The sequence below is a fragment of the Oryctolagus cuniculus genome, chromosome 1 (assembly GCF_964237555.1).
Source record: "Oryctolagus cuniculus chromosome 1, mOryCun1.1, whole genome shotgun sequence".
In the NCBI taxonomy this organism is placed as follows: Eukaryota; Metazoa; Chordata; class Mammalia; order Lagomorpha; family Leporidae; genus Oryctolagus; species Oryctolagus cuniculus.
The window spans coordinates 144,917,389-145,061,567 of NC_091432.1; the positions used below are offsets into that span (position 1 = coordinate 144,917,389).

The 144,179-nt window shown below is 45.2% G+C and overlaps 3 protein-coding genes and 3 non-coding genes across 12 annotated transcripts; 1 reads left to right on the top strand and 5 right to left on the bottom strand.

Annotated features, from left to right (window-relative positions):
* The first annotated feature begins 7,126 nt into the window (after positions 1-7,126).
* On the top strand, positions 7,127-16,141 carry LOC100358058 (NUT family member 2G-like). The gene is made up of 7 exons (XM_017347478.3): positions 7,127-7,277; positions 9,591-10,311; positions 12,107-12,235; positions 13,170-13,309; positions 13,741-14,033; positions 14,295-14,411; positions 14,937-16,141. Exons 2-7 carry the CDS (start codon positions 9,614-9,616, stop codon positions 15,666-15,668), a joined length of 2,109 nt encoding a protein of 702 aa, XP_017202967.2. The 5' UTR covers positions 7,127-7,277; positions 9,591-9,613; the 3' UTR covers positions 15,669-16,141.
* A 236-nt stretch (positions 16,142-16,377) lies between these two features.
* Positions 16,378-62,222, bottom strand: LOC100357796 (putative serine protease 47). 6 transcript variants are annotated; one of them, XR_007924670.2, is made up of 7 exons: positions 59,490-62,222; positions 58,490-58,652; positions 56,371-56,648; positions 53,956-54,119; positions 23,795-23,916; positions 21,719-21,818; positions 16,378-16,644 (listed from the first exon to the last, which is right to left on the bottom strand). XR_007924670.2 is itself a non-coding variant. In XM_070049952.1 (5 exons), exons 1-5 carry the CDS (start codon positions 59,830-59,832, stop codon positions 23,839-23,841), a joined length of 1,026 nt encoding a protein of 341 aa, XP_069906053.1. In that variant the 5' UTR covers positions 59,833-62,222; the 3' UTR covers positions 22,838-23,838. The 6 variants fall into 6 exon arrangements, 2 of the variants coding, with proteins under 2 accessions (XP_069906053.1, XP_002708341.2); XR_007924669.2 differs by having other exon boundaries at positions 16,378-17,302; XR_007924665.2 differs by having other exon boundaries at positions 16,378-18,084.
* Positions 62,223-128,994: 66,772 nt separating this feature from the next.
* Positions 128,995-143,721, bottom strand: LOC138843958 (uncharacterized). 2 transcript variants are annotated; one of them, XM_070049963.1, is made up of 3 exons: positions 142,692-143,721; positions 142,255-142,384; positions 128,995-132,401 (listed from the first exon to the last, which is right to left on the bottom strand). In XM_070049963.1, the coding sequence occupies exons 1-3, from the start codon at positions 142,899-142,901 to the stop codon at positions 132,385-132,387; spliced, it is 357 nt and encodes a 118-aa protein (XP_069906064.1). In that variant the 5' UTR covers positions 142,902-143,721; the 3' UTR covers positions 128,995-132,384. The 2 variants fall into 2 exon arrangements, 1 of the variants encoding a protein (XP_069906064.1); XR_011379210.1 differs by lacking the exon at positions 142,255-142,384 and having other exon boundaries at positions 142,692-142,830.
* MIRLET7D (microRNA let-7d) lies at positions 129,604-129,679 on the bottom strand. The gene has a single exon (NR_162446.1). It is a non-coding gene; the product is annotated as a microRNA let-7d (primary transcript).
* MIRLET7F-1 (microRNA let-7f-1) lies at positions 131,873-131,950 on the bottom strand. Its single transcript, NR_162447.1, has one exon. It is a non-coding gene; the product is annotated as a microRNA let-7f-1 (primary transcript).
* Positions 132,238-132,310, bottom strand: MIRLET7A-1 (microRNA let-7a-1). The gene has a single exon (NR_162441.1). It is a non-coding gene; the product is annotated as a microRNA let-7a-1 (primary transcript).
* Positions 143,722-144,179: the final 458 nt, after the last annotated feature.

A 144,179-nucleotide genomic window follows, 5' to 3' on the forward strand; every position in this document is an offset into this window, starting at 1 on the left:
ATTTCCTTTACTAGCATGACTTTCTGCTCATGTCCCCTGCAGTGTAGAATGACAGCCACTTCCAGATTTTCCAGTACTGCCTGATAAAGCATCTCTTTCCCATATTTAGTAGGAGAATTCCTTGCAGTCAGTAGGCCTCTTTATTTCCAAATTGCTGCATGTGCACATAACACAAGGAATCCATGTAAATATTAACTCTTTGGCCTTTTATTAATTTTAAGGCTCTACTCAATGCAGTAAGTTCGGCCTTTTGACATAAAGTATTAGATGGCAATGCCTGAACTTCTATCACCCTTGTAAGATCTACTATGATTCCTCAGTGCTAACAATGACAAAAAATAACCATGATAAACAAATTCACAGACTGCTGCACAGCCAACACAAATATGAAAAAGCAAAGTTGTAGAGTGCATGGGACTCTCAAAATGAGATTCTGAGTAACAAGAAGGAGCACCCTAGTCAGCACTGTTAGCAAATGGGCATCCCTGACAGGAGACTGGCCAGCATTTTTCTGCTACCTTCCCTGTCTCTTATATGTTCAAGCCCAGGTACTCTTGGGCAGTCATAGGGACAACAGTGCTTTCAAGTGACCACCATCTCAGGTGAGGTGGTTACCCTGGAAGTTGGGCCAGAAGTTATTAAGTATGCCATTGATTCCACTGATTACAGTAAAGATCATGTCCACCTAACTACTTGAATTTATCTAAACCCCAAGGGTGAAAATATTTCTAGAAAAAATAACAAAACAAGGCACTTGTAGTCCTAAAAAGAATGTACAGGTAAGGCCTCCCAAATCTCCACTAGCTAAAGGAAATGCAGAGGTGGGCTACCTGCCCGTAGAACAAGGGCAGTTGGATTTCAGTTAGACCTAGAGCCTGCAGGTGAATTTAATTACCTCCTAATGTTTGCAGATACATTCACTGGGTGAGTAAAACCTTCCCTGTCAAATTGAAAAGGGTTTAGGGTTGTTTACTAGGAAAAATGACCTTTTCTGCCTGGGACGGTACAAGAATATGGTTCATGTTTTATTTCAAAGATCGTGACTCCAGTGTCCCAAGCTTTAAGGGTAAATTAAAAGTTACATGCTGCCAAGGCACTTCACTTGTTGAAGACTGAAACAGTAGACCCTAAAGGCAGGCTCAGACAGACATTTCATGGAAACTCGGGCAACTGCCTACTGCCCTTACCCATCACCTTAAGTCAAGCTGGAGCAGCTCCAGAAGGAAAACCAGACTTTAACCCACTTGAGTGTGTGTGTGGGAAATGCTTTCCCTGACTGAGTAGCTCTTTGACCTCTCCAGAAACAAACTAACAGAGCAATCAAACTTACCATGCCAGGAGAGCAGGTAGTAACTTCTCAAATTGATGTAGATACGGCTACAGCTAGCAAGAAGTTTCAGAGGTTCTGAGGCCCCAACTAGCTGGCTGTATCATTTAAACTCCCACATCCTTTCCACGCAGAGACAAACTGAGGCATCCATGAAACCACAACTCAGAACTGGCACTGGGCAAAATTAACCGCCATGGGAAAAAGCTGCCTCCCCACAAGGATATTTAGCTTGCTCTAATTTCAGTATAATAAAGTTACTATGGATGATGCTCATACTCCCATCATGAACCTGACTCCATGAGATTTCCCAGTTTTCTGGAAACAGATCAGGATATGGCCAGTACTCAATCCCTGCCCCAAACTGCGTCCCTGTGAACTGTCAAACAGCCCTGTTGCAGACACCATGCATTAACTTTCTTCATTGTGTAAAAAGATGGCCCAAACCTGAGTGCAGTACAGGCTTGAGCACACCTGAACCCTTCTTGAGTGTGCACTTTTACTTTTCATGTAAAGAAACAATGCGTTTTTTTCTGCTGACCTTCACCTGTGTCTCATCATGAATCTTCCTTTTATTGGAGACAAACACCTGGACCCAGCTACCCCACAAACTGATCTGTGAATATGAACCTACCCTCACCTACCAAGGAGGTGCTCCACCCACATGAACCAGGAAACTGGGTCTACAAAGACGTGAGACATTAGGCTCCCTAGTGAGCAGCAAAATGACAAATAGACAAGACCCCATCCAGTATGCTAAACATTCATTCTTCTCTTAAATATGAAGGTTAGGGGCCGGCGCTCTGCATATTGGGTAAAGCTGTTGCTTGCAGTGCCAGAATCCCATATGGGCGCCAGTTTCAGTCCTGGCTGCTCCTCTTCCGATCCAGCTCTCTGCTATGGCCTGGGAAATCAGCGGAAGATGGCCCAAGTCCTTAGACCCCTGCACCCACTTGGGAGACCTGGAAGAAGCTCCTGGGTCTGGATCGGCACAGCTCCAGCCGTTGCAACAAACTGGGGAGTGAACCAGCGGATGGAAGACCTCTGTCTCTCTGCCACTCCTCTCTCTGTGTAACTCTTTTAAGTAAATAAATAAATCTTTAAAAAAAATATGAGTGTTAATGCTTAGGTTCACCACACCCAAGTGAAGAAGCTGCAGAGCCTACCCTTACCAATCAACAGATATCCTCACGACTCTGTGTGGTATCTAAGCTCTTACACATTCATAGGCCACTTCCAAATGCCTTCTCATGTTACTAAGGGTCTGTGAACTGCTCCTGCTGACTTAATCGTGTAGCATTAAAGTGTGTCCCTCAACGGGAAGATGCTCCCATCCCAGGCATCTGGAGAGAGTAACAGGAAAAATGGCCTTTCTCTCCTAGTCCTCAAGAATGAGTGCGAGGTCTCAGGTTTTGTAACCAGAGAGTAGGATTTCTTCAAGAGGGAGCCACAGGAACAGGAGCAGAGACTCTGAAGGAGTTCATCCCTCACTGGCTGTTTTTCAGAGCACTCTGAGGAAGGTTCATCTTGCAACACTGTACTCACGGGAGGCCAGAACTCCACTAAGGAGGAAAGCTGCACGTCAGGTTCTGGAATACAATGTACTAGGGTGTATGCTGCTGAAAGAGGAAGTGCCTCCAGCTCCTCATGTTGTACATGTGGGATGTTTATTGTAAGGCAGCCCGCTGTTTCCTTGTCACATACACACACACACACACACACACACACACCAATAAAGCTATGCTTTGATAAGCTGCTAACCTAAAAGTATACTTTGTGTCCAAATGCAGCTCTGTGTGTGTCTGTGTGTGCACCCATGTCATGCAGTCTGTGTTTCATAATATTCCTCCTGGGGATATAACAAAGTCTCGATTGGTGATGTCTACTTGATTTAAATATCCCAGTATACCAACTACAAGCTAGCAACCTAATGCCAGTGAACACAGAGGTGGCAAGAGACAGGAAGGAAGCTTCTCTGACCCACCTCAAGCACACCTACATTCCATCATAGAAACCTGTGTCTCTCCCAGCTGTATCACTGTAGGTGTGCTGGCCACCTTCATACTGTCAGCTCCCACACCTCTTTCCTGAGGGATCTGAGCTCAAATCCCTCTGAGCTCAAGCTGCCTGAACAGGAAAGGATGAAAGGACCAGACAACTAACTCTTCATTCTTGATCCCCTGCTGCTCTCCACCAGCGATGGGCAGGAGCAGGTAGATAACTGCGGTAGCTTTCTCATTCTGTGGTTGGGATAACTCTGAGGCCCACCTCCTGCACTGGCTACCAGAGTTTCCCAGCTGAAATCAACCCTAATTACTTAAAGAGGAAATCTGCTCACTCTCACATTTGGGATTCTTTTGCAATCCCTGCCTCATTCCCCCATTCCTCTACTGTTCTTTTGCTTCCAAAACAAGCTTACATTCATTTGTCACCAGGTCTTTTCCTAGGGGAATTCAAACTAAGGCCACAAAGGAAGAGCATGGACAGTTCTACAGAACACTGGTGGACAAAGCTGGAGCCAAAAACTCAATCCAAGTCTCCAACACGGGTGGCATGGAACCGACCACTTGAATCATCACTCCTGTCTCTCAGAGTATGCATTTACAGGAAACTGGATTCAGAAGCCACAGGCAAGTACATCTACTTGATAAAGCTAACTACAGTACTTCCTAAGTAGTCCTTGAAAAGCATTAATTTGCTCTAATAAAACAATCTGTTTTTTGCTTGAACAAAAAACACCCTAATTAAAGACAATATCACACCCGTTCCCTGAATTCGTATGGGACCAGAACACTCGCAAACACAACACACTTTCAGATACAACCACCCCACTATTCTCACACGGCCAAATAAACAAGAAAATCTACAGCTCTAATACACACACTGACCCCCAAACAATGCACACACCCTTATCGGTGTGCAGTAAGTGGCACTGATCTAACAGGTGAGCGGCACAGAAGTCACAAACCATACAATGTACAACCTCCTTTATTGTAAATTTCATGCACACAAGATGTTTGCCGAAACCCTGCATGCAGGCCAGGCAACCGTGATTTGACACCGGACTGGGCACTACAGTTACTATTCAACTGAGGCAGGCTGCTCACATCACTGCCACCTCTCCGTACTGAACCTGAGTGCTCCACTTCTCCTCAGCTGCACCTCGTCCACAGGTCACACAGGACGCACCTGAGGACGGCACGCACTGTCAGCAGCCCGAGCTACCAGCTGGACTGCATCAGGGTTTTCCGTCCCGAGGACGCTTCCCCAGCCTCAGCCTTGCTCAGAGTGCCAGCGACACCGCCGGGACACACGGAGGGTCGCCTGCGGTACTAAAGCCCCCTCACGTCAGGTTCAGGCATCGCCAGACACGGGAGCGCCCTGCCAGGACCAGGCCCAAATTCCGCAGTTTAAACGCTCGCTCGCTCCGCAGCCACCGGGACACGCGGGCCGCTGGGCCGCACAGACCAAGGGTGAGCCCACCGCAGAGCGGGAACAACCGCTCGGCAAGACTGGGGCTGGGGTCCATTACCTTCTAAGTAACGGACTCTCGGGCGCCGCCATGGCCGCGATACCGTGGGCATGCGCTCTCCTCGCGCCTGCGCATCACCTGGGTTGGACGCCCGCAACGGATGCTGGGAGACGTTGGAGGGCCACTGGAGCACGCGGGGAAGCCGGCGCGCCCAGAGGGCGTGCGCATGCGTGCCGAGTGCGCGCCAAAGCTAGGAGTGCAGGGAGACAATATGTGGTCTAGGAAGATTTTTGAGGTTCTTCCGCTGACCAGGCTAATCCTCCTGGAATCTTTGTGGCCGTTTCTCTGTTAACTAGCGCGTCTGAAACGACCCCTGATGGTTTGGAAGAGGGCAGACGTCCACCCAGGCACGCGCACCCAGGGAAGGGCTCTTCCCAGGGCTGCACCCTAGAGCGGGGTCCCCTGCACTGGGGTCAGCGCTTGCAGCCTCTGCGGACTGCAGGACTCTGAGGCTTGTCCGCGCCTCCCACAAACGCTGCCTCCTTTCTTCCCAGTCCGCCTGGGTTCCATGGAAGAACAGTCTGGCCAAGAATTTTAGACCTGAAAACACTGAGGGACTCGGGCTCCTGGCTCCGTTCTTAGTTATTCCTAAGGCATTTACTGTACTTGGGGAATTTATATAATTCAGGGAATTTTAAATAAACAGTTATTCACAAATGCCTTCGCTGAAAATTTCTGACCTCCCTAAGACGTGACAATTTGAACCGCATAAAGTAAAAGATACCATGTAGTATATGGGTAATTTTACAACAAAGACACACACATTCCTTAAGTTCCTGAGTACAAAACGTGGCCTCATCAACCCTCCCTCCAATATGAAGTTATTGTTTGAACACCATGTAAGGTGCCCCTGATAAAAATACAAGTCTTTGAAGGTCTCTTAAATTTGTTCACTTTTAAAGTCACACCCTTAGGTCACTTTTTTTTTTTTTTTTTTTTTTTTTTTGCCAGTCACCATTATCTTCCTTGAATTACTCCCTTATAATCTACTGAACATCTTGGTAGACCTGTTTCCAGTGCTTGCATAAAGAATAAAGACACTTGAATATATGGGTGGTTCATGCTACAGAGGACTGAGGCACCTACCCCTGGCTTATTCTCCAGCTGACTTCAATTCCAGGGCTAGGCCAAGTGGGAGCTGGGAGCTGGGGGCTTGGAATTTGCAATTCTTTCCAGGTCTCACCCGTTGACTGCTGACCCCAACAACTTTAGCCATCACCTGTGTTCGCCCAGAGCACACATCAGAATTCTGGAAGAAGAGCTAGTTATGAAACCCAATTATTCCAATAAATAAAGAGGACCTTTTAAATGCTAGACTTAATGCCATCCCCCAGAGTCCTTAGAATACTTCTTCAAGATACCTCGCTTACAAACGAAAAAAAAGTAACCACACAAGTAATACAGATATGCATTCTGCACACCTGTAAAATTAACTGTTTATCGGAAACTAAATGAAAACAAAACCAAAACTCCTGTTGTATAGTTTTAGACAAAAATGTACACATCACAAAAATTTCCTGTGGAAGGGAAATAGTGACCAGGATACTTTCTTGGGAGGAAGCCCCATCCCTAAATATCCATTCAACTTTTGAAATACAAAAACTTTTTGCACGTTACAATACTCAATGAAAAGCATTAAAAGGAGAAACAGCATACATTTCACAACAAACACTGTCAGTACCATATAACATTGGGGAGGGGATTCTGAGTTCATCTGTAAGCTTCAATATCAGTCCTTGATGGACAGAGGCGTTCCAACAAAGGGGATCAGAAGTCAGACTTTCCTAGGAAATGCATTTTCAGCAGTGGACAGGACTTGGGGATGCAGACTGCCTGCTTCAGGATGAAGTGCACACACTGCAACTATCTCTGATCCGCTGGTACCTTGTTTTCAGACACTTGGTCCCCTCTTCTCCCTGAGCAAGCCTGTGCTGACCACATCTTGTGTTCTGAAACTGGATGAGAAAGTGCCTCCCTGAGTGTAGCTAAGAGCCTACCTTCCTCCACAGGTGGGAAGCAGGGTGGCCTAGGAACCAAGAGCAGGTATATCGATAAGGAACAGATGTTAAGGAGGAACCAAGTACAGTCGGTGTGCTGGAAATCAGAGACTACTTTAACACTGCCTGAGGAGCTCACATCAGCTGTTTTGCCGCAGTTCAAAATCAAGAGAACTTGAGATGCTGCCCCACTGCAAGAGCCTCAGAATGTCTCCCCACCCCCACCCAGGCTGCTCTCCTGCCACCCCTCCCCCACCAGAGAAGCCTGAGCCCCACATTCCATTCCTGTTACCTTTAAACTTGCCCCAGCTGCTGCAGTTGGACCCTGAGCGGCCAGCTCACTGCTGGGACCTGAACTTGCTTCTCTCATTGAGGAGGCTGTGCTGAGTGTCCAAGCCTGTGGGGAGGGCTTCAGGAGGAGGTAAGTCTGTAGGGGTGGGGCTGTTCAACCAGATTCCCTGCCACTACTCACATACTTGGGAACTCACATGTGACACGTCCCCTGGGGACAGCTGACTGGACTGAAGTACAGGAAACACAGAGCCCTGGATGTCCACAAGGACATCGTACCTGGGGAGGCTGTGGAAGCCCGTGTTGAACGGACGCTGCTGACTGGGGAGACTGCTGGCCACGTACAGGTGGATCAAGATGCCCCACGGGAAGTGTACTGATGAGTAGAAGAGACGGGAGCAAATGGATTCAATCTCTGTAAACCAGGACAGGGACACAGGTCACTTCAGTCTGAGGGGTGTAGTACAAGGATGGGCAGGGATGAGGTGAAGGCAGAGAGAGGGTTCAGGGCACAGCTGAGCCTACCCTTTCAGTCACAGGGAGCCTGCCCTTGAAAGGGCTCAGAGGGTTTAGACAGGGGTATCCTAGGTATTAGGATGCTGTGATGAAATGGCCTTAGCCATGAAACTGATCAGTTTGGCTCCTTCCCTTTTACCCACTCTTCCTTGAGTGAGGCTGGAAATTACCCCAACCTACACCGCCCAGATCCTCCCAGCTCTCTGCTTCCTGCCCACTAGTGGTTTCTCTCACTCCAGGAAAGTTGTTTTTTTCTGAATTCTGCAAGGACAGGAATGGCAATCAACATCAGCCAACAGAAGGCTGGGGTTCCCCAAAGTGGTCTGCATTGTTCCTCCTGTAGTGGAAACACAAGTCTTTCACCCACATCATCCTACATCTCATGGTGGGCCCCTGCCCAGGACTTTCCATAAAGATGAAGGCAGTGCACGGACTCCAGTCTGTACTTCACAGACAGGGTCAGCTGGGCAGAGTGGCTGGACTTCCACAGGAAGTTTCTGTGAATGCTGTTTTCCACCTTTATTTTCACAAAGCTGATTTATTTGAGTAGCAGAGTGACAGAGGAGGGGAGACAGTGGGGACTTGACAAGCAATGGAAGAGGGAGAGAGGGAGAAAAAAGAGAGGGAGAGAGGAGAAGGGAGGGAGGGAGAGCAGAGAGAGAAACAGAGAGGGAGAGGGGGTGGAAGCGAGGGAAATATCGACATCTTCCATCCACTGTTGACTCCCCCAGTGCCTGAAATAATCAGAGCTGGGCAAGGTCAAAGCCAGGAACCCAGAACACTGCCAGAGTCTCCAACAAGGGCCAAGAATTCATATGCTATGTCTTCATCTTCTGCCTCCCTTCTCACATTAGCAAGAAGTGGGATCAGAAGTACAGTTTGCCAGGATGAGAACAAGCTCCAATATGGGATGTGGACATGCCAAGTTGCAGCTTAACTCACTGTGCCAAAACACCACACCTGTTTTCATATTAAAGGAAGGAGAGTAGCAGATAGGAAGGTTATGTTCAATGTAAGGACACGGGTCCTGATCCTTAGACACATGTGCACGGTGCCTGTTGTCATTTACTGGGCTCGGTGTGGTTCCTGGTCAGGGATGTGTCCCAGTACATATTGTCCCCCCAACTCCCTGACTCAAGCCTACTCCTCAAGCCTTCGCTTTCCATCACTGAGAGCAAAAGGAACAATCCCAGAGAGTCACCATTCCCTCAACCAATTCTGATCTGACCCTTTAGAAACTACGAAATCCTGGACACCTCCCAGACACCCCTACCAGTCACCACCCTGCGGACTTTCTAACCCTATGCAGCCATCACTGACTGTGTAAGGACACCATCTCAAGGGACCAACATCCTCCTAGCAGTCCTGTTCCTAGGGAACACAGCTTCTAGCGTGGCCAGAGGGACCACCAGGCCCTGCAACCAGGGGCGGCTAATATCTGCTCCCTGTGGTTTCGGCAGGGCCCTCTTAAGAGGATGATGTTACACTCAGAGGTCACAAGGTTATCCTCATGAATCACAAGGCCATGGTAGGGAGAGATTTCTTCCCAGACCTTTGACCTTCTTGTGCTAGGGTTTAAGGAAAGGGTTCCACTAAGAAGTGTCAGTTAAAGAAGCCTAAGGTGGGGTCTGGGCACGGTGTTGTGAATCAGCTGGCTTTACCTAGGCCAGGTGGGCACGTGGCACCACAGCTGTATAAGTCCCCTGGCCTGCTGAGGAGTACTGAGGGGCCCAGTGCTGCTAGGGAGGCAATGCTGATCCAGGTGTGGGAGACACTATAGAACTGGGAGTCACCCTGGGTGACTCTAGGGGCAATGAAAGCTCAGTGTTCCATCCTGGCAGAGACGGGTACTTGAGAACTGGTATTCGAGAAGGGTATTGAGAATCGGTTCCCCATTTCCATTCACCCCTCTCCTTTGTCTCCACAGCATCTCCAGGGCTGGGAACAGCCATGATCCCGCACCCAGGCACCTCCATGTCTCTCTTTACACTGCTGCCCTTTCCCCAACCTACCCACGGCCCCGCACCCCAGCCACCCTGGGGGCAGCCCCCTCCACTCCTTCTGAATGCCGCATTCCCTCCAGGCAGCCGCCTCGTGCTGCCTGCTGCCATCCCCAGGATGCCCGTGGTGGCAGGAGATGGTGGCTCTGGCCCAACTGGGGCTGGGAATGTCCACATCATATTCCAGTTGAGGACAGGAGGGCAGCCAGTGGAGCCCCCCCACTCCCAGACCTTGGTCTACAACCAAACCCGTATGAGCCTGAATGCCCCAGGGGGCCTCTGTGGGCCAGGGCAGAACTCTGCTCCCATAGCAGTGCCCGGGTCTTCCCTGCAGGCAACAGTGCCTGCACCTCCCATGGTGGGAACCCAGGCCAGTCAGGGGGGCTGGCCTCCGGGCCTCCCTCCTCCAGCTCCACCACCAGCTGCCCAGCTGGCCCCGATGGTCTTCCCAGCAAACAATGGGCCACCATCACAAGGGGCAGACAGGGAGCGCATCCTGCCTACTCCCAAGGCCCAAGCCTCAACAGACGACCCCTGCAACTCTACCAGCGTCTATGAGAACTTCCGGCGCTGGCAGCACTTCAAGGCCCTGGCCCAGAGGCTCCTGCCCCAGAGCCCTGACACAGAAGCTCTGTCTTGCTTCCTCATGTGAGTACCCATGCCCAGGGCCTGGGGCAGTGCATTGGGAGGATCACGGGGTGGGCAACGCAGGCTAAAAGGGCTCCCACAGGAAGACCCTGAAGGCAATCAAGAGACCACATGCAGTTCCGTTGTCAGCCATGATACCTCATGCTGCCTGTGACACGATTCCAGGGCCTTTCCCCACTGGATCTTAGCTATCCTGTGATAACATTTATATTTCCACCATTTCCAGGGTAACCATACAGGACACTCAAAGTCAGAGCGGGTCCTGGGATCACAAGAGCCTCCACTGAGGTTTGAGTCTGAGTCCACACAGCAATCCCTGTCCACCACCGGCATCGTACACAGAGGGTCACAGACCTCAGGGACTTGACGTGAGGGGCGATGAGGAGGGAAGTCTTACACACAGCCCAACCCTCACTCTTCCCGGGACTTCCAGGAAGACAGCAGGTGGTGGGAACCCACCCAGGGCCACGCTGGGGCCCCGGCACGAGGCTCTGTCTCGGGCCAGCACTGACATCGCAGCCCAGAGCCCTCACAGGGGAGGAGACGCTCGCACTCGTTCCCAGGGAGCTGAAGGTCACGGCAGCTGAACCTGCTGAGCTTGGCACAGGCAGGCACACGCTCTGTCTCAGGAAACGACTGTGGTCATGCCGTCATGAGGAAAAGGCAATGAGGTCAAGAACACCACGGTCCAGGCTGTGACCGGACTCTGAGCCCCTAAGGCAAGAACGCAGGCCGCTGTCCGGGGGCTGGGGACCAAACCAGAAGGAGCCTTCCCCACAGTGGCACACTCCCCTTTCTTGACCACTCGGGCCCGGCTCCTCCTGTCTACCACCATCACGACAGACACAGCCACCTTCCACTGAGCAGGGCACTGAGTCCATGTCGCGCCCACCTCTGACCTCCCAGCTGCCTCGTCACTCAGCCTGCAGCTGGAAGCAGTCTCCACGCCTTGGTGTTGGCGTCTCCATCTCCCTGCAGCTCTGGACACTCAGCATTGCCCAGGAGGCACATCACCACCAACTCAGTCCCCATGCACTGAGCCCTGGTCCCCTAATCAGGGCACAGCCTGCATGGCTCCCTTCCTTCTCCCCACTCCCAGGAGCTCTGAGGTCCCAACTCCAGTGCGGCCTCTGGCCAGCAACTATACAGCAGGTTACAGGCTCAGCCCTGGGGGAGGAGCCCGCACCAGAGCCCTGGCACCCAGGTCAGATCATTCTGTGCGCTTCTCCCTTTGGGCTGCACTGCACAAGGCCACACACTGGACAGCTCCAGCCACAGATGTCCATGTGTCACGTCTGGAGGCTGGAAGACTGAGCACAGGACATGGCTGGATTCAGGTTCCAGGGAGGCTGCTCCTCCTCCTGAGACAGGCCCTTCCCACTGTCTCATCTGAGTCTCAGAGCTATGGCGTGTCTCGCTGCTCCTCCAGGACACCAGTACTATCACGGGAGCTGCAGCCTTAGGACCTCTCCTAACCCTAACTGCACCAGACACCACCTCAGACCCCATCACACTGAGGATTAGGCCCTGTACACATGTGTTTAGGGGACACAAGCATCCAATTCATGCTGCACAGTGATACTGACGCCGCACTAGGGAGACAGAGAGGCCAGCACAGCCCTGGGAGTGGGTGTCCCCCAGATGAGAGGTGGCCAGGAGGCTGGAGAGCCCACACTGGAGGAGGACACGACAGGGACAGAGGGACAGGGAGACCACAGCACCGTAGTCAGAGCCCTGAGCTCAGGCGGCAGGGTGGGCTCGTGCGTTTTCACTGACTCCGGGGAATTAATTCCAGCCCCGTGCTGCGGACCCTGGCCCAGCGGAGGCCCACCATGCCGCTGGAGGAGGGCCTGCGGTTTGCCATGCGCGAATGGCAGCACAAGAGCAACTTCGACCGCATGATCTTCTACGAGATGGCAGAAAAGTGAGTTGGGAGTCCAGGTCCCGGTGCTGTGTGGTGGAGGAGGCTGGGGAGGGAGGCTGGGCCTGAGGGGCTGGACGTGTGAGCACATGTACGCCGTTCCTTGGATCAGGCCCTCCGTGGGCCCTGCTCTCCCAGGATACTGCCCCACCACCTGGATGTAGGGGTCCATGCGCTCTCCTCCCCGGGAGTCCTCCCCATCTGTGTCTGAGCTACCGAGGCTCTGACGTTCAAGGTTGAGGTGGAGCAGCCAGCGCAGCCCTTGTGCTGTCCTCCCACCACAAGGACTCTGCACAGGGAACGACCTCCATCGGAGCGTCTGCCTCACACCCTGGAGAGGGGGCTGTGGACAGATGTGTTGTCACGGTGAAACGCCATCCCAGAATGTGCTGCAGCCCAGAGTGTGTCCTCAGGGATCTGGTGTCTCAGACGCAGGGCCCTGTCTGCATTTCTGCCGGTTCATGCAGTATGGTAAGTTTAAACACACAGCACTCAGAGGCCATGCCCACCTCTCAGCCAGGCCTCCCATCCTCCTGCCTGCCCCTGGACCCGAATCCCTGCTCCCCCTACAAGGATCACAGTCTCGGGCTCAGGATCTCTGATTCTGAACTAGGACCCAAGAGCTTGTGATAAATGTCCTTCTGTGCAGCCTCTGGAGTCAGCCCTACTTGGGGCTCTGTGTGGGGCCAGACCAGGCATGGAAGTGGTGAGATCTGCTGTGCCTTTGTTAACTGGGCCTGTAGGGATCAGAGACACACGTCACCTGCCCATGCAGGGCAGGACAGAGCACTGTTCCCAGCATGTTTTGCCCCTGTGGGACTGACCAGACTTGGGCCTCGCTGACCCCAAGGGACACGTGCATGTGTCTGTCACCAGCTGCCGCCAGATCATTGTCGGTGTGGGCCCCTCACGTTTGGCCTGTGTCCCCCACGCTCAGGTTCATGGAGTTTGAGGAAGAGGAGGAGATGCAGATGCAGAAGCTGGAGTGGATGAAGGGGAAACCTTGCCAGCCCCCACCGGTCTCACCACCACTGCTTCCTCAAGGGCCCCCAGCCCCTGTGGCTGTCCAGCAGCCAGGTACAGTCTCCCCTGTCCCAACACAGTCCATGTCAGAGGCCAATGCAACCCCAGGATCTGTTGTCCCCTCGTCTGGGCCTTTCCTTCAAGAGCAACATGTGTTCCTTTGTGCAGAATGTCCCACGGACAGCCCAGGGGCCCACTTGCTTTGGGCCATCGCCTGGGGATTTTTCGTGCCACAGTCATAGTGCCCCTCATCCCTTAGCTTCCCAAGGAGCCAGCAAACTCTGGCCTGGATGGGGTCTGGAGATAAGAACACAGAGTGTTGGTGACTCAGGTGTTCCACCTCTCAGCCCCATCTCCTCTCTCGGTGCTGTTGTCAGGGTCTCCCGGCCCAGTGTGAACACTCATATCCCCCAATAACTGTCAACCCCACTGCGGCTGACATGACACTGGGGCCCCTGTACTTACACCATGTTCCCCATCCACAGGGTGTGCCCCCAGGAAGGCCAGCTCCAAGGCCCTGCCTGCCTGTCCAGTGCCACCCAGACACCAGGGGCCTCAGGACAGGACACCCAAGGAGATCCCGCCAGAGGCCGTGAAGGAGTACATGGAAATCATGGACACGTTGCTGGGGCCAACACCCTTGTCCTTGGAGCCTCCCGATGGCCACCCAGAAGAGGACACAGATGAAGGCTTCCTGGAGAATGAGGGTTCATACCCAGACCCGGAAATGCTGTCCTACATTGACCATCTATGCTCCCAAGTGGATTTTGTCACCAAGGTGGGCTGGGATGCAGCACTGGGATGCAAGATCCAAATATTGACCCTGCCAGGCCCTTAAGCCAAATTCAAGTTCTTCACCACTGCCTTTGTGTTCCTGAGGGAGTGAGGGAGTGAGTGAGTGAAGCTGACTGCCCACTGATTTACAACCCCAGAGTGTGAACAGTGATGGGGTCGTCCTTGCTCTCTGGTTCTGTTCAAGTTCCCATCATCTCAGATGCTTCATGCAAGGATGCTCATGGACATCTTCCATCTTTTCTAGGCGGAGGCCATCATTCACCCCAGATTCCTGGAAGAACTGCTTTCCCCAGATCCACAGCTGGACCTCACGGCCCTGTCCAAGGAGCTGGAGAAGGAGGAAGGGCTGACTGCTGGCCAGGTAAAGGACAGAAGGTGGTCAGCTGGTAGAGCAGGGACAGCAGGTAGACATGGCAGGGAGGGGCACCAGGAAACCAGGGGTGGGGGACAGCAGGTAGACAGGGCAGGGGGGTGCCAGGAAACCAGGGGTAGGGGGCATCATATAGACAGGGCAGGGAGGGGACCCAGGGAACCAGGGTTCGGGGGACAGCAGGTAGAGGCACCTAGGTAGATGCTGGTAGAAGGGGGGACCCCAGCATGGCAGACCCAGATCACTTTGTCTCCCCCTACTCTGCTGGGGAAGAATGACTTCTTGAGCTGCTTCGGGTGGGGTGCAGGTGCACACATGTGTTAAGGAGACAGAAGAGCCAGTTCCAGGTTAGGGTACAGGGCTAGAATGAGGCCCACGTGGGTGGAGGCAGAACCCCTCACACTAATGGAACCAGCCCAGAGATCAGGCCTTTCTGCCTCCTCCCGAGTACCTGCTGTGCACTCCCTGGCCTCCCTCACACCTGGCACAGCCACTAAGGGCCTGTTTCCTCTGCAGGTGATGGCGAAGCACTGCTCCTTGAAAGAGGATGGGGCCATGGGGGCCACCCCCAGTCATGGTGTGCCCCTACTGAACCCCAGCAATTCTGAATCTGGACCCCAACAAAGTGCAGAGAGTGACAACCAGGGCCCCCGCCTTGGGGCCAGAGCTGAGTGCTTCTCCCGGTCGATGTCTTCTCAAGACCTGCAGAGACATGCTGTCCCAGACACCCCTCTGTGCAGGCCTGAGGTTAATGCTGTCTTTAGTGGACATCGGGAGTGTCCCTCACTGGGGGCCACCGAAGATGCCAGGAGTTTCAGGGGAGGACCCTCTGTTGGGGGCCCGCACACACCACTGGACATCTCCAGTGAGAACGAGGAGGAACTTCCCAGTCTCTCCTTCCTCCTGGCCTCCCAGCACCACCTGCTGCCCTTGGGCTTTGCAGGGAGCGAGGCCTCTGCTGAAGACCTGCCCTGCCTTGGAGCTGGGAATCCTTGCAGAGCACCAAAACCCCTGTCTACCCACAGAAGGGACCCTAGGGGACCCCTCCCACATGCTGCAAAGTCCAGGAAGCAAGCTCTCCAGGGAGGCCAGGGCCCTGCAAAAAAGAAGCCCTGCCCAGTGCCTCAGCTCAGGGCTTCTGCAGGGCAGGCCCAGGCTCTGGGCTCTGTGGGAAACTCCCAGGCTCAGAAGAGGAAACGTGACCACTTGGTCACCAGGAGGAGGAAGAAGCATCATTCAGCCCACTAGGTGGCACCAGGGCTCTGGGGGCAGCTCCTCCAGGTGCAGCCTGAAGCACATGGACCCTAACTCTGCCCTGCACCCAAAGTGCTGACCCTGCTGTTCCTCACCACAAGAGGGCGACTCTAGGACACCCGGGTGGAGGGACTGGGGCGAGAGTACGGAATCATCCCTTTGGGACTTAGTTTGTGTAAATAAAAGAAGTTACATTGGAATAGTCTCTGCTCTGCTGCCCTCTGTCCTGGCGTCAGCGGGGTGAGGGCGGTGAGGCAAGACAGATGGGGATGCCTGCTCATGGCTGCACAGGGCCTGACCGACGTCTCCCTCCAGGTTCACATGCTTCTACCCAGGCTGCTAGTGCCCCGCACCATCACCGCCCACACGAGCCCTCATTTGCTCTGGGTCCTCCTGAGCCCCGCTGTCCTTTGTGTCCTATAAATGTCTTCCTGGGAGCTGCTTCTGAGCCTTCAGACGAGGGCCCCAGGAGCAGAGTTCGAGAACTGAGCCTGGAGAGGGCACCCTCCCCAGGGGGCTCCTTTCTGCTCCCCTGAAGCAGGCTCCTGGCAGGCCTGGTCCCTCCTCAGTGTGGGTCTGGGGAGGTGGAAAGCGCTGGCTTTGGGATAAGAGGCTGTGGCACCTGGGGAAATGTCATATTACTTAAAATACACCAATGATGAAGACTGACTAAAATTAACCATTTGCACTGCTTTACAGAAAATTTCCAAATGAAACCTGTGTTTATTCACACGTGTGTCTGAGTAAGGGTAATCCCCACTAAGACAGATTGGTACAGTTGCCTTGATTCACTCACTGCAGGGCTCCAACAGCTCTGCCTCCATTGTGTTTTCTCTTTTCAATCATTTGTCAGCACCGCACAATTGTTCCAGGATGCTTGAGATCCAAACAAGTAAACTAACCGTTCAATGCGTCAGCACCATTCTGTTGGTGATCAAGGGTGATTTCTGGTGATTATCTGGAGCCAATACTGGAAAAACAGAAAATCAAGGCAAGTGTAGTTGACCAATTTGAGACAAAAGTGTGACTCTGCAGATATCAACTCAGTTTTCACATGTATTTTAATTAGGTAAGTCACTGTGTAACTGGAAAGTGGCCATGCCATGCTAATTTTCGTCCAGTGCTGACTCAGCAGTGTCCAGCGCACAAGACTTCATGGTCTCTCTGCAACCCTGTAACATCTCCAGTAGGTGCACCATGATGATGTTCCCTGTATGGTGCTGCTGCAAGTTTTTCCTTCTAATTTGAAGACATGTAAGGATCCAATTTTCTCCATTAAAGGGCTCATACCTCTTTCATTAAAGCTGAAAGTAGTAGGCTTGAAATTATATTGCAAATTAACTGGCACTGAATCTCAATTCAAAATAGTTCCAGGATGTAAGTGACAATGAGGTGAACTGTTGGTTCCTATATAGCCCAGGGGGCCTCCTGCGTGCTGTCTCAAGAGGGAAGGCTGGGAAGCTGCATGGAAGGGCAAGCGGTGCTTCTGCTCCTGCAGACAGGCCACGACTTTATGCTGAGCGCAGGGTCTGGGGAACTCTGTCTCAGCCTGAGGTGCCGGCACATTCTAGGAGTGTGTTTCCACATTTTCTGTCTTCTATGTTTTATATTGCTCTGGTTCACTTAGCCTGATGAAAGGGATAACAGAAGTATCAGGGGTGGGCTGACATGTCTCCATGAGGAGGTATCCATAAGAGTCCTGAGGCTGACATCCCTCAGGTCCTGTCTTGGCAACTTTGCTGGGTCTAACCAGCCTAGGACCTATCAGGTTCTTGACAAGGAATCCACATACTCAGTTCAACCTTAAAAATTAGGGTCTCTGAGGGGTTCAGAAATGGTGATAAAGATGAGATGTTTCCTATCCTCAGCTGTTTAAGAGCCCTTGGTGAAGACAGTGGGAGGCAGCCAAGAGCCATCATCAAGTTCTATATGGCCATGCTAGGTATGGTTGGTCTGCCCAGCCATGAGCCTCCTGTAGAGTGACCTCAGAGCCAGCCCCGCTCCATCCTGATTCTCCTGCACTGAAGCATGAGGGTGTGGCCAGGCTGACTATCAGTGATCAGCGCTCTTCATGTGCTGTCTTGCATCTCAAATGCATAGGATCACAAGTCAGGTATAAATGCTGGCTCTGGGCTCATTGCACCCTGAGAAGCCTGGGTGCTTTCCCTAGCATCTTGAATCATCTTCTCAACCATCTACACAGAGGACACAAGACCTTGTCTCCTCAGAATCTCCTGTTTCTTTCTAGGAGGTAATGATGGCAGGTGCCATGGGGTCCTGTGGTCCCATAGCCAGTGTTGCACTTGACTTGCTCCATGCAGGTAGACAAGGAGGTGAGCTTTGGAGACAGGATCTCTGGGTCAGACACCAGTTTGTTCAGTTTTCCATCTTGCCCCTCTGAAGCAGATCCCTGATGATCACAGGAGAACAATGCACTTCACCCTGCTCAGCTAAACTCTTAGGAAAATATTTGTAAAGTTCCTCCCCGCATCAAAACCAAAAATGAGTCTTTCAGGAATCCCAGAAGGGCAGAGGCATGGGGGAAAGGACCATACAAGTACAGCAAACTAACTTTATAAAGCAACATAATTCAAAGGCATGGGGTTTTTAGTACACACAAAAATTAACCTGCAGTGGATCACAGATTTAAATGTGAAACTGTGAAACTTTCAGGCAGTAACATTGGTGGAAATAACTGAATTTTAGTGCTTGGTGAAGATTTTCAGGTATGATAACAAAATCTATATTTATAAAAGATATAATCAATAATTGGTATTGCTCAAAATTCAAATACTGTCCTTTGTGGAAGACCCTACTGAAAGGACAAAAATGACGAATAGGCTTGGAGAAACTATTTGCAAGCCATAAACCTGACACGTCTTGTATCTAGAATAAAGAACTTTCAAAATTCAACAGCAAAAATAAAAACAGTTCAACTAGAAAACAGGCAGGAAACATTGAGAAATGTTTTATAATGTTTTGCACCAACATGAATGCAACTGGAAACCATTATATTTAGTGAAATAAGCAAGTCTCAAAAAGACAAATACCATCTGTTCCCCTTGATCTGTGGTAACTAATAGAGTACCTAAAAGGTAATCTATAGGCCAGCGCCGCGGCTCACTAGGCTAATCCTCTACCTTGCGGCACCGGCACACCGGGTTCTAGTCCCGGTCGGGGCACCGGATTCTGTCCCGGTTGCCCCTCTTCCAGGCCAGCTCTCTGCTGTGGCCAAGGAGTGCAGTAGAGGATGGCCCAAGTCCTTGGGCCCTGCACCCCATGGGAGACCAGGATAAGTACCTGGCTCCTGCCATCGATCAGCGCGGTGTGCCGGCTGCAGCGCGCCAGCCGCGGTGGCCACTGGAGAGTGAACCAACGGCAAAGGAAGACCTTTCTCTCTGTCTCTCTCTCACTATCCACTCTGCCTGTCAAAAAAAAAAAAAAAGGTAATCTACAGGAATGAAATTGACACTTCATGCTGTGATGACTTTGAACAGCCCTTGTCTTCACTGTTCAGGAACAATGCTTTTTGTTTGTTAGTTTTTTCTTTTTTATATTTTTCTTTTGTTGAACTCTTTACTTAGTGTAAGATTAATCTTGAGTATAAAGTTAACTGAAAATAGATCTTTGTAAAAAATAAGAATGGAAATGGGAGAGGGAGAAGGAAGAAGGGTGGGAATATGAGTGGGAGGGAGGTAGGGTGGGAAGAATCACTATGTTCCTAAATATGTATATATGAAATGCATAAAGTTTGTATTCTTTGAATAAAATGTAAAAAAAGTTTACTTTTGTATAACATTTTTTGAATTCCAAGTATACAATAAATGCTTATTATGAGAAAAATACAAGGATTTTAAAAGTTTTTGCCCCAAAGTTCACATCCTTTTCACATACAAAATAGAATCACAACATCCCAACAGTTGCAAAATCCATAACCCACTCCTAAGTCAACTCTAAATCTATAATTTCATGTAAATCTTTATACCAAGTATGGGTTAGAATACACATCCTTTGACCAACTTCTCTACCTGTGATCCCGTGGCACGAGATTTGTTATGTGTTTCCAAAATACAATGGTGGAACAAGTATAGGCTAGATGTTCCAATTCCAAAATGGATCCATCACAAAGAAGCAGAGTGACACATCACAAGCAACTCCACAATCCAGCAAGGCAAATTCTATCAGATTTCAGGTCTCAAGAACAATCGTCTCTGACGCAGTGCCCTGTGCTCATGGTCCAAGGTGTTGGAAGCCCTGCTTCCTGGGGTCACCAGCGTGGCAGCATTGTTTTGAGCAGTGGCTCCTGGTCCAAGGAAACTGAGAAGACACACTTCCCACTTTCCCCCCAAGAATGGTAGCCCTGTCGATCTCGGAAACAACTTTCTGAGTCACGTCTTCCCCTTTTCTGGAATAGGAACACATTTGCAGAAAGACTGCTGAACTGGACATTGCTATAGACTTCCTGAAATCGAACAGGCTGCTTTCATTTTGCTCCATATCTTTACGTTTCAGTTCCAGCTGGCAAAATTCCTGATGAAATGGTTAATTGGTACCAAGCCTCACACACTCAGTGCTCTCTCCAGAAAATACATGTTCATTTTTTCTGAGATGAGCAGATTGAGAATTTTCCAAATTTTAAAAGTTGGATGTCTTTTACTTTAATAATCCCTTCTAGTTCTTTCTCCCACTCATATTTTACTATAATCAGCAAAGAAATCAGGCCACACGTTCATCTCTGTGTGAGGAAATCACATCTGAATATTCCACGCTTAAGTCATCTAGAGAGTCCACATTCCACAAAACACTAGGACATAGCTCCCCAAACTGATATGGCAAGAATTCCACATCAGAGACCTAACCAGAATCCCTTGTAACATCTATATTTTACCAAGAGTGTCTCTGAAGTAATTTTGGCTTTGTCAACAGGTACCTCAAAATTATTCTAGCCTCTACATAATACCAATTCCAAACCACATCCACATTTGCAAACACAATCCCATTCTTAATATTAAAATTGTTATTAGTTTGCTGGGCCCAACCTACAAAACACAACGCAACTGGTCTATTAACCTGATAGAACTTCGCTTTCTCACAGTTCTGAAGCTTGGAAAGCCCAACAGAAGCTGTTGGCAAGTTTGGTTGCCAGAAGCCTGTCTCCCTGGCTTGCAGATGGCTCCAGTGTCTCTGTGTCCTCACATGGACTATTCTCTGTGCATGCAACTTCCTGGAACCTCTCCTTCTAAAAGGACACCAGTCGTGATGGATTAGGACCAGACCCTTATGACATCACTTTAACCTTAATTACCTTTTTACATATGCTATCTATGTATCTATGGGGTGGGCATTGTGGCTCAACAGGATAAGCTGCCATCTGCGAGGCTGGCATCCCATATGAGGGCCAGTTTGAGTCCTGGTGCACCACTTCCAATACAGCTTTTTGATAATTTGCCTGGGTAAGCAGCAGAAGATGGCACAAAAATTTGTGACTCTGAACCCAAGTGTGAGATTGGATGGATTTCTAGGCTTCAGACTTTGGCCTTGACCCACCCAGCCATTGCAGTCATTTGTTGAGTGAACCTGTTGATGGGACATATATATCTCATATGTCTGTCTCTCCTTGTCTAATTCTGCCTCTCAAATAAATAAATCTTTTATAAAAATAGGTTAAGTGACCTATTCACATAAACAGTCACACTGGGGATTAGTGCTGTAACCTGTGTATCGGGGTAGGGAGGACACAGTTCCAGTCCATAATACTTTACTCTCTGGTCCCCTAAAAACCATGTGCAGTCATCAACTCCTCTGTATGGGCTGTTCTCCTGTCCACTCCTTTCCTTTCCCCTTAAGTGTGAACATAACAAAAGTCAATGATAAATTTTTCTACTTCTGCTAGAAATTGATATTTAAATTGATATTTAAAAGTTGTTTTCTTTCATTGGCATGAGATACCTGGTTTACGATTGGCTTTTTGCACACCAACCCTTGTAATCCTTGTACTTCATGGTCTTTTAATTTAATAAACTGCTCCCCTGCAAGCTATTTACCTGGTTCTGACCTCATACACTGATCGCTGAGTAGGACCCAAGGTCTTCAGCTTCATGGGATACGTGGGACTCCTCGGTGCACTTATTCTGGACGCTGGTTCTGTGTAAAGTGAGAATGATATTATTACCTTCCATGTCAGCCCTTCTCAAGTCCCCCAACATCTCTACTAAGAATCACAATCACACACTCACCTTCCCTGAACACCAACTGAAAGGCATTTACTTGTGCCCCTGTCCTTGCCTATTGAGGCCACATCATGTTATGTCTGCCGGTGCCAGTGATCCATGCCAAGGCATCAGGCCATTTAGCCACAACCTCCTCAATCCTCCAGGCATGGGCAAAGGGTCTGAAAGCATCTGTTGTTCTCTCCAGCTCAAGGCACTACCCTTTTAGCCATGGCCCCACATTTTCTCTAATCCCCAGGGCCGAACTTCCCCAAATTCCTACCACAAGACTGCCCTGACCCAGGCCCTGTGCTTTGACATCAGGTGTTCATTGCAGGGCCAGTCTCCCCAGGCCCTGGAGCCTTTACCAGCTTGGGGGAGACGTTCCCCAGAATAAAAGGAAAGGGATTTCTCTGTTGGAGAAGCAAAATCTTAGGAAGATGGACAAAAGAAAATGAGACGGGGGGTCTCCGGCCCCATCACCTCAGCTGAAGGACTCCAGCCTTCAGTACTCTCCAGGTCAGCTTTGGTGTAATGTTGAAGGGGCCACAGCAACACATTACCACAAGAGTCCTTCCATCAACTAGTTCTTCCATGACCCAAACTGAAAGCCACAAGCAAAGTTGTGTATGCATGTATGTGTATGCAAGGTTCATCTCATATCAGCAATTTAAGAAGTTTCCTCTGGGTGTGAATGTAGAAATAGTAACTCTAGCATATGTATTGACATTTTACCTCAAAATTTTTTCCTGTAAGAGGAAGTTTTCTGTGGCTATTCACTAAGAAGAGAACCAATAAATGACATGTGATTCTAAAAAAGTTGAAAAACTGAATTTTTAAAAGAATAACATCTCTGCTGGGTATCTCTGAAACCTTGTACTTTACCCAACAGTGGTGATACAAGAAGGATCCAAGAACCCTATTGATGGGATTAAAAGAAAATCATACAGGAAATGGATTTTCATATTTTAATAAAGATGAAGTACTTACCATATTCTACAACAAACTGAGCTAAACGCCACTGGAAAAGAAAAAGCACACTGTGGAAATGCATACACTTCAAGATTACTATGAACTCCAGGGTGTAACAAGACTATCAATACCTTCAGGAAGCGCAAGATCACTGTTCTCAAATGGAGCCGAGTGATAAATAAGGTAACAACACTGCCCTTTTGATTGGAGAAAACCTGGGATTCCAACACTCACAATCCTGGATTATAATGTCTCAGAACAATAAAAAATGACAAAATGCTACAAATATTCAAGATTTGGACAAGGAGGAAGGCACCTTCTTTTCTTGGTTGGAACATTGCAATATAGTAAGATGTGAGTCTCACGAACAACAATGTGCAAAGTTATAGACAAGTACTAAAAATTCCAAGGAGTTTTATCACTGGTTATATATTCATGCTAAAGTTCAAATGCAAAAATTAACATAAGGATTGCTATAAACACTGCTCAGGAAGAGCTCCAGGGAAACCGCCCCTTCCAACTAGGAAAACAATCCCTTAAAGCCTGTATAATTTAAACTGTGTGGTACTAGTAGACAAAAGGACAAATGGGTTGTAATATAGCAAAACTGAATTCAGATACATTAAAATAGAGTTCAAAAAGGGTGGTATGAAATCACTATGTCAGATTAATGAATCAGACACTAGACAGACATTTGAAAAATCATAAAATTCCATTTCTCACATTATACATGAAAATTGTATATGGATTCAGAGATTTAAAGATTAAAAAATAAAATTGGGTGCCAGTGCTGTGGCATGACACATAAAGCCACTGCCTGCAGTGTCGGCATCCCATATGGGTGCCAGTATGAGTCCCGGCTGCTCCACTTCTGATCCAGCTCTCTGCTATGGCCTGGGAAAGCAGTAGAAGATGGCCCAAGTCCTTGGGCCCCTGCACCTGTGTGGGAGACCCGGCGGAAGCTCCTGGCTCCTGGCTTTGGATCAGCGCAGCTCCAGCTGTTGCAGCCAGTTGATGGAAGATCTCTCTCTCTCCACTTCTCCTTCTCTCTGTGTGTAGCTCTTTAAAATAAACAAATACATCTTTAAAAAAATACAAAAATAAAATTGAATGTGCTAGAAGAAAACATAGATGAAATCATCCTAACATGATGTAGAGTAAGGCTTTCTAATTCTGACTTGAAATTCGGAGACAATGTAACATAAAAACATATAAAACTTCTGCATCCATCAGCAATCAAATACGAACAGTCAATAAATAAATAAATTTATTAGTATGCACACCAAGATGTTTCATTGAGAAATGCTGGATTCTCACATGAAGACATTTCAGAAACTTATGGGGAGAGAACAAAAATCCTACATAAAATGGGTAAGACTCAATCAGAATCTTCACCAAGAAAGGAAGATACCTCTTCTTACCCATAAGATCACCCCCAAAATAGCTAAGATATGGAATCAACCCAGATGTCCATCAACTGTTGACTGGATAAATTATGGTATATATACAGTATGGAGTATTACTCAGCTTTTAAAAAAAAATGAAATCCTGTCTTTTCCAATGAGATGGACACAACTGGAAACCATTACACTTTGTGAAATAAGCCAGTCCCAAGAAGACAGATATCATGTTTTCCCTGATTCAAGGTAACTAACAGAGTACCTGACATGTAATGTATTGAAGTGGAATAGACATTTTGAGATTTGATGGTTGGTTACAGCCCTTGTCTCTTCCATAGAGGAAAAGTGTGTTTTTTGTTCTTCATACTATTTGTTGAACGCTTTTCCTTAGGGTAGGGTTAACTATATGATCATTAAGTAAACTAAAAATAGATCTTTGTAAAAATTAAGAGTGGGAGTGTGAGGTGGGGGGAAGACGGATTGGAACATGGCCAGGAGGGAGGGTAGGGGGAAGTGTCACTATGTTCCTAAATCTGGATATATGAAATACATGAAACTTTGATAACTTAAATAAAATTTTAAAAAATTATAACTATGCTAAAAAAACTTGTTTTATATTAAAGTAAAAAAAGAAAACCATTGACAGTACTATTAGGAGACTAGAAAAACTGGATTTTCAATATATGCTTACTGAAAATGCAAGAGTATATAAAACCTATCAAATAAAGTTAGGATTATATGATAAAATTATTTTTATTAAAATCTCAGCAGAAAAAGTAACATCTAAGAATTTACCCAGAAGAGTCACTTGCCATTGTATAAGTGTACATATGCACAGATATTTTTCACAGCACTATTTGTAGTTGTAAAATACAGGAAACTGTTTGAAAATTCAAGCCAAATAATTAAATCCAACTGGTGGAAACACACAATAGATGGCAGAGAAGCTGAGAAGAAATGTTGAGAAATAAAAGAGCAATGGACTATTCTGGACTGACAGGAACAGTTAAGAAAAAAGAGCAAAGGGCAAAAAAAATACTTTGCTACCTTTTGTATAATAAAGAAAGGAAGACAATGAACACAGTGTCTTAGGCAGTGTCTGTTATGTGAGTGTATTAGAATCACAAACACATTCTAAGCTCTTATTAGGCTTGTGTACTGCAGCAGTATAGGTAAACCAATTCTGAAAAATATTTTGTATGCATCAACAGATTGAGCAAATCAGTGTATAGGTTTGCTGCTGTGATCCAACATTCTCCCTGTGAAAGGGGACCCTACAAATGTGGAATGGGCACACACAAAGAAATCCTGGGACCACTGTTGTGGCATAGCAGGTCAAACTGCCACCTGTGACATAAATATCCCATATGGGTGCCATATGGGATGCTCCACTTCTTGTCCAGCTCCCTGCTAACTGCCTGGGAAAATTGACAGAAAATGGCCCAAGTGTTTGGGCCCCTGCCACCCACGCTGGAGTCCCAGATGAAGTTCCTGGGTCCAGGCTCCACCTGGCCCAGTCCTGGCCATTGCAGAGATCTGAGGAGTAAACTAGCAGATGGAAGATGGATCTCCACTCCCCTCCCCTTCACTCTCTCTGTAGCTCTGACTTCAAAGTAAATGGAAAAAAATCTTCTAAAAAAGAAAGAAACTTGAGAAAATGCAAAGGAATGGGAAATAATGGAGTGAACTTCTGATTATTCACGTGTGTACATGTGTATTCGTGCATGTGTCTGTGTATTTGCACATATGTATTTTCTAGGTCAGCCCATTGAATAAACCAACAAACAGACTTCCATAGCAGTGAACATGAACATGAACATGAACACACACACACACGGCCCAGATCTACACTATTTTCCACTAATGAAACCTAGGACTTCTTGGAGAAATGTCTGCTTCTAGGACAAGGGTTTATGACTGTAAATTTTCTAACACAGTAGAAAGGAAAGAAGTGCTGAAAACCACAGCATGATGGCATACCCAACTAGGACACAGGAGCAGGGGCGAAAGAGGCTCGCAGGGGCGGGAGCTGTGGTATAGCAGGCAAAGCTGCCACCTGCAGTGCCAGCATCCTATATGGGTGCCAGTTCAAGTCTTGGCTGCTCCACTTCCAACCCAGCTCTCTGCTGTGGCCTGAGAAAGCAGTAGCAGATGACTCAAGTCCTTGGGCCCCTGTACCCACATGGGAGACCCAGAAGAAGCTCCTGGTTCCTGGCTTTGGATTGGTGTTGCTCCAGCCATTGCAGCCAACTGGGGAGCGAATCAGCAGATAGAAGACCTTTCTCTCTGCCTCTGCCTCTCCTTCTCTCTCTAACTATGACTTCCAAATAAATAAATAAATCTTTTTTTAAAAAAAAAAAGAAAGAAAGAGGCTCCCAATCACTGGCAAAATCTGGGCATTCTACAAGCCACACTAACTGACTGCACTGGGGAAAAAAGAAACTTTTGAGTCTCAAGCATTATTAAAAATACAAATATATTGCCATGAACATCTATCTTCAGGTACATTAAAATAAAACTGTCTTCATACTAAGGCCCTTGTTTCTAAACCAGCACCACAGGATTCACTGTTGCCTTGCACTCCTTTTCTTCTTTGTAGCCTGTTTCTTTCATAGTGCCTTTAGTGATTTTTCTTTTCCTTGTTACTCATTAAGAGAGACTGAAATGTTTAGCTTTATCAAATCTAATTCATCTACCATGTAATGCATCCATTGAAAGTAAATAATTCAATACTTTTTAGCTCATTTATGGAATTGTATAATCAATATAATAATTTTAGAACATTTTCCTCACCCCATAAGAAACTCTACGGGGCTGGCGCTGCAGCGTAGCAGGTAAAGCAACCGCCTGCAGTGTCAGTATCTCATATGGGCACTTGTTCGTGTCCCAGCTGCTCCTCTTCTGATCCAGCTCTCTGCTATAGCCTGGGAAAGCAGTAGAAGATGGCCCAAGTCCTTGGGCCCCTGCATCCGCATGGGAGACCCAGAGGAAGCTCCTGGCTCCTGGCTTCAGACTGGTGCATCTCTGGCCATTGCGGCCATCTGGAGAATGAACCAGCGGATGGAACACTTTCTCTCTCTCTCTCTCTCTCTCTCTCTGCCTCTGCCTCTGCCTCTGCCTCTGCCTCTGCCTCTCTGTACCTCTGACTTTCAAGTAAACATATAAAATCTTTTAAAAAAAATAAACTCTAGGTCTTTTGTAAGTCACCTTCCAATTCGCTCAAGCACCTCAATCTTTGGGAACTACTATCTACATCCGTCTATAGATTTGTTAACTGTGGACATTTCTTACAAATGAATCACACGAGTATTTTGAGTTTACAATGGTTATCTTCTAGACAAGTGATGCTGAAAGTGGAAATATTCCTATTAGATCCTTCTTGTTGTTTCTCACTCAACCTAGAACAATAGAAAATCTGCAGAGAAGATAAGGATGCGATCAGGTTTTCAGATGTACACCATCAGCTTGGCTTCAGATTTTTATCAATTTTGAATCTGTCAAGTTGTTACTGGCTCATTTGAAATAAAATCATGAAGTCATAGAGTAGTGTCTTCATAACAGCACTGAAGACTCTACTAACAATATGTTTCACAAAAGCCATAAAATAAAAAGTCAATGGATTAGGGACAGGATTAATAATTACAACTGCTCAAATATCCTCCATTTTGTCCAAACCAAGTCTTGAAAAAAATGGTTACTAACAAGAACAAGGAAGACACTATGACGCCCCCAAATGAACAAGACACCTCATTTCAAGATTATGATGATGATGAGATAGAATAAATGCAAGAAACGGATCTCAAAAAGTTGATAAGAACATTAAGAAGTTCTCAAAAACAAATTCTTGAACTACAGAAATCCTTACTGGACAGGATAGAAAATCTATCTCGCGAAAATGAAATATTAAGGAGGAATCAAAATGAAATGAAGCAACTAGTAGAACATGAAACTCTGATAGTGAAGAGAAATCATAGCAAAATGAAGAATTCAATAATAAATCAAATGACAAACATACTAGAGAGCCTTAAAAACAGAATGAGTGGGGTGGAGCCAAGATGGTGGAATAGTGAGGGCCCACACTGATAGTCTGGGAAAAGATAGTTTAATAAAAGTGGAGTTACTGTATTCTCAGGAAAAAATTGCAGAGGAAACTTCCGGATCTAGTGAATGTGACACAGAGGACCTACAGGGAGAGCAAGGTCGTCCACCATGTGGAAGCCGAGCCACAGAGTCTGCGCACCAGCGCTGGAAGGGGAGGTGAGACAAAAACCTCGGTAACCCAAGACATTGGTGGGGAAAGGCAGAAAGAGCCTAGAGGAAATGAGGCCTGAAGCCCTTCTGGGGAAAGTTCACCAGGCTGACTGGAGGAGAAAAAAAAACGAATAAATAAGTGGAACCGGCATGGACGCTAGCCTCTCTCTCCACTCACCTTACAAAGCTGAGCAAGACAAAGAGCAGGCGCCATTTTGGACATATATAAAGCAGCACCTGCCATCAGCCAAGCAGAAAAACCTGATTCTAGTGGCGAGAAATAACAGGAGGTTAGGACCTAGTGAAAGTGGGAGCTAACAAACTGAAACTGTGAAAATCTGAGGGGGGGGGGTGAGAGAACTCACCGAGTACACAAACTTGGTAACCTTGGGAACCCAATGAGAGACTGCAGAGAAATTTGAGACCACACTGAGGGCTGCATAAACTCTTTGTGTGGTCCCAGGGGTAGAGCAGATGAATACCCACAGGGGCCAGATTTCATACATCAACAGCCCTCAATCCCACTCAGCTGTGCAGAATTACTTCCCAACTGAGTCAAAGAGAGAGAGAGAGAGAGAGAGAGAGAGAGAGAGAGAGAGAGAGAGAACAATCTGGGTGAGTCAACTTTGGCACACCCTTAACCAGGAAGAACCAAACAGAGCTCTCTGGCCACACCCATCACAGCCTCTAAGGATCCATCAAAAGCAGACAGTCCACTTAATCTAGACTCATAGTATAATAAGAAAAAGCACCACAGCGAAGAAACCAAAGAATATCTCCACAATGCCAAACAACAAATGCAAAAACCGGGGTAACAAGAACAAGGAAGAAACTATGATGCCACCAAATGAAAAAGACACCCCAATTCAAGATTATGAAGATGATGAGATAGAAGAAATGCAAGAAGCAGATCTCAAAAAATTGATAAGAACATTAAGAAGTTCTCAAAAACAAATTCTTGAACTACAGAAATCCGTAATGGACAGGATAGAAAATCTCTCTCCCGAAAATGAAATATTAAGGAGAAATTAAAATGAAATGAAACAACTAGTAGCACATGAAACTGTGATAGTGATGAGAAATCATAATGAAATGAAGAATTCAATAAAACAAATGACAAACACATTAGAGAGCCTTAAAAACAGAATGGGTGAAGCAGAAGAGAGAATATCGGACTTGGAAGACAGAGAACAGAAAAGTATACCATCAAACCAAACAAAAGAAGAGGAAATTAGAAATCTAAAAAATATTGTTGGGAATCTACAGGATACTATTAAAAAAACCAACATTCGGGTTCTAGGAGTTCCTGAAGGCATGGAGAGAGAAAAAGGATTGGAAGGCCTTTTTAGTGAGATACTAGCAGACAATTTCCCAGGTTTGGAGAAGGACAGAGATATCCTAGTACAGGAAGCTCATAGAACCCCCAATAAACATGACCAAAAGAGATCCTCACCACGACACGTTGTAATTAAACTCACCACAGTGAAACAGAAAGAAAAGATCCTAAAATGTGCAAGAGAGAAATGTCAGATTACTCTCAGAGGATCTCCAATTAGACTCACAGCTGACTTCTCATCAGAAACACTATAGGCTAGGAGGGAATGGCGAGACATAGCCCGGGTACTAAGAAAGAAAAACTGCCAGCACAGAATATTATATCCTGCCAAGCTCTCATTTGTGAATGAAGGTGAAATAAAGACCTTTCATAGCAAACAGAAATTGAAAGAATTTGTTGCCACTCGTCCAGCCCTGCAAAAAATGCTTAAAGATGTGCTACACACAGAAACACAGCCATGAATACGAAAGAAGGTAAAGGGAGAAAACCTACCAGTAAAAGATCACAGGAAGCTCAAAGCATATACTAGAAAATATCTTTGGGAAAATGGTAGGGCAAAGTCACTACTTATCAATAGTCACATTGAACGTTAATGGACTTAACTCTCCAGTTAAAAGGCACAGACTGGCTGAATGGATTAAAGAACAAAACCCATCTATTTACCGCCTACAAGAAACACATCTTTCCAACAAAGATGCATGCAGACTGAAAGTGAAAGGTTGGAAAAAGATATTCCATGCCAACAGAAACCAAAAAAAAGGAGGTGTAGCCATATTAATATCAGACAAAATAAACTTTAACACAAAAACTGTTAAGAGAGACAAAGAGGGACACTATATAATGATTAAGGGTTCAATTCAACAGGAAGATGTAACTATTATAAATGTATATGCACCTAATTACAGGGCACAGGATAATTTAAAAGGTATGTTAAGGGACTTACAGGGAGATTTATATTCCAATACAATAGTACTGGGGAACTTCAATACTCCACTCTCAGAAATAGACAGATTATCCGGACAGAAGATCAACAAGGAAATAGCAGATTTAATCGACACTATTGCCCAAATGGATCTAACAGATATCTACAGAACTTTCAATCCTACAGCTAAAGATTTTACATTCTTCTCAGCAGTGCATGGAACTTTCTCTAGGATTGTCCACATACTAGGCCATAAAGCAAGTCTCCGCAAATTTAAAAGAATTAGAATCATACCATGTAGCTTCTCAGACCACAGCGGAATGAAGCTGGAAATTAGCAACTCAGGAATCCCTAGAGGGTATGCAAACACATGGAAACTGAACAACATGCTCCTGAATGAATACAGGGTCATAGAAGAAATCAAAAGAGAAATCAAAAACTTTCTGGAAGTAAATGAGGATAACAACACAACATATCAAAACTTATGGGATATGGCAAAAGCAGTGTTGAGAGGAAAGTTTATAGCAATAGGTGCCTACATCAAGAAATTGGAAAGGCACCAAATAAATGAGCTTTCAGCGCATCTCAAGGACCTAGAAAAACTGCAGCAAACCAGACCCAAATCTAGTAGGAGAAGAGAAATAATTAAAATTAGAGAAGAAATCAACAGGATTGAATCCAAAAAAATATTACAAAAGATCAGCCAAGCCAAGAGCTGGTTTTTTGAAAAAATAAACAAAATTGACACCCCATTGGCCCAACTAACTAAAAAAAAGAAAAGACCCAAATCAATAAAATCAGAGATGAAAAAGGAAATGTAACAACAGACACCACAGAAATAAAAAGAATCATCAGAAATTACTACAAGGACTTGTATGGCAGCAAACAGGGAAAACTATCAGAAATGGATAGATTCCTGGACACATGCAATCTACCTAAATTGAACCAGGAAGACATAGAAAACCTAAATAGACCCATAACTGAAACAGCAATTGAAACAGTAATAAAGGCCCTCCCAACAAAGAAAAGCCCAGGACCAGATGGTTTCACTACTGAATTCTACCAGACATTTAAAGAAGAACTAACTCCAATTCTTCTCAAATATTCAGAACAATCGAAAAAGATGGAATCCTCCCAAATTCTTTCTATGAAGCCAGCATCACCTTAATCCCTAAGCCAGAGAAAGATGCAGCACTGAAGGAAAATTACAGACCAATGTCCCTGATGAACATAGACGCAAAAAACCTCAATAAAATTATCTCCAATAGAATACAACACATCAGAAAAATCATCCACCAGACCAATGGGATTTATCCCTGGAATGCAGGGATCGTACAACATTCGCAAATCAATCAATGTGATACACCACATTAACAAACTGCAGAAGAAAAACCATATGTGTGGGGAGCAATCCGGACTAGACTAAGTTACTCGAATTAGGACTTATTCTATGCATCTGCTCTCCCACAATATGGCGCTGGGAGAGAAGTAAACAGCTTCCGCACAGCTGCCTCCAGTTCAACCAATTAACTGTAGGACTTGCTCCTGATTGGAGAGCAGCGTACTCAGCCGAGTTGGGATTGGCGGAGGAGGACTATAAAGGAGGAGAGAGACGGCATGCACCAGGAACATCTATGGGGAACATCTAAGGGAACCCGTGCAGCCCCCGAGAAGAGCCGGCCGGCAGTGTGCCGCTCCCCTGCGGAAGTGGGGAATGCGGCCAGGGGGAACTGCCCTTCCACGGAGGTGGAAGGGATAGTAGCCAACCCGGGAAGAACCAGCAGCAAACCCGGGGAGGGCCGAGCAGAGAAAAGAACAGCGCAGGGTCCCGTGTCGTTCCTCCACGAAGAGGGGGAGCGACATAATGGTGCCGTGACTCGGATATGAAGCCTAGGCAGGGTTTAGTGTCGTTCCCCCATGAAGACGGGGAGCGACATAATGGTGCCGTGACTCGGATAGGAAACCTGACTCGGATAGGAAACCTGACTCGGATTAGGAAACCTAGGACGGATAGAAAACTTAGGAGGGAAGAAACGGGAAGAACTAGGGAAAATATCGGAGAGAGAAACTAGCAAACAGCCTAGGGAAAATATCGGAGAGAGAAACTAGCAAACAGCCTAGGGAAAAGCCGGACGAAAAAGGAGCCGGAAGAAGCTATTGAAAGCCTAGGCATAGACTCGGATACGGACTACGGGGGGAAGCTGGGAGGAATCTCTAAGGTCGAAAGCGAAAGTGAAAGCTAGAACAAACAGACTCGGACGCGGACTGTGGGGAGAGGCCAGGAGAAATGAGGGAGGAGTATTGTTGGAAGAAAGCTTGGGGAAACATACCGGGTAGAGAAAAATGTTAGGGAAATTGAAGCCGCGGGGGGCAGGCCGAGGCGGAAACGAAAGCCACTTTGGGGTTCTCAAGTTAGCCCGGGAATAGGGGGCGAAAAGTTGAAACCAGAAGCTGAGACGCAAGCCAGATTGGGATCCGTCTGATTAGCCCGGGGAGCAAAGGACGGGAAGCCAAATCGTGGGGCGGAGACGTGAGCTGGGTTGAATTCGCCAGGCTAGCCCGGGGAACTTAGATTGAATCCTAGTGGCGGAGACGCAAGCTACGCTGTGTCACTCGCGGAAGCCGCCGCGTGCAGAGAGCACGGGGCGTGAATAGATAGGGAACGGGGCTGGCGTAGGCCGTGGTGCGGACGCGAAGGGCGTGGAGACCGCGGAGCGCGGAGCCAAGCCGCGCAAAGCCGGGAAGCCGCGCAGATGAGGCGCGGGCTGAAGCGGCTCAGAGCCGGCGAGGTGCGGAGAAGCAGCCTCGGGGCGGAGCCCGCTGGCGGGGCGAGGCGCCGGGAAGCGGCGCAGAGCCGGGAACCCGCCGGCGGGGCGAGGTGCCGGGAAGCCGCAGGGATAAGAGAAACAGAAGTTTTAGAAGTAAAGTGAGAGAAATAGGAATGCTGGCAGACAGAAGTAAAATGGGAGAAATAGAAATGCCCGGAGATAGAGAAATAGAGAAAAATAAGGCTTCCCCACAATGCAACAATTAGGAGGCTTGGATTCGGTCTGCCTGATTTAAGGCGGTAAGCGCCAGCAAAGCTCGACCAGAGTATGAGCTGCAGGTCACCGAAGATAGGCACAAACCAACACTAATAAGTCTCCCCCACAATACGGCAATGAGAAGGCTTGGATTCGGTTTGCCTGATAGGTTTTGTAAACACCTGCAGGCAGTTCTAGCAGAGCAGAGCATGCGCTGCAGGGCACCGAACACAGGCACGCATCAGCGCCTAAAAACCTCCTCACAATGGCGAAGAGAGGACCCGGATTCGGTTTTCCTGATTGATAGGACTTGTAAGAGCCTGTGGCAACGCTAGCAAGTAGAGCAGAGTGTATGCCGTGGGACACCGAAGACAGGCGCGTATCAACGCTAAAAAATAAAAAGAAAGGGGGATCTGTGGGGAGCAATCCGGACTAGACTAAGTTACTCGAATTAGGACTTATTCTATGCATCTGCTCTCCCACAATATGGCGCTGGGAGAGAAGTAAACAGCTTCCGCACAGCTGCCTCCAGTTCAACCAATTAACTGTAGGACTTGCTCCTGATTGGAGAGCAGCGTACTCAGCCGAGTTGGGATTGGCGGAGGAGGACTATAAAGGAGGAGAGAGACGGCATGCACCAGGAACATCTATGGGGAACATCTAAGGGAACCCGTGCAGCCCCCGAGAAGAGCCGGCCGGCAGTGTGCCGCTCCCCTGCGGAAGTGGGGAATGCGGCCAGGGGGAACTGCCCTTCCACGGAGGTGGAAGGGATAGTAGCCAACCCGGGAAGAACCAGCAGCAAACCCGGGGAGGGCCGAGCAGAGAAAAGAACAGCGCAGGGTCCCGTGTCGTTCCTCCACGAAGAGGGGGAGCGACATAATGGTGCCGTGACTCGGATATGAAGCCTAGGCAGGGTTTAGTGTCGTTCCCCCATGAAGACGGGGAGCGACAATATGATTATCTCAATAGATGCAGAGAAAGCATTCGATAAAATTCAACACCCTTTCATGATGAAAACTCTAAGAAAATTGGGTATAGAAGGAACATTCCTCAATATAATCAAAGCAATTTATGAAAAACCCACAGCCAGCATCCTATTGAATGGGGAAAAGTTGGAAGCATTTCCACTGAGATCTGGCACCAGACAGGGATGCCCACTTTCACCAATGCTATTCAACATAGTTCTGGAAGTGTTAACCAGAGCCATCAGACAAGAAAAAGAAATTACAGGGATACAATTGGGAAGGAAGAAGTCAAACTATCCCTCTTTGCAGATGATATGACTCTTTATTTAGGGGATCCAAAGAACTCTACTAAGAGACTATTGGAGCTCATAGAAGAGTTGGCAAAGTAGCAGGATATAAAATCAATGCACAAAAATCAACAGCCTTTGTATACACAAGCAATGCCATGACTGAGAAAGAACTACTAAGATCAATCCCATTCACCATAGCTACAAAAACAATCAAATACCTTGGAATAAACTTAACAAAGGACGTCAAAATCTCTACAATGAGAATTACAAATCTTAAAGAAACGGAAGAGGATACCAAAAAATGGAAAAATCTTCCATGCTCATGGATTGGAAGAATCAACATCATCAAAATGTCCATTCTCCCAAAAGCAATTCACAGATTCAATGCAATCCCAATCAAGATACCAAAGACATTCTTCTCAGATCTGGAAAAATTATGCTGAAATTCATGTGGAGACAAAAGAGACCTCGAATAGCTAAAGCAATCTTGTACAACAAAAACAAAGCCGGAGGCATCACAATACCAGATGTCAGGACATACTACAGGGCAGCTGTTATCAAAACAGCATAGTACTGGTACAGAAACAGATGGATAGACCAATGGAACAGAATAGAAACACCAGAAATCAATCCAAACATCTACAGCCAACTTATATTTGATCAAGGATCCAAAACCAATCCCTGGAGCAAGGACAGTCTATTCAATAAATGGTGCTGGGAAAATTGGATATCCACGTGCAGAAGCATGAAGCAAGACCCCTACCTTTCATCTTACACAAAAATCCACTCAACGTGGATTAAAGACCTAAATCTATGCCCCAACACCATCAAATTATTAGAGAACATTGGAGAAACCCTGCAAAATATTGGCACCGGCAAAGACTTCCTAGAAAAGACCCGGGAGGCACAGGCAGTCAAAGCCAAAATCAACTATTGGGATTGCATCAAATTGAGAAGTTTCTGTACTGCAAAAGAAACAGTCTGGAATGTGAAGAGGCAACTGACAGAATGGGAAAAAGTATTTGCAAACTATGCAACAGATAAAGTGTTGATAACCAGAATCTACAAAGAGATCAAGAAACTCCACAAAAACAAAACAAACAACCCACTTAAGAGATGGGCCAAAGACCTCAATAGACATTTTTCAAAAGAGGAAATCCAAATGGCCAACAGGCACATGAAAAAATGTTCAGGATCACTAGCAATCAGGGAAATGCAAATCAAAACCACACCAGTTAGAATGGCTCACATTCAGAAATCTACCAACAATAGATGCTGGAGAGGATGTGGGGGAAAAGGGACACTAACCCACTATTGGTGGGAATGCAAACTGGTCAAGCCACTATGGAAGTCAGTCTGGAGATTCCTCAGAAACCTGAATATAACCCTACCATACAACCCAGCCATCCCACTCCTTGCAATTTACCCAAAGGAAATTAAATTGGCAAACAAAAAAGCTGTCTGCACCTTAATGTTTATTGCAGCTAAATTCACAATAGCTAAGGCCTGGAATCAACCCAAATGCCCATCAACAGTAGACTGGATAAAGAAATTATGGGACATGTACTCTATAGAATACTATACAGCAGTCAAAAACAATGAAATCCAGTCATTGGCAACAAGATGGAGGAATCTGGAAAACATCATGCTGAGTGAACTAAGCCAGTCCCAAAGGGACAAATATCATATGGTCTCCCTGACTGGTTACAACTAACCAAGCACCAAAAAGGAAACCTGTTGAAGTGAAATGGACACTATGAGAAACAATGACTTGATTAGCCCTTGTCCTGATTGTCAAGGAACAACTTAATACTTTATCCCTTTTAGTATTTTTTTTTGTTCTAGTTAATACTATTGGTTGAACTCTGTAATTAACACACAATTAATCTTAGGTGTTTAAATTTAACTGAAAAGTAATCCCTGTTAAATATAAGAGTGGGAATAAGAGAGGGAGGAGATGTACAATTTGGGACATGCTCAATCAGACTTGCCCCAAATGGTAGAGTTAGAAATGTGCCAGGGGATTTCAATACAATCCCATCAAGGTTGCATGTACCAATGCCATCTCACTAGTCCAAGTGATCAGTTTCTGTTCACAATTGATCATAATGATAGGTCTAAGAGTCAAAGAGATCACATAAACAAGGCTAGTGTCTGCGAATACTAATGAATAGAATCAAAGAGGGAGAGATCAATCCAACATGGGAAGCGGGATACACAGCAGACTCATGGCAGATGTCCTAAACAGCACTCTAGCCTCAGGATCAGCCCTTAATGCATTCGGATCTGGCTGAAGAGCCCATGAGAGTATTTTAGGCATGGAAAGCCAAGACACGCTGGGGGAAAAAAAATTTAAATGAAAGATCTCTGCGAGTGAGATCCCAGTAGAAAGAACGGGCCATCAAAAAAGGAGGTATCTTTCTCTGAAGGGAGGAGAGAACTTCCACTTTGACTATGACCTTGTATAAATAAGATCAAAGTTGGTGAAGTCAAAAGCCCTCCATAGCCTTGGCAACTCATGACATGAGCCTGGGGTGATTACTGACGCCATAAATAAGAGTGTCAATTTGTTAAGTCAACAACAGGAGTCACTGTGCACTTACTCCTCATGTAGGATCTCTGTCCTTAATGTGTTGTTCAATGTGAAGTAATGCTGTAACTAGTACTGAAACAGTATTTTACACTTTGTGTTTCTGTGTGGGTGCAAACTGATGAAATCTTTACTTAATATATACTAAATTGATCTTCTATATATAAAGATAATTGAAAATGAATCTTGATGTGAATAGAATGGGAGAGGGAGCTGGAGATGGGAGGGTTGCAGGTGGGAGGGAAGTTAATGGGGAGAAAAAGCCATTGTAATCCATAAACTGTACTTTGGAAATTTATATTTACTAAATAAAAGTTAAAAAAAATAAAATTCTTTGATTGAAAAAAAAAAACCCTAAATAAAGACAATATCAAAACACTCATATCCCCTGAATTCCTGCAGTCACCAGGACACCCGCAAACACACCACGCTTCCAGATACCCCCCCCCTCACGTGGTCAAATAAGAAAAGTTACATCCTCAAACACACACTGACCTCCAACGCCCACGAATACACACACATCCGGTGGACATTAAACGGCACTGGAGTAACATGCGCAGCACGCAAGTTACCACCGCACGACGGACAACGGCCTTTACTAAAAACTGCACGCACGCATGTGATTCTCACACAGCGCCTTCGTGGAAAGATGTTCGCCGAAGTCCTGCATCTTCCGCCAACCTAGGCTGGCAAGGCGACCACGATTCACCAACCCTACCCTGGCAACGCAGGTTTCTCAAGTCCCGAGGAAGTCCGCCCAGCCTCTGCCTTGCTCAGAGCGCTAGCGACACCGACGGGACACTCCGAGGGTCCCCTGGGAATGAGGGCCCCCTCACGTCCCGTCAGGCATCGCGGAGCACGGGGAGCGCCCGGGGCCGCGCGGGCCCACGTCCACGGTGCAAACGCGCGCGCCCACGGAGGGCGCCGGGCCGCACAGGGCAGCGTCTCCGCGCAGACCGAGGGTGCGAGCGCCCCAGGGCCTAGGGGACGCGCGGTAACTGCTCGGGACCTGGTATCCTTGACCTCCTTGTGGGTAAGGGGCGCTCAACGCCGCCGAGAGCGCGAACCCACGCTCCCCTCGCGCCTGCGCATCCCCTGGGCCCCAACGCCGCAAGGGACGCTGGGAGACGTTAGAGGAGACCGCGTCCGCGCCGAAGCCGCCCCACCACCACCACCGCCAGGACATGCGCATGTGCGCGGGGTGTGCTAGGAAGTTGTGTGAGGGCCTACAGCCGACAGGACGAGTCCTCCTGGAATCGCCATGACCGTCCCTCCGTTAACTAGCGCGTCTGAAACGACCCCAGATGGTTTGGAAGAGGGCAGACGTCCACCCAGGCACGCGCACCCCAGGGAAGGGCTCTTCCCAGGGCTGCACCCTAGAGCGCGGTCCCCTGCACTGGGGTCAGCGCTTGCAGCCTCTCCAGACTGCAGGTCTCCCAGGCTTGTCCACGCCTCCCACAAACGCTGCCTCCTTTCTTCCCAGTCCGCCTGGGTTCCATGGAAGAACAGTCTGGCCAAGAATTTTAGACCTGAAACACTGAGGGACTCGGGCTCCTGGCTCCGTTCTTAGTTATTCCTAAGGCATTTAATGTACTTGGGAAATTTAATACACAGGTTTTTAAATATCAATTTGCAAATGTTTTCGTTAATAATTTGTTACTCCCATGTGTAAAACTTGACAATTTGAGCCGCTTAATGTCTATGTACCAGGTAGTATAGAAATTTTACAACAATCAGTTAAGTGTGTGAGTGAAAACAATGGCCTCATCAACCCTGCAATATTAAATTATTGCTTGAATCCCATATAAGTTTGCCCTGTGATGAAAATTTAAGTCTTTGAGAAGAGTCTCAAAGTCGTTTGTTTCTTTTAGGTACATGTCTAGCTGTTTTTTATTTCTAGTCCCACGATCTTCCTTCAATTGCTCTCATTTAGTCCACTGAACATCTTGGTAGAGCTGTTCCGAGTGCCTTGCAGACAGAATAAAAACACTGTTGCACATAAACCTGAGGTCTGAAGCTCCTTTCCGCTGGTTTGCTCCCCAGGTCACCTCAAAGACCAGGCATAGGCCAAGCCAAAGCTGAGGGTTGGGAGCTGGGAACCTGGAATTCATTTCCGGTCTCCCCAGTAGGTGGCATGAACCTAGCTACGAGCCATCATGTGCTGTCTCCAGGGTGCACGTTCGCAGAAAGCTGGGAGAAGAGCCAGTTATCACAGGCAGTTCCTCCAATTCAGAACGGGGACATGTTGCCCACTAGACCCAGTGCCTTCCCTAGAATATGTGGGATTTTTATGAGTGATAGAGCCTCTTGCCCTAAGTATCTAGCCTACAGGAGAGAGAAAGCAACCAGACGAGTGATACCTTCATTCTGAGCATCAGTAAAATTAATGGTTTACCTGAAACTGAAAGCATTTTCAAAAAAAATTGAATATAAACTTTAAGTTAATGATGTACACATCACAAGAAGTTCCTCTGGAAAGGAAAATGGTGGCTGTTTCATGGGAAGAAGCCTGTTTCTACATACTCCATTCAAGTTTTGAAATATACAAAATTTTTTCATGTTACAATATTAATGAAAAGCATTTAAAAAAGAAAAATTATACATTTAACAACAAACACTGTCAGCACCAAAAAAAGGGGTGGTGGGGATTTCTGGGTCAGTCTGTATGCTTTAATATCATTCTTTGATGCACTGTGGCTTTCCATCAAAGGGGATCAAAGGTCAGATTTTCCTCTGGAGAATGCAGATTTCAGCAGAGGACAGTATCTGGGGATATAGGACCTATTTGTGGATACAAGAAGTATTTGGGGATAATAAGGCTTCATTCAGCACCCACATGGGAGACCAGGAGAAGCACCTGGCTGCTGGCTTCGGATCAGCACAGTGCGCCGGCCGCAGTGGCCATTGGCGGGTGAACCAACGGTAAAGGAAGACCTTTCTGTCTCTCTCTCACTGTCCACTCTGCCTGTCAAAAAAAAAAAAAAAAAGACTTCATTCAGGATGAGTGCACATGCTGCAATCCATCACTGATCTGCTGATACTCTGACCACCTTATCTCCCTAAGCATGTTATGAATTTGTAATTCAATGAGAAAGTACAGCCAGCGTTCAATTTAGTTGAGAGCCTATTTCCACAGGTGGGAAGCAGGCTGGGCAAGGTTTATTGACACGGAATGGAAGTAAAGGCAGTGCCAAGTACAGTCTTAGTGCTAGAAATCAGAGAAACAATTTAACATTGCCTAAACGAGCTATGCTGCCACTGTACAATTTCAAGAGAACTTAAGATTGGCTATGGCCCACGAGCCAGAACCCTCATGGAATGTCCACCAAATCCCCTCTTCTGCTGCCCCTTCCTGACCAGAGAAGCCTGAGCCCCACATTCCACTCCTGCCATTGGACCCTGAGCCTCCAGCTCAGGGTCTGGGTCCTGAACTTGAGTTTCCTCGTTGTGGATGCTGCCAGCCAGCTGTGGCGAGTGCCCAACCTGCAGAGGTGGCATCAGAACAAGTAAGTCTGTAGGGGTGGGGGTCTGTAATAAGACTCCCTGCTCTTCCTCTGATCACCGGAAACTCACATTTGACATCTCCCCTAGGGAAACTGATTGGCCTGAAGTAGAGGGAAGACAGAGCCCTGCAGATCCACAGGACATCTTATCTGGGGCGGCTCTGGAAGCCCATGTTGCATGGACGCTGCTTAGAGGAAGGGTCCCTACAGGTGGAGCAAGATGCTCCGGGGAGAATGTACTGATCAGAAGAGACGGAGCACATGGGTTGGAACTTTCTAAATGGAGGAGACAGGTCACCTCACCCTGGGTTTGTGGAGAAGAGAGGACAGACAGGATTCTGGTGGAGGCAGAGAGAGGACCTAAGCTGGTCCTTACTCCAGCTGCATGGACCATCCCCTTGAAGTGGTTCAGAGGGTGTTGACCTGGGTGTCCTAGATATTAGGAAGCTGTGAGAACATGGGCTTAGCTGGGAAGCTGATTGGTGGGAGCGCTTCACTCTCACCCACTCTGCAGTGACATAGCCTCAGAAATGAGGCTGCGGATTCCCCCACTTCCATGGTCCAGAGCCTCCCAGCTCCTCCCTGCCCAGTGCTGGTTCCTTTCAGTGCAGGAGACGTCTGGATCCACCAGAGACAACGGCTGTCGGTTTATGTCAGCAAATATAGGGTTTGACTTCCAAAACTTGGATTGCACTGTTCTCCCTGTGGTGGAAACACAGTTCCTTCGTTCACATCATCCTCTTTACATCTCATAGTGGGAGCCTCTGCCCAGGATTTGCCATAAAGATGAAGGTGGCACAGATACTCACATCCTCACATCACAAGCAGGCACAGCTGGGCAGCGTGATTGGTTTTCCAGAGGAAATTTCAGTGATCGCTGTTTTTCCGACTTCCTTTATTTTTATAAAACATTTTATTTATTTGATTGGCAGAGTGACAGAGACGGAGAGACAGAACAAAGAGTGAGTTTGAGATAGAAAGAGAGATCTTCCATCCATGGGTTCATTCCCCAATTACTTGAGATAATCAGTGCTGGGGTAAATCAAAGCCACCATCAACTACTAGGGACCCATCATGGATGACAGGAATCCAAGTACTTAGGCTGCCTCCCAGGCACATTAGCAGGAAGATGGATCACGAGAACAGTGTAGCCAGTACTCAAACCAGCTGCAATATGGAGTGTAGCATCCAGAGTTACAGCTCAACTGGCTGTGCCTCAAAAATCACCCCTGTTTTCATAGTAAAGTAAGGAAGGAGAGTAGCAATTAGGAAGGTTATTTTTATACGTGAGGACACAGATCTTGATCCTTAGACACATGTGCCCTGTGCCTTGTTGTCATTAACTGGGCTCTGTGTGGTTCCTAGATAGGGATGTGTGCCAGGACACTTTGTCCCATGCTCCCTGGCTCACGCCTGCTGCTTCCTGGGCCTTCACTTGCCATCACTGACAACACAAAGAAGGATACCAGAGAGTTTACATTTCCTTCAACCAATTCTTTTTTTTTTAGATTTATTTTATTTATTTGAAAGACTGAGTTACAGAGAGAGGGAGAGAGGTAGATCCAGGGAGAGAGAGAGAGAGAGAGAGAGAGAGAGAGAGAGATGTATTCCATCCACTGGTTCACTCCTCCAAATGACCGCAATGGCCAGAGCTGAGTTGATCCGAAGCCAGGAGCCAGGAGCTTCTTCCAGGTCTCCCATGCAGGTTCAGGGGCCCAAGGACTTGGGCCATCTTCCACTGCTTTCCCAGGCCACAGCAGAGAGCTGGATCGGAAGTGGAGCAGCTGGGATTCAAACCCACACCCTTATGGGATGCCAGTGCTGCAGGCCGGGGCTTTAACCTGCTGCACCACAATACCGGCCCCTCAACCAATTCTGATCTGACCTATTAGCAATGTTGAAGGTCCTAGACACCTCCCCTGGCAGGTAACATTCCCTGGTCATTCTAACCCTAAGCAGGCATCAGTGACTTGCAAGGACAGGACTTCAGGATCCCAACATCTACTTACCAGTCTTGTTTCTGGGGAACATAGCTTCTGGAGTGGCCACAGAACCACAAGTCCCTGCAATCAAGGGTAGCCAGTATATGCTCCCCATGGTTTTAGCAGTGCCCTGAGAAGTCCTGCCCACTGAGTGGGATGAATTACAGCAATATCCTGAAGGCTTTCAGGACTATGGCTGAGGAGAGCTTTTTTTCCAGACCTTTGTTTTCTTCTGCTAGGGTTCTCTATGAAAAGTGTCAGTTAAAGAAGCCTGAGGTGTGGTCTGGATACAGTGTTGTGAACCTGCTGGTTTTATCTAGGCCAGTTGGGCATTTGGCCTGTTAGCTTTACAAGTCTGCTAGCCTCCTACTGAGTACTGAGGAGCACATGGCTCCAAGTCATCAGTCCTGATCAAGGACTAGGGAGATGCCTATGATGCTACCCAGGTGACTTCAGTGACACCCTGGGGAGACTCTAGAGGCAGTGAGAGCTGAGTGTTTCAATCTCTAGTTGAGAACTGGTGAACTTGGAGGATAGCCTCTGGTGAAGACTTCTCAACTAGAGGAACAGAGCCTGAAGTTCACACAGAGTCATTTGCAAACTGCCACACTGCCCCGTCCAAGTGCCCTCAGCTGTTGAGATGCTCCTGTCTTCCCCCAGTGACAACAGGGAACAAGAGCCCTCCCCCCTAACTGCAGGTTCCCCTACTCCATTCACTCCTTTCCTTTGTCTCCACAGCATCTCCAGGGCTGGGAACAGTTACGTATCAGTAGTCAGCCTGAATGTAAATGGCCTCAACTCTCCAGTGAAAGACACAGAATGGCTGAATGGATTGAAAAACAAAACCCCTCTATTTGCTGCCTATAAGAAACACATCTCACCAACAAAGATACATGCCAACTAAAAGTGAAAGGATTTAAAAAGATATTCGATGTTAACAGAAACTAAAAATGAGCTGGAGTAGCCATGCTAATAGGAGACAAAAGACTTTAACACAAAAACTGTTAAAAGAGACAAAGAAGGGCATTATGTAATGATTAAGGGTTCAATTCAACAGGAAGATGTAACTATTATAAATGTATATGCACCTAATTACAGGGCACCTGCCTATTTAAAATAAATGTTAAAGGATCTAAAGAAAGACATAGACTCCAATACAATAGTAATGGGGACTTCAATATCCCACTTTCAGCAATGGACGGATCTACCAGAAAGAAAATCAGCAAGGAAACAGCAGATTTAAATTACACTATAGACCAAAAGGACCTAACAGATATCTACAGAACTTTTCATCCTACAGTTGCAAAATACACATTCTTCTCAGCAGTGCAAGGGCTTTATCTAGGATTGACCACATACTAGGCCATACACCAAGTCACATCAAATTCAAAAATCAAAATCATACCTTGGATCTTCTCAGACCACAATGGAGTGAAGCTAGAAATCAGTAACTCAGGAATCTCTAGAACATATGAAAATACATGAAGACTGAACAACATGCTCCTGAATGAACAGTGGGTCACAGAAGAAATTGAAAGAGAAATCAAAAGATTTCTGGAAATAAATGAAGACAACAACACAACATATCAAAACATATGGGATACAGCAAAAGCAGTGTTAAGAGGAAAGTGTATAGCAATTAGTGCCTACATCAAGAAATTAGAAAAGCACCAAGTAAATGAGCTATCAATGCATCTCAAAGATCTAGAAAAACTACAGAAACTGCAGCAAACCAAACCCAAAACAAGCAGAAGAATAGAAATAATTAAATTTAGAGAAGAAATCAACAAAATCGAATAAAAAAAACAATACAAAAGATCAACAAAATGAAGAGCTGGTTTTTTGAAAAGATAAGCAGAATTGACACATCATTTGCCCAACTAACCAAAAAATTAATAATCTCAATAAAATTAGAGATGAAAAAGGAGAATGTAACAACAGAAACCACAGAAATAAAAAGAATTATCTGAAATTACTACAAAGAGCTGCATGCCAACAAACTTGGAAACCTAAAAGAAATGGTGAGATTCCTGGACACATACAACCTACTTAAATTGAGCCATAAAATACAGATAACCTAAACAGACCCATAACCAAGATGGAAACTGAATCAGTAATAAAGTCCATCACCACAAAGAAAAGCCCAGGACTGGATGGCTTCATTGCTGAATTCTACCAGACATTTAAAGAACTAACTCTAATTCTTCTCAAGTTATTCAAAACAATTGAAAGGGAAGGCATCCTCACAAATTCTTTTTATAAAGCCAGCATCATCTTAATTCCTAAACCTGAAAAAGATGAAACAAAGAAAGAGAATTACAGGCCAATTTCCCTTAAGAACATAGATGCAAAAATCCTCAACAAAATTCTATCCAACCAAATCCAACAACACATCAGAAAGATCATCCACCTGGACCAAGTGGGAATTATTTATACCTGGTATGCAAGGATGGTTCAATATTCACAAATCAATCAACACGATACATCACATTAACAAACTGCTCAACAAAAATCATATGATTATCTCAATAGATGGAAAGAAAGCATTTGATAAAATACAACACCCTGGCCAGCACTGCAGCTCAATAGGATAATCCTCCACCTGCGGCACCAGCACACTGGGTTCTAGTCCCAGTTGGTCATAGATTTAGATATTTAATCCATGTTGAGTGGATTTTTGTGTAAGGTTTAAGGTAGTGTTCTTGATTAATACTTATGCATGTGGAAATCTAGTTTTCCCAGCACCATTTGTTGAAGAGACTGCCCTTGCTACAGGGATTGGTTTAGCTTTGGTCAAATATAAGTTGGTTGTAGATCTCAGTAGCCTAGTGAGCCGTGGCACTGGCCGAAAATGAATCTTAAGAATGGGACTGGCAAGGGAAGAGGCAGGAGGAGGAGGGGTGGGAGTGTGGGTGGGAGGGTGCGTATGGTGGGAAGAATAACTATATTCCTAAAGTTCTATGAAATTTGTATTCCAGGGCCAGCACTGTGGCTTAGCAAGTAAAACTACAGCCTGCAGTGTCAACATCCCATATGGGCACCAGTTCGGGTTCTGGCTGCTACACTTCTGATCCAGCTCTGTGCTATGGCCTGGAAAGCAGTAGAAGATGGCTCAAGTCATTGGGCGCCTGAACCCATGTGGGAGACCTGGAAGAAAAGCTCCTGGCTCCTGACTCCTGGCTTCAGATTGGCACAGCTCCAGCCATTGCAACCAACTGGGGAGTGAACCAGCAGATGGAAGACCTCTCTCTCCTCTCTCCTCTCCCTCTCTTTCCCTCCCCCCCCCCCTGTCGCTCCCCCTCTTCGCGGAGGAACGACACTAGACCCTGCGCTGTTCTTTCGTCTGCTCGGCCCTTCCCGGGTTTGCTGCTGGTCCTTCCCGGGTTGGCTGCCAATCCTTCCACCTCCGTGGAAAGGGCGGCTCCCCCTGCCACTTTCCCCACTTCCGCGGGGGAGCGGCACACTGCCGGCCGGCTCTCTCGGGGGCTGCTCAGATGTTATCCGGATGTTCCCTTTAGATGTTCCTCGTGCATGTTGTCTCTTTCCTCCTTTATAGTCCTCTTCCACCAATCCCAACTTTGCTACCCACACGCCGAGTATGCTGCTCTCCTCCAATCAGGAGCAGGATCAGCTCCTGCAGTTTATTGGTTGAACTGGAGGCAGCTGCGTAGAAGCTGTTTCCTCCTCTCCCAGCACCATATTGTGGGAGAGCAGATGCATAGAATAAGTCTTAATTCGAGTAACTTAGTCTAGTCCGAGTTGCTCCCCACATCTCTCTCTCTCTCTCTCTCTCTCTCTCTCTCTCTCTCTCTCTCTCTCCTCTCTGTGTAACTCTTTCAATTAAAATAAAATAAAACTTTAAAAAATCTGTATTCCTTAAAAAATAAATTAAAAATATTTTAATAAAAAAGAAAGTGATGCCCACCTCCAGCCATGCATTGTGTGGATACCAGAGGCAGGAACTGTACTGCCTGTATCCAAGACAGGAGGAATTAAGTCCATGGGAGGATGATGATGAAAGACATTGACAGCATATCACACTTCTGCAGATATGGGCTCTGGTGAGAAAAGTTATGAGACTTGACTCAAGACCATACCTCTGAGCACTGCTGGCCTTCACCTCTGCTCTTTGCCTGGGCTCAAGGCCTCCTCCATTTGGTTCCAGCCCACATTCCAGCCCCCATGTCCATCTGCCAGTCCTTCAGTCCCAGGCCAGGTTCCTAGTCCTCATGACATGATCCTAGACCCCAGTTGTGCTTAATCACTTTGTGTCCCAGGTACTTCCCTCCCACCTGGCTCCACTGGAACCCAGCCCTCCCTTCACCAAACCTTAAAAGCGCTGCTTCTATGCTTTGAGGTAGCCTTTGACCCCCTGCACTATAGACCCTGAGTGCTACATCTCACTCCCGCTGAAGGACTAGGTGCTCCAGTGGCAGGCAGCATCTATGAATGCAAAGTTGTAGCTTTCTACACAATGGGGCCTCTTAGTGTCCCCCCACACTCCTGTCCTCCTCCTGGGAGCCCACACTTGAAAGTCTTCCTGTGAAGTCCAGTTTGCTGACCCAAGTGTTGAGGATCAGGAATGCTCAGAAGAAGGGCAAGGCAGCTATTTTATTTGACTTAATTTGATTTTGCCAAGCTTGGTTTGGGGGTGGGCAGAAAAGCCAAAGGGCAAGAAACGATTTAGAGAAACAGGTGGTTGCAAGCACAGACTGGTACATGGCATGAAAGAAGGTGCTGAATGCCCCCAGGTCACATCAAGGCTTTCTGGGAGGCCCTGAGGATAAATGACAGCAGAAGCCAGGTCTGTGCAGCCCTGAGGGCTGTGTAGGGTCCAGGTGAACCAGCTGCCCTCACAGGCAAGGAAGAGTAGGTGTAGGATGGAGTAGATGCTGGGTCTGGGGAAGATGTGAGCCGTTTGATCCCGTTAATCCAGTCGACGAAGTAGGAGACCCTGGTGAAGACGCTGGGGTAGACAGGGTGCCGGCAGTCCAGACCCCAGCTGGCCAGTCCCACCAGCACCCAGGTGTTGGGAAGGTGGCAAACAAGGGGGCCCCCAGAATCACCCTGTGGAAAGAGAAGGGAGGTATCACTGGGGACTGAGCAGATTGGAGAAACCATGTGACAAGATCTGGGGATCTGTGACTGTCCCTCCACTGCAGGGCTCAATTGCAGCCACATCAGACCAGACTCAAAGGTGGGACTTTGGATTCAAACACCAACAAGCTCCTGAGCTGACCTTGATGGTGGCTGATCCCACATTTGAATCTATCAGCGGTTTTCTCCACCCACACTCTGCATGCCCACCGAGGACACTGCCAGAGGTCTGGAGGGATTGTTGTATGTACAGAGCCCGAGAGGAGGTGAGTGTGTGAGCACAGTGGCCAGCAACCGCCTCTGTACAAGGCCTAGATACTATAAACATGAGCTCCCTCCACCCAGGTCCCTTTCCTTTCTTGCTCTCTGGGCCTGCAGTGCTCCCTCAGCCTCTTAGCTGTGGATCTTTAGAAAACCCCTATGCCCAGGCCAGGTGCAGACAACCCACATCAGTGTGAAGGATCTCTAGAAAGCTGCTGTGGGGCACTGGAGTCATGAAATTCTGCCTGGGCAGGGTCATCTCATCAGAAGCCCTATTTCCTGGGCCAAAAGTAGGGCCAAAGAAAAGGTTTGCCCTCAGGATGGACAGCAGGGCTATGGCCAGACCATCTGTCCTTCTTTCCATTGTGCAGGTTGAACATTGGATCCTGGTGACAGATGCTGTTCTTGGGAAACTCAGGTAGACAGGAAAAGCACCTGCCCCAGGGCACTTACACCAACCAAGGAGCAGAACTTTTATATCAATGGTCACAGAAAGTCTCCCCAGCCACAACAGGAAAAAGGAAGCAGAACTGGACTGTGCCAGACCCATGGAAAGAGGATGCAGTTGGCACAAACAAGAAGGGAAAGGGAGGGGTGCACCAAGAAGGAGGGGGCCACTGAAGACCAGAGGCTTCCTACAGGTCAGTCCGACACTAGGCATGGGAAACCCAGCTGGTAGGCACCAGGTAGGTGTCGCTCCCCGTCTTCGTGGAGGAACGACACAGGACCCTGCGCTGTTCTTTTGTCTGCTCGGCCCTCCCCGGGTTTGCTGCTGGTTCTTCCCGGGTTGGCTGCCATCCCTTCCACCTCCGTGGAAGGGCGGTTCCCCCTGGCCACTTTCCCCACTTCCGCAGGGGAGCGGCACACCGCCAGCCGGCTCTCTCGGGGGCTGCACAGGTGTTCCTTCAGATAGATGTTCCTGGTGCATGTTGTCTCTCTCCTCCTTTATAGTCCTCTTCCACCAATCCCAACTCTGCTACCCACACGCCGAGTACGCTGCTCTCCTCCAATCAGGAGTAAGTCCTACAGTTTATTGGTTGAACTGGAGGCAGCTGTGTAGAAGCTGCTTCTCCCTTCTCAGCGCCATATTGTGGGAGAGCAGATGCATAGAATAAGTCTTAATTCCAGTAACTTAGTCTAGTCCGAGTTGCTCCCCACAGGTAGGGATGAGACCAATCAGACACCGGCACAGAGGAAAAGGTTAAGAGGCCATTGACAGGGAGAGAAAAGGGACACTGTGGTCACTTGATGGCCACCGCACTGTCCTCTTCCCCATCCCTGGGATTTGTGAATACACCACCTCGTGTGGGAGAAGAGACTCTGCACGTGGGATGGGGCCAAGGATTTTGAAAGCAGACAATGACCCTGGAGTAGGATGATGGGACCCATTCAACCCCATCATTGTTATTTGGGAAACAGGAAGGCAGGGGCTCGGAGGCAGAAAAGATATGAGAGCAGAAGCAGAGGCTGGATGGACGTGCTTTGAGAACAGAGGAAGGGGCTGTGGGGCAGGGCACGCAGCTGCCCTGAGGAGCTGGACAAGGCGGGAAGCAGAATCCCCACGACAGCCTCACTAGGAACAAGGGTGCCCACACCTCGATTTTGAACTTTGGCCTCCAGACCTGTAAGTCACTCAGTGTCAGCTGCTTCAGCCTCCAGGTCTGTGGTGACTTGTTACTGCGTGTGGGGGAATTCACACTCAGAGTCCTGCAAGTGGGACTGAGTCTTGGCTGCCCCTGCTGCTTTCCTCGGTGGCTCCCCTACCCTGAGTGCCCTAGCCCTCCTCACACGGTGCCACCACCCAGCTGTGAGGGCAGCGGGAGGCCTGACTGCACAGTGGTCACGGTCTGCTGTCTACTCCAGTCCTCGGCAACTAATGCATAGGAACCACTTGGTCACAAACACCACACTGGATTCTGGGCCAGTGGCAGAAGCACTGAAGGGAAACTCCTCAAGGCCACTGAGGAGCTCCAAGAAGACAGAGGAAGTCCCAATTCTCAGGACCCCATGCAGAGGGAGATTTGTTTGCATTAATGTAGACATAGGAAACTGTGTGTGTGTGTGTGTGTGTGTGTGTGTATGTGTGTGTGTGTGTGAAAGAGAGAGAGAGCACAAGCAATGGGTCATCACCGTGATTCCCACTATGGGTACAGGGACAGGTCTGAGACAGGCACTAAGAACAAGTGCAGCTCAGACACGGGGAGATGGACAAGATCTGGAACTGGAGCGCCAACACTTGTTAAGCAATGTGCTTACTTTTCTGTAGGAACCTTAAGACGTGGAGGCTGGAAGCAAGCCCATTTCCAGGTGAGGAAACGTGGCTAAGGTCACAGTGCAGGCGGATGACCGATTACAGACTGCAGCCTGGCCTGTCCTGGCCCACAGTGTGAGCACTGAGTCACCCCACAGCACGTCTCTCCTCAGAGCTGTTTGGCACTCTGGGTAGGGCGGGTGCAATTTAGGGCAGAGCAGGGAGCCCTGGGGAGGAGGTGGGGACCAGGTCAGGCAGGGGAGGAATCCTGAGGGTTCTCAGAGACAGGCAGTGGTGACGGATGGGGTAAATAAAGAAGGAGGGAGGGCAGGGGTGTTTGCCTGGACTCTCAGGAGTCCAGCTCAGCGGTTTCCCTGGCCTAGGGAAGGAACAACAGGAGGGGAGGGTTGTGGGTGCATGACGGTGTGCCCATCAGGTGCACAGTCAAGGGCACTGGCCCTGAGACACCACGACATGGCCTTTTCAGGAGAAGGCAGGTGCAGGGCCACGCTGGAGAGGAGGTCCAGGCCCTAGCACTGCACTCAGCAGGCCCCTTGCTCTACCTGTGGGTGAAGCAGACTCTCAGGAGGTGGGCCAGGTGAGACAGCCTGAAAGAAGCAATGAGGGGGCACTGTGGTGTAGCAGGTAAAGCCATCACCTGCAGCGCTGGCATCCAGTATGGGCACTGGTTCAAGTCCCAGCTGCTCCACTTCCTATCCAGTTCTCTAATATGGCCTGGGAAAGCAGCAGAAGATGGCCCAAATTCTTGGGCCCCTGCACCTGCGTGGGAGACCTGGAAGAGGCTCCTGGCTCCTGGTTTCAGATTGGCACAGCTCTGGCCATTGCAGCCAATTGGGAAGTGAACCAGCGGATGGAAGACCTCTCTTTGTGTGTGTGTGTGTGTGTGTGTGTGTGTGTGTAACTCTTTCAAGTAAAATAAATAAATCTTTTTAAAAAAGAAGAAGAAGAAGAAGAAGCAATGAGGGGTGTAGGGACATGGAATCAACAGACCTGGAACCTCCTCCCACCAGGAGGGGCAGGGAGCTGAGGGCTCCCCTTCCAGCTCATCCCCTTCACTGAACAAAAATGAGAACTGAATTGCCAATGAGCCATTCCCACTGCCAGGGTGACTCAGTGCTCAGAACGGGGCAAGAAACCCCAGCCTCTAGGTTTCAATCTGTCATTCTGCTAACATGATGATCTTAGCTAAGTGTATTCAGTTTCAAAACCCTGTCAAAATTAGGTGCTATGAACTAGGTGATTTGGAAATAAGAGAAACTGCTTCTCATGGCTCTGGAAGCTGGAAGTGAAAACATTGAGGTGTTGTCAATGTCGTGCTGCCTCTGAAGGCTACTGGAGGACCTCCCCCACCTCTTCCTGCTTCTCTTGATCTTTGATGTTTCCTGGCTTCTAGCTGCATCACTCCAACCTCTGCCCATGTCTCCATGTGTGCCTCTATGGATGCTCTTTTATTTTTTAATTGCTGTATTTATATTGATGTGAAAGGCAGAGAGGGAGAGGGAGAGAGACAGAGACAGAGAATGACAGAAAGACATCTTCCATCCATTGGTTCACTCCCCTAAAACTCTAGAAAACTAGGGATGGGCCAGGCTGAAGGTAGATTATGGGAACTGAATCTGGGTCTCTCACATGAGCGGCACGGACTCAACTACTTCAGCCATCACTGCTGCCTCTCAGGGCACACATTAACAGGAAGCTGGAATGACAATCAAACCTAGGCACTCTGATATGGGATGTGGGCACCCCAAGTGACCTCGTAACCAGTGTATGATGTGCCTGCCCCTGCCCTCTCTTCCCATAAGGGCTTCAGTCATTGAACTTAGGGGCCACAATAAAGGTGGTTTTGTCCTGAGATTCTTGATGAAATACTTCTATGAAGACCCAGTTTTCAAATGAGGTCGCATTCTGAGGTTCTCAGTGGACCCACCACAAGATCCTTTCAACAACCATGTGAGGGAGGCTCCAGAATCCCCCACTACAGAAGACAATGCCAGCTCGGAAGACCACGAGAACCCACAGTGCAAGCCCAGGGGACAGAATACAGTCTTTGATCCCAGGCCCCTAAGATTTCTCCACACACACTGCCATGTATAGAACAGCTCAGGAGACTGGACCACATGGTCACCATAGCTGGGCCCAGACTGTAGCACTCACTTCTGCCTACTCACTTTCTGTCTCTGGGCCTTAGTTTTTACAGACAGCCCATACATCTAACAGTGGAGTTATATCCAGAAAACACAAAGAGCTGCCACAAGAAAAATCAGATAACTCCTTGGAAAAATAAGAGCTTTAGAAAAATCTGGAAGGGAAATTTCACAGAAGACATCCAATGAAAATAAAGTTTATTAGTCATCAGGAAAATGCAAGTTAAAATCGTAAATTATCATATACTCCCAAAAATGGCCAAAATGAGAAAAGATGGAAAATGCCAAGTGTTGGAGAACACACGGCCTCTCGTTCAGGGCTGTGTGCTAAGCTGAGAGGAAGGCAAACACACACCCCTTTCCATCCAGCAAGGCTTTCTCATGGCCAAATAGGAAATGCACCATGGAAGAAACAACGCTCATCTGTGCTACAAAGACAAATACAAAATGTGCATAGCTCTGCTGCTCAAAATATGGCCAACTTAAAGACTATTCAAATAGCCCCCAAGCATGGAAGTGGTCATAGAATTCATTCTCACAGCAGCACACAATCGAGCAATGAGAATGAATGCATCATAACCATATGTACGTCATGTGGGAATCTCACAAATGTAACATTAAGACACAAGAGTGCCAGCTGTACATTCCATTGCTATGAAGTAGGATCTAACTGGAGGTGTTTGAAGTGATATTGGTGGATACCCTTGAACATCAAGACAATAGGTTATGAAGTGGGGCTTCTGGGGGTGCTGGCAACACGTTTTGTGAGTGTGGGAAAGGTTATCAAACTACACACTTACAAACCACATATTCGTTTTGTTATGTCATACTTCCATAAGAAGTTTAAAATCTGCCATGAAAATGGATGCTGTTTGCGGGAACTTCCAGCAGGTGCGCTCTTGCTGGGATGAGCCCAGGAAGGGGTTACTCGGGGGGGAAACCGCTGAGGAATGGAGCCCGAGGAAGACATGCAGAGGGAAGGAAACTTGGAGGGCAGGGGTCCTCACAAGGAGAGCAGATGAAACAGAGACCCCTCGGGGAAGAACAGAAGGGGCCTTACTCACACGGCAGATGGACTTTGCTGTCGAGGAGTTCCCCACGCAGACCATCTCTTCATGTATGTAGTACTTGTCTGAGTCAGTTCTCTGCCCATAGAGTAAGTTACATAACCTGTTCTCAAGGAGGCCCACCTCACTCTCCTGGAGATTGAAAGGAGGTGAAAGACGCTCTGCCAAAAAAAAAAAAAAAAAAAAAAAAGCACAGGCGGTCAGTGACGTGTGCTGAGGCTTCACCAAGTCACCCTGACCTACCCTCCTCTGAGCCACACCCTTTCCGACTGCTCACCGTGACCCTCACACAGGGATCTCCTCATAACATTGCTTAAAAACCGCCTCACTCTCCCACCCATCCTTGAAGCTCTTCTCCTATCTCTCTAACCTTTCCAGCGTCTCATCCAATTCCCTTCCCCTCTCTTAACACCTCCTCTAAATCCCACCACACACGGCCCATTCAGTGAGGATTAGCAACCATTCACTGACCCACTCATCCTCTCATCAATCACCCAATTCCTTCCCCATCCAATGCTAACCTTTCTTCCACCTCTTCATCCACCATCAGCCCCCACCCTCTCATTTACACCTCCAACCATTGACATATCCATCTTCTTTCACATCACCAGTTATTCTCTTATGCTTCCATCCATGTGCCTGTCCATACAACCTTGCATCAATTTCTCCATCACTCACCCACCAATCTGCCCCTCCACCAGTCAACACATCCAACCATACTACCCATCCATCCACTCACCCATCCTTTTATCCATACCTCTTCCCACCAAAACCTCACACATACACACACACATACGTGACCCACCTCTCCACTCACTCAATCATCTATTCATCTATCCACATGAGAAGCATCTTTGGGGCACTAATGATAGACGGGAACATTTTTAGGTCAGACAGTAAGCATGTAAAACATACATTGTATTATTTTACATCTATTAAGTGGTATGAAGAAAATAAAATGTGGAGATGTGATAACTGGAGATACTCATTTTAGCTCAAGGATTAACAAAAACCCCTCAGCAGAGGATCTGGATTATAAAATAAAGAAGAAACTAATTCTGCAAACATTGGAGGAGAGGGAAAGTTAGGCCAGTAAAGCAACAAAGCTGGAGACACTGAGATGGGAATGGGGTTGGCATATTGATGAAACAAGAGGGCCCTGTGACAGGGATGGGGTGCAAGAGGGGTGTGATAGGAGAGGATGGATCAGGGTGCTGACAGCATGCAAGGCTTACAGCCAACGTAGGAAGTGTGGGTTTTATTCTAAGTGTAAATGAGAAGGTAGTGGAGAGTAGGGAACAGGGAACAATGGGGACTTCTGTTTGAAAAGTAAGACTCTGTTACATCTGTGTGGATGCTGAGAGACTGGTCCAGGAGCTGCAAGCCAGAAATGATGGACTACCCTGGCAGGGAGGTAGCAGTCAGAGGAGTACCTACATGGTTCCACAGCCCTGGGTGAGGACTGGGATATTAAAACAGGTGTGCTCACCAGGGATCATCCTCCCCTCAAGGATAAACCTCTGTGTGTGTGTCTGTGTGTGTGTGTGTGCATGTGTATGATGAGGGAGGGTTGTCATCTGATTAGGGAGTGCTTCTGATTATCAGGCTATGGCAGGATCCAGCCCAAGCACCACTCAATGAAGACAAGTTCTGTCCAAAGACCTGTAGCATCTCTTTTGAGAAACACTATAGCAAATTATGATGCTATACAGAGTTACAAGGATATGTTCTAATCCACATTACTATTATATCTAAGCATTTTCCCAAAGAATAAACACTCATTCGTTAATAAACTCTGCTACCCATAAGACTTTGTGGACATTTCTCTTCCTTCAATCAATCAAGCAAACAACCAAAACTGTCTCCTCTGTTCAGTTCACCTAACAAGACTATGAAGCAGACAGCCAACGCAGGTTAGAAGAGCAAGGCAAGGTTGAGAGGGGTTAAACATTCCAAGGTCTTGATCATTTTAACTATGTCATGATGCCTCATAGGACAGGATACTTTCTTTCCACTTTTCCCCCCAACACCTTCTACAACAAGGGAAAAGCAAGGTGTTTGGTGGTGACCCGGAATGGGCGAGAGGCAGCAAGTCATCTCAGATCCATGACTGATTAAAACATTGAATGTATGACAACAAAGATTAGGATTCTTGATTGCAGTGGTACAAGATTCCTGGACTTCCAGAGCCTGCGTCCAGGGTTTCTGAAGGCCAGAAGGACCCTCCCTGGTTCAGTCCTCATCTTACGGGTCATGGAATTGATGCTCCGAGTGCGAACATCCAGCAGCTTCCGAAGCCAGCATGGGCCTCCTGGTGGGGCTGAACTATTCCTGCTTTATTCCCTGCACCACACTCACCTCTTTCCTGCTCACTCCCCTCCCACAGCCTCCCGCCTCCTCACACCCACTCACTCTCCTCAGTGAGCATTCCCCAGCCAGTTATCCAACAGGATGTGAGACTGGACAGCTGCACATCTGGGGCTGGGAGGCAGACAGGGACAATGGAGGAGGTGAAGTTCACAGGCAGGTGCAGCTGCAACATTGCAATGTCACTCCCAAACGAGTGAAGCTTCTCAAAGTCTGGGTGCGTGAGGATCCTGCTCACGGACATCTTCTGGGTGTGCTGGGTTTGCTGGTACAGCTGGGTGTTTCCCAACAGAATCTTATAGTCCCCAAGAGCCTTCGATTTGCTGGAGGAGGAAGGCCATCATCACCATCATCTCCGAGTTTGGGTCCAGCATGCTCTTTCTGCACCTTCTCACCGCCCACACCTCTATGTGTCCCTGTACCCCACCATTACACTAAGCAGCTTGTGTCTCCTTTCATAGCTGTCAGGAGCTTTCTTTCTCAGGCTCAATGGATTGTTTTTAAATTTTTTTTTATTTACCCGAAAGTCAGAGCCACAGAGAGGGAGAGACAGAGAGATCCTCCACCCACTGGTTCACTCCCCAAGTGGTCCAACAGCCAGGGCTGAACCAGGCTGAAGCCAGGAGCTAGGAACCTCATCCAGGTCTCCCATGTAGGTGGTAGGGGCCCAAGCACTTGGGCCACCCTCTGCTGCCTTCCCCAGGCCCCTAGCAGGGAGCTGAATTGGACGTGAAGCAGCCGGGACACAAACCAGCTCTCATACAGGATGCTGGAGTTGCAGGCAGCAGCTTTACCTGCTGTGCCACAGCACCAGCCCCCTGATGGATGCATTACAATCTCAGCACATAAGGTTTCCCACCAACACTCTAAAATCAGGGGAGTATACAATGCAGGCGCTGGAAGGGGCCTTCACAGGTTCATCAAATCAAGCCCTTTTATTTTATACACAGTAGCTCTGCCCCAACCCCCACTCCAGGGTGGCCCTTCCAAAGCTCCCTAACACCCACCTGCTGGCCAACCCTTCCTGCCCCCTGCCAGAGCTACTTCTCCACTTGGAGGTAAAGACTCATGTAGGATTTGTGAAATGTGCAGAGCATGAAGGCTGCTCTCCTTGCTCCTCAACATACGGATGAACCACGCCACTGGGGTGGCTTTGTTCTCACAGCTCGTCCACCTGGAAGGCTCCCTCACACTCCACACACCCAGCCCTTCCTTCTGGCAGCCCTGCAGACCCTCAGCCCTCCCCCAGAGTCCGTGGCTTGGGCTGGGATGTCCCCATCCCCCTGGATCCCTCCATATCTGTCTAGAATCAGAGCAGAGTCAGGCAAAAATCAGGCTCCCCACTGTCCACACTGTTCTCCAGGTCAGGGAGGCCCACACCTCCCAATCGTGCATCCTGGCACACGGGGACAGTGGAACCCATGTCACCTCCCAGGCACTCAGTTCATAGAAGTGACAAAAGAATGGCCCAGCTGCAGGCTTTCCGTGGCTGCTGCCTTGAGCGTGACCCACAAGGGTGTAGGCGATGGTAAGGAAATGCTCTGGACTTCTGATGGCCAAGACGAGCATGGCCACTGCTCTGAGGGCCCACATGGGTTGGGAACAGACACAGGGGCTGGGGTTTCTGCTGGAGATGAGCACAACGGATGAGCGGGAGGCTCATGGAGGGGGCGGTGGGGAGAAGAGAGCAGAGGGAACTGTGGGTCAGAGGCCGACACAGTGCAGGTTGTTTGGCATCTGGCTGCTCAGAAACAAGGCATTGTGGCATAGGGATTAAGCCAGAGACTGTGACGTGGGCATCCAGATGGGCACCAGCTCAAGTCTCGCCTGCTCCACTTCTGATCCAGCTCCCTGCTAAGGCACCTGGAAAAGCAATGGAAGTTGGCCCAAGTGTGTGGTCCCCCGCACCCCCATGGGAGACCTGGATGAAGCTGCTGGATCCTGGCTTTGGCCTGGCCCAGTCCCAGGGTTTACAGCCATTTGGGAGTGAACCAGTGGACAGAAGATCTCTCTGTGTCTCTCCCTCTCTAACCCTGCCTTCCAAATAAATATATACTTTTAAAAGAGAACAAAGCTCAGAGGACAAAGGTATGGGACCCCTGCCCGTGCTCTCCTCCCCCTCTTTCTTCTCCCTCCCCTTGGGGCCCCATGGAGGAGGACTCACTTCAGGAAGCAGTGGGCAGCAGAAAGCAGCCAGCGGCTATCAATGAGGACGGCTCCGCAGAGGTGCACGCTGTGGTAGAGCAGGCTGGCCTGCCATGGCCACCGGGCAGCCGCCGCGTCTTGGCCACCATACAGCTTTCCTGCCATCTTGTGTTTCCCACACACTGCAGAGACACCCCACCCCCACCCCCCATTAGAGACACTGGACTGCTCATGAATGCCACTCTCCAGAGGCGACCTCTCCCCAGTTTCACAGGTGGAAAGACCATGGCCGGCAACAACTTCCGTAACCAAAATGACCGAGGGCTGCCGCCACCTCCACACTCGGGGGTGCTGTCAGAGACCAGGTGGCCCAGGCGCTGAGCAAGCTCTGTGGGAATGAGGACCCAGGGGCACGGGGATGCTGGGGCAAGAGTAAAAGTGCAGCCACAGCAGTCCCTGCTTAGAGGTCTGCAAGGGCTGCTGGGCTGGGGGTCGGGCCCAGGACTTCACTCCCTCCATGCTTCCTTTGAAGGTCACACACACAGTGAAGGCCTCACAGGCTGTGAGCCATACTGGCTCAAGACCACGGCTTCTCAGCTGCTGTTCCCCCTCCATCCTGCCCCAGCATCCCAGGAAGGCAGGCCTGCAAGCAGGAGTCTGTGATGCCCAGTGACCTGGGGAAAGTGGCTCTACTTCTCTGAACCCACAAGGCTAAATGGATGGCCTGGGGCTAGTGGGGAAACACTTTGCTCAGATGTTCACACCAGGGAGGGGAGCCGTGCGCCAGACCCCTCAGTGGCCATGCCCTTCTCCCTGGTCTCTGCTGTCCAGGCCTCAGTGGGGACACAGGGGACCCCTGGGCCCACCTCCTCAGGGCCCTGAGTAGCCCTCTGGGAGCTTTCTCTCCACCCACCCCAGGGCCAGGTCTCGGCCATTTTTCCAGTTCTGGGGTTCCACCCCGGGTATCGGGGGCCTCCCATCCAAGAAAGGTCTCCTCCAGAGTGGGGAGCCCGACTCACCTCTGCTGATGTCATCTCGGGGACTACCTGTTTGGGAGGGGCCAGAGCGGACATTTCGGGTGTCCTCTGGTGCTGGCTCCGCCCCCCAGGCTTCAAACGGACCTTGGGCCCCGCCCACAGAGCCCTGGGGCCCACCGGCTGCCAACTCCCCACCGTTCTCTGTCCCTTGGCTTCCCCTTGTAGTATCTGAAGCCCGTGGGAGGCCAGGGGCCCCCGGCTGCCGGGTAGCAGCGGCCTTGGCGCTCAGGAGAGGCAGCGGAAGCAGCAACAGCAGCAGTGACCAGAGCAGGGACCCTGGTCGCCTTCGGGAGCGCGCAGCTCCTGCGTCTGTCCTGGATGCCATGCCGGGACATGGAGGGTGGTGAGCAGGGCCTGACCCCACTGTGACCCCGCCATGACCCCGATCCCGGGGAGGACCTCAGCCCACCCTGACCTCAGCGCTGCATAGGCCCTGACCCTAGCCTGAGACCAGGACGGTCCTGAAGGTTACTGAGGGAAGCCCTGACCTCATGTCCAGACAGACCCTAACCCCAGGCCCTGAGCCCTCCCATGCCCAGACTCCAACCCAATCCCATCAAATCCCAAATATTTTAGAGTGTAGAAGACACTCCGTCTTTTTCGAATGCGTGGTTTCTCCACAGAGTGGCGGGAAGGGAGAAGAATCAAGTTTCATGGGCATGCTCCTAGATGCTACCCCAGATGCGATGTCCTGAATTATTTCTTTAGGAGTGAGAGTCTGTCATTTTACAGTCACTCCTCATCACTAGACTGGCAACTTCAGTCTGCAGGGAAAGGAAGGTGTTCACCTGAGTTAAGGGAACTGACTGCACACCCGAAACACTAGAATGTCAATTTAATCATCGCTGTTGTTATTAACGACACTGGGGGTCACACAGCCTTACTTCTTCTTTAAGAATTTATAGCTCAAAACTTTTAAAAATTGTTCTGAGAGTGGCAAACTTTACCAGCATTAATAAGAATTTATATTTTGGATATAAATCCAAAAGACACGGCTCAAAGAGATGCCTGATCCACCATGCTTACAGCAGCACTGCTCACAATTGCCAGGATATGAAATCAACCAAGGTGTCCATCATCAGATAAATGGATAAATATGGAGACTGGAAGAAGAACTGATAAATATTGTAAAAAGAGTCATAAGATTGGCCGTGAAGCTTAGGTGAATACAATGAGGGCCATAATAAATGAATTCAGATTGTGATCTCTATGAAGGCTCTACTGAGATTTCTACAATAGGCATATGATAACACTAATTTTGACTCCGTGAAGCGGATCCCTGAGGGAGATACAGATTTGAATAGTTTAGGGATTTAGGTGAGGAAAGAGCCATGGAGTGGATAAAAAATCAAAAGAAAGCATGTTAAAGAAAATTAGAGATCATAATAAAGGTATTAAATAAGAAAAAGGAGCCCATAAGATACTGAGGACTGCCAGAAATAAATTTAAACCATAAAGAGATTAAACCAGGTAACCATATAAGATTTCTTGTTAACATCTTAAAACCATTAGTTGTGGGGCCAGCACTATGGCGTAGCAGGTAAAGCCACCGTCTGCAGTGCTGGCATCCCATAACGGCACTGGTTCTAGTCCTGGCTGCTCCTCTTCTGATCCAGCTCTCTGCCCTGGCCTGAGAAAGCAGTGGAAGATGCCCCAAGTGCTTGGGCCCCCTGCACCCACGTGGGAGACTGGGAAGAGGCTCCTGGCTCCCTGTTCGGATTGGCCCAGCCAACTGGGGATGGAAGACTTCCCTCCCTCCCTCCCTCCCTCCCTCTCTCTCTCTCTCTCTCTCTGTCTGCCTCTCTCTAAACTCTGCCTTTCAAATAAATAAATAAATTTTTTTAAAAAAAGCAGTATTGGCATCTTCTTTACAGGCCATAAAATTCATTCATCACAAGTGAGCAAGTTAATGATTATATTAAGTTTACAGAATTGTGTAAGAGTCATCAAATTTGCAGTTAATCTCCCCTCTTTACCTTACCCCTAGATAACCCAGATGGATCTCCTTCATATCTCTCTGAATTTGTGTTTTCTGAACATTTCATATGAATAGAAACATGCAGTACATAGGTTTGCATGTCTGGATTATTCCATAATGTTTTTTGAAGTTCATATATACTGTCTCACATGGCATTATTTTAAGCCCTCTTATTCCATTGCAAGATTGTGACTCAGTTTTTGAGTTTTTGTATTCTAGGATGTTTCACATTTTGTCTATATTTACCAGTTGATGGATATGTATTTTTGTAGTTTGATTATTATGAACAATGCTGATATAAATATTTTTGTACAAGTCTCTGTGAACATAGAAGTATGTTTTTATTTCTCTTAGGGAGAGTCCTGGAACTGAAACTAATGGATCATATGCTAAGTATATGATTAACATTTTGTAAATTTCCAAACTATTTTCCAAATAGTGTATCACTGTACATTTCCACGACCATGTACAAAGATTCCACTTTTTTACACTCCTTCCTAATATTGGTGTAATCTCTTAGATTTCTTCTAAAAACTAAAAATAGTCCTGCCATATGACCCAGCAATCCCACAACTGGGTATATATCCAAAATACATGAAATCACTGACTCAAAGTGATGCCTGATCTACCATGCTTATAGCAGCACTGTTCACAATTGCCAGAATACAGAATCAACCAAGGTGCCCATCATCAGATAAATGGATAAAGAAAATGTAATACACATATATTATATATATATATATATATATATATATATATATATATATTGGAATACTATTCAACCATTAAAAAGATTAAAATCCTGTCATTTGCAGGAAAATTGGTAGAACTGCAGGACATCATGTTGAATGAAATAAAGATAAAAAGGTAAATATTTATGTTCTCTCTCATGTGAGGAAGCTAAGAAAACTCAATCCAAGCACAGAATATTGATTGCCAGCGCCGCGGTTCACTAGGCTAATCCTCCGCCTTGCAGCGCCGGCACTCCGGGTTCTAGTCCTGGTTGGGGCGCCGGATTCTGTCCCGGTTGCCCCTCTTCCAGGCCAGCTCTCTGCTGTGGCCAGGGAGTGCAGTGGAGGATGGCCCAAGTGCTTGGGCCCTGCACCCCATGGGAGACCAGGATAAGTACCTGGCTCCTGCCATCAGATCAGCATGGTGCGCCGGCCACAGTGGCCATTGGAGGGTGAACCAACAGCAAAGGAAGACCTTTTTCGCTCTCTCTTTCTCTCTCACTGTCCACTCTGCCTGTCAAAAAAAAAAAAGAATATTGATTACTAGAGTAGGAAGCACAGGAGGAATAAAAGGAGTTTCAATTTTAAAAAAATAGGGGATGTTGGGTGTAGTTCATTGATTGTGATAAATACACTAATATGAGATTTTAATAATAGGACAAGCGAGATGAGAGGCATATGGAGATTCTTTGTATTACTACTTCACAATTTTTGTTTTGTAAATTCAAAATTTTCTGAAAAAAAATTCTCAAAAACCCATTGGCTATTAGCACATTTTTTTCTACAGTTTATCATTTTTTTCTTGTATGGATCCTACTTCTAATGTCATACCTAAGAAGTCACGAAGATTTTTTTGCCATGTTTTCTTTGAGAAGTTTTAAGGGATAGCTGCTAGGATTAGGTCTATAATCAATTTTAGTTAATTTTTGTATTATGGTTTTTTTTTATTTTATTTCTGAATATTCACCTGTCTCAGCACCATTTGTTGGTTATAAAAATAAAAGACTAGCCTTTCTGCCACTGAATTATTGGAATATTTGTTGAAAATCAATCAACAACAACATGTAAGGAATTATATCTGAACTTCCGGTACTGTCCCATTGAATTATATGTCTATCCATGTGTTAGAAACCTAAAATCTGGACAAACAGTAAATTTTGAAATAAGGTAGTGAAAGTTCCCCATCTGTACTCTTTTCAAAACTTTTTAGGTTGTTTTAGGTCCATAACTTTTTTTGTAAACTTCAGAATCAGCATGTCAATTTCTATCCCAAAACTGCTGGGACTTTGACAGGTTATGAACTGGATTTATAGATTAATTTGAGAAGAATTTCCATCAGTAATATCAAGTCACTAATCCATGTACAAGGAAGATTTCCCCATTTATTGATCTCTAATTTTTATCAGGTACATTTTTAAATTTTCAGTGAACAAATTTTGAATTTTGCTTACATTGATTTCTAAATACTTGACATTTTTCGTTCTATTGTGAACAAAATTATCTTCGTTGATTTTATTTTTTAGATTTATTTATATTATGTGAAAGGCAGTGTGACAGACAGAGGGAGAGACAGAGAAACAGAATGATCTTTCATCACCTGAGTCAACCCCCAAAGTCCCACACAGCCAGAGGTTGGCCAGGCCAAAGCCAGGAGCCAGGAACTACATCTGGGTGTCCTATATGGGTGGCAGGAACCCATGTGAGCCATCATCCACTGTCTCCCAGGTGCATTAGCAGGATACTGGGTCAAAAGCAGCAAGTAGCCAGGACTTGAACTGGGTATTCCAATATGGGATGTGGTCATCCCAGGTGGCAGCTTAGCCTGCTTACAATGTAATGCACCCCCTGTTAATTTTATTTTCATTTCTTTGACTGCTAGTACACAGAAATATAATTGATTTTTGCATGTAATATTTTTCCCATGACCTTGATAAACTTTGTTTATGAGTTCTACTCTTATTTGGTGGGTTCATTCTGATTTTTCTACATATAGGATCATGTTCTTTTTTTCTTTTTAAGTCTTTTTATTAGCATATATATCAACTTGATATTTTCACTGAGTTTGGTGATCGTACAAAATTAAGTTCATTCAAACCAATTTAAATATCTTAAATGTGGCTTATTTTAGGAAAAGCAAAAGAAAGTATACAATCTTTGGAGATCAATAAAAGAGGAAGAAAGATAATTAATTTTTAAGAACTTATTTGCGGGGGTGGAGCCAAGATGTCGGAATAGTGAGGGCGCACACCGATAGTCCGGGAAAATTTAGTTTAATAAAAGGGGAGTTACGGTAGCCTCAGAAAAAAGAACCAGGAAAATATTGCAGAGGAAACTCTTCTGGATCGAGTGGCTGTGAATCGGAGGACCTACTGGGAGAACAAGGTCACCCACTGCTTGGAAGCCGAGCCGCGGGACCGAGCCGCGGAAGCCGCAGGGTCTGCGCGCCAGTGCTCGAAGGGGAGTGCATGCCACACAGACAACAGCGGGGAGACTTGGGACGTCCAGGGCTCCGAGTCCACACATTGGCGCTGGAAGGGTGTGGGGAGCAAACCGGACTAGACTGAGTTACTGGAATTAAGACTTATTCTATGCATCTGCTCTCCCACAATATGGCGTTGGGAGAGAAGTAAACAGCTTCCGCACAGCTGCCTCCAGTTCAACTAATAAACTGTAGGACTTGCTCCTGATTGGAGGAGAGCAGCGTACTCGGCATGTGGCGAGCAGCGTACTCGGCGAGTTGGGATTGGCGGAGGAGGACTATAAAGGAGGAGAGAGACGGTATGCACCAGGAACATCTAAGGGGAACATCTAGCTGAAGGAACACCCGTGCAGCCCCCGAGAAAGCCGGCCGGCGGTGTGCCGCTCCCCTGCGGAAGTGGGGAATGTGGCTAGGGGGAACTGCCCTTCCACGGAGGTGGAAGGGATAGTAGCCAACCCGGGAAGAACCAGCAGCAAACCCGGGGAGGGCCGAGCAGACAGAAAGAACAGCGCAGGGTTCAGTGTCGTTCCTCCACGAAGAGGGGGAGCGACATAATGGTGCCGTGACTCGGATATGAAGCCTAGCCAGGGTTTAGTGTCGTTCCTCCGTGAAGAGGGGGAGCGACATAATGGTGCCGTGACTCGGATAAGAAGCATAGGCAGGGTTCAGTGTCGTTCCTCCACGAAGAGGGGGAGCGACATAATGGTGCCGTGACTCGGATAGCAAACTTAGGAGGGAAGAAATGACTCGGATAGGAAACCTAGGTCGGATAGCAAACTTAAGAGGGAAGAAACGGGAAGAACTGGGAAAATACCGGAGAGAGAGACTAGCAAACAGCCTAGGGAAAAGCCGGATGAAAAGGGTGCCGGAAGAAGCTATTGAAAGCCTAGGCATAGATTCGGATACAGACTACGGGGGGAAGCTGGGAGAAATCTCTAAGGTCGAAAGCGAAAGTGAAAGCTAGAACAAACAGACTCGGATGCGGACTGTGGGGAGAGGCCAGGAGAAATGAGGGAGGAGTATTGTTGGAGGAAAGCTTGGGGAAACATACCGGGTGGAGAAAAATGTTAGGGAAATTGAAGCCGCGGGGGGCAGGCCGAGGCGGACACGAAAGCCACTTTGGGATTCTCAAGTTAGCCCGGGAATAGGGGGCGAAAAGTTGAAACCAGAAGCTGAAACGTAAGCCAGATTGGGATCCGTCTGATTAGCCCGGGGAGCAAAGGACGGGAAGCCAGATCGTGGGGCGGAGACGTATGCTGGGTTGAATTCGCCAGGCTAGCCCGGGGAACTTAGATTGAATGCTAGTGGCGGACACGTAAGCTACGCTGGGTGACTCGCGGAGGCTGCTGCACGCAGACAGAGCGTGCGGGGCTCAAGTAGATAGGGAACGGGGCTGGCGCGAGGCCGTGGTGCAGACGCGAAGGGCGTGGAGACGGCGGAGCGCGCAAAGCCAAGCCGCGCAAAGCCGAGGCGCGGGCTGAAGCGGCTCAGAGCCGGCGGGGCGAGGCGCCGGGAAGCTGCGCGGAGCCGTGAAGCTGCCGGCAGGGCGAGGCGCCGGGAAGCTGCAGGGATAAGAGAAACAGAAGTTTAGAAGCAAAGTGAGAGAAATAGGAATGCTGGAAGATAGAAGTAAAATGGGAGAAATAGGAATGCCCGGAGATAGAGAAATAGAGAAATAGAAAGACCTCCCTACAACACTGCAATGTGAGAGCTTGGATTCGGTCTGCCTGATTAAGTGAGGCGATGAGCACGATGAGCACCTGCGGCGGCTAGCAGCTTATGCGCCGCAGGTCACCGAAGACAGGCACGAATTAACATCAGTAAGGCCTCCCCACAAAAAGGCAATGAGAAGGCTTGGATTCGGTTTGCCTGATAGAGCTTGTAAGCCCCTGCAGGCAGAGCAGAGCATGCGCTGCAGGGCACCGAACACAGGCACGCATCAGCGCCTAAAAACCTCCTCACAACATGGCGAAGAGAGGACCCGGATTCGGTTTGCCTGATTGATAGGACTTGTAAGAGCCTGTGGCAACTCTAGCAAGTAGAGCAGAGTGTGTGCCGCGGGACACCGAAGACAGGCGCGTATCAACACCAAAAATAAAAAGAAAGGGGGATCTGTGGGGAGCAAACCGGACTAGACTGAGTTACTGGAATTAAGACTTATTCTATGCATCTGCTCTCCCACAATATGGCGTTGGGAGAGAAGTAAACAGCTTCCGCACAGCTGCCTCCAGTTCAACTAATAAACTGTAGGACTTGCTCCTGATTGGAGGAGAGCAGCGTACTCGGCGTGTGGCGAGCAGCGTACTCGGCGAGTTGGGATTGGCGGAGGAGGACTATAAAGGAGGAGAGAGACGGTATGCACCAGGAACATCTAAGGGGAACATCTAGCTGAAGGAACACCCGTGCAGCCCCCGAGAAAGCCGGCCGGCAGTGTGCCGCTCCCCTGCGAAAGTGGGGAATGTGGCTAGGGGGAACTGCCCTTCCACGGAGGTGGAAGGGATAGTAGCCAACCCGGGAAGAACCAGCAGCAAACCCGGGGAGGGCCGAGCAGACAGAAAGAACAGCGCAGGGTTCAGTGTCGTTCCTCCACGAAGAGGGGGAGCGACAGAAGGGGAGGTGAGCTCAATAACCCGAGACATTGGTGGGGAAACGGGGGTCAGAATCTAGAGGGGGGCCGGAAAGTGCAGCAAACTCACTACCGGAAAGAAGGAAAAAAAAAGCTTGGGGATTTCTCTTCCCCCTAACCTTGCAAAGGTTGCAAGGCTGCAAGGCTTGAAGAATTCGCAAGAGACAAAGAGCAGGCCCCCTCTCTGGATTTACATATCAACGGGGAAGAGCTAAGGAACTGAGTCACTACAATTCAGTAGCCTAGGCAACCCAGTGGGAGTCCAGAGGAGCCTAAACAGACTCTGTGGGTAGAAGCCAGAGACTGGAAGCGAAATACCATCAATTCTGCAAAGCCTTGCCGTGCGGTGTTACTTACCCCCTGAATAAATAAAATAAATAAATACATAAAAAGAGAGAGATTTACCACGCATAACCTGAGGGTGTCACCTTTGCACACCCTTAACCAGGAAGAACCAAGCAGAGCTCTCAGGCCGCACCCATCTCAAGCCTCCAAGGCTCCTCCAACAGCAGGCAGTCCACTTAACACGGACATAGTATAAAATAAAAAAAAAAAAAAACGCACAGTGACGCAAGAAGAATTAACCATGCCAAGTAACAAACACAGAAATCGAGGGAACAAGATCAACGATGACACTATGATGCCTCCAAATAAACAAAACACCCCAAACCAAGATTATGAAGATGATGGGATAGAAGAAATGCAAGATACGGATTTCAAAAAATTTATGATAAGAACATTTAGAAGTTTTCAAAAGCAAATCCTTGAACTACAGAAATCCTTATTGGACAAGATTGAAAATCTCTCTCGTGAAAATGAAATTTTAAGGAAGAATCAAAATGAAACTCAGAAACTAGTAGAACAGGAAAGTGTGATAGTGAAGAGAAATCAAAATGAAATGAAGAGCTCAATAGATCAAATGACAAACACATTAGAAAGCCTTAAAAACAGAATGGGTGAAGCAGAAGAGAGAATATCGGACTTGGAAGACAGAGAACAGGAAAACATACAGTCAAACCAAAGAAAAGAAGAGGAAATTAGAAATCTAAAAAATATTGTTGGGAATCTACAGGATACTATTAAAAAAACCAACATTCGGGTTCTAGGAGTTCCTGAAGGAATGGAGAGAGAGAAAGGATTGGAAGGCCTTTTTAGTGAGATACTAGCAGAGAACTTTCCAGGTTTGGAGAAGGACAGAGACAGCCTAGTACAGGAAGCTCATAGAACCCCCAATAAACATGACCAAAAGAGATCCTCACCACGACACATGGTAATTAAACTTACCACAGTGAAACATAAAGAAAAGATCCTAAAATGTGCAAGAGAGAAACGTCAGATTACTCTCAGAGGATCTCCAATCAGACTCACAGCTGACTTCTCATCAGAAACACTACAGGCTAGGAGGGAATGGCGAGACATAGCACAGGTGCTAAGAGAGAAAAATTGCCAGCCCAGAATATTATATCCTGCCAAGCTCTCATTTGTGAATGAAGGTGAAATAAAGACCTTTCATAGCAAACAGAAATTGAAAGACTTTGTGGCCACTCGTCCAGCCCTGCAAAAGATACTTAAAGATGTGCTACACTCAGAAACACAGAAACACGGCCATCAATATGAAAGAAGGGAAAGGAAGAACACCTACCTGTAAAAGAGCATGGGAAGCTCAAAGCATATACTAGAAAATATTTCCGGGAAAATGGCAGGGTAAAGTCACTACGTATCAATAGTCACATTGAACATTAATGGTCTGAATTCTTCAGTTAAAAGACACCGTTTGGCTGACTGGCTCAAAGAACACAACCCAACTATTTGTTGCCTACAAGAAACACATCTCTCTAACAAAGAGGCACGCAGACTGAAAGTGAAAGGTTGGAAAAAGATATTCCATGCCAACAGAAACCAAAAAAAAGCAGGTGTAGCCATATTAATATCAGACAAAATAAACTATAATACAAAAACTGTTAAGAGAGACAAAGAGGGACACTATATAATGATTAAGGGTTCAATTCAACAGGAAGATGTAACTATTATAAATGTATATGCACCTAATTACAGGGCACCAGTCTATTTAAAAGATATGTTAAGGGACTTAAAGGGAGATTTAGATTCCAATACAATAGTACTGGGGAACTTCAATACTCCACTCTCAGAAATAGACAGATCATCCGGACAGAAGATCAACAAGGAAACAGCAGATCTAATCGACACTATTGCCCAAATGGATCTAACAGATATCTACAGAACATTCAACCCTACATCTACAGACTTCACATTCTTCTCAGCAGTGCATGGAACCTTCTCTAGGATTGATCACATACTAGGCCATAAAGCAAGTCTCCGCAAATTTAAAAGAATTAGAATCATACCATGCAGCTTCTCAGACCACAGCGGGATGAAGCTGGAAATTGGCAACTCAGGAAACCCCAGAAAGTATGCAAACACATGGAGATTGAACAACATGCTCCTGAATGAACACTGGGTCATTCAAGAAATCAAAAGAGAAATCAAAAACTTTCTGGAAGTAAATGAAGACAACAATACAACATATCAAAACTTATGGAATACAGCAAAAGCAGTATTGAGAGGCAAATTTATAGAAATAGGTGCCTACATCAAGAAATTGGAAAGGTACCAAATAAATGAGCTTTCAGCGCATCTTAAGGACCTAGAAAAACTGCAGCAAACCAAACCCAAATCTAGTAGGAGAAGAGAAATAATTAAAACCACAGAAGAAATTAACAGGATTGAATCCAAAAAAAACACTACAAAAAATCAGCCAAGCGAGAAGCTGGTTTTTTGAAAAAATAAACAAAATTGACACCCCATTGGCCCAACTAACCAAAAAAAGAAGAGAAAAGACCCAAATCAATAAAATCAGAGATGAAAAAGGAAACGTAACAACAGACACCACAGAAATAAAAAGAATCATCAGAAATTACTACAAGGACCTGTATGCCAGCAAACAGGAAAACCTATCAGAAATGGATAGATTCCTGGACACATGCAATCTACCAAAATTGAACCATGAAGACATAGAAAACCTAAATAGACCCATAACTGAAACAGAAATTGAAACAGTAATTAAGGCCCTCCCAACAAAGAAAAGCCCAGGACCAGATGGATTCACTGCTGAATTCTACCAGACATTTAAAGAAGAACTAACTCCAATTCTCAACCCAAACATCTACAGCCAACTTATATTTGACCAAGGATCTAAAACCAATTCCTGGAGCAAGGACAGTCTATTCAATAAATGGTGCTGGGAAAACTGGATTTCCACGTGCAGAAGCATGAAGCAAGACCCCTACCTTACACCTTACACAAAAATCCACTCAACATGGATTAAAGACCTAAATCTTCGTCCTGACACCATTAAGTTATTAGAGAACATTGGAGAAACCCTTCAAGATATTGGCACAGGCAAAGAATTTCTGGAAAAGACCCGGGAGGTACAGGCAGTCAAAGCCAAAATCAACTATTGGGATTGCATCAAATTGAGAAGTTTCTGTACTGCAAAAGAAACAGTCAGGAGAATGAAGAGACAACCAACAGAATGGGAAAAAATATTTGCAAACTATGCAACAGATAAAGGGTTAATAACCAGAATCTACAAAGAGATCAAGAAACTCCACAAAAACAAAACCAACAACCCACTTAAGAGATGGGCCAAGGACCTCAATAGACATTTTTCAAAAGAGGAAATCCAAATGGCCAACAGGCACATGAAAAAATGTTCAAGGTCACTAGCAATCAGGGAAATGCAAATCAAAACCACAATGAGGTTTCACCTCACCCCGGTTAGAATGGCTCACATACAGAAATCTACCAACAACAGATGCTGGCGAGGATGTGGGGGAAAAGGGACACTAACCCACTGTTGGTGGGAATGCAAACTGGTCAAGCCACTATGGAAGTCAGTCTGGAGATTCCTCAGAAACCTGAAGATAACCCTACCGTTCGACCCAGCCATCCCACTCCTTGGAATTTACCCAAAGGAGTTTAAATTGACAAACAAAAAAGCGGTCTACACCCTAATGTTTATTGCAGCACAATTCACAATAGCCAAGACCTGGAACCAACCTAAATGCCCATCAACGGTAGACTGGATAAAGAAATTATGGGATATGTATTCTTTAGAATACTATACCGCAGTCAAAAACAATGAAATCCGGTCACTTGCAACAAAATGGAGGAATCTGGAACACATCATGCTGAGTGAAATAAGCCAGTCCCAAAGGGACAAATACCATATGTTCTCCCTGATCGGTGACAACTGACTGAACACCAAAAAGGAAACCTCCTGAAGTGAAATGGACACTATGAGAAATGGTGACTTGATCAGCATAGCCCGGACTGTTAATGAACAACTTAATACATTATCCCTCTTAGTATTTTTTTTTCTGTTCTACTTAATATGACTGGTTTAATTCTGTAATTATCACACAGTTATTCTTAAGTGTTGAAAATTAACTGAAATGTGATCCCTGTTAAACATAAGAGTGGGAATAAGAGAGGGAAGAGATGTATAATTTGGGACATGCTCAAGCTGACTTGCCCCAAATGGTAGAGTTGGAAACATACCAGGGGATTCCAATTCAATCCCATCAAGGTGGCATGTACCAATGCCATCTCACTATTCCAAGTGATCAATTTCAGTTCACAATTGATCATAATGAAAGGACTAAGTGTCAAAGGGAGCACATAAACAAGTCTAGTACCTGCTAACACTAACCGATAGAATAAATAAAGGGGAGAGTGATCCAACATGGGAAGTGAGATACTCAGCAGACTCATAGAATGGCAGATGTCCTAAATAGCACTCTGGCCTCAGAATCAGCCCTAAAGGCATTCAGATCTGGCTGAAAAGCCCATGAGAGTATTTCAGGCATGGAAAGCCAAGACACTCTGGCAAAAAGATCTCTGTGAGTGAGATCCCAGTGGAAAGAACAGGTCTTCAAAGAAGGAGGTACCTTTCTCTGAAGGGAGGAGAGAACCTCCACTTTGACTATGACCTTGTCTAAACAAGATAAGAGTTGGAGAACTCAAGGGGCTTCCATAGCCTTGGAAACTCATGACTGGTGCATAGGGAGATTACTGATGCCATAAACAGGAGTGTCAATTTGTAAAGTCAACAACAGGAGTCACGGTGCACTTACTCCTCATGTAGGATCTCTGTCCTTAATGTGCTGTACATTGAGGCTTAATGCTATAACGAGTACTCAAACAGTATATTTCACTTTGTGTTTCTATGGGGGTGCAAACTGTTGAAATCTTTACTTAATGTATACTAAACTGATCTTCTGTATAAAAAAAAAAAGAAGAAGAAATTATCAATTCCCAACTTGACTCTCACTGGGATTAAACATGACAATAGGTCTGATCTGATTTCATCATCATTTAAAAAATCATCTATTATTTTTAACTTTATGTTTCTGTGTGGGAGCAAACTGTTGAAATACTTACTTAATGTATACTAAGCTGATCTTCTGTATATTAAGATAATTGAAAATGAATCTTGATGTGAATGGAAGGGGAGAGGGAGTGGGAAAGGGGAGGGTTGTGGGTGGGAGGGACGGTATGGGGGGGAAGCCATTGTAATCCATAAGCCGTACTTTGGAAATTTATATTCATTAAATAAAAGTTAAAAAAAGAACTTATTTGCATTCCATAAGCATCAATATATTTTAAGGGGCCAGTGCTGTGGCACAGTGAGTAAGGCAATTGCCTGCAGTGCTGGTGTCCCCTACGAGCACTGGTTCAAGTCCCAGCTGCTCCACTTCCAATCCAGCTCCCTTGTATGGCCTGAGAAAGCAGTAAAAAGTGATCCAAATTCTTGGGCCCCTGCATCCATATGGGAGACCTGGAAGAAGCTCCTGGCTCCTGGCTTTGGATTGGCCCAGCTCCGGCCTTTGCGGCCATTTGGGGAATAAACCAATAGATGGAAGACCTCTCTCTCTCTCCCTCCCTCCCTCCCTCTGTGTGTGTGTGTGTGTGTGTGTGCCTCTCTGTAACTCTGCCTTTCAAATAAATAAATCTTAAAATATATATTTTTAAAGATTTATTTTATTTATTTGAAAGAGTTACAGAGAGAAGTAGAGACAGAGAGAGGTCTTCCATCCATTGGTTCACTCTCTAGATGGCTACAATAGCTGGAACTGTGCTGATCCAAAGCCTAGATTCAGGAGCTTCTTCCAGATCTCCCATGTGGGTTCAGGGGCCTAAGGACTTGGGCCATCTTCTACTGCTTTCCCAGGCCACAGCAGAGAGCTGGATCAGAAAAGGTGCAGCCAGGACTAGAACTGGTACCTATATGGGATGCCAGCACTTCAGGCCAGGGTGCTAACCTGCTGTGCCACAGCACTGGCGCTGAACAAAAAAATATATGTTTTAAATAATAAAATTATATTTCAGGTATATCACTTATATTTGGATATTTATTTATTACCTAGAAATATTTATTTAAGGTAACTAATTTCATGAGTTTCATATATCCAAATTTAGGAACACAGTGATTCTTCCCACCCTGCACTCCTTCCCACCTCTACTCCCATTCTTCTTCCTCTTACCTCTCCTATTCAATTATTATTTTTTACAAAGATCTATTTTCAATTAACTTTATACTCATAACATTAACCCTACACTAAGTAAATAATTAAAAAACAGTATAAAAAAAACTGTTCCTCAACAGTCAAGACAAGTGCTTTTAAAAAATAATCACATCTCAAACTGTCAATTCCACTTCTATAGATTACCTTTTGGGTACTGTTTTAGTGACCACAGATCAGGGAGGACATATGCTATTTGTCTTTTTTAGGAACTGCTTACTTCACTAAGTATAATGATTTCCAGTTACATTCATTTTGTTGAAAATGACAGGATTTCATTTTTTACCACTGTGTAGTATCCCACAGTGTACATATATAATTTCTTTATCCAGTCTTCAGTTGACAGACATCTGGGTTGATTCCATATCTTAGCTGTTGTGAACTGAGCTACGATAAAGATGGGGGTATAGGTAATTCTTTCATATGCTGATTTCATTTCCTTTGGTTAACTTCCTAGAAGTGGGATAGATGGGTCATATGGTAGGTCCATATTCAGATTTCTGAGGTATCTCCATACTATCTTCCACAGTGGCTGTACCAGTTTACAGTCCCACCAACAGTGGATTAGGGTACCTTTTTCCCCTTATCAGCACTTGTTCGTTGATTTCTGTATGAAAGCCATTCTAACCGGGGTGAGGTAAACCTCATGTGGTTTTGATTTGCATTTCCCTGATGGCTAGTGATCCTGAGCATTTTTAATATGTCTGTGGCCATGTGAATTTCCTCTTTTGAAAATGCCACTTCAAGTCCTTTGCCCACTTGAATTTCTTGAGCTCTTTACAGATTCTGGATATTAATCTTTTATTATTTACATACTTTGCAAATATTTACTCCCATTCTGTGGGTTACGTCTTCACTTTGCTGAGTGTTTATTTTGCAGTGCAGAAGCTTCTCAATTTGATGTAATCCCATTTGTCAATTATGGCTTTGATTGCCTGTGCTTCTGGGGTCTATTCCAAGAAGTCTTTGCCTGTGATAATGTCTTGCAGGGTTTCTCTAATAATTTGATGGTATCAGGTCATAGATTTAGGTCTTTTATCCATTTTGAGTGGATTTTTGTGTAAGGTGTAAGGCAGGGGTCTCCCTTCTTATTTCTGCATGGAAGGGCAGGATCAGGTCTTCTGTGAATAAAAGTTCTACTTCTTCTACTCCTTGTCAAATGAATTTAATTTCTTTTATCCTTCCTTGGTCGCTATAACAATTACAATGTGCATCTTAGTTTACTTCAATCTCTTACGACTTTTCATTCTTCCTCACTCTATTATCCCTCTCTCCCCTCTCATACTTTTTCCTTCTTTACATTTTTAGAAATGTAATTTATAAAGACACTGCTTTTTATCCAATTCATCAATATATGACTGAAAATTGAGGTAAACTATTTACAATTAATGTGATCACTGATATTATTTGATTTATATTTTATATTCTTCTACTTGTTTTCTATGGATCTCATCCTTTTCCCTACTTTTATTTCTCTACAGCTTTATTTTCTACTATGTAAGTATCTTACTGTGTTACATTAATTCCTTTGTCAATTTGTAACAACACTTTTAGTTACTTTACTCATGGTTGTAAACATGATTACACTATGCATCATAATTTACCTAAATATTCTTCAGAATTATATTAATTTTCTTTGGTAAAATAGAGAAGTCACTCCAATACAAGTACATTATGTTTTGTTTTTTTATAGTCATTCTTGTTGCATCTCTTTGTTAGAAATCCATCAAGGCAATTTTTTAAATATTTGCTTATTTATTTGAAAGCCAGTTATAGAGAGGCAGAGGCAGAGAGAGAGAGGTCTTCCATCTGCTGGTTCACTCCCCAGATGGCTGCAAGGGCTGGAGCTTGCCAACCTGAAGCCAGGAGCTTCCTCTGGGTCTCCTACATGGAGTGCAGGTCTTCCTCCGGGTCTCCCAAGGACTTGGGCCATCCTCCACTGCTTTTACAGGCCATAACAGAGAACTGGATTGGAAGAGGAGCAGCTGATACTAGAACTGGCGCCCATATGAGATGCTGGTGCCACAGGAGGAGGATTAGCCTACTGTGCCACAGTGCCAGCCCCAATGCAATGTTTTAATATTCAATATATTCTAAAAGAATTATTTTATTTGAAATAAAGAGTTACAGATAGAAATAGAGCCAGAGAGAGAGGTTTTTCATCCTGCTGGTCATTCCCCAAATGACCGCAACGGCCAGAGCTGAGTTGATCCAAAGCCAGGAGCCAGGAGTTTCTTCTGGGTCTCCCACATGGGTGCAGGGGCCCAAGGACTTGGGCCATCTTCCACTACTTTTCTAGGCCATAGCAGAGAACTGGATCAGAAGTGGAGCAGCTGGGACTAGAACCAGCGTCCACATGGGATGCCGGTGCTGCAGGCTGGGGCTTTAACCTGCTGTGCCACAACGCTGGGCCCTCAATATATTCTTAAACTTTTGTTGAGTCACTTAGCAGAACATGTACTATGTAATCTTTTATGTTTGCCTTTGTAATTTGCCATATGTTTGTTCCTACTTTATCAGTGTGAATTCCATTCACCATTTTTCATCACTTCTTATTTTACTGAAATGCTTTTTAGTATTTCTTATGATGCAGGATCCCTAGCCACATATTCTCTCAGTCTTTGTTTATCTGGGAATTTTTTAATGTCAGCTTCATTTTTGAAGAATAGCTCAGCAGGATAGAAAATCTGGGGTAGAAAATTTTTCCTTTCAGCACACTGAATATGTCATTTCAATGTCTTCTCATGGCATTTTTTTCTAATGAGAAGTTGGATATTAATTGGAAAGCTGTTCCTTTGTGTATGATTGGTCTTTTATTCTCTTGTTGCTTTCAATATTCTCTCAGTCTATGCCTTCTAACAGATTGATGTGTCTAAATGTAAATTTCTTTGGTTTATCCTACCTGGAGTTGAGCTTCTTGGATGTTTAGATTACTATATTATTTATTATCAAATTCAGAAATATTCTCACTATAATTTCTGATTTTATGTACTTGAGAAGCAAAGCGATCTCCCCCACCTCCTTGTTTGCCTCAAAAAGCCTGCATGGCCAGGGCTGGGCTGGAAGAATGAAGCCAGAAGCCAGGAATTCCACTCAGTTGGCTCACGTGAGTGGCAGGCCCAATCAGCAGCCATCACAGGCTGCCTGCAACTGTGCGACCGGCAGGAAGATGGAATGAATAATGAGCAGAGAAGCATCTGAGCACAGGTATTCTGATACGGGGTGTGGGCATCCCAACTGTGATTTTAACTGCTAGGCCAAGGGCCAGCCCTGGTTATTTTTCAAAAATCCTTTTCTGTCTCCCTTCTTGACTAATCATTACACATATGTTAGTATGTTTGTCCTACAGGTTTCTGAGGGTCTGTTCACTCCTCATTATTTTTTCCTATTCTTCAGATTGAATACTTCCTATTGGTCTATCTTCAGTTTCATTCCTCTGCTATCTTGAATCTTCGGTTAAAACTATGTTGTGTATTTCTATTTTCATGCAGAAGTTCTATTTGATTCTTTTCTATAATTCCTGTCTCTAGTAATAACTTCCTTCAATCTTTAAACATGGTTGTGGGGCAAGCATTTGGCTTGGCAGTTGTGATGCTAATTAGGTCACCAGTCATCAATCCATGCCTGAGTTCAGAGCCCAGCTCCAGCTCCTGCTCTTGATTCCAGTCTCCACTGGTGGGAGCCCCAGAGGGTAGCCATGATGGATTGAGTGGCTGGGTTGCTACCACCCATGTAGATGACCTAGATTTGATTCCTGACTTCCTTCTTTGGCCCTGCCAAGCCCCAGTCTTTGCAGAAGTGAACTAGTGGGTGGGTTTTTTCTTCCTCCCTGTTCCCCTCCCTTCCCCTACCCCACCTCTCTCCCTCACCCTTCCTGCATCCTCCTCTATGCTACAGTGCTATGCCAGATTAGGGAACCTAGAGGCAGCCATGGCTACAATAGACACAGTGGAGCTTGCAGAGGCAAGGTGCTCAGTGGGGATGAAGGGTGGCGGCTTCATTGACATCCTGCACAGTGTACAGCAGATCACTGCTAAAATGGGCTCTGCTCCTCACTTGGATAACTCCACACCTCTCACAGATCCTTCAGTGCACAGATATGGAGTGCAAAAGCGCCCTTAGATGATGCAGTAGGCACCAGTTAGGGGCCTTGGAATCAAAGGCAGTAATAACAGAAGTATTCCAAGTGTCTGATAAAGGGATAGCAGACCTCATGGATTCAGTCTGCAAAATTCACACTGCTTCAGAGTTCTGAGATTCCAGGGGGACCCCGTGAACTTACTGGATCCCCAGAAAGGATTGAACAAGCTGAATGGCTCCTGGGACAGGTTGTGGATCGCAGTCAGAATGGCCCTGGCTTTCCTAACGACACAGACCGTGGCCACAAGTCCCCAGGAGGTTCTCATTCTTGCATCTAATGTGGGCCATGGGCATCTGCAAAGGAGGGGAATGGTGTGAAAGCCGTCAGGATCCAGTGTGGCTCGCTGCCTATGTGGACAAACCAGCCACCCCGCATCGGTGGAGAAGGCTTCACAGTACTTCACGCGTGAGAAACAGTGCTAGAGACCACCCGCGGGAAAGACCAAGCTGGTTTTAGAGGTGTGTGCAGCGACTGCAGCTTGCCGAGAGCAGGCGGCAGCATGGAGGCTTCCGTGCTGAGGATCCCTGTTGGGATTGTAATGGGAACAAGCACGGAGCTGATGGGAAGCTACAGAATGACACTGGGCTGAGGATTCCCTCGGAACCAGAGGGTAGCATCAGCCTAGAGTCGGCGGTGCAGGTGCTGGGCCCTCGGGATCGGGGTCAGCACACAGCTCACAGCAGCGGCGAGCTGGTTCTTGTTGTGCAGCCAAAAGCCCAGCAGGGGAGGGAACACACACGGTGTAGGAGGTCAGGGTGGGCTCATCATGGGCAAGGGGGCTGAGAATATCGACCGCATCAGGCAGAAGTCAGGGGCGCACGCGGAGCAGCAGCCACACGCTTCTTCCAGCACGGACTCCACCCTGTGGGTCTCCACCCTCCGGGGCGTCCCGCAGCAGGTGTCTACTGCCAGATGTCCTTGAGTGGGGTACTGGTCTCGGACCACCTGGACCTTTCTGCTGGTGACCAGTCACACTCACCACGACACCTTTCCTCCGGGGAGCTCTGGATGCCCCACCCCGGGAGGGGTCCTCTGGTCTTCCTGACCCCAGGCCGGGACAGCTCCTGGCAGGCGTGGCTGCAGCCCACATAGCAGAAGTAGAGCCCACTACAGAGCAGCCAGCCTGGGAAGCCTGTTAGAAAAGCCCAAGTCCCGGGGCTAGCTGTGCTCCACCTGCTCCCCTCCGGCCTGCATCAGGCCCGGGCTATATCAGGGCAAGCTCAGACCACCTTACTGTCCTATGTGGGAGCCCAGGCCCCTGTAACCTTCCCAGCCAGACTCAAAGTCAGTATAGAACACAAATTCTTCCCTCTGGTAAAATCCCCACATCACACGTGGGCACAAGAGCCACCACAGATGCTACTGGTAGCAAAATGGCACCTTCTCCTTGCCAGCTGCCGGGCACCCTTGTGGGAGCAATGGGAAAAGGAAACATGCTTTTTTATCACCGGATAAGGTGGATACCCTGTCCCGCCATTAGATCTCCAGCCCGAACTCAAAGACTGTGGTCTGCAAGGCTCCCTCCAGCAGTATCAGCGGTGGCTCACGCTTCTGCAGTCTGCTCTCTCCTCGCTCTCCTCGCTGGCGTGTCCTTCGGCTGTCAGCTGTGGTGCTCGCATATTCTGTCTCGCTGGTGGTTGTCCACCTGCAGCCTCCTCACTGATCCACGGTGTCCCTCTTCCTGTTGCAGATTTCTCTCCAACTCTCCCCTGGGAATGCACTTCCTCCACTTTTTTTCCTGCTATTTGCCTCTTGTCTAAAGCAGTACATCTTTTCCCTATTCAGCCATCTCAGAATGCTCATGTCTTGTTTTTTAATCCATTCAGCCAGTCTGTATCTTTTAATTGGAAAATTAAGGCTGTTTACATTCAAGATCTTTATTGATAAGTAATGACTTGGTCCTGCCATTTTTCCATAAATACTCCTGGTTTTTTTTCTAATTTCTTTTGTACTTTTACTAGATTTCCTGCCTTCATGTTCTTTCACAGAACTGATTATCTTTCTGTTTCTGTGTGTAGCACATCCTGTAGCATCATTTGTAAGGCTGGACAAGTGGTGACAAATTCTCTCAATTTCTGTTTGTTAGGGAAGGCCTTCATTTCACCTTCATGTAAGAACTTTGCAGGGTATAGTATTCTGGGTTGGCAGTTTTTTTCTTTTAAGACTTGGATGATATCTCTCCATTCTCTCCTAGCCTATAGAGTTTCTGATGGGAAATCAGCTGTCAACCTGTTTTGAGATCATTTGAAGGTAATCTATCATTTCTCCACTGCACACTTTTTTCTTTATGTTTTACTACTCTTTTCTTTATGTTTTACTACTCAAACTTTGACAATAATGTGTCATGGTGATCATGTCCATATAAGTTCTATATGCTTCCTGTACTTGGATGTCCTTATCTTTCTCCAAAATAGGGAAGTTTTCTGATATTATTTCTCTGAACAGGTCTTCTAATTCATTCTCTTTTCCATCTCTCAGAACTCTTAAGACATGTATGTTCATTTGACAATATCTCATAAATCTCAAACACTGTTTCTAATTTTTCTGTCTATTGTTAAGACTTTCCACTGTATTTTTATCTGACATATTGAATTCTTCATTTCTAGTATTTCAGTTTGATTTCTCCTCAGTATCTGTGTCTCCTGGTAGCATTTTCCATGCATGTCATGTATGGATTTTTTAAGTGATGTATTTGCTGCTCTGTGTTTTTGAGTAATCCTATGATCATTTTTTTAAATTCCTTTTCAGGCATTTCATCCATCTCCTTGTCTTCACATTTTAAGACTGAAGTGTTGTGTTCCTTTTGAGGAGTCATATTGTCTTTCTTGTTCATGTTTCTTGTATTTCTCCATCTATTTTTAGCAACATCGTTGGTTTTCTCCTCTGAAGACTTGGCTTTGAAATATGCCCTTAAAGGGGAGGGTTGTGGGTGGGAGGGACGGTATGGGGGGGGGGGGAAGCCATTGTAACCCATGAGTCGTACTTTGGAAATTTATATTCATTAAATAAAAGATAAAAAAAATCAAAAAAAATATATGCCCTTATGATTTAGTGGAGTCCGTGTCCTTCAGTGGATTCCAGAGGTGCGTGCTGTTTGGGACCAGTTCAGGCCAGTGCATGAGTGTGGGGCAAGGGTCCAGAGTGACACTCTGGGTGGGTGTAAAAGATCTCTATCATCAGCCAGGGCAGAGTATGATCACATATGCTGACATGATCACAGCCTCACTCCCTCTCTGCCAAGGTGAGCCAACTGCCCAGGTTGAGCCCACAGTGGCTGCACACCCCACCCATGCAGGCACATGAGCTACAGAAAGGATCTGTGCGCTCCTCAGCGTGAGCATGGAACTCTCTGTGATGATCCACCCTAAGCACTCAGGGAACTCTCTCTTAAGCCAGACACAATGATTGCCCAGTGACCCAGTAACACTCAACACCCTATTACAGTCACAGAACTTGCATGTCATAGTGTGCAGGGCTCCCATAGTCACAAGGAGCAGGGTGTCCATGGGAAGTCCCACAAGCCTCCCCCCTCAAAGGAAAGGGTCAAGGAATTCCCAGAGGCAGCTGCCTGCTCAATGGAAGTTGGTCAGTGCTCCACCTGGCAGGTTGACTCCAGGGACCTTGACAGAGTGGGGAAAGGGAGCACTTCACAGGCCTACGTAGGCATCCAACCCTCCATGCCAGACTCAAAATTAGTGGGGATCGTGGATCTAAACCTCTGACAAAATCCCCCAGCTGCACGTTGGCCACAGCAGCCCCTACTCACCTTATCAAGATAATGCTTCCTCCCTGCTGGCCGGGAGCTCTTGCGGGGGAATGGAAAGAAAGTAACATACTCCCGTTTCGTAGGGTTAGCAGGGCACCTGTCCCCTGCTAGTGTTCTAGGCTGGACTCAAAGTCGGTGTGGTCTGCAAGGTTCCCCTCAGGCAGCATCACTAGTGACACGGGCTGCTGCAGGCTCCTCTCACCTTGCTGCAAGGAGACGGCATCTCCTCCAGCCAATGGCTGTGGGAGTCACCTGCAGTGTCCCACTTGCTGCTGTGTGATTCTGCTGTCTCCACTGCTCCATGGCCTCTCTCTTCTTTCTGTAGAATTTCCACTGCGAACTTTTCTCCAACAGGAATGCAGTTCTTCCCCTTTTCTTTTGTTATCTTCCCATGATCAAAATCAGCATGTCTTTTCCCCATACAGCCATTTTGGATCCTTTATTCTTTTCAATTTAGAGATCTTTTGCTTCTTTGATTAAATCAGTCATTGAAATTTTTTTGGAAGTTTTTGACAGGCAGAGTGGACAGTGAGAGAGAGAGACAGAGAGAAAGGTCTTCCTTAGCCGTTGGTTCACCCTCCAATGGCCACCGTGGCCAGCGCGCTGCGGCCGGCACACCGCGCTGATCCGAAGGCAGGAGCCAGGTGCTTCTCCTGGTCTCCCATGGGGTGCAGGGCCCAAGCACTTGGGCCATCCTCCACTGCACTCCCGGGCCACAGCAGAGAGCTGGCCTGGAAGAGGGGCAACCGGGACAGAATCCGGCGCCCCGACCGGGACTAGAACCCGGTGTGCCGGCGCCACAAGGCAGAGGATTAGCCTAGTGAGCCACAGCGCAGGCCATTGTATTTTCAAAACAAAGCAGCAACCTAATGAGGGCAAAGCTAGTCTTTTTGGCAAATATTGCTAGTATCACTAGATATTCATAATGAAAAGAAAAATTCCTTCCACACCTCATGTATAAAAATTAATTCAACATGGTTTATAGACCTAAATGTAAATACTATAATTATAGAGCATTTTTAAAAATATCTTTGAAACAACAAATGGTTTTTCAAAAAAGAGAAGAATTATACTTCCTCTGAAACTTTGTTCATCATATTTTTAGAAGGAAAATAAGTCCCAGGATGAGAAAATATTTGCAGAACATATATAGTTGCTTAGCTTATGATAGGATTCGGTACTATTGAGCCATCACAGCATTTAATGCATTTAACCTAATAGTTAGAAACATAGTACATTGTACAGTATCAGCATTTACCCTGATGATTGACTGGCTGGCTGGAAGCTACAGCTCATTGTCACTGTGAACCAGCTCAAGAGTACTGTCCCACAGATCACTGGCTTGGGAAAAAGTCAAAATTCCATGTACATTTCTACTGGATGTATATTGTTTGATGAGAGTGCATTGTTTTGGCACCAACCTAAAGTTTAAAAAAAAAAAGTTGAATTTAAGCATCCTAAGTAGGGGACTGTCTGTATGGCACTAGAATGATATCTAGAGCTAATTAAAAAAAAAAAACTCATAGATCTCAAAACTGAAAAAGAATAACTGTAATGAAAATTAGAAAAATATTTGAGGGAACAGAGCTGTGGTGCAGCAGGTTAAAGCCCCAGCCTGCAGCACCAGCATCCCATATGGGCACCAGTTCTAATGAGGTTCCGGATGCTCCACTTCCGATCTAGCTCTCTGCTATGGCCTAGGAAAGCAGTAGAAGATGGCCCAGATCCTTGGGACCCTGCACGCATGTGGGAGACCTGGAAGAAGCTCCTGGCTCCTGGCTTCAGATCGGCACAGCTCCAGCCATTGCAGCCAACTGGGAAGTAAACCAGCGGGTGGAAGACCCCTCTCTCTCTCTCTCTCTCTCTCTCTGCCTCTGCCTCTGCCTCTCTGTAACTCTGCCTTTCAAATAAATAAATACATCTTTTAAAAAAAGAAAAATATTTGAATGAGTAATTCTTGAACAGGCAAAATGAGCCTACAATGAAATAATAATCAAAAAGCACAAACACAAAAATGATTCACATCATTATCATCATTCTGACTTGTTTAGACTAACATTCCTTAAATATACTACCCAAAGTGAGATTCATAAAAGGAAATTTGAAAACTGAACTTCATCAAATTAATAATTTATAAGTCCAGAATTTCTAAGGAATTGATAGAAATAAATAACAAAAGAAACAGCCTAAGGCATACATCCTAAACAGTTAAGTCACAAAAGAAGAAACACCAATGGCCAGGCAACATATAAGACGCCAAGCAACATCTAAGAAAACTCTCATGCTCATAGATAGCAACTTAAAACCCCCTTGAGATTTCACCTCAAGTCAAATGAATAAAAACTGATGTCTGGCAACCCCAAGTGTTAATGAGGATGTGGAACAAGAACTTTCGCACGCTGCTGCTGGAAGGAGAAACTGGCTTAACTGCTCCTCAATACAACCCTGCATCTGTAATAGGTCTGAGGCTACGCATATCGTGAGCCAGCTCCTATCGTATGTGTGTACCTAATAGAAACTCTTACACATGTTCCCAAAGAGGGACACTATTAAGAATATATAGTGACGGGCCAGCGCCACGGCTCACTAGGCTAATCCTCCGCCTTGCGGCGCCGGCACACCAGGTTCTAGTCCCGGTCGGGGTGCCGGATTCTGTCCCGGTTGCTCCTCTTCCAGGCCAGCTCTCTGCTGTGGCCAGAGAGTGCAGTGGAGGATGGCCCAAGTGCTTGGGCCCTGCACCCCATGGGAGACCAGGAGAAGCACCTGGCTCCTGCCATCGGATCAGCGCGGTGCGCCGGCCGCAGCGCGTGGGCCACGGTGGCCATTGGAGGGTGAACCAACAGCAAAGGAAGACCTTTCTCTCTCTCTCACTGTCCACTCTGCCTGAAAAAAAAAGAACATATAGTGACATTATCTAACAGCCAAAAATTGAAAGCAACTTAGAAATACTACATGCAGAGAAGTCCCCAAAAATGCAACCCAACACTCCATGTGATTGAGGAATCCGAGGGGTGGAATACAAGGACAAAGGCAGTCTTGGAATGCAAACTCAGAAACGAGAAGCAGAGGAGCAGGACACAATCAAGGAAGGTACAAGATTGTCACCTGGTTTTATGATATTCCATCTCTTAGGCTATAGAACTGCCACATTACTACTCATTGTACAGGTTTTCATACTTTGTCATTTTACATAATCCATCACAAAGGAAACGAATCTATGGGATTTTACAGAATAGGATCAAAGCATTAAAAAAAAAAACTTGCCAGGTTAAAAACAAAGTCTGGAAAGTTCTCCAGAGGAAGCAGACAATCTCAAAGAGCAGGTACTATTTTGAAGATCGGGCCAACTACAAGAGCCCAATGGTCAAATCCTAAATATCCTCCAGGTGATGGTGCACTCCCTGGTGGAGGCAGGAAGTTAGGGAAACCCTCTCTTGCGTGAGTATGAGGGTGGGAAGGCAGATCGTGCTGCACAGCCTGTATCAGTGGCCTGTCCTTATACGGCGCCCCTCCTACCTCACCTGCAAAGGTCACTGTTGCCCTGCATCCCTGTTGGCCCACAGCTTCCTACTCTCCTGGACAAAATCCAGAAGACAATTGCTCTATTCTTGCCAGAGCTCATCCCCTTGCTCCAGCTGTGTGATGAGTTTGGGTTTGGAAAGTGCAATTCCTACTCACAGGAAAGGGAACAAAAAGCGAGGTTACCTAGGGCTAGTGGCTTAAGAGACTATCACAGAATTCAGAGCCAACCCAGGGCATGAAATAAAGCTCAAAAGGGTGGTAGGTAGGAAAGCACAGAGTGGGTAAAGGCTATCTGAATGCTGAGAAAGTATGAACGGGGGAAAGGATCCCGGGTCTAAAGGCAGTGTAGTGTTCATAACCTGTGCTTGGGTGAATAGCAGTCTTCCTCCACTTGGTTCAAAATAACCTCAGAAGAGGGGCACAGCCTGGAAGAAGAGCCCTGGAATGCAATGGGAGGCTATACCCACCTGCCCAAAAATACATACAACTTTGCTACAAAGTCCAAGGATTCTCTGGAGGGATAGGGACCAACTGCTTTTCTTTCCAAGTCAGAGCAAGGCAGCTGCAACTTAAAGCTTAAGATACCCACAAGCAGAGTCTAAGACCCAAAACAGGTCAGCCTTACCCAGTGAGACCAGGTGGCTACAGTTCTCCAGCATCACCTCCTTATACAGGGTCCTCTGAGCAGGATCCAACAGCTTCCGTTCCTTCTGGGTGAAGGCCACTGCCACATCCCAGAAGACGGTTAATGTCTGTAACACAAACGTACCACTCAGTAGCCTAATGTCCTCACTAGTAAACTTAAACTACCAAAAGGCTGTCCAGGGACACTTGGGAGAGTTCTAGACCTTACTTTTACCTTGAATCCATGTGCTCAAAGACTTACAACCTCCTCCACACACTGATGTTAGGACCATTTGTGAATTCTGTCTTCTGTTCTATTATCCATTATGTCTATGATGATGTCAAAACCCACAGTTTTGATTTCTGCAGCCATAATAGTAAGACACTTGCTCACTTGCATTCTTCATTTCAAATTTTCATTTAGTGATTCCAAACTAGCCTGTGTCTTCCTAACAAAATTTTAATAATCTTATATTTATCTAGAAAAAGGGGGAAAAAAACTTGCTACAATTTTGACAGGACTGTGTATCAATTTGGTTTGCTAGTTTTGGTTTACCAGACTGAAAGAGATCCAACACCACTGCCAACCTCACCTAGAGCAGGCAACAGAGCGCTCTTTTCTTTACTCGCACCTCAGGTTGGTTGGAGTCTCTGCTGCCTTTACCTTAGCTTTTGCTTCCTCTGTGGACTGAGATCTAGGGCCCTTAGAAAGACGCCCCCAGAATCAGAAAGGTTAGCCTTGCCACTGAGCTAACCCAGAGACTTTGCAAAGGTGCTTTCTGTGCACTTCAGGCACAGGACTATCTTCCTATGGGGGAGTGGAAGTAGCCACAGCCTTCTCATAATTGTAGTTGACAACCATGTGTTGAAATGGTATCATATGCCAATTGTGCAACAGGGTCCCTGGGACTATTCAGAAATCAATAAGTTTTTGTAGGGAGTAGAAAAAATGGAACTTTGTGTATTGCTGGAAGGAATGGCCCAATTTCTGTTTAGAAGAATCTGGTGGATCCTCAAAAGTTAAGCATGCAATAGCCATATGACCCAATAAGTCCAACCCTAGGTGTATACCCCAAAGCAGGGACTCCAAAGATGTATGTACACCAATATTCTTAGAAGCACTGTTTACAAGAACTCAAGGATCAAAAACAACCTAGGGCTGGCGCCATGGCTCAATAGGCTAATCCTCCACCTGTGGTGCCGGCACACTGGGTTCTAGTCCCAGTCGGGGTGCCAGAATCTGTCCTGGTCGCTCCTCTTCCAGTCCAGCTCTCTGCTGTGGCCCGGGAATGCAGTGGAGGATGGCCCCAGTGCTTGGGCCCTGTACCCGCATGGGAGACCAGGAGAAGCACCTGGCTCATAGCTTCGGTTCAGTGTGATGCGCCGGCCACAGCGCACCGTTGTAGTGGCCATTGGGGGGTGAACCAACGGAAAAGGAAGACCTTTCTCTCTGCCTCTCTCTATCACTGTCCACTCTGTAAAAAAAAAAAAAAAAAAAAAAAAAAAACCTAGAAGCCCCTCAACTGATGAATGAATGGATAAAGAAAATGGTTAACATAGTAAACTTTATGCATATAATATAAAATTTAAATAAAATGATAGGGCAGGCAATTGGCTCAGCAATTAAAAAGTTACTTAGGATGTCCACATTGCATATCAGAGTATTTGGATTCAAGTCCCAGCTCCACTTTCCACTAATGCACACCCTGGGAGGCAGGAGGTGATGGCTCTGGTTGATGGGTCCCTGCCTCTATGTGGGAGACCCAGATTGAGTTCCTGGTTCCTGGCTTCAACCTGGCTCTGTGCTAGCTGTTGTAGGCATCTGGGAGTATGAACAAGCAGATGAGAGTTCATTCGCTTGCTCTCTCTGTCTCTATGCCTCTTGGAAAAATATAAATTAAGGTGAAAAAAGATAATTTGCATTTTTCTTGAACTTTTAAAACTCTTCCTATATGCTGTCTGTGAGAAATTCATTTCAAATATTATGATGAAGGTAATATAAAAATAAAGGAATAAAAACAATAAACCATTCAAGCAAAGGAAAAATCAGAACAGCTTTCTTAATATCGGTTTTAAGAGAAAGCAAACTATCAGACACAGAGGGATATTATGTAATGATAAGGGTCAAGACAGTTAACCAAAAAGACATAGTAACCCTAAATGTGTGCATCACATAACAGAGCTTGAAAATAATGAAAAGGGTTCACAATTGATCATAATGAAAGGACTAAGAGTCAAAGGGAGCACATAAACAAGTCTAGTACCTGCTAATACTTACCGATAGAATAAATAAAGGGGAGAGTGATCCAACATGGGAAGCGAGATACTCAGCAGACTCATAGAATGGCGGATGTCCTAAACAGCACTCTGGCCTCAGAATCAGCCCTAAAGGCATTCTGATCTGGCTGAAAAGCCCATGAGAGTATTTCAGGCATGGAAAGCCAAGACACTCTGGCAAAAAAAAAAAATGACCTAAATGAAAGATCTCTGAGTGAGATCCCAGTGGAAAGAACAGGTCTTCAAAGAAGGAGGTACCTTTCTCTGAAGGGAGGAGAGAACCTCCACTTTGACTATGACCTTGTCTAAACAAGATAAGAGTCAGAGAACTCAAGGGGCTTCCATAGCCTTGGAAACTCATGACTGGAGCATGGGGAGATTACTGAGGCCATAAACAAGAGTGTCAATTTGTAAAGTCAACAACAGGAGTCACTGTGCACTTACTCCTCATGTAGGATCTCTGTCCTTAATGTGCTGTACATTGAGACTTAATGCTATAACGAGTACTCAAACAGTATATTTCACTTTGTGTTTCTATGGGGGTGCAAACTGTTGAAATCTTTACTTAATGTATACTAAACTGATCTTCTGTATAAAAAAAAAAAGAAGAAGAAATTATCAATTCCCAACTTGACTCTCACTGGGATTAAACATGACAATAGGTCTGATCTGATTTCATCATCATTTAAAAAATCATCTATTATTTTTCACTTTATGTTTCTGTGTGGGAGCAAACTGTTGAAATCTTCACTTAATGTATGCTAAACTGATCTTCTGTAGATAAAGAGAATCGAAAAATGAATCTTGATGTGAATGGAAGGGGAGAGGGAGTGGGAGAGGGGAGGGTTGCGGGTGGGAGGGACGTTATGGGGGGGAAGCCATTGTAATCCATAAGCTGTACTTTGGAAATTTATATTCATTAAATAAAAGTTAAAAAAAAAGAAAATAATGAAAAGGAAAAAATACATGAAAAATATGCAAATCCATAGCTATCTTAAGACTTCAACACCCTTTATTCCATAAATTACAAATGAACAAAAAAGCAGTAACTCATGAACACCTTCAATAAACAGGATTTAATAAATACTTTATTCCTCCAAAAGCAGAATATATATTTTTTTCAAATGCTCATGGAAATAAACCAAGGTGGACATATTTATGTCCATAAAATATAAAAATTTGTCTCAACAAATTTATAAAGATTGAAATCATATGAAGTTATTTTCCAGTTTCAGTGAAGTCAATCTTGGTATCAATAAGAGAAAACACAAGGGAGCATCAAAAATTCACGGAAAGTAGAATTAAATGACATGTTTATTTTGGTGCAAAAAATAATTTGAAATCTGTACAAGTATAACATTTTGAGTGGTTGACCTAGGTGCTAAATTCCATAGATACAGCTTACTACAACATACTGGTGTTATCATTTTACAGGTTTGAATAATCATACAAAAGTTAAAATTAGAGAAAATTACAAAAGATCAGTGAAATGAAGACCTGGTTTCTTGAAAAAATAAAATTGATACATCATTGGTCCAACTAGCCCCCAAAAAAAAGGGAGGAGGAGGAGGTTAAGACCTAAATAAATCAAATCAGAGATGAAAAAGGAGATGTTGGGGCCAGTGTTGTAGCCTTGTGGAGCCACCTACAGGTTGTAGCCACCTGTAACAGTGGTATTCCATATGGGCACCAGTTCATATCTGGCTGCTCCACTTCTGATCCAGCTCCCTGATAATAGCCCGGGAAAAGCAATGGATGATGCACCAAGCATCTGGGCATGCGAGAGACCCAGGGGAGGCTCCTGGTTCCCGCCTGGCTGAGCCTTGGCTGTTGCGGCCATCTGGGAATGAATCAGAGGATAGAAGATCTCTCTTTTGTTCTCTCTCTCTCTCTCTCTCTAACTCTATCTTTCAAACAAATAAGTAATTTTTTTTACAAAATGAGAGATATGTTACAGTGGATACTACAGAAAAAAAAGGAATCATCAGGAATTACCACTAACAGCTATATGCCAACAAACTGGAAATGGATAATTTCTAAACACATACAATCTACCAAAATAGAATCATGAAGACACAAAGAACCCAAACAGACCAATAACCAAGACCGAGATTGAATCATTAATAAAGATATTCCCAACAAAGAAAAGCCCAAAGCCAGATGGCTTCTCTGCTGAATTCTACCAAACTTTTAAGGAAGAACTAATCCCAATTCTTCTCAAACTATTCAAAACAATTGTAAGAGAGGGAATCCGACCAAACTCCTTTGATAACACCAGAACCACCTGAATTCCAAAATCAGATACAACAAAGAAAGAGAACTATAGACCATTATCACTGATGAACATGGAGGCAAAAAGCAAGAAAAAATACTAGTCAAATCCAACAACACATCAGGTCACTCACCTAGACCAAATTGGATTCATCCCTGGATGCAAGGATGGTCCAACAATACACAAATAAATGTGATACATCACATTAATGAAAAATAACTATCATATCATTATCTCAGTAGATGTTTTTTCTGCATTTTCTGAGAAACTGATGATACAGCATCCCTTCATGATAAAAAACCTTAAACAAAGTGGATGTGGAAGGAACATTCCTCAACACAATCAAGGCAATATGACAAACCCACAGCAAATGTCATATTAATTAGGGAAAAGTTGAAAACATTTCCACTAAGATCTGATATCAGACAAGAATGCCCACTTTCAGGGCCAGCACTGTGGCTCACTTGGTTAATCCTCTGCCTACGGCACTGGCATCCCATATGCGTGCTGGGTGCTAGTCCTGGTTGCTCCTCTTCCAGTCCAGCTCTCTGCTGTGGCCCGGGAGAGCAGTGGAGGATGGCCCAGGTGCTTGGGCCCCTGTACCCACGTGGGAGACCAGGAGGAAGTATCTGGCTCCCAGCTTCAGACTGGCGCAGTGCCAGCCATAGTGGTCATTTGGGGGGTGAACCAACAGAAGGAAGACCTTTCTCTCTCTCTCACTGTCTATAACTCTACCTGTCAAATAAACTAAAAAAAAAAAAAAAAGAACTTTCACCATTGCTATTCAATATAGTTCTAAAAGTTTTAGCTAGAGCCATTAGGCAAGGAAAAAAATCAAAGTGATACAGATTGTAATGAGTGAAGTCAAATTATCCCTGTTTGCAGATCACATGATCCATTATAGGGGAACCATAAGACTCCAGTAAGAGATTATTGGAATTCATAAGAGAGTTTGATCAAGTTGCAGGTTATAAAATCAACACACAAAAATCAATAGCCTTCATGTATATACAGAAAATGCCATGGGTGAAAAATGACTTGTAAGATCAGTACCATTCACAATAGCAATACAAAATTTAAATACCTTTAAATAAATTTAACCAAGAAGGAAAAGATCTCTACAATGAAAATTATAAAACATTAAAGAAATAAAAGACACACAAAAAATAGAAGAATTTTTCATGTTCATGGATTATAAGAATTAATATAATCAAAATGTCCATACTACCCGAAGCCAATTTACAAATTTAGTACAATCCCAATCAAAATACCAATGACATTCTTCTCAAAAATAGAAAAAAGCAATGATAAAATTCATATGGAAACACAAGAGACCCTGAATAGCTAATGCAACCTCAAACCTCCTGGTTCCTGGCTCCTGGCTTCAGCCTTGCCCAGCCCTGGCCATTGCAGCCATTTGGGAAATGAATCATGGATGAAAGATCCTTCTCTCTCTCTCTTTGTTTGCATGTGTGTCTCTCTGTGTGTCTCGATCTCCCTCTCCCTTTCTAACTCTGCCTTTCAAATAAAATAATTAAATCTTTTTTAAAAAATAAATGGGAAATAGATACAGGTATTTTTCAAAGGATGAAATACAAATGGCCAACAGACACATGATAAAATGTTCAAGATCACTAGCCATCAGGGAATGCAAATCAAAACCACAATGAGTGGTTAGAATTGTTATCATCCCAGTTAGAATTGCTGTCATCCAAAAATCAAGAAATAACAAATTCTGGTGAGGCTATGGGAGGGTACCTTAATACACTGTTGGTAAGAATATAAACTAGTACAACCATGATGGAAGACAGTGTGCAGATTCCTCAGGAATCTGAAAACAGATCTACCATATAACCCAACCATGCCACTCCTAGGAATTTACCCAAACAAAACGAGTTATTTGTACCCCCATGTTTACTGCAGCTCAATTCACAATATCTAAGATATGCAATCAACCCAGATGTCCATCAACTGATGACCGGATAAAGATAATGTGGTATACATACACTTTGGAATACTACTCAGCCATAAAAAATTGAATCCTGTCTTTAGCTACAAAATAGATGCAACTGGAAACCACTTAGTAAAATAACCAGTCCAAAAAAAGACAAATATTATGTTTTCCCTGATACATAGTTTATATACAAGAAAAGTATGGGAATGAAACTGACATCTTGAGATTGATTTTCTTTTTGGCCCTTGTTTGTATTCCTGTGGAACTGTGGTCTAATTTTTTTCATTTGTTGAATATTATGGTTAATAGTTCATTAAGCCTGTGATCATAGAGTGGACTAAAATAATGTGTTTTGCAAAAATTACCAAAATAAAGGGAGGGCAGAATTGAGGTGGGGATACTGGCAGGTGTGAATTATGGTTATCTAATAAGAATTGTACCTGGGCCAGCGCCGTGGCTCACTAGGCTAATCCTCCACCTGCGGCGCCGGCACACAAGGTTCTAGTCCCGGTCGGGGCGCCGGATTCTGTCCCGGTTGCTCCTCTTCCAGTCCAGCTCCCTGCTGTGGCCCAGGAGTGCAGTGGAGGATGGCCCAAGCCCTTGGGCTCTGCACCCGCATGGTAGACCAGGAGAAGCACCTGGCTCCTGGCTTCGGATCAGCGCAGTGATCCACGGTGGGAGGTAAACCAACAGAAAAGGAAGACCTTTCTCTCTGTCTCTCTCTCTTTCACTGTCCACTCTATCAAAAAAAATAAGAATTGTACCTATGAAATACATGAAATCTGTTTTCTTTATATTGATAAAAAAGTTTTTTAAAAGTTTATTTCTCATTACATCTCCTTGCCCTTCTTGTTTAAAATATAAATTTCTGGGGCCAGTGTCGTGTGTGGCACAGTGGGTTAAGCCACTGCTTAGGGCACCAGCATCCTATATCAGTGCCAATTGGAGTCTCAGTTCCTCCAAATCCAACTCAGCTTCCTGTTAATGAGCATGGGAAGGAAGCAGATGTGGCACAAGTACTTAAGCTCATGCCACTCGTGTGGGAGACCAAGATGAAGTTCCTGGCTACTGGCTGAAGCTGTTGTAGCCATCTGACAAGTGAACCAGCAAATGGAAGATCTCTCTTCTTTCCTCTCTCTCCTCTGTCTCCCTCTCCTCTCTCTCATCATTCTGCCTTTAATAAATCTTTTAAAAATAATAAAATATAATTTTCTTATTTCCTCCATATCACAGTTTATTAATTTCATTTCAATCATGAAAAAATAGAAAATTCATGTGGGATAGGAATGCCTATTGTATGCACCCATATGTTTCATTTCCATGGGTTTTTTTTTCTTCCTGATTGTGTCAGTGGTGCTCTTGAGCACCCCTAGTTTGATAATTAACTAGGAATGATTCAGGCCTCATCATAATAATATGCATGGCTAAGATTACCACATTGAAAAGATGTAAAACAAAATGAAAAGGGAAATGGCACCAGAGACAACATCTGAAGGAAACCAGACACAGGCTTCCAAGAACCCTTTCACAGTGAAGTCATACAGCTCACTAAATTCCCTTAGCAGAGTCTTGTGACAGTGTTATCTACCAAGGGACGGGTATTTAACCTAGTAATTAAGATGCTGGTTAAGATACCGGTAACTATCAGAACAAGTTTTAAAGCCTAGCTCAGGCTCCTGATTCCAGCTTCCTGCAAAGGTATGCCATAGGAGGCAGTGACAATGGCCCACACAGTTGGGTTCCTGCCAGTCACATGCAACATCTAAACTGTGTTCTCAGTTCCTGGCTTCAGCCCAGCCCAGCCCCAGTCATTGTAGGCATTTGAATAATTAACCAGTGGATGGGAGCACTCTCTCTAAGCCTCTCATATAATTTTTTAAATGTCTACCAAAGATTCTCAATGGACCCAGTGCCCAAAGTCTTTAGATGGGGTCCTGTTAAACAGGCATCCTTTGCTGCTACTTCAAAATTACAGGGCCAACTCTGTGGCATAGTGGGTAAAGCCACCGCTTGCAGTGCCAGCATCCCATATGGGCACCGGTTCAACTCCCAGCTGCTCCACTGTCAATCCAGCTCTCTGCTATGGCCTGGGAAAGCGGTAGAAGATAGCCCAAGTCCTTGGGTCCCTGTACCTACGTGAGAGACCCTGAAGAAGCTCCTGGCTACCGGCTTCAGATTGGTGAATCTCTGAACGTTGTGGCCATTTGGGGAGTGAACAATTGGATGGAGAACCTCTCCCCCTCTATCTGTGTAACTCTGACTTTCAAATAAATAAATCTTTTTTTAAAAAAATTACAGATCTCGGGCCGGCGCCGCGGCTCACTAGGCTAATCCTCCACCTAGCGGCGCCGGCACACCGGGTTCTAGTCCCGGTAGGGGCGCCGGATTCTGTCCCGGTTGCCCCTCTTCCAGGCCAGCTCTCTGCTGTGGCCAGGGAGTGCAGTGGAGGATGGCCCAAGTGCTTGGGCCCTGCACCCCATGGGAGACCAGGAAAAGCACCTGGCTCCTGCCATCGGATCAGCGCGGTGCGCCGGCCGCAGCGCACCGGCCGCGGTGGCCATTGGAGGGTGAACCAACGGCAAAAGGAAGACCTTTCTCTCTGTCTCTCTCTCTCACTGTCCACTCTGCCTGTCAAAAAAAAAAATATATATATATATAAAATAAAATAAAAAAAAATTACAGATCTCAGATCAAAAGCATGTGTTCAACATAAACCACCGAATAAGAGAGGGAGGAGATGTACAGTTCAGCACATGCTCACTTGGACTTACCCCTAATGGTAGAGCAAGAAACGTGCCAGGGGATTCCAATTCAGTCTCATCAAGGTGGCAGGTACCAATGCCATCTTACTAGTCAAAGTGATCAGTTTAAGTTCAGAATTGATCATAATGATAGGATTAAGTGTCAAAGGGATCACATAAATAAGACCAGCATCTGCTAATAATAACTGATAGAATTAAAAAGGAGATAATGATCCAACATGGGAAGCGGGATACACAGCAGACTCACAGGATGGCAAATGTCCTAAACAGCACTCTGGCCTCAGAATCAGCCCTTAAGGCCTTCGGATCTGGCTAAAAAGCCCATGAGAGTATTTCAGGCATGGAAAGGCAAGACACTCTGTCAAAAAAAAAAAAAAATGACCTAAATGAAAGATCTCCGCGAGTGAGATCCCAGTGGAAAGAACAGGCCATCAAAAAAGGAGGTACCTGTCTCTGAAGGGAGGAGAGAACTTCCACTTTGACTATGGCCTTGTCTAAATAAGACCGGAGTTTGTGAACTCAAGAGGCTTCCATAGCCTTGGCAGCTCATGACAAGAGCCTCGGGTGATTACTGATATCATAAATGAGAGTGTCAATAGTTAAATCAACAACAGGAGTCACTGTGCACTTACTCCCCATGTAGGATCTCTGTCCTTAATGTGTTTTACTATACAAATTAATAGTAAAACTAGTCTTCAAACAGTACTTTATACTTTATGTGTCTGTATGGGTGCAAACTGTTAAAATCTTTACTTAGTACAGAGTTGATCTTCTGTATATAAAGATAATTGAAAATGAATCCTAATGAAGAATGAGATGGGAGAGGAAGTAGGAGGTGGGACAGTTTGGGTGTGGGAGGGTGGGTATGGGGGGAAGAACCACTATAATCCTAAAGTTATACTTAGGAAATTTATATTTATTAAACAAAAGCTTTCTATTAAAATTTTTTTAAAAACCTGTACTATTTAAAACAGCTACAAAAAGTTTAAATACCTTGGAATAAATTTAACCAAAGATGTGAAAGATTTCTACAATGAAAGCTTAAAAACATTAAAGAAAAAAAAGAGAAAGACAAAAAAGGGAAAAAATCTTCCTTGTTTGTGGACTGGAAGAATTAATATCATCAAAATATCCATGCTACAAAAAACAATTTGCAGATTCAATGCAATCCCAATCAAAATACCAACGACATTCTTCTCAGATCTAGAGAAACTACGACATGAAGATACATTTGGAAACAGAAGGGACCATGAATAGCTAAAGCAATCTTATACAACAAATACAAATCCAGAGGCATCACAATACCAGATTTCAAGACATACTGCAGTAGGGCAGTTCTTGTCAAAACAGGCTGGTATTGGAAAAAAAAAACTGACACATAGACCAATGGAACTGGAATGATACCCCCACAAATCAGTCCACAAATCTACAACCCCATAAATCTACAAGGAACTAATCTTTGACAAAATAGCTAAAATCAATCCCTGGAGAAAGGACAGTCTCTTCAACAAAGAGTGCTGGGAAAATTGGGACTTCTGTGTGCGGAAGTATGAAACAAGACCCCTACCTTACACCTTATACAAAAATCATCTCAAAATAGATGAAGATTCTAAATCTACAACCTGATACCATCAAATTACTAGAGGAAAACATTGGAGAAACTCTGCAAGACATTGGCATAGGCAAAGACTTCTTGGAAAAGACTTAAGAAGCACATGCAATCAAAACAAAATTGGGATTACATCACACTAAAAAGCTTCTGCACTGCAAAGAAAACATTCAACAAACTGAACAGGCAACTGACAGAATGAGAAAAAATATTTACACATTATGCTACTGATAAGGGTTTAATGTCAAGAATCTATAAAGAGCTTAAGCAACTCAATAAAAAAAAACAGTTACGAAACAAGCAGAAGAATTGGACATGCATTTTTCAAAAGAGGAAATACAAATCACCAGGAGATACATGAAAAAGGTTCAGGCTCACTAGCCATAGGGAAATGCAAATAAAAACCACAACGGGGTTTCACCTCATCCCAATTAGGATGGCTCTTAAAAAGAAATCAAAAAGCAATTAATGCTGGCGAGGATGTGGGGAATAAGGTTCCTTCATGCACTGTTGGTAGGAATGTAAACTAGTATAGTCATTGAGAAAGATAGTATATAGAGTCCTCAGAAGTCTGAAAATAAATCTACCATATGACCCAGCCATCTCATTTATTGGAATTCACCCAAAGGAAATGAAATAAGCATATGAAAGTGTTATCTGTAATCCCCATGTTAATTGTAGCTCAATTCACAACAGTTAAGATACCGACATCTACAACCAACTTGTCTTTGACAAAGAAGCTAAAATCAATCCCTGGAGCAAGAACAATCTCTTCAACAAGTGGGGCTGGGAAAAACTGGTTCTCCACATGTAGAAATAAGAAACAAGACCCCTACCTTAAACCTTACACAAAAATCCACTCAAAACAAATCAGACTTAAATCTATGAACCAATACCATCAAATTACTAGAGAATTGGAGAAAACCTGCAAGACACTGGCATAGAGAAGTTCTTGGAAAAGACCCCAGGCAGCCAAAGCCAAAATTGACAAATGGGATTACATCAAATTAAGAAACTTCTGTACTGCAAAAGAAACACTCAGGAAAGTGAAGAGGCAACTGACAGAATGGGAGGAATTATTCACAAACTATACAACTGATAAGGATTGAAAACCAGAATATATAAAGAGATCAAGAAACTCAACAACAAAACAAACAACCCAGTGAAGAAATGGGCAAAGGACTTAAACTCGTATTTTTCAAAAGAGAAAATCCAAATGGCCAACAGACACATGAAAAAATGCTCAGGATCACTAGCTATCAGGGAAATGCAAATCAAAACCACAATAACCACAATGAGGTTTCACCTCATCCCAGTTAGAATGGCTTTCATATAGAAATCAACAACCAACAAATGCTGGCGAGGATGTGGGGGAAAAGGTACCCTAATTCACTGTTGGTGGGAATGCAAACTGGTAAAGCCACTATGCAAGACAGTATGGCAATATCTCAGAAATATCAATACAGACCTACCATATGACCAGCCATCCCACTCCTGGGAATATACCCAAGGGAAATGAAATCAGTAAAAGAGTTATCTGCACCCCCATGTTTACTGACACTCAATTCGCAATAGCTGACATGGATCAACACAAATGCCTGTCAACTGAAGACTGGATAAAGAAATTATGGGATATGTATACCATGGAATAGCACACAGCACTAAAAAGGAAAAAAAATAAAATCTGGTCATTTGCAACAAAATGGATGAAACTGGAAAACATAAAATAAGCCAGTCCCAAAGGGGACAAATACCATATGTTCTCCCTGACTTGTGATAATAGAGTACCTAAAAAGCAATCTGTAGAAGTGAAATTGACACTTGGAGTTTGCAGTCACTTTGAACAGCCCTTGTGTTGACTGTTGAGTAACAGGGTTTTTTTCCTCATATTATTTGTTGAGCTCTTTATTTAACACAGAGTTGGTCATATGTGTATAAAGCTAACTGAAAATAGATCTTAGTAAAAAATAAGAGTGGGAATAAGCAAGGGAAGAGAGAGGGGGCAGGAGTGTGGGTGGGAGGGTAAGCACAGTGGGAAGAATCACCATGTTCCTAAAGGTGTAATTATGGAATGTATGAAGTTTGTAATTGTAAAGCTGTATAGTTCGGCACACATTCCTATGGACTTACTTCTAAACTGTATCTAAAGATAAAGTTTAAAAACTTGCCATGTGACTCCAAATCCACTTAAGCTGGGGTGGTAAAAATAGCATTTTAAGTGTTACAGTGATCATATGGATAGTATTAAGTATTAAAGTGATCATATAGATGGGACTAAGTGGTAATAATAATAAAAAGAATTAAAAAGGAGTGAATGCTCCAACACGGGGAGCAGTCCACACAGCAGACTCATAGAATGACAATCACTTTTAAGTAGCACTCTGACCTCAGAATCAGCCCTTAAGGCATTCTGGTCTGGCTGAAATGCCCAGGGGAGCATTTCAGGCATGAAAAGCCAAGATACTATAGCAAAAAGTCTTATTTGAAGGACTTCTGTGGGTGAGACCCCAGGGGAAATAAGTAGTCATCAAAGAAGGATGTACTTTTCTCTGAAGGGAGGAGAGAACTTCCACTTTGCTTATGGCCTTGTCAAAATACTGAAGGAGTTTGTGGATTCAAAAGGCTTCCTTCAATAACCTAGGCAGCTCATGTCAAGAGCCTCGGGTGATTACTGACATCATACGTAAGAGTGTTAACTGTTAAATTAGCTAACAGGAGTCACTGTACACTAACTTCCCATGCAGGACCTCTGTCCTCAAAGAGCTGTATTATTAGAATTAATAATAAAGCTTGTTCTCAAAGATTTACTCAATTTTAGTGTGTTAAATAGGGAATATTCTTATGCCTCATAAGTTATAGTTATGTCTAAGTGCTCACAAAAGATGTATCATTATTGGGTTCTTCTTTAAAGTTAACTAAGATTCTCCAAAAAATGCTTTAAAAAAGAAGTGAAATTAATGTCTAGTTGCAATGACCTTGAACAGCTCTTGTCTCAACTGTTGAGGAAGTTATTTTTTTCACATAATTTGTTGAACTCTTAGTATAATCTTCTGTGTATTAAATTAATTCAAAATAGATCTTAGTTAAAAACAAGACTGGTAATAGGAGGGTAAGGAGGAAGAGGGGTGGGAGTATATGTGGGAGACTGGGTACAGTGGGAAGAATCACTATATTCCTAAAGTTGTGTTTACAAAATACATGAAATTTGCATTCCTCAAAAAAAATTTCTTTGGGAAAAAAATTAAAATTTGAGAGTCAAAAAAATGCTAGTGGTTGAGGATTATGATGTAGAATTGATCTAAGTATGAGAGTTAGGAGATGGGCTACTGGAAGGTCTCTAGGCATGCCCTCAGTGGGCCGATTATATAAACTAAGCATGTGCTTCCTATTTCTCTCTGCTTTTTGGCTCATCACAGGATCATGTTCACTATCAGTTTCCACTAGACATCAGATTAATGGGATTGCCTGATCTTGAACTGTATCCTCCAAACTGTAAACCCAATAAATATTTTCCTTCCAAAAAAAATATGGAATCAACCCAGTCCACCAACTTAGGACTGGATAAAGAAAATGTAATGTGCTACACACACACACACACACACACACTGGAATATACTCAGCTACAAAAAATAGTGAAATCCTGTCTTTTGCAACAAAATGGATGCCACTGGAAACAATTATGCCTAATAAAAGTCTCAAAAAGGCAAATATGTTTTCTCTGATATGGGGCAGTTAATACAGAGTACAAAAATATATATTCCTGTAATACACAATTTGGGGTATGATTGTTTTAGCCCTTATTTATACTACTGTAAAACTACCATCTTCCTAATTTCTACTTGGTAAATACTATGAATAGTGGCAAATTAAGCCTGTGAATATATAATGGCTGAAGATTATGTTTTTGCAGAGCCAGTACTGTGGCATAGTAGGCTAAGGCTCCACCTGTTCATGTCCTGGCTGCTCCTCTTCCAATCCAGCTCTCTTCTAATGGCCGGAGAAAGCAGTGGAAGAAAGCCTAAGTGCTTGGATCCCTGTAGCCTTGTGGGAGACCCAGAAGAAGTTCTTGGCTCCTGGCTTTGGATCATCCCAGCTCTGGCCTTCACAGCCATTTGTGGAGTGAACCAAAGGATGGAAGATCTATCTCTTCTCTCCCTATGCCTGCAATTCTACCTCTTAAATAGAAAATAAAATCTTTAAAAACAATGATATATTTGCATGATGAAGAGGGGTATAGCTGGGGAATGAGGGAAATGTGATTGTCTTCTTGGAACTGCACCTATGGAAAGCATGAAATCTGTTCTCTTTATATTAATAAAAAATTTAAAGGTGAAGAGTACGTCTAACAGGGGAAGAAGACATTAGTGAATTAATCGTATATAGATTGTACCTAATTAATACATTTAAATAAAGTTTTTTAAAAAGACAAATCAAAATGGATGCCCATCTCCTTGGACTCAACAATTCCATTTCAAGAAACCACCATAAAGATAAGTTGCTACATGAAAATTGTATAAATTAAATAAAAAATTTTAAAAGCAAGATAATTTGCAGGGCTGGCATTGTGGTTTAGTAGGTTAGGCTGCTACCCATGACACAGACATCCCATATGTGTGCCAATCCACTTCTAATTCAGCTCCCTACACATGTGCCTGGGAAAGCTGCAGCAGATGGCCCACATACTTGGATGTCAGCACTCATATGAGAGACTCGGATGAAGCTCCTAGTTCTGGCCTGGCCCAACCCTGACCATTGTAGCCATTTGGGGAGTGAACCAGCAGATGGAAGCTCACATGCTATCTCTCCTTCTAACTTTAAAAAAAAAAAAAAAGACTTATTTATTTATTTAAAAGGCAGAGTTACAGACAGGCAGAGGCAGACAGTCTTCCATCTGCTGGTTCATTCCCCAAATGGCTGCAATGGGAAGAGCTGGGCCAACCTGAATCTAGGAGCCTCGAGCTTTTTCTGGGTCTACCAAGTAGGTACAGAGTCCCAAGGATTTGAATAATCTTCCCCTGCTTTCCCAGGCACATTAGCAGGGAGCTGAATGGGAAGCGGAGCAGATGGGACTCAAACTGGTGCCCCCATGGGATGCTGGCACTGCAGGCAGCAGCTTTATCCACTAAGTCACAGTACCGGCTCCAACTCTTTCAAATAAATAAAACTCTTTTTAAAAACCATAATGCGCACATGTAAAAATAATGTAGTTTAGAGGCCAGTGCTTTGGTGGATGTTGCTGTGGATTCGTTCTGAGAGGAGGAGTGAGGTGGGGGCAAGAGGCATGGCGTCACCACACACACTCCAGGAGTTGAGAGAAAGTGGGCCAGAGGCGAGCAGCCCGCAGTCTTATTTATTTCAATTGGTTCAGCAGCTTATATAGCCGAGGCAGCCAATCCAGTCAAGGGGTGGTTTATGCCCTAACCAATCACAGCCTATTGCCAGGCAGGCTCCGTTGCCAGTTGATTTCCAAAGCCATTCCTGAGTAACTGATGCTCGCTTGCCAGCAGCCATCTTGGCATGACATTCTCATTCCACCCAGTGTTAAAGCCACCAACTTGCAATGCCGACATCTCATATGGGTGCCAGTTTGAGTCCCAGCTGCTCTATTTCTGATCCAGCTCTTCTGCTACAGCCTGGGAAAGCAGTGGAAGATGGCCCAGGTGCTTGGGCCTCTGCATCCACTTGGGAGATCAGGAAAAGCTCCCAGCTCCTTGCTTTGGATCAGCCCAACTATGGCTGTTGTGGCCATTTGGGAGTAAACCAGCATATGGAAGGCCTGTTTGTATCTCCCTCTATGACTCTGCCTGTCAAATAAATAAATCTTTTTTTAAAATGTAGTTTAGGCAGCAGAGATGGAAAAGATACTCTTTTTGCACTTTTGGGTGTTTTGTTTTTTAAGGCTTATTTATTTGAAAGTCAGAGTTGCAGAAAGAGAAGGAATGAGAGAGACAGAGAGAGATTATCTCCATCTACCGGTTCACTCCTTAAATGGGCTCAAAAGCCCAGGCTGGGCCACACTGAATCCAGGAGCCTGGAACTCCATCCAGGTGTCCCCAGTGAGTGGCAGAGGCCCAAGTACTCATGCCATCTTCTGCTGCTTTCCAAAGTACATTAACAGGGAGCTAGACAGGAAGTAGAGCATCCAGGACTTGAACCTGTGCTGATATGAGATGCCAGCATTGCAAGCAGCAGCCTGGCCACAACAGGGTCCCAGTACTTTTGTATTGTGAATCATGAGATTCTCATTTCAAATCCCAGAGCAGAGTAGACAGCCTCCTCTCCTGAGACTTTCCTACCTTTGTTCTGAACTCTAGGTTGAGAGCGGGAAGGATGTTGCATCTTCATTGCCAGCCTGGCCTAGGGTGGGTATTTGGAGTGCTATTTGAAGAAGTAGCCACCAGATGGCAGCATAGCTCTGCTCCTAGGAGGCCAATTCCCAAGATTTTGGATCTGTGCAATACAGAAGCCATTAGGAATACAGCGTTTGAGAACTTGACTTGTGGCTAGTCCTATAAAGATTGAAGATTTAGGCATGAAGAGGCAATATAAAATATTTATTTTTTAAAAAAGATTTGTTTGAAAGGCAGAAATATAGAGAAGAGGGGAGAGGGGAATCTTCCATCCACTGAGTCACCTTTGAAACAGCCAAAACAGCCAGGGAGGAGCTAGTCTGAAGACAGGAGCTTCTTCAGGTCTCCCTCATGGGTGGCAAGGGCCCAGCGACTTGGGCCATCTTCTGCTGCCTTCCCAGGCGCATTAGCAGGGAGCTGGATCGGAGGTGGGGCAGCTTAACTGTCTTCGTCATGGCACCAGCCCCTCATGAACGTCTTAATATTGATTACATATTGAAACTGTATTTTGGATATATTGGGCTAAATAAAAATTTTAAAATTATTTTCGTCCACTTTATTTTTACTTTCTTAATGTGACTACCAGAATATACTCATTCATGTGGCTCATATGGCATTTCCACTGGACAGTTCTTCACTTGATCCTCTGTAAAACCTTCCAACAGAGTCAGCACTGAGCCAAGGAGCTGGCACCCCACTCTGTCCCAGAAGGACACACACACACACACGCAAGAGGACGTCATGGTGGGACCCTAAGAGCAATTAAGGGAGCCTCTGGCCATGCCGACTGCCCTCTTGGGGAGCTGGTAGTGCCAGCCACCACACAGCACATTCTCTTACTGGCCCTCCAACCACCTCGGTCTCAGGGAAGATATTGAGGATCAGGGAAGTGGAAGAACTGCCCAGGTCCCTCCCTCCCCCACTCCCACCAGGAAGGGAACTGGAGCTTCAACTACAGGTCATTAAAGGTAGTCTCTTCGTTTCTCCCTGCAAAGCACTGCCTTTTCCAGAGCTCACTAAGGACCACAGGAAAGGAAAGGACAGACAGAAAAAGGAAAAGTTTAAAGTTTTGTCTCTAGGAGAATGGAATTACACAAATTGATAAATCACTCAGGCTAAAGGGATATACCAGGCAGAAACGCAATTCTGCAGGAAGAAATCTAAAAATATCAGACTCTATTTATTTATTTATTTATTTTTGACAGGCAGAGTGGACAGTGAGAGAGAGAGAGGCAGAGAGAAAGGTCTTCCTTTACCGTTGGTTCACCCTCCAATGGCCGCTGCAGCCGGCGCACCGCACTGATCCGAAGCCAGCAGCCAGATACTTCTCCTGGTCTCCCATGGGGTGCAGGGCCCAAGCACCTGGGCCATCCTCCACTGCACTCCCAGGCCACAGCAGAGAGCTGGCCTGGAAGAGGGGCAACCAGGACAGAATCCGGCACCCCGACCGGGACTAGAACCCGGTGTGCCGGCGCCAAAAGGTGGAGGATTAGCCTAGTGAGCCGCGGCACCGGCCAAAATGATCACTTGGGGTTTTTTTGTGTTTTTTTGGTTTTGTTTGTTTGTTTGTTTGTTTTCTGGACAGGCAGAGTTAGACAGTGAGAGAGAGAGAAAGGTCTTCCTTCAGTTGGTTCACCCCTAAAACGGCCGCTACTGCTGGCGCGCTGTGCCAATCCAAAGCCAGGAGCCAGGTGCTTCCTCCTGGTCTCCCATGCGTATGCAGAGAGCCACGGCCCCAGCCCCAGACTCTTTTTAAAAAATAAAAAAACTGCTTCCTCAGTGGGACCCTTAGGAAGCAAATGTTAAGAGTTAGGAGTTAGGGGCCAGTGCTGTGGTGCAGTAGGTTAATGCTCCCCCTGCAGTACCAGCATCCCATATGGGTGCCAGCTCTATTCCTGGCTGCTCCACTTCCAATCCAGCCCTCTGCTATGCCCTGGGAAGTATAAGGAATTTGTTTGTGAAAGAGTTTTATCTGTACCTAGAATTCTGTATAAAAATAAGTGATTTTGGCCAGCGCCGCGGCTCACTTGGCTGGTCCTCCACCTACAGCGCCGGCACACCAGGTTCTAGTCCCAGTTGGGGCGCCGGTTCTGTCCCGATTGCTCCTCTTCCAGTCCAGCTCTCTGCTGTGGCCAGGGAGTGCAGTGGAGGATGGCCCAAGTGCGTGGGCCCTGCATCCGCATGGGAGACCGGGAGGAAATGCAGCCGGCGCTGCGGCTCACTAGGCTAATCCTCCGCCTTGCGGCACCAGCACACCGGGTTCTAGTCCCGGTCGGGGCGCCGGATTCTGTCCCGGTTGCCCCTCTTCCAGGCCAGCTCTCTGCTGTGGCCCGGGAGTACAGTGGAGGATGGCCCAAGTGCTTGGGCCCTGCACCCCATGGGAGACCAGGAGAAGCACCTGGCTCCTGCCATCAGATCAGCGTGGTGTGCCGGCCGCAGTGCGCCGGCCACGGCGGCCATTAGAGGGTGAACCAACGGCAAAGGAAGACCTTTCTCTCTGTCTCTCTCTCTCACTGTCCACTCTGCCTATCAAAAAAAAAAAAAAAAAAAAGTTAACTTCAGTAGTTCATCAAGGACATTAAGAAAAACTGGCGTTTACAAAATTGACACTGCGCCAGTAAAAAACAGAATGACCCTTACTAGTTTGGTGCCACTGCCTTAGTTGATGCTGACTGGAGCAGTAACTTTACCTGTCACTGTGTCGGCACCATCTGTGTAAAGACTAAAGACTGAAAAGGGTGAACAGCATCTGAATATTATAAAATTAAATTCGATCTTTTGGACCCCTTGAAATAATTCTAAGGACCTTCTCAGAAGGTCCATGGATCACACTTTGAAAACTGCTGCTTGACAAATGATCAGGCAATGTCCTAAGATATTAGTTAGGATTCTCCTAATTGGCACTATTCACAAGTGTTTTCTCTGGGGCAGTTGTGGGTATAGTCTACTGCCTTTGTGAAACACGACGGCAATTATCCTGGCATCCAAAGTTCTGTAAAACAAAAGGGCTAAGGGTTTCAATTTCAAAAGATGGACTTTTACCCAAATCCACTGTTCAATATAGCAAGTCATTCCCCTGGCTCTCTTGTTCTAAAGATCTCCTGTTTTGATTTCCCCATGAAGACACTATCACCTGGAACAGAGGGTAAGGGGGAGCCATTTTTCTGCCGAGGGCCACTTAGACATATATAACATCATTTCCAAGCCACACAAAATTATCAACTTAAGAATTAGCCTCTCTTATCCAGGGGTATTCCAACACGCTGCTCTAGGCCAGGGGTAAAGAGTTAAAAAAAAAAAAAAGTGTAGGAGTGTAGGAAGTACATTCTCAGGAAACAGCAAGAAACAAGAAAACCACAGTGGAAATTCTAGGGAAGGGAGAGGAATGCCATGAATCAGTGTCAAAAGTGCAGATGCACAGCACGAACATGGACACAACACAAGACCCCAGCAGCTGAGAGCCAGAGAAAGCACCAGCTTTGGAGAGAGAGAGATTGCAGCAGCCTGTGCCACTGCTGATATAGCGAGAGGGAGAGTGAAATTTTGAGTCCTGCCTGGAACCCTAAGGGGCATTCGGTACCCAACTGACCCATTAAAAAAAGGGGGCAGGTTTCCCTCACCCCATCACCGGCACCCAGCAACCAGCAGAGAGAGGTTGGGGGCCATTTTGGGTATAAACAGCAACTGCAGAAGCTCTTGTGCAAGCACTCAGCAACTGGCTGAGACAGGACGCCATTTTTACAGCAGTACCCATGGCAGTAGCTTGGGTGCGCGTGCCCCGAAACCAGAATGTAGAAGACAATATTTAGCCGGTGACTCTAGTGCACATGTGTGATCCAGGGATTCTACCAGAGGGAAAAACCCACATTTCCAACTGAATTTGAGTCTGACTGGGAGGATTGACAGGTGGCTGGGCACCCACCTAGGACTGTCCCCACACTCTCAACATATCACAGGCTCCAGGGCTCAAACCACCTAGGCAGAGCACCAAGGCAGAGCCCCACCAACTGGCTCAGGGAACATCTGCTTCTCTGCGGACAGGCTGGTGGGGTGGAGCAGACCCTCTGCACCCAGTGACTGTGGGAGACACTGACACTGTGTGCTGACACTGTGGAGAATTTGTGGCCACACAAGATTGCACAGAGTATTTCTGGGTGTCTGGGAAATCGCTGTGTGCAGCTCAACATGCTCAAAGCTCCCTGGTTGCCTGGTGTAGGTCACTGCAGCAGTATCCATGCTTGGAGTGAGGACTGTGCAGTTCATTTGTGTGGTTCATATGGCAGTATGGATGAGTGCTGCACCCACTGGGGGCTAACAACTGCAAACTGATCTCCTTGGCAGAGAGGAAGTGAGGGTATGATCACACCAAAAGATCATACCCCACCTTCTATTAACAAAAGGAGAGCTAACACTCCCAACTTAGGAGCTACCCTGGATACTCACCCCATCCTACAGCACTGATCAGAGCTCCCTGGCCACACCCACCACACACCTCTTGGTAATCACAGAAAGTACAGACACTCCACAAAGCCACAAAGGCATGCACAGTTCAAGGAAAAAAGACAACAGGAGAAAAAAACAAGCAACTCTAAATACCTAAAAATAAATGCAGAAATCCAAGAAAAAAAAAAAGGAAGACAACATGATGCTCCCAAAGGAACATATCAATACTTCAAAATTAGAATGTGAAGATGAGAGATTGAGGAAATTCTGGAAACAGAACTCAAAAGATTAATAATAGGATTACTCAGAAGCAATCAAGCAAATCCACGAATTAAAGAAATCTATACATAACATGAATGAAATATTTTCCAATAAAATTCAGATTTTAAAGAGAAGTCAAAATGAAATATTATAAATAGAGAACTCAATTGAGCAAATAAAAAAATGTGAGAGAAAGCCTTAACAGACTTGGTGAGGAAGAAGAAAGAATATCTGAGCAATAAGACAAGTCTTTGCAAATTTTTCAGTCAGACCAAAAAAGAAGAAATTAGAAAAATTAAAAGCAGTGCTGGAGATTTAGACAAACAGCCCAATATACAGGCCTTAGGAATCCCTGAAGGCATGAAGAGAGAGAATGGATTAAAAGGTTTATTTAGTGAAATAATTACAGAAAACTTTCCCAATTTAGAGAAAGAAAGGGACATTCATGTACAGGAAGTACACAGAACTCCTAATAGACATGACCAGAAAAGATCTTCACAATGACACACTGTAGTCAAACTTTCCACAGGAAAACATAGAAAAGATTCTAAAATGTGCACATGATAAACTCCAAACTACTTTCAGAGGATCTCCAATTAAAGTTACAGCTGACTTCTCATCAGAAACCCTTCAGGCTAGGAGAGAATGTCAAGATATATTCCAAGTCTTAAGAGAAAAAAACTGTCAGCCCAGAATACTGGACCCTGCAAAGCTCTCATGTATGAATGGAGGTGAAATAAAGACCTTCCATGACAAAGAGAAATTGAAAGAATTTGTCACCACCCATCCAGCCTTACAAATAATGCTTAAGAATGTGCTACACACAGAAACAGAGAAACATGGTCATCACTACCAAAGAATGTGAAGGTAGCAAATTACCCAGTAAAAGTACAAAGGAAATCCAAGGTAAACAATAGGAATATTTATGGAAAAATGCCAAGTTACTTACCAATAGTCACCTTGAATGTAAATGGTCTCTCAACACTCCAGTTAAAAAATACAGTCTAGCTGAATGGATTAAAAAACAAGATCCATCTATTTACCGTCTAAAAAAGAAACACTCCTCACTAACAAAGATACAAAGTGAAAGGAAGGAAAAAGATATTCCATGCTAATGGAAAGCAAAAAAAAAGAACAGGTGTAGTCATCCTAATACCAGACAAAAGAGACTTTAACATAAAAATCATTAAAAGAGACAAAGAAGGGCACTATATAATATTAGGGGATCAATTCAACAGGAAGACATGACTATAATAAAAATATATGTATCCAATTACAGGGTGCCTGGCTGTTTAAAAGAAATGTTAATGAATCTCAAACAAGACATGAACTCCAATACAACAGTAATGGGAGACTTCCAACACACTACTTCCAGCAATGGACAGACCAAGCAGAAGATCAACAAGGAAACAACAGGAACCAACACTATGGACCAAATGGACTTAATAGATACCTACAAAACTTTTCACCCCACAGTTGTAGAATACACATTCTTCTCATCAGTGCATGGAACTTTCTCTAGAATAGACCACATGCTAAGCCATAAAGCAAGTCTTAGCAAATTCAAAAACATCAAAATCATACCATGCATCTTCTCTGACCCCAATGGAATGAAGAAGGAAATCAACAACTCTAGAACATATGCAAACACATGGATACCGAACAACATGCTCCTGAATGAGCAATGGAGTCACAGAAGACATCAAAAGAGAAATCAAAAAATTTCTGGAAATGAATGAAGATGATAATTCAACAAATCAAAACATATGTGACACAGCAAAAGCAGTGATAAGAGGGAAGTTTATGGCAATTAGTGCTTACATCAAGAAATTGAAAAGACACCAAGTAAATGAGCTATCAGTGCATCCTAAGGACATACAAAAACAACCAATCAAATCCAAAATTAGGAGGAGGAAAGAAATAATTAAAATTAGAATAAACAAAATTGAAACAAAAAATATACACAAGATTAGTGAAATGAAGAGCTGGTTTAAAAATGAAAAAAAAATGATATACCACTGGTCCAACTAACCACAAAAAAGAGGAAGACCCAGATAAATAAAATCAGAGATGAAAAAGGAAATGTAACAGATACCACAGAAATAAAAAGAATCATCAGGAATTATTACAAAGAGCTGTATGCCAACAAATTGGGAAACAGAAGAAATGGATAGATTCATGGACACAAAAATCTATAAAAATTGAGCCATGAAGACACAGAAAACATAACAGACCAATAACCAAGACCCTCTCAATATAAAAAGCGCCTGGGACCAGTTATCTTCACTACTGAATTCTAACAAATTTAAAGAAGAACTAATTCCAATTCTTGTGAAGCTATTCAAAACAATTGAAAAGGAGAGAATCCTCTTGAACTCCTTCTACAAAGCCAGCATCACTTTCATTCCCAAACCAGAAACAAATACGAGAAAGAGAACTATAGCCCGAATCCCTGATGAACATAGATGCAAAAGTCCTCAACAAAACAACCTGGTATGGGCACAAAAACAGACATGTACCTCCGCCTTGTGGCGCCGGCACACCGGGTTCTAGTCCCGGTCAGGGCGCCGGATTCTGTCCCGGTTGTCCCTCTTCCAGGCCAGTTCTCTGCTGTGGCCAGGGAGTGCAGTGGAGGATGGCCCAAGTGCTTGGGCCCTGCACCCCATGGGAGACCAGGAGTAGCACCTGGCTCCTGCCATCGGATCAGCGTGGTGCGCTGGCCGCAGCATGCCGGCCACAGCGGCCATTGGAGGGTGAACCAACGGCAAAAGGAAGACCTTTCTCTCTGTCTCTCTCTCTGTCCACTCTGCCTGTCAAAAAAAAAAAAAAAAAAAAAAAAAAAAAAAAAAACAGACATGTAGACCAACAGAACAGAACATAAACTCCAGAAATCAATCCACACATCTACAAGCACCTTATCCTTGACAAAGGAGCTGAAATCAATCCCTGGAGCAAAGAGAGTCTCTTCACCAAATGGTACTGGGAAAACTGAATCTCCACATGCAGAAGTGTAAAACTAGACCCTTACTTTTACCTTGCACAAAAACCCACTCCAAATGGATCAAAAACCTAATCTGTGACCTGATACCATCAAACTACTAGAATACAATGGGGAAATGCTGCAAAGTATTGGCATAGGCAAAGAGTTCTTGGAAAAGACCCCAGAAGCATAGGTAATCAAGGCCAAAATTGACAAATGGGACTACATAAAGCTAAGAAGCTTTTGTACTGAAAAAAAAAAAAAAAAAACCTCAGCAAATTGAAGAGACAACCCACAGAATGGGAAACAATATTTAAACTATGCAACTGATATAGGATTAATATTCAGAATCTTTAAAGAGCTCAAGAAACTCAACAACAAAACAAACATTCCAGTTAAGAAACGGACAAATAACTTGAACAGACATTTTTCTTTTTAAGATTTATTTGAGAGGTAGAGTTACAGCAAAGAGAGGGAGAGAACGAGGTCTTCCATCCACTGGTTTACCCCCAAAGTGGCTGCAATGGCCAGAGATGGGCCAATCCAAAAGTGGGAGCCAGGAGCATCTTCTGAGTTTCCCTTGTGGGTGTGGGAGCCCAAGCACTTGGGCCATATTCTACAGCTTTCCAAGGCGATTAGCAGAGAGCTGAATCAGAAGAGGTGCAGCCAAAGGACATGGATCAGCGCCCATATGGGACGCTAGGGCCACAGGTGGAATCTTAACCTACTAAGCTAGACGCACCTGCCCCTTAAACAGCCATTTTTCAGAGAGGAAATTCAATTGGCCAACAGACACATGAAAAAATACTCAGAATCACTAGTCATCAAGCAGATGCAAATCAAAACCAGGATGAGGTTTCACCTCACCCCAGTCAGAATGGCTCTCATACAGAAATCAAAAAAACAATAAACACTGGCAAGGATGTGGGAGAAAAGGTACCCTAATCCATTACTGGTGAGAATGTTAACTGGTGTAGCCACTGTGGAAGACAATGTGGATATTCCTCAGAAATCTCAATATAGACCTACCATGTGACCCAGTCATACCACTTCTGAGAATTTACAGAAATGAAAAGAAATCAACACATGGAAGTGATCTTTCCCCCAGGCTCATTGCAGCTCAATTCACAATAGCTAAGATATGGAATCAACCCAGATGTCCATTAACTGATGACTGGATAAAGAAATTATTGTATATATACACTATAGAATACTATTCAGTGGTAAAAAATAAAATTCTGTCTTTTGCAACAAAATGGATACAATTGGAAACCATTATACTTAGTGAAATAAGCTAGTCTCAAAAGACAGTTACCATATGTTTTCCCTGATCTGAAGTAACTGATAGAGTACCTGAAATGTAATGTATTGCAGTGAAATGGACATTTTGAGATGTGATGACTGTTTTTAGCCCTTGTCTCTACTGTTTAGGAACACTTTTTTTCCTTCTATTTGTTTAACTCTTTACTTAGTGTAGGGTTAATCTCATGAGTATGAAGTAAACTGAAAATAAATCTCTGTAAAAATTAAGAATGGGGGCCAGCGCCGCAGCTCAATAGGCTAATCCTCCGGGTTCTAGCCCCGGTCGGGGCGCTGGAGTCTGTCCCGGTTGCCCCTCTTCCATGCCAGCTCTCTGCTGTGGCCAGGGAGTGCAGTGGAGGATGGCCCAAGTCCTTGGGCCCTGCACCCCATGGGAGACCAGGAGAAGCACCTGGCTCCTACCACCGGATCAGCGCAGTGCGCTGGCCGCAGTGCGCCAGCCGCGGCGGCCATTGGAGGGTGAACCAATGGCAAAGGAAGACCTTTCTCTCTGTCTCTCTCTCTCTCTCACTGTCCACTCTGCCTGTCAAAAAAAAAATTAAAAATGGGAATAGGAGAGGGAGAAAGAAAGGTTGGAGTGTAGGCAGGAAGGAGGGTAGCACGGGAAGTATCACTTGTCTCTAAATCTGTAAATATGAAATACATGAATACTGCATACCTTAAATAAAATTGTTCAAAAAGATTCAATGAACAGTTGTACATTCTTGAAAAATATGAACATATAAGATTTTAGCAAAGAAACGAGTGCATACAGTAACTGAACTGAAAAATACCAAAACCAAAATCTGTTAACACTCACTGAATGGGTTTAAGAGTCAATGAGAGAAGACATGGGAAAGAATTACTGAACTTGCAGACAAACGGATGGAATCATATTTAAAAATAGAAAAGGTAAAGGGATCTAAATTTTCCATACTTCACTGAAATGATAAACTGTTTTGTCAGTTATTTGTGGTAAGGTACATATGTATATCATAATGCCTAGAACAACCACTTTTAAAAAAAAAAGATGTAATCAAAGTGGTCTACTTCGAGACAGTACAATTACTTCAAAACAGAATCCTAAAAAAAAATCCTCAAATAATCCTCAGGAAGATAAGAAAATAGAAATACTCCTAAAAGAACAATAAACAGAAAGCAAATAAAATCATAGCTTACACCTTGATATATCAGTAATTACAATGGACCAATTAAATAATTAGAAGAGTTAATTTTAAAAACTCATACTCTTTATTAAAAAAAATTCATTTGAAAGTCAAAATTACAGAGAGAGGGAGAAAGAGAAGGATCTTCCAAACGCAGATTCACTGCCCAGATGGCAGCAATGACTGGGGCAGGGCAAGGCTGAAGCCAGGTGCCACAAGCTTCTGGGTCTCCCACTTGGGTTGCAGGAGCCCAAGCACTTGGGCCATCTCCGGCTAGTTTTCCCAGGCCATTAACAGGGAGTTGGATAGGAAGTAGAGCAGCTAAGACACAAACTGGTGCCCATGTGGGCTGGATGCAGGCATCACTGTCTGTGGCTTTACCTGCTACACCACAATGCCAGACCCATAAAAATCCAACCATACACTTTAAAAAAAAGATTTTATTTATTTATTTGAGAAGTAGAGTTATATACAGTGAGAGAGAAAGACAGGGAGAAAGGTCTTCCATCCGCTGGTTCACTCCCCAACAGGCCACAATGGCCATAGCTGAGCTGATCGGAAGCCAGGAGCCAGGAGATTTTTCTGGGTCTCCCACACGGGTGCAGGGGCCCAAGGACTTGGGCCATCTTCCACTGCTTTCCCAGGCCATAGCAGAGAGCTGGATCAAAGAGCAGCAGCTGGAACTAGAACTGGTGTCCATATGGGATGCTGGCACTGCAGGCCAGGGCTTTAACCCACTGCACCACAGCGCCAGCCTCAAACCATATGTTTTTTATATCAAGTCATTTCAGGTGGCCCAGTGTTGAAGGCTAACACTGCAGCAGCTAACCCTGCTGGCTATGCCAGCATCCCAGAGTGAAGTGCTGGTTCAAGTTCCAGCTGCTCTGCCTCTTATCTAGCTACCTGCTAATGTGTTTTGGAAGGCAACATAACATGGCCTAAATATCTGGAACCCAGTACCCTTGGGGAAGACCAGTATGAGTTCCTAGAACCTGGCTTTAGCCTAGCCCAGTCCCAACTGTGGTAGCCATTTGGGGAGTGAACCAATGGATGGAAAATCTCATTTTGTCTTCCCCTATCAGTCTGCCTTTCAAATAAATAAAATAAATCTTTCTTAAAAGCGTTAAGGGGTCTGGCATTGTGGTCTAGCAGGTGAAGACATGGTATGTGATTCATATGGGTGGCAGTTCATGTTTCAGCTGCTCCACTTCCTATCTAGGTCTATCTGGCTCCATTAATGGCCTGGGAAAAAGCAGTGGAAGATGGCCCAAGTTCTTGGTCCCCGCCATCCACATGAGAGACCCACATGATGCTTCTTGCTCCTGGCTTTGGCCTGACCCAGCCCTGGCCATTGCAGCCATCTGAGGAGTGACCCAACAGATGGAGACTTCTGTCTCTCCCTCCCTCTCTCTTACTCTCTACCTTCCAAATAATCTTTTTTTAAAAATCCTAATGCATCTTTAACCAAAAACAAACAAACAAAAAAAAGCAGCTTGTTTTCATCTATTTCAAAGACAAAGTGGCAGAGCAGATCTTCCATACCCTGGTTCACTCTACAAATGCCCAAAACAACCCAGACTAGGCCAGGCTAGGGCCAGAAACCCAGAACCCCAGGGGTGTCTCCCAGAGGTGTGGCAGGAATCCAAGCACTTGAGCCATCATCCACGCCTCCCAGGATGTACCAGCAGAAAGCTAGATTAGAAGCAGAGGTGCTGAGACTTGAACTGACACTCTGATATGGGACGTGAGATATGGGATGTGAGAGTATCAAGCAGTAGCCTAACTCACAACACTCACCCTTCTAGGGTGTATCTGATATCAGAAAGGCAATAGTCTTGTTCCTCAAAAATTGTGGCAGTAAGTTTTGATCTGGCAGTAGCCTGAGGGACCATCAATGGGTTAAGCGTTGGTACAACCCTCAGCCTGCAGTGTACCACAGATGACATCCATCAAAAGCACTCAGATGGCACTGTGGTTAAGCCCCCGCCTGAAGAGCCGACATCCCATATGGGTGCCAGTTGGAGTCCTGGCTGCTCTACTTCCAATCCAGCTCCCTGGCAATGGCCTGGGAAAGCAGTAGGAGGATGGTCCAAGTGCATGGGCTCCATACCCACATGGAAGACCCAGAAGAAGCTCCTGCCTCCTGGCTTCAGATTGGTCCAGCCACTACAGCCATTTGGGGAGTGAACCACCAGATGTAAGATCTTGTTCTTGTTCATTCTCATTCATTCATTCATTCTCTCTCTCTCTCTCTCTCTCTCTCTCTCTCTCTCTCTCTCTCTCTCTCCCCTGCCCCCACCCCGTGTGTGTGTGTGTGTGTATCTGCCTGTCTTTCAAATAAATCAAGCTTTTAAAAAAAGCACCCAGACATAGCTGCATAGGGCAAGGTATGGAAGGTATGGTGGGTGACAGAACTTGTGCCTGTACAAGGCAGGAAAGGTACTCAGAAAGAGTTAACAGAATCTTAGACTTGCACCTGACACTCTGGGAGTCCATGTGAACAGGGAAAAGGTAAAGCAGTCACAGGTGGCCTGGCTTGGCACTGAAGGAATCTCTCAGCTAGGAACCAACATGGATTTTGACTTTGGTTTTGTTTCCTATCTGGCCCTAGATATTTATGCACATCACTGACTACCAAGACAACAGTGATCCAACGTGACAAAAGATCAGTATTTGGGGGCCAGCGCCGTGGCTCACTAGGTTAATCCTCCGCCTGCGGCGCCGGCATCCCATATGGGTGCCGGGTTCCAGTCCCGGTTGCTCTTCTTCCAGTCCAGCTCTCTGCTGTGGCCCGGGACGGCATTGGAGGATGGCCCAAGTGCTTGGGCCCCTGCACCCGCAAAGGAGACCAGGGAAAAGCACCTGGCTCCTGGCTTCGGCTCGGCGCAGCGCCGGCCATAGCAGCCATTTGGAGAGTGAACCAACGGAAGGAAGACCTTTCTCTCTCTCTCTCTTTCACTGTCTAACTCTGTCAAATAAAAAAATTTTTTTTAAAAGATCAGTATTTGGCCGGCACCGTGGCTCACTAGGCTAATCCTCCGCCTGTGGCGCCAGATTCTGTCCTGATTGCCCCTCTTCCAGTTCTGCTCTCTGCTGTGGCCCGGGAGTGCAGTGGAGGATGGCCCAAGTCCTTGGGCCCTGCACCCGCATGGGAGACCTGGAGAGGCACCTAGCTCCTGGCTTCGGATCAGCGCAGTGCGCTGGCTGCAGCGCACCAGCCGCAGCAGCCATTGGAAGGTGAACCAACGGTAAAGGAAGACCTTTCTCTCTGTCTCTCTCTCTCACTGTCCACTCTGTCAAAAAAAAAAATCAGTATTTGCAAATATAATTTGGAAAAGTCACTAAAAGAATGAATGCAAAACTCTACATCACAACAAACAGCAAACCAAGGGGAAAGAGATTCTCACATTATAATATTCCAAATGTCTTGTTTTTTAATGAAAAATTTGAACATAAGAAATAGGTACTCATTGGCTCATCTGCAAAAATATAAAATTGACAGAATCCATCCCTGAGAAAGCCCAGACTTAAAAGGCTTTAAATAAACAGCTTATTTCAAAGGAAACCAAGAACAAAAAAAAAAGAGATAACACCTAGAATAACATATGAACAAAGATTATCAAAACGTACATAGAAATGATGAGAAAGAAATTAAAATAAACATCCTGGAGCATAGATGTAAAAGAGTTGAGATGACAAATTCACCAAAAGGTTCAGGAAAAGATTTGGGCAGTCAGGAGGATCAGTGAATCTGAACACAGGACAATAAAAGCAGTCTGACATCTTGGGATGGGATTATTTTTACAGTCCTTGTCTATACTCTTGCAGAACAATCGTCTTCCTACTTCCTACTTGTTTAGTTCCCTAATTAGTGGAGTATTGGGCCTGTGATCACAAAGTAAACTGAAAGCAGGTTATCACAAAAATTAAAAGAAAAAAATAAAGGAAGGAGGAGGGAACCAAGTAGGGAAGTATTTCATTCTTTTTTTAAAACATTCTTAAAATTATATCTATGAAATACATCAAACCTGTTCTCTTTATATAAATAAAGTTAACAAATGAAAATTTAAACTTAAAAAGTCTGAACAGCAGAAAAAAAGAAATGAACAGAGCCCAAGGCACCGTGGAACATTACTAGACATACCAACATAGACATTATGGGATTTCCAAGAGGAAATCTATGGGAAGAAAGACAGAAAAGTACTTTAAGTATAAAGAAAAGGACTAGACAGTAACTTGAAGGTATACAAAGAAATACCACCATTTAAGGCTACCACACAGGTAAATTTAAAAGCTGTTATTATTGAAACTTTCTTTCTATATAGTGTCTAATCATATTTTAAAAGGCAAATGAAAAAGTAAACCTGGGGTGGGCACTGTGGTGTGTGGGTAAAGCCACCAGTTCAAGTCACAGCTGCTCACCTCCAAACCAGCTCCCTGTTAAACACCTGGGAAAGCAGCGGACAATGGCCCAAGTACTTGGGCTCCTGCAACAACATGGGAGACTCAGAAGAGGCTCCTGGCTTCGGGATAGGCCCAGCTCCAGCCGTTGTGGCCATCTGGAGAGTGAACCAGCAGAGGGAAGATATCTCCCAATCTCTCTTTGTCTCACAACTGAAGATAAGCTGCTATCAATTAAAACTAGAATGTTAAGAATTTAGCATGCTAATTCTAAACCTCATGTTAATCACCAATAAAGCAGTAAAGAAAAAAAGAACAGAAAAATGTGGAGGGGAAGTATGGTATACAATCAAAAATCAAAACACAAAATAAGGCAGTATTGGAATTGAGGCACAAATACACAAACATATATATGACGTAAAATTGCAAATTAAGTCCTTCCATATCACTCATCATGACATGACATGAAGATTTTTAAAAAGAAACAAGATCCAATGACATAACACTGACAACAGATTCACTTTAGGACCAACCAAATAGGCTGAAAGTGAAATAATAACAAAAATATAAATATATTACAAGTAAATAGTAGTCAAAAAGAGTTTGAGTAGATATGCTAATATCAAATAGTTAAATAAATAATTGTTACAAGATATAAATGTGGTCATTATGTATTAATATAAGTGTCAATCAGGAAGGTATAACAATTATAAACAGATATAAACACACCACACACACACAGACCAAAATACATGAAGCAAAAACTGAAGAGAAAAATAAGTCAGTAATCACTGGAGATTTCAATATTTCATTTTCAATAATGTATAAAACTATACAGAAATCAGGATTTGAACAATAAAACACTTCACTGAACAATACTAGAATACAAATTCTTCCCAAGTACACATGAATGTTCTTCAGCAGAGGTCATGTTAAGCCACCAAAAATGTCATATAAATTTTAAATGACAGGGGCCAGTATGGTGGCACAGCATGATAAGCTGTTCAGCCTACAACACCAGCATCTCATGTGAGCACTGGTTTGAATCCAGGCTGCTCCACTTCCACTCCAGCTCTCTGCTAATGTGCCTGGAAAAGTAGCGGAAGATGGACCAAGTGCTTAGGGCTCTGCCACCCATGTGACAGACCCAGATGGAGCTCATGGCTCCTGGCTTCAGCACATCCCAGCCCAGCCTTGACAGTTGCAGCCACCAGGAGAGTGAATCAATAAATGGAGGATGCTGTCTCTACCTCTGCCTTTCAAAGAAATAAATATTTTTTAAATATTTATGAAATAAAACTACCTTCATCAAACTTGATGGAATCAGAAGAGGAACTTGAAAAAGCACAAATAATCTATAAATTAAAAAGCACACACTTATAAAGCAAATGAATCAGGTAATTACAAAATACCCTGTAGGGATGGAGTCATGGCACAGCCAGTTAGGCTGCCACCTGAGATGCTGGCATCCCATAAGATGGCCCCAATACTTGGGCACCTGCTATCCATGTAGGAGACCAGGATGGAGCTCTAGGCTCCTGGCTTCGGCCTTGCTCAGCCCTAGCCAATGCAACCATTTGGGGAGTGAACCAGCAGATGGAAGATCTCTATTGCTAGTCACTCTGCCTTTCAAATACACAAATATGTACAAAACAAAAAAACTACTTGGAGATGAATGTATGAAAACTACCTAGTAAAACCTATGGGACACTGCAAAAGCTGTGCTCAGTGGGAAACTGGTATATCCAAGTGATATTAAAAGAAAGAAAACCTCCAAATTAGTAGCCTGATTTTTTTTAAATATTTACTTATTTATTTGAAAGTCAGAGTTACAGAGAGAGAGAGGTCTTCCATCCGATGGTTCACTCCCCAACTGGCCGCAGTGGTCAGAGCTGCGCTCATCCGAAGCCAAGAGCCAGGAACTTCCTCCGGGTCTCTCACATGGGTGCAGGGGCCCAAGCACTTGGGCCATCTTGCACTGCTTTCCCAGTAGCCTAATATTGTAACTTAAGGACACATAAAGGGCAAACTACAACTGAAGACAGCAGAACAAATACCAGAGCAGAAATAAAATAGAAAAACAATAGAGCTCCCATACTCGACCTAGACATCAAAGGACAGGGATGCCCCATCAGAACACTGTCCTTTGGACACTAGACATAATACCTCCCAAGGATGTTTCCACAAAAAAACCAACAGGGCTCTCCAGGGCTCTCCATGGCCAACACTACTGCCAAGCCAGAAGTCACTCGAGGCCCTGAGAAAACCCTATGGATCACTGCAAAACAGCACCTGAGTTTAACAAGGACAAGATGGCAAAGTTCAAGGAGGCCTTCCAGCTATCTGACCCAGTGAGTTATGACAAGATCCTATAAAGCTGGTGTCAAAAGGTGATGAAGGCCCTGTATCAGAACCACAACAAATCCAAGGAGCTCAAGATCCTGGAGGACACCAGGAGTGATGAGCTGAAATCCCAGAGTATGGACTCTGTGACTTGCCTGTCTATGCACTAAGCAGTGGCCAAGAATCAAGACTAAGGACCACATGATGGCTACCTACAGGAGTTTTAGGTGTTTGACAAGGAGAGGAACAGCAAAGTCATAGAAGCAGAGCTCAGACACAGCCTTACCACCCCAAGAGATGACGAGGAGGTGGTGAAAACTGCTCTAACAGGATGTGAGGACAGCAATGGCTCTATCAACTAGCCACAGATGGCTCAAGTGTTTGGGCCCCTGCCACCCACCAGGCAAACCCAGATGATGCTCCTGGCTCCAGCTTGTCCTAGCCCTGGCCATTACAATCATCTGGGGAAAGCACCAGCAGATGGAAGCTGTTTCCTCCTCTCTCTGTAACCCTTTCAAATAAACAAATCTTAAAATTTGAAAAAAAAAAAAAAAGAGGCCGGCGCTACGGCTCACTAGGCTAATCCTCCGCCTTGCGGCACCGGCACACCAGGTTCTAGTCCCGGTCGGGGCGCCGGATTCTGTCCCAGTTGCCCCTCTTCCAGGCCAGCTCTCTGCTGTGGCCAGGGAGTGCAGTGGAGGATGGCCCAAGTGCTTGGGCCCTGCACCCCATGGGAGACCAGGAGAAGCACCTGGCTCCTGCCATCGGATCAGTGCGGTGCGCTGGCTGCAGCACGCCGGCCGCGGCGGCCATTGGAGGGTGAACCAATGGCAAAAGGAAGACCTTTCTCTTTGTCTCTCTCTCTCTCACTGTCCACTCTGCCTGTCAAAAAATAACAAAAATAAATAAATAAATAGTTTCATTAAAAAAATTTTAAAAAAAAGAGTAGTTAGAATTTTATGCTCTATGATGTCCTGCTTCAATCTTCAACCAGAATAGGGAGATTTTGCTTTGTGGGGAGATCCTGAGGTTAACCTAACAGTTGATGCCACAGAGAAGACAGAATTGAGTAGACACTTGATCACAACCGCTCTTCCTATTATTTATCATTGCAAAGATGGTGAATTTAGGATGAAGAAGGACTTCATAAACTTCGTACTTGAACAAAAGTAGAAGTGTTGAAACCGTTTCATCCTAGTGTGGTCCAGGTTCGATTCTGATGATAGTATGTCAGCCTTCTTCCCAGCCATCTATGTGCATCAGGACTTGTCGTAACTATTTTATCAAAGACCTCGGATGCCTGTTGAGGGATCACACAGCTTTCACTTTAGCAACCCTGCTTTCAGTACTGTTATGGGTGCTCTGTTAACAATACAATATTTGTGGCAGACTGCAATTGTCTTTCAAAAATGCACAGACCCGAGGCCAGTGCTGTGCAGCAGTTGGTTAAAGCCACTGCCTGCAAAGCCAGCATCACAATTTGAGTGCTAGATGCTCCACTCTGACTCAGCTCACTGTTAATCCAGCTAGAAATCCAGTAGATGATGTCACTAGTACTTCCGCCTCTGCCACCTATATGGAGACCAGGATAGAGTTCGTGGCTCCTGACTCTGGCCCCAGCTATTGAAGCGTTTGTATGGTAAACCAGCAGGTGCAAGTTCTTTCTCTCCCCTTCTGCCCCCTCCCTCCCTCCCTCTGTAACTCTTGCCTTAAAATAAATTTTTAAAAAAGATTTTCCACAAATACCATAAGATAACACTCCAGGTTCATAGCTGGCTACAGATAAACCCTAGGTAATTTTTAGAGATATTGTTCTGACAAAAAAAGATAGCTCACTTCTTAAGTAAACTGTGACTTGCATATATACTGGAGGGTTTAGCCTAGATTATCATTAGACAGTCTGTGTTCAGGAAATAAAAAACTAGGTATGAAAGTTTGAAATATGATTAACAGCATAGTGACTAAAAATAAGAACTAATGACATGTAATATAATTTAGGTATGTTTAATATAATTGTTTTCAAGTATGATAAGCTGAAAAACTAGATTTCTGTCAAATTTATTCCCTTAAGGAGGCAGAAGTCTCATCTGCTGGTTCATTCTCCAAATGCTCCCAGTGGCTGTGGCTGGAGGACCAAAGCTAGGAACTCAATCCAGAGCTCTCCTATGGATGTCAGGAACCCAATGACTTGAACTGTCCTAGGGTCTCTGTGTTTGCAGCAAAATGGAATCAGCACCCACACCCCCAAAATCAGACACACTAACCACCACCTTTAACTGCTAAACCAAACACCTGCCCCCACTTTTGTGTTTTTAAAGACACCGGGGGGGGGGGGGGGGGGGCGTGTGTGTGTGTGTGTGTGTGTGCTGTGGCATAGCAGGTAAAGCTGTTGATTACAGTGCTGGCATTCCATATGGCCACCGGTTCGAGTCCTGGCTGCTCTACTTCCAATCCAGCTGTTATGGCTTGGGAGAGCAGTAGAAGATGGCCCAAGTCCTTGGGCCCCAGCACCCACTGTAGGAGACCTGGAGGAAGCTCCTGGCTTCAGATGGGCACAGCTCTGGCTGTAGCAACCATCTGGGGAGTGAACCAGCAGATGGAGGACCTCTCTCCCTCTGCTTCTCCTTCTCTGTGTAGCTTTGACTTTCAAATGAGCAAATAAATTAAAAAAAAAAAAAAAGGCAGTAGAAGATGGCCCAAGTCCTCAGGTCCCTGCCTCCATGTGGGAGACCTAGAAGCTCCTGGCTTCTGGCTTCGGATTGGTGCAGCTCTGGCCACTACAGCCAACTGGGGAGTAAACCAGAAGATGGAAGACTTCTCTCTCAGCCTCTCCTTTCAAATAAATCAATCAATCTTATAAAAAAAAAAAAAAAAAAGACATTTGAGGAAAGTGTTTGGCCTAGTTTAGCTACCGATTAGAACACTTTCAACTGACAGTGCAATGCCTGGCTCAGGCTCCCGATTCCAGCTTGCTGCTAATGCAGACCCTGGAAGGCAGTGGTGACTGCTCAAGTAGTTCCTGTTACCAACACAGGAGGCCTGAACTAAGTTCCCAGCTCTTGCCTTAGCCCTGTCCCCAGTTACAGCCTCAGGCCATTTGGGGAGTCAATCATTGGATGGAGCTCTTTCTCGAGTGAATAAAAATGACTCATTTATTTAAAAGTTACAAGACAAACGGAGATTCGGTTTCTTCTTGATTATAGTGTGTGGTACTTCACAGGTGGAAATCGGCAAGATGGAACACAATGTAAATGTATTTTCACTCCTTCAAGAGTTAGAATGGCATTTTCACCTTACAGTAGGGGAGGGGTGCAACGGGAGTAACTGCCCAGACTTAAAGCCATCTTAGGAAGGAGGTACCTTTCTCTGAAGGGAGGACAGAACTTCCACTTTGATTATGGCCCTGTCTAAATAAGGTTGGAGTTTGTGAACTCAAGAGGCTTCCATTGCCTTGGCAGCTCATGACAAGAGCCTCGGGTGATTACTGACGTCATAAATAAATAGTGTCAATTGTTAAATCAACAACGGGAGTCACTGTGCAACTACTCCCCATATAGGAGTATTTCAGACATGGAAAGCCAACTCTGGCACACACACACAAAAAAAAAACCAAAAAAAAAAAAAACCAAAAAAAAAAAAAAAAAACCTAAATGAAAGATCTCTGTGAGACCCCAGCAGAAAGAATGGGCCATCAAAGGAGGAGGTACCTTTCTCTGAAGGGAGAACTTCCACTTTTGACCATGGCCTTGTCTAAATAAGGTCGGAGTTGGCAAACTCAAGAGGCTTCCCTAACCTGGGCAGCTCATGACAAGAGCCTCAGGTGATTACTGACACCATAAACAAGAGTGTCAATTGTTAAATCAACAACAGGAGTCACTGTGCACTTACTCCCCATGTAGGATCTCTGTCCTTAATGTGTTGTACTATGTGAATTAATGGTGTAACTAGTACTCAAACAGTACTTTATACTTTATGTATCTGTGTGGGTGCAAACTGTTGAAATCTTTACTTAGTATATAATAAGTTGATCTGTATATAAAGATAATTAAAAATGAATCTTAATGAAGAACGGGATGGGAGAGGGAGTAGATGAGATAGTTGTGGGTGGGAGGGTGGTTATAGGGGGAAAACTCGCTATAATCCAGAAGTTGTACTTTCGAAATTTATTAAATAAAAGTTTTCTAAAAAAAAAAAAAAGCCATCTTAGGAGCATCTTCTACCCAACTTAGTATAAATTTCCAACTGGCATAACTCTTAGTATCAGGGAAGGTCGTATAGTCCGCAGGTGCGCTGGGTCCTTACTGGCTGCCACCCCCAAGATCCAGGATTCTGAAATATGGCTCATAGCCTCTCACGGCAGGCTGCGCTCGCCATTCAAGATCCTAACATGGGGGACAGAGATCCATTCTCTAATATCCTACCTAAATCAGCAGACTTCTGCCTAGCAGATGGCCTCTTAGTACCACTACTCTTCCCTTTCATTTAGGAGTTTCCCTAAGATGTGTGGGATCCTGAGGACAGTTTTCCTCTCCAAATAACCTAATGCCCACAGACTGTATTAACATTCATTTTCCTCATATAACACTAAGTGTGGAGAACAAATAGAAACACTGATTAACTCAACAGGTCAATAGCATCAAAACTCCAGGCTGGCATCACTAAGCTACTTTTACCTCATATAACAAAATGGCTGCAACAGCTCTAATCAGACATACCATATTCAAACATAAAAGGCAAGGGGCAGCATAAGTCAGTTTCACCTCCAGAATTTGACAGAAGATACTCTTAGGAAAACCTCTCCCATCTCCTTGATCTGGCCACATGCCCATTTCTAAACCAAGACGTACTGCACCTTTCCTGAAAGCAATGATGCCATCAGGCAGACAGTAGGGCAGTGCCTTCTTAAGTAGCCCGGGCATCCCTAAAGCCTCTCTACTTTGAGGCCACACTACACACAGCTTCCCTACAAGCAGTGATCCTCTTGGGTTACAACCTACCATTTCCTCTAAGTATCTGCTTCTGCTGTTAATTTTCTAGTCTTAAAAGCTAAAAAGGTGGCCTTTGGTCACTGCTGAAATCGTTTCCTTGCACTGAGGCAAGAAGCTAAGACTTTCAGCCCAATTCTAATGGTGGAAGAGCTTCAAAAAGGAAAAAAAAAGTCTGCTCTATTAAATAATACCATTATGGTCACACCATTCATAGTGATGGTGCATGGGGAGAGTAAATGTGCATTCTTTCCAGTTTATCTGTGAACCTAAAACAGTTCTATGTAGTTTCTAAAATTTTAAGATTCAACATGATTTGTAGATATAATTCTAACAACATGATATTTCCTACCTCCCTCCTCCTCCTACAGGTCAATTTTTCTCTGGAATGCCCACTTTTTAAAAATCTGTTTTCACTTTAATTGAATGGCAGACAGACAGATCTCCCACCCACTGGTTCACTCCCCACAAAGCCTACAACAGCTAGGCCTGAGCCAGGATAAAGCCCAATCTGGGTCTCCCATGTGGGTGTCAGAACTCAAACTCGAACCATCATCCTCCCAGGTGGCTCCCAGGGTGCACCTCAGCAAAAACAGGATAGGAAGCCAAAGCCAGTCCTGTAACCAGACACCCTGATTTGGCATGCAGGTGCATTAATCACTGCACCCAACACCCACCCTGCTAATGTCCACGTTTGAGCATTTACCTGTATGATTCCTTTCTCCCATTTTTGACTAGTAGAATCCTGTTTACCCTGGCAGTCTCCCCAGCTATACTTCCCTACTCTGTGAGAGCTACAACTGATGACATCTACAGGGGTATTTCAAAAATTTCTAGTTAAATATGCCTTCTTGGGGTCAGCATTGCAGTCACCTGTGATGCTGGCATCCCATATAAATGCTGGGTCAAGTCCTGGCTGCTTCACTTCTGACCCAGCCCTGCTAATGAATCTGGCAAAGCAGTGGGAGATGGCTTAACTACTTGGCGCCCTGCCACCCAAGTAGGAGACCCAGATGGAGTTCCAGGTTCCCAGCTTCAGCTTTAACCAGCCTCCAATGTGGCCATTTTGGGGAGTGAATCAGCAGATAAAATGTTTTCGGTCCCTCAAAAATTTAAAGGACTTATTTGAAAGTGAGAGTGAACCATCTGCTGATTCACTCCCCTAGATGGCCAGCACTGGTTCAGATCCGAACCAGTAGCTTCATCCAGGTCTCCAACGTGGATGGTAGGGGCTCAAGCACTTGAGCCATCTTCTGCTGCTTTTCCCAGGCCATTATCAGGGAGTTGGATAAGTAAAACAGCTGGAATACAAACTAGCATCCACATGGAATGCCAGCACTGCAGGCAGAGGTTTTACCAACTATACCACAACACTGGCCACCAAATAAAATTTTTAAAACTATGCCTTCTTTCCTCCTTCTTGCATCTTCATTCAGGAAAAACAACAGTGATAATGGCTAGTTACAGCAGTTACACTGTGAAATAAAGGTGACACTAAGAACAGAAACCACGTGCAAAAGAAGGGATGGCAAAAACACTATAACACTCATTGGTCACAATGCTTCTTGGGATACCTGTAGATTCTTTTTTAAAGATTTATTTATTTGAAAGTCAGAGTTACAGAGAGGTGATAGAAGAGAGGTCTTCCATCCAATGGTTCACTCTCCAGATGGCTGCAACAGCCGGAGCTGCCCCAATCCGAAGCCAGGAGCTTCTTCCAGGTCTCCCATGTGGGTGCAGGATTCCAGGCCATAGCACAGAGCTGGATCAGAAGTGGGGCAGCCGGGACTTGAACCAGCACCCACATGGGATGCCAGCATTGCAGGTGGCAGCTTTACCCACTTCGCCACAGCGAAAGCCCCCTGTATTCTTTTAAAACCTTTGTATTAGTTTTTCTTATGTTACCAGCAGTTATGTTACCAGCAGTTCAGTGCAACTAATCCACCACACACTGACTTAGGGAAAAATACTTTCTAGGTAAAACGAAAATTATAAATAATGGGCTTCAAGCAATTAAGATTTCAGAATTTCTGAGTCAGAATACATGCTCCCTCCAGGTCAGCCAAGCACCAGCAAACACTTTCAGAGGGCAGCTGAGTCCAACCCCAAGAGCGGAAAGCTACACAGGAAACAAAATAAGAGCAAGGTACCTAGAAAATCACCTCAATGAGGGCTGGCTGCTGTGGCCAAAATATCTGAATAAAGAACAGTGAATTATTTAGAATATTTTTACAAGCAAAATCAGAAAAAATATTTCAAATACTGGTTTAAAATCACCCAATCTGCCTAAGCTATACTCATTCTACTCTGTTCTCACGTATCTTCACTAAAATCAGGTATTTGAAATTGAGGCAGCATGGCCAATTTTTTACAACTTTGGTTTATAGAATCATACTAGGTAGCATACCTTAGAAGCTATTCCCAACTATGTCTGTTTATGAATTAAAATTAATGCCAAGTGGTCATGGCAGAATATGCCTACAACTCGACGGAGTAGCAGTGGAAGGATGAAAAATCCACAGAATTCCTTGTTATTATTTTCACCCTGGAGCTTTGAAACACGCTGCTGTTCAGAATACTTGTGAAAAAGTGAAGGTACACCTGGAATGCTGATATACACATCCCATTCCCAGGATGCTTTAACCAGACTGGGGAAATAATAGTAAGAACATTTTCGCAAGGCAGTTTCCACTTGTGCTGACTCAAATGCTAATTACTCAAATGAGTCAGTCCTGAGCAGGTAACTGTACAAAGTCACACAAGTTTACAAAAACAGAAGGGCTGCATGTGATGTGAGTTTACTTTATTAATATACATCTGCAAAGAACAGTACAATCAGCAAAATACTGCTATTGAAAGATATTATTAAGTATTTTAACAGATCTTAAGTCTGAATACTTACAAATAGGAAATACATCTAATTCTGCAGGGGCAGAGATTAAAGAATAATTTTAGGGGCTGGCACTGTGGCATAGCAGCTAAAGCCACCACCTACAGTGCCGGTATTCCACATGGGTGCCGATTCTAGTCCCAGCTGCTCCACTTCTGATCCAACTCTCTGCTATGGCCTGGGAAAGCAGTGGACGATGACCCGAATCTTGGGGACCCTGTACCCACGTGGGAGACATGGAAGAAGCTCCTGGCTTCAGATCAGCGCAGCTCTGGCCGTTGTGGCCATCTGGAAAGTGAACAAACAGATCGAGGACCTCTCTCTCTGCCTCTCCTTCTCTGTGTAACTGTAACTTTCAAGTGAAATAAATCTTTTTTAAAAAAAAGATTTTAAGAGCACAAACTTAGCCAGCGCCGCAGCTCAATAGGCTAATCCTCCACCTAGTGGCGCCGGCACACCAGGTACTAGTCCCGGTTGGGGCGCCGGATTCTTTCCCCGGTTGCCCCTCTTCCAGGCCAGCTCTCTGCTGTGGCCCGGGAAGGCAGTGGAGGATGGCCCAAGTGCTTGGGCCCTGCACCCCATGGGAGACTAGGAGAAGCACCTGGCTCCTGCCTTCGGATCAGCGCGGTGCAACGGCCGCAGCGCGCAAGCCGTGGCGGCCATTGGAGGGTGAACCAACGGCAAAAGGAAGCCCTTTCTGTCTATCCACTCTGCCTGTCAAAAAAAAAAAAAAAAAAAGAGCACTTAGAGGTGAGTATTGTGGCACAATGGGTTGGTTAAGCCACTGCTCGGGATGCCTGGGATGAAGTCCCACCTCTGCTTCTCTGCTTCTGATGCAGCTTCCCAGGAGGCAGCAATGATGGCCCAAGGACTTGGTTCCTATTACTAAGAGAAACATGGATGTTGTCTTCAGAATGGATCAGCCTTGGCTATTGTGGGCAGTTACATAATCAATCAGTAGACAAAGATCTCTGTCAATTTGCCTTTCAAGTAAATCTTTTAAAAACAAACAAAAAGTACAAATTTTAAAGTATGTAATATTTTTATTGAAAAGATGTGTAAGTTTAGTAAATTACAGTAACTTCACTACCCTAAAAAGCATTTTCGTTTTTATTGACCTCAGTCCTCAGACACATTAACAGTTACATACCATGACGAGCAGCACAATGTAATTACAAATTTCCACACCATTAGAAATGCTTCAAATTTTCAGTCCAAAAGACAAACCCAGAAACTTTCCAAGATGAATATTTACAAATACAGTGCAGGAAAAAACAAAAAATTTCAACAGTTTTGACATGCTTTCTCTTGGACAAAAAGTTGCTACAGAGAGTGGAATAGCTGATAGTCTATAGGTCACAGAAAAGAGAACTTGAACCAGAAAACACTGAAGAACTATGCTTTCCAAAACCTTCCAGTGATTTTGAAGACAAACACAACTAAGTATACTTCCCAAGTTTCAAATTTTCATTAATTGACTTTAGTAATCAATGATGGCACCATGCTGCATACATTGCTGTCTTTGGTATCCCTGCAATATTTTCATTTATTGAGAAAACTTGCAGGCAAGAACTATATTACACCAAAGCAAGGTAGCAAGAAAACTGGTTACCGTGGAATAATAAGGCCCTAAGAAAGGCAGCAGGTCGTATAGTTACCTCCTTGTGGGCAAAATCCCTGCCCTAAAACTATGCAACCTACTACCTCTTCCTAGGAACCCATTTTTTTCTTGTCGGTCTTCTACTTGGCAGCTGTACTTCAAATTAACCCATAAAGTTAGGCCACATTTTTGTTTCAAACTTTCAGTCCAATAAGAATTCACCGATGCTTTTATGTTACTAGCCTTGTAACCCCATAAACCACCTCTAGCAAATCACAAAAGAACAAGAAAATCAGTCAATGACACCAGGGGATGCAAACCATCCTTAACTCAATCCATCACATATTGCTAGAGCCACATACTTCTGAAACACTTAAAAACAGTCTACCAAAATTTAAATACCAAATTTCATAAAACACCCAGCCTTTTCTGATAAACTAGGAAATTAGTTGACACTGTGTATAATTCATCTTGCCTATTAGCTGGAGTAAATTAACTAATTCCTTTAGAAGTCACGTTTCCTAGTTACAAGCCTCTGCAGTTAATTCCATTTTCCACAAACTTTTTGAAGCATTTTTGTATTTCAGCTTTTGACCCACAGTCATAAGCAGAAGCAAATTTTGATCATAATGTCTGTCATCATTAGAAGTAAGATTTCAGACTGTCATACTTCCCATAAAGGCACTTTTCAGTAAAATGTACCATTCCCCACAATTCAATCCACTCACTCTGTTTGGCTAATATGGGCCTTTAAGTAATTAATAAAAGACATGCATTTTTCCCTCATACTTTAGTAGATATTAAGTTTCAAACTACAGAGTGGTAACTGTATCCACATTGGAGGGACATGTGTTAGAAAACCACAAAATACCATGATTGGGATCTGCCACACATTCAGCAAGTTATGCATACTGTCAATTTAACAAAGATAAGACAAATTCCCCGAACAGTCCTACAAAAAGGCAGTGAATATCAATATCCCCACCAGCAGCCAATGCTTTTACATCCAGTTTAGAACAAGACCAATTTTCCATTCAGGTGTTGATCTATATGCCAGGGATCTACAAAGCATTAATTTGGTCCAGAATAATCACCTGGATTGGGCCCATCAATTTCATGGAAAGTTCTTGTTGCCAATGCCACTACACTGTGATCCTAGAAGATATTAAATATTAAGATTAGGGACAGGGGCCAGCGCTGTGGCATAGTAAGCTAAGCCTCCACCTGCGGCACTGGCATCCTATATGGGCACTGGTTCAAGTCCTGGCTGCTGCTCTTCCAATCCAGCTGATTATGGCCTGGGAGAGCAGTGGAAGATGGCCCAAGTGCTTGGGACCCTACATCCATGGAGGAGATCAGGAAGAATCTCCTGGCTTCAGATACCCTCAGCTCTGGCCACTAAGGCCATTTGGGAAGTCAATCAGCGGATCGAAGACCTTTCTCTCTGTCTCACCCTCTCTTCTCTACTTCTTCTAAAGAAAAAAAAGATTAGTGATAATGGGAAATATTTGTGAAAAAGTGAGCTCTCCCCTCATACCCACACCTTGTCTCTTTTCTCTCTTGCACAAAATAAAAAATGTAAACAGCAAAGCAGTTCATATCAGGGAGCTATTTTAACCATTTATGAAGCAAGGAAGCATATGGTTTGCCCAATGAAAAAAGCTGAAATGTGGACTATCTTCATATATATTAAAACTTTAGTAGCCCTTTCTAACATTTTTATATTTCTTTACCAGTGACCATACGGACCTCCCCATGTGAAGATAGTCTCAGGTGATCCCCCTGTGTGAATGAGTGACAACTTCAGCTGAGATCTTGGCAACTTACCAGGAGTAAGTAAGTGTAGAACTCAGAGCCCATCATTCCTTTTCCAGGCTTCTGAGTTAAGCTGGTCCAAAGCAACACACCAATAAAACAATATATGCACCATTCTCCAAGACCACTCAAAACTCAAACACGGAATGAACTCTCACTGTAAGATTCAGCACCCTTCCAGTTTTTATTTACCTTTTCCAGGACCTCAGCCTGGACCTAAGTTCCAAGAGGTAGAGCAGTGAACCCAGTTCCTTATTAAGACTGCCCAAAGGGTACACACCCCTTCATTTTTTTTTTTTTTTGCTTAATTTCAAATCTCTGAAAGGGATCATATTTGAAAATTTAAAATGTTAGATCACTAAGCTACTATATTTGTAAAGAGCACATTAACAACCGATAAATACACAAAAATGGCAAAATTAATCCTTCAGAGTTGACATATAATCGAGATTAAAACAAATAATAATGCAGCAAGTCTACTCCTCAGGGAAGGCAATAGATTGTATAGTTATCTCCTGAACAGGGTAAAATCACTACCCCACAACTATACAATCTACTACCTCACTCTGATAGAGCAATCTTCTCTTCTGGAATGCAGATCACAATCTCTTTTAAAAGAAAATTTCAATATAAATTATAAGCAGCAACGAAAATCAAATACACACTTATTCTGACATACAGAAATGAAACAAGCAGAAAGTATCCCCATCCTATCCCAGTCTAGTCATTAAAGGTTTTTCAACCTCTACAGAATAAAATCACACTACAGTTTTAGACAAGTTAATCTTAAACACTGTACAATTAATGATTTTCTAAGAGGCCACCTGCATGCAGACTTTTCTATCACTTTAGGAAAGACAGTAGATTGTATAGTTATCTCCCAGTGGTGGGTGTGACCCTAAAACTATACAACCTACTACCTCATCCCACAGTGAAGAGAACCCAGGGTGAACGTTGAAAAGGAACCACCGTTGCGCAGCATAGGAAAGGCTTTCTTCTTAGCAATCCTGGTTCCCTGTGTAACAAACAAAAAGAGTATTACTCCACTTTCATTCACTTAACTTGAAATTTAACTGAACATTTTCACTACTTGTAAAATGTGCTTTCTTTTTACTTTCTATTTCACCAGTGTTACTTCAAATGCTTTGTCATCTGAATCTAATCATACCATACGTTTACAAGATTTAAAATTCATGTTCTTATTAGCACCACTATCTCATACTATCAAAATGTGATTTTCTTACTAGTAATAAAAATTCATAAAAATCACTTATCCCTCCTTGATAAAGAATTACAAAGCAAACCACTGGCTCTAAAGAGCTCTGTGACTCCAAATATCCTGTGCAGCATGCATAATCCATGACTAAATGTGCTAATGTACAAAGGGATGATCTCAGAGACCCTAATTTTTAGAAGAATTTACACATTTGACCCAATAGCAGCAACAAATAAATGGTCTTACTAGCAGGAAATTAAAATAATCAACTAGATCTGAATCAGGGTCAAGACTCTAGCCAGAAAGTTGCTGTAAGGATCAAACACTGTTTAACACCTATTAAAAAAAAGCAACATGACCATTTTAGTTTTATAATCAAAATCTTTTTTTTTTTTTTTTGGACAGGCAGAGTTAGACAGTGAGAGAGTGAGAGTGAGAGTGAGAGAGAAAGGTCTTCCTTTTTCCATTGGTTCACCCCCCAAGTGGCTGCTACAGCTGGTGTGTTGCTGCCAGCGCACTGCGCCGATCCGAAGCCAGGAGCCAGGCACTTGCTCCTGGTCTCCCATGCGGGCACAGGGCCCAAGGGCCTGGGCCATCCTCCACTGCCTTCCCAGGCCACAGCAGAGAGCTGGCCTGGAAGAGGAGCAACCGGGACAGAATCAGGCACCCCGACCAGGACTAGAACCTGGGGTGCTGGTGCCGCAGGCGGAGGACTAGCCTAGTGAGCCACAGCACCGGCCTATAATCAAAATCTTAAAACCTCAATTAATCTAAACCGTGGGGAACCATTAGCCTTCAATTTACAGACTTCATTCTTAAAAGGTAATTAATATAAAGATTATTTAAAGGAGGCACTAAATTTAATACTAAATATCTAGTCATTTAGTAATCCAAACCATTTTTTTTTTTTACAAAACATACAAAAACATGTATCTCAATGTACTAGAATTTTAAATTCAGAAACAAATCTATACACCAAGTCAACTGATTTTCCCAAAGGGTCCCAAGACAATTCAGTTGGGAAATTTTTTTCAATACTGTGATATGGAGACAACTAGGTAAACACATGCAAAAGAATGATTTTGGACTCCTTTATCATATCATAAACAAAAGTAACTTAAGTCAAATAAATAACCTAACTTAAAGAAGGGCAAAAGATTTATTTCACCAAGGGTCAAAAGCACAAATAGGCAATAAACACATGAAAAGTTGCTCAACACTATTCATTAAAGGAAATGCAAACCAAATCCATGATGAGGTTGAGGTTATCACTTCACACCCACCAGGATGGCTAACACTCAGAAAGATAGCAATAAAGGTTAGCAAGGATGTAGAACAGGGGCGGGCAAGGTCTGGTCCATGGGCAGTCTGATAAGAATTCATTTGATCTGGCTCTGCCAAGGCAACAGCAGGGACTCGAGATGGAGTAAATCTGTAGCAGATTAATTTTTAGGTTGATAATTTTTTACGACTCAAAAATGATGTTATATACAAATGGTCCTTTGTAGAAAAAAGGTTCCCCACCTCTGATGTAGAGAAATTAGAACACTCAAATTGCTGGTGAGGATATGAAATGGTATAGCAGCTTTGGAAAAGTTTAGCAATTCATCAAAAAATTTAAACAGTCACCATCGGTAGCATAAGAAATATCTGGTCTTTATCCTCAGTTGGGGTCCTCGGCACACAGTTCCCCAACCTTTGGAATCTCCCCAGTTATCAGAGATAAATGTCTTTTTAATGTTAACAAGATCACTGATGACTGGAGATCCACAGAAGAAAAACTTCCAGATGGAGTTGGTCTCCAGAAAACTAAGGTGTCATGTAAGGGTTGGAATTTCCCCCACCCCTCAATGGGAAGGGAGAGGTGCCAGAGACTAAAGCCAATCAGTAATGGTCAATGATGTAAACAATACCTAGGTAAGAAAATATCCATAAAAACTCCTGAATGAGAGCTTCAAGGTGGCAAATCCAACCTTCATGTCAGTAGAGTGGTATAATCCACAACCCCACAGTGATAGTAGCTCCTCTTGTACACAGAACTCTCCCAGTTCTCACCTCAGAACCTCATGTGGCTATTATCTGTATTCTTTATATAATGAATCTGATAGTAAGTAATCTGATAGTGTTGGTTAGAAGTTCACATGGCAACACAAGACTCTAAACTGGCATGTGAAGTGCAGACAGTCTTAGGCGACTGGACACGTAACCAAGTAGTGCGATGTTGTGGTGGATTTGTTTCTGGGAAGGGGGGGGGGCGCCAAGAGGCGCGGAGTCACCACACAGACCCCGGGAGTCAGGTGAAAGCAGGCCTGAGGCAAGCAGCCTGCAGACTCGTTTATTTCAGTTGCTACAGCTGCTTATGTAGCCAAGGCAGCCAATCCGGTCAAGGGGCGGTCTATGCCCTAACCAATCACAGACTGTTGCCAGGCAGTTTCTGAAACCATCCAATCACAGCCTGTTGTCAGTCGGGCTCTGTTGTCACGTGGTTTCCAAAGCCATCCAATCACGGCCTGTTGTCAGTTTCTGTTGTCATCGGCCATCTTGGCATGACCTTCTCACCTTCTCATTCAACCACATTTACCCCTTTTCATTTATTTTTGAGCAACGGGAGGCACGATTCTCGGCCATACCATTGTTGACCCCGTTTCCATGTGGTCTCGATATGCGGCTGTGCCTGTCTTAGGTTGTCCCCCAGGGGATCTTACCTGTCATTGACTAACCAGCACTCAAAACAGGAGACCACAGGAGTGCTTACTCAGATGGGGGTAGGAATGAGGAACAGTGGTAATCAGGAATGGCATGACCACACGCAGGCTGTGGGCCATGAGTGGCTGACCAGAGCTAGTGGGGTATAAAGCAGTAATGGATGTGGCTACGGGCAGTTTCTCAGGGTAGGATGATAGGGCAGGTGTGTCTGCTAACAAGACAGACTCAGTCTTGTTCAGCTGGTTCTGGCTGGCTGTCAGTTGCAGGCTTGATGTTTCTCATTCCACCACATTCATGACCTTCTCACCTTCTCATTCCACCAGTGCCAGACTGAACCGCAGGGCAGTCAGTTGGCAACCAGAAATGGAGAACTGATTGTATCAGAAAACAATGAAAAGTTGGTGTCAGAACTGGATACTGAGTAGTTAATAGTTTATCACATGACCCAGCAACTCCTAAGTATATACCCAAGAAAACAGAGCACAAAAACTGCAAATATTCATAGCAACATTAATCATTTAGAGGGTCTCCCAACCCCATAAAAAAACCTGAAGTTCAAATCCTGTACCTACTGCCATAACAATCTTTAAGAAAAAAACTGAAGATTTATCATATATCCAGCAAATATTAGGAGGTTTCAATATGTCATAGGCTATGTGTCATTTTTTTGTTTTCAAAATGTTCATTTATTTTCATCCACTTGAAAGGCAGAGCAAGAAAGAGAAATCTTCCAGCGGCTGGTTCACTCCCCAAACCTAGGCCTGGGCCAGGTCTAAGTCAGGAGCCTAAAACTCCACCCAAGTTTCCCACATAAGTGGCAAGGGCCCAAGCACCTGAGAGCCATCCTCTGCGGATGCATTAGCAGGAAGCTAGAAGGGAAGCAGAGCAGCTGGAAGTTGAACCTACATTACAACATGGGACACTGGCAACCGTTGTGCCACAAGGCCCACCTTGCGTTATCTTTTAGTCTGATTTTCCATTAATTTTTGAAGCCCCTTATGAAAGGCCCCTCTTCATCCTTTCTCCAGGTGCAAACTGATGCTAAATTTAATAACCTGCCCCAAACCACAGAAAATAAAACGGACTACCCAATATATACTCAATATACCCAATTTCAATTTTTTTGCACCAAGATACTTATATAAGTCTATTTTCCAGACTTTTCAAAATCCCCTCCGAACACCTAAGCCACTTCAATTCTACAAGACCAGATAATTCAAAAACTGCAGACACCTATCCCTAAAAAGCCAAACCTTTACCAACTAAAATCCTTCCTCAGAAATACCACTGTCCTAACTACAGAGAAGATGACAGTCAACAGCAAAACCACCTGGTATGTCTACTCCCAACCAACTATCTCTGAAAACATGCAGTCTCTTTAGTGCTATTTTTCTCAGTCCAGTAAACAGAAACCATACTGCTAGAAAATAATCTGGTAATTTACATACCAAAAGCTAAATATTAACATGAACCCATTTTTTAAAGTACACACGAAAAATAACCCAAAAGCTGGGGGCTTATGAAGGAGACAACAGGGAAGACTGATATCTACTATGCAGCATCACTACTTTAGTAGCTGCTTCTACCATTCTGCAACCCACAGCAAGAAAAATATTTATATACAAATAAAAATATTGCTCATAAATCAATACTAATCCTTACTCTTGCATCCTTGATATTCTATTATAGACATAAGTCATTTTATGATCCAATGGGCAACGGTTCTGAGTCCACAGTTTATCAAACACGGATTAGAGCCAAATGTTGGTAACAAAAAAAAAAAAAAAAAATCAAACAGCTGAGGGGAGGCAATATTCAGTTAAGCAAGCATCCAAAAACAGAGAACATAATCTACAGCTTACAACTAGTAGATTATGAGAACCCACAGAAATGTTCATTTAGAAATAAGAGATTCAGGGGCCGGCACTGGGATGCAGCAGGTTAAGTCACCACCTGCAACATCCCATATGTTTGAGCCTGTCTGAGTCCTGGCAGCTCCACTTTGGAAAAGCAGCGGCAGATTGCCCAGGTATTGGGCCCCTGCCACCCATAAGGGAAACCTGAATGAAGTTCCAGGCTCCTGGCTTCAGACTGGCCCAGCCCTGACTGCTGTGGCCACTGGGGAGTAAACCAGCAGATGGAAGATCTTTCTGTCTCTCTGTTTCTTTCAAACAAATAAAATACATCTTTAAGAAATAAGGTTTAGTAAAAAACCTAACACACTGATCACAACCATATAATGCTTGGGATACTGGGAAAAAAGTACATTAACTACCTAGTATACATGCAGTTTTTGAGATTTTTCTGTCTATAGTTAATATATACTTTCAAAATTAGATCTCATTTGAATCCTGATTCTCCATTTACTGTTTTAAGACACATCCCATAACTGTTAGGCCTTTGTATTCTTACACAGAACACTATTAAATAAAGCTATCAAAATTTAATGTTCAGATAATTCTTTAAAAAAGGTAGCTACCATGCTTTTATAACCAGTCTCCATTCAATTTTACTTGCTAATAAAGCTTAAAACACTATTTAGGGGCCGGCGCTGTGGTACAGTGGGTTAAAGCCCTGGCCTGAAGCGCTGGCATCCCATACCAGTGCCAGTTCAACTCCCAGCTGTTCCACTTCCGATCCAGCTCTCTGATGTGGCCTGGGAAAGCAGTACAAGATAGCCCAAGTCCTTGGGCCACTGCACCTGCGTGGGAGACCCAGAAGCGGCTCCTGGCTTCAGATCGGCTCATCTCCAGCCATTGGGGGAGTGAACCAGCAGATGGAAGACCTCTCTCTGTGTCTCTACCTCTCTGTAACTCTTTCAAATAAATAAAAATAAATCTTTAAAAAAACACACTATTTAATAAAAATGTCCTTCAAGCTCAAATATTCAGTAAAAATTAACTTATGTTGGCTCAATTCTGCAACAATAATAAGCAAATTCTCCAACAGCATTTTGCTTCCTCCCTCCTTTGATAGAGTATGTGTAATATTTTTAGCACTTGGTATCCATGTATAATTGACAAGATAATGATGTTTTCAGATTTGTAACTAAATTTCCCTAATAAAGTTAACCTAATTCTAATTTAAGATCCCAATTTCTTGTCCTAACTGCACTAACACTGAGATCCATGTCAAGTTTTAAATTGCTAAGTACTAGGTCAGGATTCCTAACAGGACCCATTTTCTTTCATTTACTCTGGGACACACAGCTAATACTTCAGATGCGCTAAATGTTCAGATCAATATACTCCTAAAAATTTTTAGAAGATTATTAGTGTCAATTCCTAGCATTTCTTTGTGGATTTTCCAATTTTGCGCAAACTGTTAAACTTGGGAAAGATCTTTTACTACCACAACCACATTGTATGTTAACACTGTATAAGTAAATTCTGCTGCAAACTCTGTAAAGTACAAATATTTATGGGAAGGCAAAGTGTCCCACTTGAGTGACTTACACTGATACTATTATTTCTCAACCCTTTAAAATCTTCCACAATATGCTATGTTAAAGGGTTGAAAACCCGTTATGCAGTCCACAAAACTCTCAAGCCAAGAAAAGACAGGTTCTAGCTACTTAAACTACATCCCAGTTTATTAATAACTCACTGTTATTAGTGAACAATTCCTAGTCTAAACACCACTGAGTGAATTCAAGTTCCCTTACAGGTATTATACAATGTAAACGCCAACATGGATGGAGGGGAAGACACCTACCAGGTGACCAGAATGACACTGTAAATTCTTGTTAAGGAAACAGTGAAGCATGGAAAAGATGACTATTTTTTTTAAGATTTTTATTTATTTATTTGACAAGTAGAGTTATAGACAGTGAGTTGGTTCACTCCCCAAATGGCCGCCAGGGCAGGCGCTGTGCCAATCCGAAGCCAGGAGACAGGTGCTTCCTCCTGGTCTCCCATGCGGGTGCAGGGCCTAAGCACTTGGGCTATCCTCCACTACCCTCCCTGGCCACAGCAGAGAGCTGGACTGGAAGAGGAGCAGCTGGGACTAGAACCTGGCCCCCATATGGGTTGCCGGCGCCGCAGGCGGAGGATTAACCTAGTGCGCCAAGGCGCCAGCCCCTAACTATTTAACAGAACAAAATACTCCCATATCATTTTCATGATCTTTTCCAAACAAATAATCTAAAGTGTGTTTAGATATTCCTAGAAAAACAAAAGCAACTTAACAGGTATAGCTATTCAGATGCCTGAGAATACTTAAATCTTTTATCTAGAAAAGAGCCCAAGGCATCATGTGATGCAATTTCCCACATGTGAGAAGGAGTCTGTGCCAACCAAACATTTCTGATTATCTGAAACTGTAAAGCTAGAGAAATATAAGCAGGCAGACAGTCCACTAGAACTACACTGTTCACTTAGAAGTCACAGTCCACATGTCACTACTGATAAGCATTCCCACGGACTTTCCAAAGATCCTCACACTCTGGATTTCAAACTTAGTACGAGGAAGATCAGTTATTTAATGAAATCCACTCTTACGCAATCTACGACACCTCAGAGGCAAAGAGCATGTAATGGTCAGGTCTCCTGGACTCCAGCACTGAGGTCACAAGAGGCAATGATGACAAACCATTAAGGGGACTGAGATTCTCAACTAGACATGGAAAAATCATTGGCAAATGATATTCTGGGATGGAAAAAAGCAATCTAGATAAGTTTCCAAGGCTATTAAAAATATTAAAAAGGATGGGGCCAGCGCCGTTGCTCACTTGGTTAATCCTCCACCTTGTAGCGCCGGGTTCCAGTCCCGGTTGCTCCTTTTCCAGTCCAGCTCTCTGCTGTGGCCCGGGGCGGGGCAGTGGCGGATGGCCCAAGTGCTTGGGCCCTGCACCTGCATGGGAGACCAGGAGGAAGCACCTGGCTCCTGGCTTCGGATCGGCACAGCACCGGCAGTAGCAGCCATTTGGGGGGTGAACTAATTTAAGGAAGACCTTTTTTTCTCTCTCTCTCTCACTGTCTAACTCTGCCTGTCAAAAAAAATAAAAAAATAAAAAGGAGAATTAGCTAACACATGCTACTGTGGATATTTAAAAAAATATATTAAGGGATTAGAACATGATGGTCACAAATGGTAAATCCATTTTCCCACTTGTGAAACCTAAAGCGAGGGAAACATGTTCTATCCACTGAATGTTATTCAAACAGGGCTGCTTCCTTCTTGAAGATGAGAGCTATAAATGAGAAAATACCCATTAACACCTGTTTTTTCAACTTTTTTGACACTATCACCAAAAATACTTTTTGCAAGTATATACATGCATATAGTGTACAGTGCATCAGCACTTCAAAAAAAAAATCTGAGGCTGGTATTTGTGGTGTGGCACAAAAGCCACTACCTATGACACAGGCATCCCATAGGGTGCTGGCTGGAGTCCCAGCTGCTCCACTTTGGATCCAGCTCCCTGTTAATGCATTTGAGAAAGCAGCAGCAGATGGCCAAAGTACTTGTGCACCCAAGTGGGAAACCTGAAAGAAGCTCCTGGCTTCAGACGGCCCAGGGCCCTTGTAGTCATTTTGGGGGGTGAACCAGTGGAAGATAACGGTCTCTCCCTAACTCTGCCTTTCAAGTTAGTAAATAAATCTTTTTTAAAAAATCTAATCACTACCCAGAAAGGTGATTTCAAGGCCCAATGACTCAGGACCTGCAGTGTGAATCAGGGTTTTAGTGGTCTGAGTACTACGTAATTCCCACTATGTGTAAAGCCACTATCTTAGCTATTCATAAAATGTACACAGTATCTGGTGTTCTGTACTCTAACTCTACAATCTTTCCCTTTATAAACAAATGGTATTTCCTATTTTTCATACTTTAGATACACTATTTTTGAGTCTCTCAAACTCAACAGAGTACCAATTTAGTGGGGGTGAAGGTGGGACAGAGCAATAGTCAAACTGCTTCAAGAACAGCTCTGACACTAACATATCCAAGAGTTATTACATTTTCCTCCAACACCAACCATATTGTATCAAAGTGCCACGTTTAAAAATGCTAGTCACACTGAATTTGTCAAAACATCTATTCTACATCCTCAAAAAACCCTCAAACTTCCGAATTTTTACTTCCTTAACTACACAGTCCCTGAATATACTATAAATGAAATCAGACTGCCATACAGTAGACAAACTTGGACATAAGCATTTTACTTCCAAAACTACACATTACGTTTAAAATCATACATTCAAGTTTTTTGTATTATGGGATGCTTTTCAGACCATCAGGAACAAATTCAGGGGACGCTAAACGGTGTTTTAATCTTAGAACTGAGTACCAACAAAGCAATATTTGCCACTAAAATTCAACGAAGACTCAGTAAGCCTCCTGATTTACTTCGAAATTTTAACCCACTGTCTCCAAAGCCTTTTTCCCGTTTACAAACCTCTCATAATTTACCTTAAAAAAAAAAAAAAAGTTGACAAGTAAAATAGACAGCACCACCTCTGACAACAGAGTCTACTGTAAAAAGTTAAGGAAATCGAAGAGCGCCGCTGGCCAAGGACATAAAGGTTACCAACCAAGCTGCTAACACAAGGGCCGCGGGGTAAGTTTATTAGCCAGTCTTTCGAGACGCGCTGGTCTTCAAGACTTCGCGGCGGCGAGCCAAAGACCGGCGGAGTTTCCGGTGACCTGAGCCACAAGTCTGCAACCCGTGCCCCGCGACACATCTCCTCCCGCACGGGCGCTCCCTTCCCCCTCGCCAAGGACGGCGCCGCCGCGGACCTCCAGCCCCAGCAGCTGTTCCCGGCCGAAAGGCTGCACTTGGCCGAGTGGGGCAGGGCCAGGAGCCAGCGCTGGCTCCTCCGCCCCCTGCCTCCCCGCCTCGTCGCCGCCCCCCATCCCACCCCCAACCCCCCCCCCGCCCGCCGCACTTCCTACCTTCGCTCCTTCATCCCAGCCCCCAAGGCCAAGGTCTCCCCGGCCCACAAACCTGATAGCGGAAGTGACGTCAGAGAGACCTGGCAGCAGCGGCAGCCAATCAAGCAACAGTGGGAGGCGATGCCGACCACTCGGCGCCAGCCGGCAGGCGGGACTTCCGCCCGCCCCAAGTTTGATTGAAGCTGGGGGGAAGGGAGGGGTGAGGAATGTGAAGAATGACCCCTCCCCCGCCCCGCCGGAGAGGCTCTGGGCGGGAAGCGGAGGGGGCTGGGACCGGCCACGCGGCACCCCTCCCCCGCGACTGCTGCCCGTGCGCCCGTGGCCTCCACCCGCCCCGCCGGCCGTTACGGGCCACCTACCCGCCACACGATCCCCAGGCCCTGGCGGGCTAGTCCACGGCTCGCCCCTCCTGCCTACCCGCCTCTGCGGGTCCGAGGGGAGAAAAAATGGCGACGGCCCCGCATCCACCGTCGCGCCCATTAGACCCACCTCAGGTTCACGGAGAAAGCCGCCCACTGCCGCCTCAAGGATGGTCCAACCCTCGCGCCTTCGGCAGCCCGGCACCGCCGCCTGGAGAGCAGCACACGAGAACCCGGATGGAGACGCGGGCGGGCGCCGTCGCGGCGGCCTGAGGGAAGGCAGCGCGGGCGCCGGGAAGCCGAGGAAGGGGCGGGAGCCGCAGGCAGCGCGCGAGCCCATTGGCGGACCCACCAGATTGACTAACGTCTCGCCCTTTGGCTTCGGCCGAGTCTGGCTCGCCTGAGCCTCACTGGAGGGTGGCGACTGGGCCCGCCCCACGCTGGGCGGCCCCCTGGCGAGGGCGGGCCTGGCCCGCCCACCCTGATCTACTCCCCCTTCCTATTGGAGGATCGGGAGAGTGGTGAGGGGCTGTGTCCTAGAGGCCAAGCCCCCGTACGTGATGGACATGCAGGGTCACGTGACTGCCCAGCGCGGCGGGCAGGTTCTCCGGCCTTCTCCACGTGCGCGCAGCCCAGAGCCAGAAGCGTTTGGGGTCAGTCTTTGGCTGTTCACCCTCGCCTAGGCCAGCGGCCTTTAGGAGACATTGGCTAGGACCAGCCCAATCCTTGTGCCTCAGTTTGTCCATCTGCCAAATGAAAGAGTATGTCTACCCAATATCTTTCATTCTTTTAAATTTGTTTTCAACATCCCAGGGTTTGAAGACTTTTGTCTTCACCAGTTAACCAAGTCCTTCATTTTCTCATTTTAAAACTTATCTAAAATGGGCTGGCACCTCCTGCAACGCTAGCATCCCATAAGGGCACCTGTTGTCCTTGTTGCTCCACTTCCGATCGAGCTCCCTGTGGGAAAAGCATGGGAAGATGGCCCGAGCCTTTGGGCCCCTACACCCAAATAGGAGACCCCAAGGACGCTCCTGACTTTGGCCTGGCCCAGCCCCAGCTGATGGTGGCCATTACTGGAGAGAACCAGCAGCTGGAAGACCTCTCTCTGTCCCTCCCTCTCTGTAACTCTGCCTTTAGAATAAAGGAAATCTTTAAAAAAAAAAGTCTCTGTAACTTTCAAATAAATCTTTAAAAAAATTTTTTTAATCATCTAAAACGGAGTCCTCTGTTCTCTATTCCCATTAATTTTCCACACTACAACTCTAGAAGTCACTGGTGACGATGCTGTTTAAGGTCGCTGCCAGTTCTTAAAGCCTGTGGTTGGGGCCCCTAAGACCCAGGCGTCAGCTCTGTCTTCGCTAATGGGATTTTGTCCAGAACGTTAAAAAAAAAAAAAAAAAAAAAAAAAAAGGCTTCTCCTCTGTAATATATCTATGGCAAGTAGCATTTTATAGTTTGAGGGTGCATTTACATGTATAAACCCAGGTGAGGCTACCTAGTGTCAGCACTACTTTTGACGCTCATATTAGTACATGCAGTAGATGACAAAGGAGTTAAAAAAAAAAAAAAAAAGGAAGGCTTCATCTTGTGGACCGAAGTTAGAGGGAAGCTTGAG

Excerpts from the sequence above, each read along its gene's own strand:
- LOC100358058 (XM_017347478.3), top strand. The coding sequence starts at position 9,614 with ATGATCCCGCACCCAGGCACCTCCATGTCTCTCTTTACACTGCTGCCC. Across the intron at positions 10,312-12,106 it reads GCTCTGTCTTGCTTCCTCAT|CCCCGTGCTGCGGACCCTGG; the intron begins GTGAGTACCCAT and ends AATTAATTCCAG. Across the intron at positions 14,034-14,294 it reads AAGTGGATTTTGTCACCAAG|GCGGAGGCCATCATTCACCC; the intron begins GTGGGCTGGGAT and ends CATCTTTTCTAG.
- LOC100357796 (XM_002708295.4), bottom strand. The coding sequence starts at position 59,832 with ATGGCATCCAGGACAGACGCAGGAGCTGCGCGCTCCCGAAGGCGACCA. Across the intron at positions 56,649-58,489 it reads GCTGCCCACTGCTTCCTGAA|CAAATCGAAGGCTCTTGGGG; the intron begins GTGAGTCCTCCT and ends TTCCTCCTCCAG. Across the intron at positions 54,120-56,370 it reads GGGAATGCTCACTGAGGAGA|AGCGTCTTTCACCTCCTTTC; the intron begins GTGAGTGGGTGT and ends TTTTTTTGGCAG.
- LOC138843958 (XM_070049963.1), bottom strand. The coding sequence starts at position 142,901 with ATGGGCTCGCGCGCTGCCTGCGGCTCCCGCCCCTTCCTCGGCTTCCCG. Across the intron at positions 142,385-142,691 it reads GCTTTCTCCGTGAACCTGAG|CTTCAATCAAACTTGGGGCG; the intron begins GTGGGTCTAATG and ends CCTTCCCCCCAG.